At 38.1% G+C, this 144,179-nt stretch overlaps 1 protein-coding gene, 3 long non-coding RNA genes and 2 pseudogenes across 5 annotated transcripts; 4 read left to right on the top strand and 2 right to left on the bottom strand.

The window, feature by feature from the left end:
* The first annotated feature begins 14,097 nt into the window (after positions 1-14,097).
* LOC140845644 (leucine-rich repeat-containing G-protein coupled receptor 6 pseudogene) lies at positions 14,098-15,899 on the top strand (annotated as a pseudogene).
* A 26,104-nt stretch (positions 15,900-42,003) lies between these two features.
* LOC140845245 (uncharacterized) lies at positions 42,004-46,704 on the top strand. Of its 2 annotated transcripts, none has more exons than XR_012124038.1 (3): positions 42,004-43,124; positions 44,368-44,505; positions 46,535-46,704. It is a non-coding gene; the product is annotated as an uncharacterized lncRNA (long non-coding RNA). The 2 variants fall into 2 exon arrangements; XR_012124041.1 differs by having other exon boundaries at positions 42,007-43,124; positions 44,368-44,495.
* Positions 46,705-58,936: 12,232 nt separating this feature from the next.
* On the bottom strand, positions 58,937-68,339 carry LOC140845243 (uncharacterized). The gene is made up of 3 exons (XR_012124036.1): positions 67,766-68,339; positions 67,180-67,310; positions 58,937-60,725 (listed from the first exon to the last, which is right to left on the bottom strand). It is a non-coding gene; the product is annotated as an uncharacterized lncRNA (long non-coding RNA).
* Positions 68,340-71,960: 3,621 nt separating this feature from the next.
* LOC140847900 (ankyrin repeat domain-containing protein 26-like) lies at positions 71,961-95,032 on the top strand. Its single transcript, XM_073229509.1, has 7 exons — positions 71,961-72,134; positions 72,819-73,628; positions 74,894-75,037; positions 80,977-81,909; positions 89,032-89,101; positions 90,140-90,185; positions 91,272-95,032. Exons 1-4 carry the CDS (start codon positions 72,084-72,086, stop codon positions 81,181-81,183), a joined length of 1,212 nt encoding a protein of 403 aa, XP_073085610.1. The 5' UTR covers positions 71,961-72,083; the 3' UTR covers positions 81,184-81,909; positions 89,032-89,101; positions 90,140-90,185; positions 91,272-95,032.
* LOC140847901 (uncharacterized) lies at positions 75,126-81,014 on the bottom strand. The gene is made up of 3 exons (XR_012128165.1): positions 78,564-81,014; positions 78,034-78,266; positions 75,126-77,244 (listed from the first exon to the last, which is right to left on the bottom strand). It is a non-coding gene; the product is annotated as an uncharacterized lncRNA (long non-coding RNA).
* A 34,622-nt stretch (positions 95,033-129,654) lies between the features above and the next one.
* LOC140845643 (leucine-rich repeat-containing G-protein coupled receptor 6 pseudogene) lies at positions 129,655-131,456 on the top strand (annotated as a pseudogene).
* Positions 131,457-144,179: the final 12,723 nt, after the last annotated feature.

The following is a 144,179-nucleotide window of genomic DNA, read 5'->3' as shown; positions in this document are numbered from 1 at the left end:
ATATGGAGCCACCAAAGACCCCCAAATAGCCAAAGCAATCCTGAGAAGGAAGAATAACATGGGGTGGATCTTGCTCCCCAACTTCAAGCTCTACTACAAAGCCACAGTAATCAAGACAGTTTGGTACTGCACAAGAACAGAGCCACAGACCAGTAATTATGGAAATCTTCCTGTTTGTACCAAATCAAATAAAACAATACTGAAACCAAATGAATAATAAAAAAGGTTAGCTTAATTTACCGTAAAACTACGAAACATTAAAGAAGTCAAAATTACCATGACATAAAAGTGAGAGTTAATATTACCAAAAACATTTTCTGTTAACATGTTACATTTAATGTGCTTTTAAGAATCTGTGAACAACTTATATGCTATTTGTACACTTTAGAATTTGTCTGAAAGAATATTTACATATATATGATCTCAGTTTTCTTGTTACTTTTTCTTCCTTTAATACCTACACACTTGCTGGTTTCTTATTAACACAGAAATGGCATGTCAAGTTTAAGGAAATGACCCAGCATCAAGGGATAATTATGTGAGGCTATAGATTAGGTATTGGTTGAAACAATAATCATTGAAAGATACCTTATATTTGCATGTGACATACAGTTTTCAAAATACTTTGCATGCCTTTTTTTATTGGACAATCATATTTGATAACCACATCAGTCCTGAACTATATGCTGAGCAAACTTTATGTCTGTTTTATGAAAGTGTCAGCAGATATCAAAGAGGTGGTGTACAACTCCTCATGCTTGCCAATTTTATACAACCATAACAGCAAAACTATTATTTTATAACTAGAATACAAGTAAAATGATCAAACAAATAAAATTCAGATTGATGTGTTAAATAATGCTTTCCTGAAGTTTAATATCACTTCCCAAGTTCTGTCTGGCTCAATGAACAGCATTTTGGGTTGTGGCTACCACTATGTGCAGTGTGAAAACGCAATGCTAGCACACAACTTTTTTCTAAATAGACCTTTGGTAGCATATTGTGCACGCAGGTGCCCAGGTCCAGTGACAATAATTGTCTTAAAAAGAACCCACGATTCATGGCACTTTCTACACTTGAGGTTCACAAGTGAAGCATCCCTTCACTTTCAGTCTGTGTTTGTCTTTAGGTCTGAAATGAGTCTCTTGTAGGCAGCATATAGATGGGTCTTGTTTCTTTATCCATTCTGTAATCCTGTGTCTTTTGATTGGTGCATTCAGCCATTTACATTTAAGGTAGCTATTGACAGATATGTTTTTATTGCTATTTTACTGGTTGTTTCCCTAGTTCCTCTCTGTTCTTTTCTTCTTCTCTTACACTCTTCTTTTGTTATTTGATGGTTTTCTTTAGTGTTGTGATTGGATTACTTTTTTGTTAAACTTTTTTGGTATCTATTATAAGCTTGAGGCTTGTGGTTACCTTAAGATTTTTTATAGTTTCCTAAATATACAACAGTCTATATTTGGTTGCTCTTTTTCGAACACAAACTGAAAGTGCTTCTTTTATATTTTTCTTCCTCCTCTACACTTTATGTATTAGATGTCATAATCTGTACTTTTTGTATAGTTAATTTTACTACTTTTGTTTTTAACTTCATACTTCCTTGTAAGTAATTGGTCTACCACCTTTACTATGAGTTTATTTTCACTGATGAAAAATATTTAGCCTTATGAATATTTCCATTTACAGAAAGACCCTTTAATTTATCCCATAAGGCCAGTACAGTGGTGGTGAATTCATTTAACTTTTGTTTATCTGGAAAACTTTTAACCTCTCCTTCAATTCTGAATGACAACCATGCTGGGATAAGATTCTTGGGTGTAGGTGCTTCCCTTTCAATACATTAATTATTCCATGCCATTCCCTCTGCCTGTAAAGTTTATCCTGAAAAGTCTGCTAGTAGCCTGACGGGTTTCTCTTGTATGTAATTTTTTGCCTCTCTCTGGCTGCCTTCAGTACTCTCCTTATCTTTAATCTTTGTCATTTTAGTTATTACATGTCTTGTTGTTTTCTTGGGGTTCCTTTTGTTAGGGGATTTCTGTACTTTCAGGTCTGGGTATCTATTTTCTTCCCCAGATTGGGGAAGTTTTCAGCAATTATTTCTTTAAAGAGACTTTCTATTCCTTTGTCTCTCTCTCTCTCTTCTCTCTCTGGGACCCATATTTTGTGGATATTGTTTCATTTGGAGTTGTCACACAGCTCTGTTATCATCCTCTCATTTCTGGAGATCTTTTATTCTTTCTGTTCCTCAGCTTCTCAGTGTTCCTCTTGTCTAACTTCCATCTCATTGATTGTCTCCTCTCCTTCCATCTATTATTCATTCCCTCCACTGTATTTTTAATTTCAGTTACTGTATTCTTCAGCTCTGAGTGACTCTTTTTCAACTCTTCCATCTCTATTTTGAAGTCCTCCTCAGCACTGTCAGTACTCTTCCACAGATCAGTGAGCATATTTCTAACTGTTACTTTGAAATCTTTATTCAGAAGATTGGTGATTTCCTTTTCATTTACCCTCTTTCTGGTGTCTTATTCTGTTCTTTTGTTTAGAACTTCTTCCTCTGCCTCCTCATTTTATCTGGGTTTCTGTGTTTTTTCCTTTGTATCAGATAGATCTGCTATGCTTCCTGGTCTAGAAAATAATAGTTTATGAAGAACGCATCCTGTGGTTCCCAGAGCTCAAGCTTTGTGCTCACTTCTGCTTGGTTCTCATTTGTGGTGTAGCCGCAATTCCTGTTGGTGGGCTGTGGGTGGGGCCATGTTTACTCCCATCTAACAGCAGTGGTTGATCTCTGCCAGCAGAGTCCCTTTATGATTATGTAGGGGAACCTCAGCTGGGATCATTGTAGGTAAGGCCACCCCTCTGCCCATCTGCCAGCAGTGGCTGATCTCAGTCTAATAGCTTAACTCAGCAGGCCCTTTGTTAGCCAAGCAGAAGTGAGCAGGGATGGTTGTGGGCAGGGCCACCCTCTGCCTGCCTTGCAGTGATGGAAGCCCAGCAGGGTGAGCAGCCTGGACAGGCATGTAGGTGTGCAGAGAAACACCTTGGGACTGAGCTGCCAGTGAAGTGAAAGGGTTGGAGCACTGAGGGTGGCTCCTATGAGCACCTGACCAGTTGGGCTGTGGGAGGGCTGGGGAAGTAACCACCGGCCCTTTCTATGGCAGAGAGTTCATCCAACTTCCACCCCTCTGGTACCCTTCCCATTCCTGGTAACTCTTTCAGGCTGCTCCCTCTGTGTTGGGTCTCAGCAGAACCAATAGAGCATGCCTGTCCTCAATGAGTGTCAGGTGTCTCAGTCCCCCAGAGTGCTCTAACTCTCCCTGGTGCCAAGCCCTGAAATCATCAAAGCCCAGCACAATGTGGACTCATGGTCCTGGAACAGTTCTCCAGGGACAGGGGTGCAGAGTTCCTGAGTGCTTATTCCATCCCCACTCTGTTCCTCTCTCTCCCACTAATGGGCTAGTATGGCAGAAGGACTTGGGTCCTGATTGATTACAGCTCTGCCACTTGACTCTTCTCTGTGTAGTCTTTTCTTCTTCACTGGGTGTAGGTGGTCTGTTCTGCAGTCTTCGGACCATTTTCAGGGTTAGCTGATTTTGTTGTAGTTGCTTTCTTGGAGTGAAGTGGGAGGAGGTTTCTGCCTTACCTTCCTCCTCTGTTGTGTTTTTTTATCCCCTCTCCAATGACATTAATTTTAAATTAAATTTTTGAGGTGGTTTCAGTATTTACTCTTGTTTTCAATAGTACTGAAAAGTTGTTTTGTCTATGTCACATAAATTGTTATTACAATTTTAATAGTCTCAAAAATGAACTCAATAATATGTTGATTATTTTTCTATGGGTTTTAAATATTTACTCATGATCATTTTTATGAAACATTTTTTTTCACTTTAAAGTTAAACTTCAGAAACCATCATCTGGAAAATAATTATATGTTGAAGATTATCAATTCTAAGTGAAAAGCTTCCTTTTCTACAATATTGAATTTCACAGAATTCTCACACATCAAAGAGCTATAGAAACAGCATGAATTATTTTTCACTGAAATTTTGAGTTCAATTCTTACTTTAAGAAATCTCTATAGGGATGTGATAATATTTACTTCATTTTAATGTTTAATATTAAAGCAAGGTGGCTGAAGAGATGACAAAGTGCTAACACACTTGAGTCTTATTTGAACCACTGTTGTAAAAATGAAAATATTTCATGTGGCTTTACTAGATTTGGGAATGTTTTCATTCCCTGAATAATGCTCTTATTGCTGTTGGAAGCTTTGCCTCAGGATAATGACCTATTTCTCTGCAATGGACAGTATCATATGGACACTGTATAATATTTTTATTGTCTTAGAAGTTTTTGTAATGCCATTTATATGACATCATTCCTAACTTCAAGGTCTTTTTGATACTTTTAATAATGAAATTGATTTCTGAAACAATACAGCGTGGATGAGCTGGCAATGCCTTTGTTGAGTCATCCATTCCTGATGCTGTGCAGAAAGTTGACAGTGCAATTAACTCCACACAAAGACATTTGTTTTCAAAGTAAGAATTTATTTTATTTTGATTGCAAAATTATTTTCACTTCAGTTCTACTTAGTTTTTGCAATCTCCATGAATTGCAACAGGGATAGAACATACGATTGCCAAAGCTTATTTTCTTTATGTGCATGTAACAACTCTCTGGGTGAGCCATAACTATCAGTTCTACCTCAAGGAAAAGGAAACTTGCTCCCCTTATATATACATGGTATAAACTTATGTCAACGACCCACTCTAAAGGGTCTCACAAGAGGTATCAGGCAATGGGCTTTGTGATGCCAGCATCCACCCGTCAAACCCAGTGCCTCCACCAGTCTTTGATTTGAGAGTGATTGTCAGGTTAAACATGTCTTGTCATAAACTGGTAGTCCACAAGTGAATATTTTGGTTGGGATTTGTGGTGCTTGATTTATTTTACCTTGGATCAGAATGTCTTTATACAAGCACAGCCTCCTGGTCCTATAAACTCCCTATCAGACCCTAGGAAGCACCTGGGATGTTTTGTAACATTTGAATGTGTTAAAGAAAATGATTGCTGTCTTCAGAATCAATAGATTATATACTCAGTCTTTGCAGTTGTTGGTCATAAAGGAATGCCTTTCAATGCCATAATCAGGTATTGCTCGGCTCCCTGCTTAGCCACAAACAGCATGGCCTATGATCAGGGCTGGGGTTCTAGAGACATACAGTCTATTTACAGTCCTACAGCAATTCTCCAATAAAATGGGTGTGGAAGGAACATACCTCAACCTAATAAAGGCCATATATGACAAACCCACAGCCAACATCATACTCAGTAGAAAAACCTGAAAGCTTTTCCTCTAAGATCTGCATAAGGACATGAATGCGCACTCTCACTACTTTTATTCAACATAGTACCAGAAATCCTAGTCATGGGAATCAGACAAGAAAAAGAAATGAAAGGCATCCAAACTGGTAAGAACTAAAGCTATCACTATTTATAGATGACATGGTACTATATACAGAAAACACTGAAGACTCCATCAAAAAACTGTTAGAACTAACAAATGAATTCAGCAAAGTTGCAGGATAATAAATCAGTACACAGAAATCTATTGCATTTCTGTATACAAATGACGAACTAGCAGTAAAAGAAATCAGGAAAACAATTCCATCTGCAGTTGGTTCAAAAATAATAAAATATCTCGGAATAAACCTATTCCAGGAGGTGAAAGACCTATACTCTGGAAACTATAGTATATTAATGGAAAAAAAAAGGGCACAAATCAATGGAAATCTATCCTATGCTGAAGTATGGGAAGACAATATTTTCAAATGGCTAATCTACCCAAAGTAATTTACAGATTCAATTAAACCCTTATCAAAGTACCAATGACATTTTTCAATGAACTTGAGCAAATAATCCTAAAATTTATATGGAACTATATAAAAGACCCCAAATAGCCAAAGCCATCTTGAGAAAAAACAGAGCTGGGGATAACATGCAACCTGATTTCAAGCCATACTACAAAGATACAGTGATTAAGATAGATGGTACTGGCACAAGAAAAGTCCCATAGGTTAATTGAACATAATTAATAGAAAGCCCACAAATAAACCTATGCATATGTGGTCAACTAATATATGATGGAGAAGTCATGAATATACAATGGGGAAAACAAAGTCTCTTCAGTAAATGGTCTTGGAAAAACTGGATAGCTACATGTAAGAGAATGATCGCTACCTTAAACTACACAAAAATAAAGTCAAAATGGATGAAGACCTAAATATAAGAAATGAAACCATAAAACTCTTAGAAGAAAACATCTCATGTTAGTTGTAGGAATAGAAGTACAACGTAGAGAATATAAGCAATAATACTGTAATATCTTGGTATGGTAATGGGGTTACTGCATTTATGGCAAGCTAGTAGTAATGTATATAATTATTGAATCACAATTTTATATATGTGAAACCAATATAAGATTATATATCATTTTTACTCCAACCAAACAAAAAGAAGTACAAACATCAGTATTTTTATTTAGAATATTACCTATTCATCCTTAAGACTTTCCTTTTATGGTTTTTCCATTTGGTTTTCTCAGTACTTAACCTCTGATCTTTGCTTCTCTTTTTAAACTATCTTTTATTCTGTTAATATATTTCAAAATGTGATCATTTATTCATTTATTTATTTCAAATAGCAGTTATTATATATATATATATATATTTGTGTGTGTGTGTGTTTTTCCCTTTTACCCTGTCATTTGCGAGTCAAATAAACTACAAACTGTATTTATCTATTTGCATTATTTTCTTTAGATTTAGGTGTTCAAAAAAATTATATACATATGTAAATAACAGTTAAGAAATTATTCTAGCCTAAATGCAGAATTAATATTTTAATGTATACCATTTACTCATTTGTCTATTTATTTATTTGTTTAATTATTGCCAGAACAATTCCAGCCAACAATATAACTATTCACATAAATATGTAAACATGTATTTTACCTTCAGTTAAGTAATCACTGCTGGCACACAGTGGATGTTTTGTAGTTAGAATTATTAATGAAAAGCTTTACTACCTCAAGTAGAGATAATGAAGGAACAGTGTGTATTAGACAATTGAAAAGGCATTAATCCACGTAGTTAAGGCTCCTTATAGATGCTCCTGAATTTCACTGTACTCAGAACACATGGAGCTGTATTTCAGTGTTTCCTTCCAAAAAGCTTATCTTTTAAAACTTGACTGAAGGGTAACAAAATGTCCTTTTTGGTCAGAAAACACTAAAATACTCTAACTTGTGCTCTTAGACGTTGAGGCCAGTTGGCCGTGCTCCACACTGCTGACAAGCATTGGCTCCCAAGACCCTCCTGCCACTGTGCCTGTGGTACCTGGTAGTAAAATCCTCAGGTCTCCCATGGGGAGGTCAGTGCTACAAAGGTCTGTAGGCAGTATCACTGACAGGCTCCTTGTACAGCATCCGTTTTAATGCTTTATTTACTAACATGCCCCAGTGCTGCAGACTGTGGGCAGCATGGTGTCCCTGGAGCATTAAGCCTCTATGTTCCCTGTCCATGGACACCATTCCTACTCCAATACACCCTCTTCTGGCTGATTCTCCTGTAGGGGTTGTGAATAAAATGAGCTTTTACCTCCTTTTATTTTCTCTACCTTACTAATGTGACCATGTTGAAACTTCTGGAACAAAAATGTGTAGGTGGCTTAGACGTTGAGGCATTACATGCCTCTCCAGTTCAACTCTAGGTCTTTGATTTGATGTCTTTAAAATCCAAATGGTAGATATGATGTAGTATACACTGAAGATGATTCCCATTTCAAATTTTCCTAAAATTCCAAAAAATAAAAGGAAAACAAATTAAATAAAAATGAGAGAAATATTTTATTAGATTTAACTCTTTTAAGATATTTTAAGATTTAAATAAATTTTTATCCATTTTCTTTTAAAGTTTTGTTGACTTCTCCTCTAACAATTGTTTTTTTTCACCTTGAGAACATTTTCCATTTGCATTACTGGGACAGTCTTATAGGATCTAAGACTCTCCTTTGGAAAGCATCATTGTTATTTTTTTAGATCATGTTTGAAGATGCTAGACCATCAGTTTGGAACACAGTGAGTCATCCAAAAAGTTTTGGCATCAATTACATGGAAAGTTAACATAAGAATCACCTTTAGATTCTTAAAATCCCATCTTTTTATAGCAAGAGTGTTTTACCATTAAGAGGTAGAGACCAATATTACCTAAATATCCCTGTTAATTCTAAATAAGGAAACACACACACACACACACACACACACACACACACACACACACACACACACACACACACACACACACACCATAGAACCAAGGCCCTCTGAGCACATGGCAGATGTGTTCTGGTGCTGCCTGTGGTGAAGCAGATATCCTGCCAAGAGGGGCGGTCACACACACACACACCTGACTTCCTTGAACCCATCCTCTGGTTTAGACAAACTGTGTGTCTTCAGCTTCTGAAAATGAATTCTTTACCCCAGGGGAATGTGCCCATCCTGGGATCACAGTTTGGTTCTCTCCTTTCTTGTGGTGTATGTTATCCCCTCGGGTAGCAAATCTAATTAGAATCAAAAGGGTGCATGCAGCAGGGTTCAGAGATGAAACTTGGAGGCACGCATACACACAGTACACCAGGCCCAGCCATCTGCTGTCCTTAAGTGACTTCTTATCTGCGAGCCCCTAGTCTGATCACAGTCATACTTAAAATAGGGGAAATGCCAGCCAAGCTTTCTGGCCAGAAACACAGGAGCCGCTGCTAGGGCTCTTCACTCTGTTCTCACTCCTGCTCTTTGTTTTCCAGGAAGCCTTGTTCTTTCCTGCAAGCTGTTTTTACTCCTGTGTTGTTTTTTAGAGACATCCCCATATGTGCAAAAATTTGTATCTTTTTTATTGACCATTCTTTTGGATTTTTCTTGGCTGTAGTTATTCTATTTTTCTTGATTAATACATCCCTCAGGAGTCACAGAGTTCTGTGTTTTTTCTGTGATTTAGTTTCTGTTTTTGTTTGCCCCTCAGTAAAATGTTAAGGTTTTCTATTTACATTTTTAAATTTCCAAAAAAAATCATTGTCCAAAAACTGATAAAGAATCACTAACCTTTGCACTTGTAATCACATATTTTTCTCTGTTCTTAAGCTGAAACTGCTTCCCGTTGTCAAAGGTTCAGAAGTAATGGAAATAAAACCAATGCACACCAAACTAGTAATTTAATAGTTTATACACACACCAGAGACAGTTTGCAAACTGGTAGCACTGAAAACAAAAGATGGGATGTGGCTGAGGGGTACATGGTTCTAATGCAGTTTATACAGTAGATTCTTCACTTACATAATAGATTCTTTATATAGTAGACTGTTTATCCTATTTGAATTTCCTTAAGTGATAGGGATTGGTTAAGGGTTACCTCATATTAACCTTGGGAAACAGTTCAAGTTTTGCTTATGTTTCCCAGAGACAAAAACAAGAAGTCACTCAGGTCAAGTTATCTTTGCAAAATAAGCGAAATTAAGCCGTTTTGCTTGCCTAAGCTGTTTTTGCCTTCCCAGGGAATTTTCATGGTTGGTCTCCATTGGTTTTTCATTGTAACTCTGTGAAGCTCTCAGATTCACCAGGCTTGCTTGACTTCCCGTGCACACTGATCTTCCCCGCAGCCTTCAGGCCCTGACTAAGTTTTCTGTGAGCTGCACCACCAGTCTGTGGGCACTTTCTGGCTACCATCAAAGATGCCTTATATTATGATAATCAACTTAAAGCCCCTACCAGCTTGACTTTATAAGACTTCTATCATCTGTACTTTTTAAAATACAATACTGTACATTTACATGTTATTAAATCATGCTTCTTATCATTTTTTTTAAAGATCACCTTTTAGAGAAAGGGAGTTTTGAATGTTATTACTAGAAAATTGTTTTAAGGGGTATTTTCCAACAGACACAGCATTTCTAACATAAACAGAAAGTTACCCATGTCCATTTACAAAATGTTTACAATTAAAGACAATTTCTATATGGAAACTTTAACTTTGCAGTAGCCAAAATTATAACTATAACTACCATTCAAATCTTATCATTAAGAAACAATAATTGCTAATATTTATTAACTGCTCTAAGAAACAATAATTGCTAATATTCATTAACTGCTCTTTAAGTACCAGATTCTGAACTAAATACTTTATATTGTGTTTCATTTGGCCTTGAGTATCCAGCAAAGAAGATCAAGCAAACAATTTTTTAGTATCAGGGCTAAATATTACTTATATCAAATTTACCAAACAAGAATTGTGCCTTCATACTAGACATAATAAAGTTCTGTCTTTTATTTTATTAGTGAATTCAGGGTAAAAGTCTTCATCAACCTTTGATGTAACTCTCCTGTGATGAAAGTGCTATACTTATTCTCTACATGACATTTTATTTCTTAATGCACTTTTTTGATTTTTCAACTATTGCTTTCAACCTTCCCAACTCTGTGATATTGAAACAGACTTTCTATGCCATTATTTCAGGGATTTATTTTCTTTTTTTCTGCATATGCTTGGCTTACGTGTTTTTCTGTTTTTTTATATATCTTATTTGGTCAATTAAGCAAACCACTACTACATTATTTTTGCCAAATCACTTAATTCTGTTAATTGTTTAGTGTGTGCTTTTTCACAGAGAGGAATCTAATACTAATTAAGGTAATGCAGATGATCACTTCCCCACCATGCACATGCACACTCTCAATTTTTGTGTCAATTTGTGCAGACAAAGTTTCCTCCAGTCACTTAGCATCCAAAGGGGTCTGTGCTTGGCAAAGAGCAACTTAGCCAGAAAATGGATTATCTGGTTAATCCATTTAATGGAATACTTGATTATCTGGTGTTTGGAACCTTAAACGAGAATTTCTGCAATTGGCAACACTGCTGCGTGTTGAAGGGAATGCCTATTTAAGGCATGACCGAGCTTCATTTGAAAAATGAAAACTTTCAAAATCAATTGCTATTAGTTATTGGATGTCATAGTGAAATTCTAACCGATGGAAAAATTTCTTCAGAGTGTTATCTACTTAGTAGAGGAATTTCATAAGTTCATTTAAATTCTGTCTGCTATCCATTAACATACTATTCATAACCTGTATTATTTCCTAACTAATATCTAGCTGTAGTGTTTTTTTTTTATATGATATAAAGCACAGTATATGATTTTCTCTTTTTAGGGGGGAGCAGAACATAACATTCCAGTTGTCATTTCAAAAATCTCCAAGGAGCAAAGAGGTAAAGTGTTAAGAGAATTATATAGAAGCCATTCCTTTGTAAATCATGATTATTGAAAAATAAGATGAACTTTAAGAATGATACATTAGCATATGGCCGACTAGCTCCAGGGTCCCCTAGACCAGGCAGTAAGTGGCCGAGTCTGATTCCTTAATCTGTGCCCTTTATTACTCCAGGGGGAGGCTTTTCTCACAGGAAAGCAACAAGGAAAAATAAAGAGCATGTGACTGTGAGTGAACTAGGAACTGCATAACTTTCCAATTGTTTCATTAAAACAACATGTAGACAAATGTAATGATAACAAGTCATGTCAAATATAGGCAACTGCAAATATATATTTTTTTCAGTTTTTATATGCAACTTAACTCAGCCTATCTCATGAAATTTCACTAGGGAATAACTGCAGATGCAAACAACTGTTGCACTGACTGAAGTCAGTAAGACAAATAATGTTTTAAAAAGTTCTTGTAGCTGCTTCCATAGGTTTTGGATTGAAGGTCTAGTTCTCAACCTCTTCACAGACACCTTAAAGTCATATGTACATGGGAAAATTTATCCATTCATCCAGAAGAGTGACTGATTTTTGGCAACTGTTAGATCTGAAACCATAGAATTTAAATAGAAACGTCTCAGCATGTATGTTAATATCAATGCTGAATCATGTGATTGTTTTTGTTCCATTACTTGTTCTTTTAAGATGTGATTTGTATAAAGCATTTAATTTTCTGGACCAGTTTTGACTTTATTTAGTTAAAAAAACTTTTACCTGTGTGAATAAAGTAGCCCATACATAATCAGTTGTCCTTGTCATTATAGCGGAACTTTCAGGACTGCTTTTTATTGGAGACGTGATTCTACAGGTATGTAATTTATCATTTTTCTCTATGTGCAAGCAAAACATAAGGCCAATTCACAATATGCCATGTTAAGCTTTGCTTTTCTTTCACTGCAGATAAATGGAATTAATGTGAGAAAATGCAGACATAAAGAAATGGTGAGTTCTCTTTACTTTTCTCTAATATCACAATTTTTCCCATATGCAAACAAGGTTGCATTGATAAAAATTGTTCATTTTATTAATTAAGAAATTAGGACATTGCTCAAGTATGCTATCAGATTTTCAAATGATCTTAATTTTTTTTAATGTTAGAAACAGATCCATAGCACCACCCAGGATGAAATGTAATTCAAATAAATACCTACAGAGGTCACCTACTATGATTTTTCAGTTTTTCTGTTAATCCCTACCCGTTAATATCCAAGTATATGTCTAGGTAAAAACTATGTCTGAATCATTACAAATATTTAAAAGCTTATAAATGGTAACATTTATATACGTAAAATCTCAGTAGCAAGGACATTTGGAAGAGCATGTAAAGACTGTGTGTGTGTGTGTGTGTGTGTGTGTGTGTGTGTGTGTGCGTGTGTGTGTGTGCGCACGCGTGCACGCACGAGACAGAGAGACAGAATTCAGAGGAGCTTGATTTCTAAATTTTGTTTTCGCACTAGGCAGAATTTTACCAGTTTTTAGTGTGGCATTTGCTTGGATGTCAGTAAATGTGCAGATCTGAAGCCCCAGCCTCAGATATGTTAATTTAATCAGTTTACTTGAGCCCAGGAATTTTTAACAACCAGTCCACGTGGCTTCTTTGTAGGTAACCTCTAAACTGCACTCTGGGAGAAACTGGAAAGTTGAGGAGCTTCCACTGGGGATGGTGAGATGATGGAAGAAATAGCACAGAAAGGAACAGAACCGTGATTAGTGTTTTGGGAAACATTTGTTATGGTTGATTAACCCCACTGAATTTCTGTATCAGCTTACATAGGAAGGGATAGAGAAGTTACATTTAATAGTTTATATTCAAGGGTCAGACAAGGTGAAAAATACTGTAAGCCTTTTGCCTATCGCAACTCTAGTTTATTTGGTTTTTGAATACATTACTCCTCTGTTAAGAGCTATTTGTAGAAAACTTCTGATATGTTTCCACATTTCAAACCTCAAAGAGGCAATCTCAAGTGTCTATAAAAAGTCCTATTCCACAGGTAGTGACAAGAGAGGGTTCTCTGTTGTGAGCCCTCAGAATAACTAATCAAGGTTTGTTACTATTGATGACCTGTCTTTGCTTATCAAGAATCTTACTTAGGCCACCCTATTGCCACTCTGGTGAACATGATATAAAAAATAAGAATTTCAGGTCTCAAGATTGCTACATATATGTACCAAGAAAAGTCATACTTTTGAACAGGTTTCTAGAGAAATGAACAAACAGAAGGACACAGAGCTCCCTGTTCAGCAGACTTGCGTAGATTTGAAATAGAGCCCTGAAAGCAAAGATATTTTAAATTAAGAGTTTTTTTTTTCAAAAGTACAAAGTAATTTTAAGCTCATTATACAGGGAGCAAAACAGTGCATTGTCTTTTAAAGCCACGTGCTGTTAGATGGGTTCAGGTTTGCAGCTGGCCCTTCAAAGGCAGGCAGCATGCTCAGACAAACTGTGATGAAGTTTTGATTAAACAGATCAGTGTGGCATCAAAGATTTGAATGTGCAAATAATGACACTTCTTAATGGTGTTCATCCTGATTCAAAGGAATTTAGGATCGTATGGCAAATAATGTGTAGCCCTTCACGGTAAATTTATTTTTCTGACAGGCTTAATGTTATCAACTTTCAAACATAGGTACTGATATTCTTATTTAGTTCCAACATTTAATTTTCCGATGCTTTAGTCCTCACTGCTAATAATCTAAACAAATAGACTTACTTCCACCTCAGTAGGACCGAGATATTAATTAAGAGTTCAACTTTGACTCACATGGGCAGAAAAAGGCACAAGCTAAGAGGATGTGGGTGACCTTAGAGCATGCTGACTTCCCACAGTCCTTATTCCAAGTCAGTGATTCCCATAGAGCTGTAAATTCAAAAACAATTGGGTACGTGTGACAGAATGTTGATTGTGCATGTAACTTTTCCGTTATTCACCTACACTATTCATTGACAGTGTTAGAAATTATGCATTTGGCCTGATCAGCTTCACTCACAGGATGCCTGCAATGGTATAGTTATAATGTCCATGTTGGAGTTACAAGGTTTGATCTATGTAGAAGGGGGAACCCATGCTGTCCACTGTGGGCACTCTGTAGAATTATTAATGGGGTTCTCAGCCAAAAGCCTAGAATTAGATGATCACAGCCTTTGTGTCTATCAGTTTCTCATATTAACAGTCTGAGTGTGCAGTCAGCCAGTGCTGGGCTTCACCCACCCCACCCAGAGCATTCTTCTCACCAGAGGCTTGCTATGGAAGAGATACTCCCAAAGTTTCCTTATTGAAAAAGACTAGAACAGTGTTGTTTTTCATGTGACATGGTGGGGGACACAGCAGGATAATGAGTGTAGATGGCTCACCAGCTCAGAAACAATTGTATACAAATCCTAGCTCAACCACTCACTAACATGATAATTTCAGGCAAAAGAACTAAACCTCTTCTTTCACCACCAAGACCAGGGCCCCAAGCTACTTTCCTGTCCCCCCTCTCAGATGACCTGGACCTGGACGAGCTCCAGCTAGGGATGGAGGATGCAAAGCCAAAGCCTAGTGTCCAGGGTAGCCCTACTCCAGGCTCCTTCAAGCCCTGTGAGCACCTCTTTGAGAGCTGGGGCATCCGCCTGGCTGTGTGGGCCATCATGCTGCTCTCTGTGCTCTGTAACGGGCTGGTGCTGCTGAGTGTGTTTGCCAGTGGGCCTGGCCCCCTGGCCCCCGTCAAATTCGTGGTGGGTGCAATTCCAGGGACCAGCACCTTGACTGGCATTTCCTGTGGCCTCCTAGCCTCGGTGGACACCTTGACCTTCGGCCAATAAAGTTTGCGGAGTACGGAGCCCGCTGGGAGGTGGGGCTGGGCTGCCAGGCCATGGGCTTCCTGGCCATCCTGGGGTCCGAGGCCTCCGTCCTGCTGCTCACCCTGGCTGCGGTGCAGTGCAGCATCTCCATCACCTGCGTCCAGGCCTACAGGAAGGACCCCTCCCTGGGCAGCGTTCAAGCAGGGGCCCTGGGCTGCCTGACACTGGCAGGGCTGGCGGCGGCCCTGTCCCCCACCTCAGTGGGAGAATACAGGGCCTCCCTGCTCTGCCTACCCTATGCCTCACCGAGGGCCGGCCAGCAGCCCTGGGCTTTGCAGTGGCCCTGGTGATGATGAACTCCCTCTGCTTCCTGGTAGTGGCTGGTGCCTACATCAAACTCTACTCTGACCTGCCGAGGGGCGACTTTGAGGCTGTGTGGGACTGTGCCATGGTGAGGCATGTGGCCTGGCTCATCTTCGCCGACGGGCTCCTCTACTGTCCCGTGGCCTTCCTCAACTTCTCCTCCATGCTGGGCCTCTTTCCCGTCATCCCTGAGGCTGTCAAGTCTGTTCTGCTCATAGTACTGCCCCTGCCTGCCTGTCTCAACCATCTGCTCTACCTGCTCTTCAACCCCCACTTCCGGGATGACCTTACGGTGGCTCTGGTCCTAGTCAAGCTGAGCAGGTTTCTTCAGGAGCCATCTGGGGTGTTGCTGGTTGGTGACGCTGCTGAACAAGTTTGGTGACTGTTCTAAGCACACTGGTTTGACCCTGTTCCCATGGCCCCCTCCGTCCCCACCACCCGGAGTAGGTAGCATGCAAGGAGGAGGCTTGTACACTTTGCTGCAGGCACTGAGGGAACTGAGTTGGCTCTGACAGCCCCAGAATCTTCTGAGGAACTAAAGGAAACCGGGTGAGCCTCGGAAATCTGCTCAGCCCACGGTGGGGGTTGCTTGGCTGCTTTCCTGTACCTTTTTTAACCAAAATAAAGATGTCCCTCTTCTTGCCATAAAAAAAAAATTCAGTAGACACTAGAGAAGAGGAATACAAAGAAGCTGAGGCACAGAGATAAAAAAGGATCTCTAAGAATGAAAGAATACTGAGAGAACAGTGCGACCTATCCAAAAGGAACAATATTTGCATTATAGGGGTACCAGAGGAAAGAGAGAAGAGGATAGAAAGTGTCTTTGAAGAGGTAACTGGTGAAAACTTCCCCAATCTGGGGAAGGAGATAGTCTCTCAGGCCATGGAGGTGCACAGATCTCCCAGCACAAGGGAACAAAGGAAGATAACACCAAGACATATAGTAAATAAAATGGCAAAGATCAAGGATAAGGACAGACTTTTAAAGCAGCCAGAGAGAGAAATAAGATCACATACAAAGGAAAGCCCATCAGGATAACATCACACTTCTCAGCAGAAACCTTACAGGCCAGAAGGGAGTGGCATGATGTATTGATGTATTTAATGCAATGAAGCAGAATGGCCTGGAACCAAGATTACATTATCTGGCAAGATTATCATTTAAATTTGAAGGAGGGATTAAACAATTTCCAGATAAGCAAAAGCTGAGAGAATTCACCTCCCACAAACCATCTCAACACACTGTTTTGGAGAGACTACTATAGATGGAAGTGTTCTTACGGTTTAATAGCTGTCACCAGAGGTAATAAAACCACCGTAAAGAAAGTAGAACAGCTAACTACTAAGCAAATGCAAAATTAAATATTCCCAAAGTCAATCAAGGGATAGACAAAGAGTACAGAATATAATACCTAATATATAAAGAATGGAGGAGAAAGAAAAAGGATGAGAAAAAGAAAAGAACCCTTAGATTGTGTTTGTAATGGCATATTAAGTGAGTTAAGTTAGACTCTTAGATAGTAAGGGTGTTAACCTTGAACCTTTGGTAACGATGAATCTAAAGCCTGCAATGACAATAAGTGCATACCTATCAATAATCACCCTAAAAGTAAATGGACTGAATGCACCAATCAAAAGACATAGAGTCACTGAGTGGATAAAAAAGCAAGACACATCTACATGCTGCCTACAAGAGACTCACTTTAAACCCAAAGACATAAACAGACTAAAGGTGAAGGGATGAAAAATAATATTTCATGCAATGAATAGAGAGAAAAAAGCATGAGTTGCATTACTTGTATCAGACAAAATTGACTTCAAAACAAAGGAAGTCACAAGAGGCAAAGGAGGACATCACATAATGATAAAGGGGTTAATCCAGCAAGAAGATATAACCATTATAAATATCTATGCTCCCAACACAGGAACAACTACATATGTGAAACAAATACTCACTGGATTAAAAGGGGAAATAGAATGCAATGCATTCATTCTAGGAGACTTCAACACTCCCTTCACTCTGAAGGACAGATCAACCAGACAGAAAATAAGTAAAGACAGAAAGGCACTGAACAACACAGTAGAACAAATGACCTAACAGACATCTACAGAACCCTACACCCAAAAGCAGCAGAGTAGACATTCTTCTCAAGTGCACATGGAACATTTTCAAGAATAGATCATATACTAGGCCACAAAAAGAGCCTTAGTAAATTCAAAAAGATTGAAATTGTATCAACCAGTTTCTCTGACCACAAAGATATGAAACTAGAAATAAATTAGGCAAAGAAAATGAAAAATCCCACAAACACATGGAGGCTTCACAACATGCTCCTAAATAACCAACGGATCAATGACCAAATAAAAACAGAGATCAAGCAATATATGGAGACAAATGACAACAATAATTCAACACTGCAAAATCTGTGGAGCACAGCCAAAGCCATACTAACAGGAAAGTATATTGCAATACAGGCCTACCTCAAGAAAGAAGAACAATCCCATACAAGCCGTCTAAACTCACAATTAATGAAACTAGAGAAAGAAGAACAAATGAGGCCCAAAGTCAGTAGAAGGAGGGGCCAAATAAAGATTAGAGCAGAAATAAGTAAAATCGAGAAGAATAAAACAATATGAAGAATCAATGAAAGCAAGAGCTGGTTCTTTGAGAACATAAACAAAATAGATAAACCCCTAGCCAGACTTATCAAGAAAAAAAGAGAGTCCACACACATAAACAGAATCAGAAGTGAGAAACGTAAAATCACTATGGACACCACAGAAATACAAAGAATTATTAGAGATTACTATGAAAAATTATATGCTAACAGACCAGATAACCTAGTAGAAATGGACAACTTTCTACAAAAATACAACCTTCCAAGGCTGACCAAGGCAGAAACAGAAAATCTAAACAGACCAATTACCAGCAACGAAATTGAACTGGTAATCAAAAGACCACCTAGGAACAAAATTCCTCTACCAGATGGCTTTACCACTGAATTTTATAAAACATGTAGTGAAGACCTAATACCCATCCTCCTTAAAGTATTCTAAAAAGTAGAAGAGGAGGGAATACTTCCTAACTCATTCTAGGAGGCCAGCATCACTCTAATACCAAAACCAGGCAAAGACACCACAAAAAAAGAAAATTACAGCCCAATATCCCTGATGAACATAGTTGCAAGTTTACTCAACAAGAGTAGCAATCCAAATTCAAAAATACATCAAAAATATCATCTATCATGATTAAGTAGGATTTATTCCAGGGATGGAACGATGGTACAATATTTGAAAATCCATCAACATCATCCACCACGTAAATAAAAAGAAGGATAAAAACCACACGATCATCTCCATAGATACTGAAAAAGCATTTGACAAAATTTAACATCCATTCATGATAAAAACTCTCAGTCAAATGGGTATAGAGGCCTAGTGCCTCAACATAATAAAGGCCATATATGACAAACCCACAGCCAGCATTATACTTAACAACAAGAAGCTGAAAGCTTTTCCTTCAAGTTTGGGAACAAGACAAGTATTGCCACTTTCCCCACTTCCATTCAACACAGAACTGGAAGTACTAGCCACGGCAATCAGACAGCACAAAGAAATAAAAGGCCTCCAGATTGGCAAGGAACAAGTTCAACTTTCCCTGTTTTCAGATGACATGATATTGTACATGAAAAAACCTAAAGAATCCACTCCAAAACTACTAGATGCAATATCTGAATTCAGAAAAGTTACAGGATACAAAATTAATACACAGAAATCTGTTGCATTCCTATACACTAACAATGAACTAGCAGAGAGAGTAATCAGAAAAACAATTCCATTCACAATTGTATCAGAAATAATAAAATACCTAGGAATAAACCTAACCAAGGAAGTGAAAGACCTATACTCTGGAAACTACAAGACACTCATGAGAGAAATTAAAGACAATACCAATAAATGGAAACACATCCCATGCTCATGGGTAGGAAGGATTAATATTGTCACTGTGGCCATCCTGCTTTAAGCTATCTATACATTCAATGCAATTCCTATCAAAATTCCAACAGCATTCTTCAACGAACTAGAGCATTCATCCTAAAATTCATATGGAACCACAAAAGACCCTGAATAGCCAAAGCAATCCTGAGAAGGAGGAATAAAGCAGGGGGAATTATGCTCCCTAACTTCAAGATCTACTACAAAGCTCCAGTAATCAAGACAATTTGGTACTGGCACAAGAGCAGACCCATAGACCCATAGAACAGACTAGAGCTCTGATGTAAACCCAACCATATATAGTCAATTAATATATGATAAAGGAGCCATGGACATACAATGGGGAAATGACAGCCTCTTCAACAGCTGATGTTGGCAAAACTGGACAGCTACATGCAAGAAAATGAAACAGCTACATGCAAGAGAACAGCTGGTGTTGGCAAAACTGGACAGCTACATGCAAGAGAATGAAACTGGATTAACCCCATACACAAAAGTAAACACGAAATGGATTAAAGACTTGAATGTAAGTCATGAAACCATAGAAGACAACATAGGCAAACATCTCCTGAATATAAGCATGAGTAACCTCTTCCTGAACCTTGAGCAAGGGAAACAAAAGCAGAAATGAACTCATGGGACTACATCACACTGAAAAGTTTCTGTATGGCAAAGGACAACATCAACAGAACATAAAGGCATCCTACAATACGGGAGAATATATTTGTAAATGACATATCCGATAAGGGGTTAACATCCAAAATATATAAAGAAATTAGATACCTCAACACCCAAAAAGCAAATAATCCTATCCACAAATGGGCAGTGGATATGAAGAGACAGTTCTCCAAAGAAGAAATTCAGATGGCCAACAGGCACAAGAAAAGATGCTCCACATCACTAATTATCAGGGAAATGAAAATTGAAACCACAATGAGATATCACCTCACATCAGTTAGGATGGTCAACATCAAAAAGACTAGGAACAACAAGTGTTTGCAAGGATGCAGAGAAAGGGAAACCCTCTTACACTGCTGGTGGGAATATAAACTAGTACAACCATTGTGGAAAGCAGTATGGAGGTTCCTCAAAAAAACTATAAATGGAAATACAATTTGACCTAGGAATTCCACTCCTAGGAATTTACCCATAGAAAACAACTTCTCAGATTCAAAAAGACATATGCACCCCTTTGTTTATTGCAGCACTATTTACAATAGCCAAGATAGGGAAACAACCTAAGTGTCCATCAGTAGATGAATGGATAAAGATGATGTGGTTCATATACATAATAGAATACTACTCAGCCATAGGAAAGAAAAAAATCCTACCATTTGCAACAACATGGATGGAGCTAGAAGGTATCATGCTCAGTGAAATAGGTCAGGCAGAGAAAGACAAATACCAAATGATTTCCCTCATTTGTGGAGTATAACAATGAAGCAAAACTGAAGGAGCAAAATAGCAGCAGACTCACAGACTCCAAATGGGTCTAGGAGTTATCAAAGGAGAGGGGTGGAGGAGAGCCGGTGGGGAGGTAGTGAGAAGGGAATTGTAGGGTATCATGATTAGTGCACACGGTGTGTGGTGTCACAGGGTAGACAGTACAGCACAGAGAAGACAAGTAGGGACTCTGTGGCATCTTACTACCCTGATGGACAGTGACTGCATTGGGGTATGGGGTGGGACTTGATAATAAGGGTGAATGCAGTAACCACACTGTTTTTCTTGTGAAACCTTCAGAAGAGTGCACGTCAATGATACCTTAAAAAAGAAAGAATAAGCTGGGACTTCTAGCAGACTAAGGTAAAAAAAAATAAGGAACTTGGAACATTCTGGCCCTTTAACTGATGTTGAAACATTTGTAATTTTTCGTTTTTCCAGTTGCAATCTATATTATGTGCCTTAATCTACAAGCCATTAATAAATGGCAGTATTGATTTGTTTACTGTATGTGAGGTTGCACATCTTTGTTATCTGAGACCTGAAAGGCACTTTTTTGGATGGATTGTTGATAAAACTGGATACACTGAATTAAAATAAATGTCTAGTACTAACTACACCATTAAGTACCTATGATTTTGGCCAAAAATCAGTTCCCTCATCTTTAGAAGAGACAGAGGAAGCAGATAAAATGTGAGGCTGTCTTTCAGCTAGTGTTTCATGAATCCAACCTTCCCAGTCAGTCTTTACCACCACACCACTGAAATAAATCATCATTGGCAAACAGGATTTCACCGGACACTTCTACTAAGGTTACCTACTAAACATGAAGGGATCTCCTCTTCTCTTCTAAAGTCCTTCATGAATATACCCTACACTTGCATTTCCTTTATAGAAATGAAGTGTGTTACTTGAAATGTATTACTGGTGTGTGTGTGTATGTGTAAAGAGAATTATATATAAATAGAGAAATATCTATGTATATGAATGATTCTGTCCTAAAAGGTTCATTGAAAATTAGTGTAATCTTAAAGAAGAATGTGTGATTACGTATTTAGAAAAGTGATATTGTTTAATTTTCAAATGTTTATGGATCTTCCCTATTTCTTTCTGTTTTTCATTTCTAATTTAATATTGACTTAGTCGAAGAATATATTTCACGTGATTCCAGATCTTTAAATTTCATTGAGGTTTATGTTACGGTTTATCCTGGAATATATCACATGTGTGTTTATAAAGAATATGGATATACTCTGTTATTTGGGGGTAGACAATGATTTTCAAGTCTCAGGTATGTAAAACTGGTTGATAGTACTATTTAGAACTTCTTTATTTCTACAGACTTTTAATTGTCATATCAATTATTATGATAGTAATATCTAAATCTCTGTCATTAAGAAAATATTTTTCTTTTAGTTCTGTTATTTGCTCCATTATATATTAGGTTTCTTTTGTTAAGTGTATATACATTTATAACTTAAATATTCATAAGATATGGACATTTTTATCATCATGAGATGTCTGTTTTTTCTCTCTATAACATTTCTTGGCTTAAAGTCTATTTTCTCTAATGTTAATATTGCTGCTCCACCTCTCTTATGGTTCCTATATCCAGTCTGACAATATCTACATTTGATTAAATTCTTCCACACAATCACGTTTAAAATATATATTGATGTGCTTGGATGTACATCTGACATTTTGTTGCTTCTTTTGTAGGGGGTTCATGTCTTTTTATTCTGTTTCTTTTAATTGCCTTACTTATGCTAATCAAGTATTTTTAATGTAGTATTTTAACACCTATGTTGACTTTTTTTAACTGTACACTTTTATTTTTGTTTTTATTTTTTAGAATTTGCTCTTGGGATTGAATTAGGCATCTTTAAATTAATACAGTCCACTTTAACTTTATACTGACTTAATTTTGGTATTATTTAGAAACTTTCCCTCATTTTAATATAGATCCATTTCAACCTCCTTTCTTTCCGCTCTTTCTGTCAGATATACATTACATATATGTTATAAATTGAAAAATACAGCATTATATTTATTGTTTAAGTAGTCATATTATTTCATAAGTTACTGAAAGAAGAAGGGTTTATAATTGCCAACATATTTACTATTTATGGTGCTTTTTAGTCTTTACTATGGAACCAGGTTTCTGTCTGATAGCATTTTTGTCCATATTGTAGGATTTCTTTGAATCTTTCATGGATGGAAGGTCTGTTGGTAGCCATGAATTCTCTCTCACTTCTTGCTTATCTGGGAAACGTTTTTTTTGTGTTGTTTTTTTTGTCCCCTCCCCTGCTCCCACCCCCTTCCTGGGAAAGTTTTTATTTTGTCTTTACTTTGAAGGATAGTTTTGTAGAAATGTTGTTTGACCTTTTTTACCTTTTTTGTTTGTATCTTTTAACACTTTGAATACGTCACTCCACAGTCATTTGACATCATTTCTGATATAAAGTTAGCTCCTAAGCATGCTGATGATTTTTAGTGAAAGTTTTGAGGCTTTTAATATTTTTTCTTATATTTGTCTTTCAGAAGTTTGACTTATGATGTATCTGGGCATAAATCTCTTTGTGTTTATTCTATTTAAGATTGTTGAATTTCTTGAATAATAGGTTAATGTTTTCTTTGAATTTTTTTAAGTTTTCAGCCTTTATTTCCTAGAATAATGTCATCCCTTTCTCTTCTGTCCTTCTTGAACTTTCACCACTTATGTCACTACGCTAATCATTGTCACACAGGCCTCCATATCCTTTTAATTTTCTTCAATAATAATTTTTTTGATAAATTCTATTCATCTATGAGTCTATTTCTTTCTTATTAATTCTGTTTTCAGTTCTTCTCAACTTTTCAAATTCCATCTGGCTCTTTCATTCTAATTTAAATTTCTCTATGGAGGTTACCTATTTGTTGAGATACTGCCATATTTTCCTTAAGAAAGAATTTGAACATATTATAATAGCTTCTTAATTTTTTGTTAACTAAATATATCAACAACTTTGTTCATTCAGAGTCAGTTTCAGTGGACTGCTCCCTGACTGGAATGGGCCATATTTTCCTTTGTGTGTGTGTATGTGTGTGTGTGTGTCTTATAATTTTTGGTTGATAATTAGACACTTTAGATAATTCATTTTATCAGCTCTGGATTTTTTTTTTCTGACGGTTTATTTGTTTTATTTTTTTCCAATATGCCTGGCTGCAGAATCTGTCTGCCCTATGCTGAGCAGTCACTGATATCTTTGTTCAGTTATTTCCTTAATTCTTATTTTTATTTTTTGCCTCACTTCTAAGGGATAACTTCTATATCTTTGTATCTTAATGGCTAGCGAATGATTTGGGAAGAGATTGTGTGAAGACGTCTCAAACCCATAGGCTTCCACTATACCCTGATTATTCTGTTTAGGTTGGAAAAATAGTCGAAATTCAGCCTCCTCTCAAGTTCCCTAGGCTTTTCTTCCACTTCATTTTGGTGGGTCTTCCTTGTCCACAGTTTCCCAGTTAGCCAGGGATGTATGGAGAGCTGATTTAACTATCTCCTTTCCAGGGTCAATCTGTTAAATCTGTCAATTTGACAATTTCCTCAACAGATATCACGATGTCATACTGGCAAACTATGACATCCACCCATTTGTATTTTACCAAGTTTGCTAGTTTAGCTGTCAATGCCAGAAGTTATGCTACCAGCCCCAGTTGATTCTAAGCTTCTGGTATCAAAGATACTGGGTTTAATTTCCAGGCCTACCTGACTAAGGTAATTATTTTCACTGATCACTGAGGATGGAGTTGGAGGATGGAAGCACTGAGGCAGCAATCCCACAGATGCCCAAAATTCTAGCAGGCTTTGAAGAATACCATTTTTCAGTTTTTTATCTGTCTTCAATCTCTAGAGACCTGAAATGGTTGTTTTTGACAACCGTTTCCAGTTTTAGACTTGTTTGATCTAATTATCACTTGTTAACCTTTTCAAAAATCAGTAGTATTAAATGTTTTTTTGTATCATGCACAATTTTGGTAGATGTTATGGTAAAAAATAAAACTTGAAATTTGAGGTATTAAAGCTAAATAAACTATTCACAAAAACATAAGGCTGATTTTGAGAACCTAAAAGGCATGTAGTATATGTACGCTATACCTGGGCCTGAAGAGGCATGAGAAGGACACTTTATACGCATAAGGATGCCTGACAAAGACGTGCTTTGGCAGCCGGTCTTGGTGAACCCTTAGCAGCCTCTGCCAGGACAGGGCTGGGAAATATACACAATCACCTGGTATACTTTCTGCCCTCTTTTCTTTTATTAGTTTCTCTCACAGAACAAAGCAAGAGGGCAAGAGAGTATGTTCATGGAGTAAGTCAGCCTTCCAGTCACAGAACATACTGCAGAAGGATGGAAATTAGGCCTTATCAGGGAAACTGTAGATATACAGCATACTTTTTAAGCAGCTTCCTATCTGACTGGTTTCCATCTAGCATGATAATCAATTTTTTGGAAAATTTATTAGAAGAAAGGCATAAAATAAATGACTATGGTATTCCATTTTACACCATACTAAATGTATTTCTTTTACTTTTGGGCTACCTTTAAATTTCTAAAGCACAAATGAAAACATAATGGGCATTGTAGAAAGTTTACAATGGAAATAAACGCTTAATATTGTATTTTGAAATCATCACATAGAGCTTTGTGCCTTTTAGTAGTTTTAGTAGAATCGGAAAGACAGAGGGATTAATTTAAACTTTGTATTATATGCATGTTTCAATTCTCTATTATGCAGATTCTTTATTACTGAGCTCTAATGAGAGCACTACGGTGCTCTCACTAATAACACTCCAATAAACATCATGGCTCATACAAATTGTTCAGTGTTTCAGATATGAATTTAAATGTATTTTAGAAATGGATTTTTATTTTCACATATGAATATTATCAGTTCTTTTGATAGTAATAGTAAAACTGGGTCCCAAAAAGGATGTTGCAGTCTTACAATTCAGGAGGGTCTCTCTCTGCCTTCATCTCGCGACCAGTATAAGACACATGGCTCACAGTGGGCAGTTCCTTGGGCGGTTGACATTGACTAAACTCCCATTTATCTTTTTCTTTTCATGGGCCCTGGAATTAACCCTTTCCTACTTGAACTGTAGTGACTCATACTCATCAGCCTCCCTTCTAGGTATGTCTGTAGAAATGTAGTATGGTTGTATTAGTTTTCTATTGCTGCCATAGGAAATTGATGCAAAGTTAGCTGCTTAAATATACAGATATATTATCTCACATTTCTGGAGGTGAGCAGTCTCACATGGTCTCATTGACTAAAGCTCAGGAAGAGAATTTGTTTCCTTCTCCAACTTTTCCAAGGTGTAGGCGGAGGACAGTTCCTGCAGTCAAAGATCCGAGATCCCCTGCTCCTTGCTAGCTGTCCAGATTGCTGTATTACTTGTCTGGCTTCCTACATATTCAAAACTCGGAATGGTGGCTTGAGGCCCCTCTCATGCTTTGAATCTCTGTTCTTTCTTGTGCTACATTATTCTGATGGGCTCTTCAGCCTCCATTTGCCACTGTGAAGGATGTATGTGATTAGATTGAGGCCACCTAGATAATCCAGGATAATGTGTGCTCTGAGGCATGAATAATTGTTTTCCTGATTTCTCTCTCTGCTAGTTCATTTTTAGTGTATAGGAATGCCACAGATTTCTTTCTATTAATTTTATATCCTGCAACTTTGCTCAATTCCAATATTAGGTCTAGTTTTGTGGGGAGGAGGCTTTCACCATCCTGAAGTTTCACGCTGCTCTTGCCCCCATACACAGCTTTTCTGTATGGACTAGTCTACCTTCTGCCAATTTCCCAACTCAGCCACACACACACACACACACACCGCCCCCCAATACTCCTCTCAAGCATCAGCCGAAATGAGCCTTGTCTGGGCCCAGCACATACACTCTCCACACCCTTGGTCTCTGAGTGCCCTGCCCTGTGATGTCATCTGGGCGGGGCACTTGTGTTGCCTGGAGTTATTGTGTGCTAACTGCTGACAGGGGTCTGGGCTGTTGTGGCCCCTAGGTTGGCTTATACAGCACTAGTGCTGTGGAGCGGACGGCAGCAGGGGAGCTGAGGTCTCCTGAAGCCCGAGGCTTTGTTATGATGGAGAGGATATTTGGATCCCAGGGCCTGAAGTGTTGGCCATCTTTGCGCTCCTTCAGAAACCATTCCACTAACACAGAGGTTGACTGCTGGGGAGTCAACTTTCAGGCCCAGTACCATATCCGAAGCAAAGATGTCAGAAAGATCCACATGGCTGCCAGTAAGGGCAAAGTAGCCAGAGTGCAGCAGATTCTGTTTATGGGGAAAAATGGCTTGAATGACACGGACAAGAAGAATAGGTAAGAGGGGCCGGGAGGCCAGAGGCGGTCTGGGAGGAGGTGGGTGGACCTGGGAAAGCGCTCACCTTCCAGGCTCACCTGGGGAGCCGTGCCTCCTGGCACCAAGGCCCCACAGGACCTGGGTCCCGGAAGCCTGACAAAGGGTACCTGGTGCCCATGCCCACAGTATGAGAAGAAGAGACAAAAACAAGCGATTTCAGACTAACTCATAATTATTACAGAGCACTTATGGACAGTTTGGCAGTCATTTAACTAAACATCACTAATAGGAAAACGGAGTATAGATAGCATTTTATTTTTAATGTATACATTTTCATACCATAATATTAGATATTACAGAAAAGTGCATAATGAAATAAAAGTGCCTAACAATACTGCCTAAAAGCACATAATACATAATGAGAAAAATGAAAACTTTTATTTGTCAACTTGTAAAAATTCTTTGGGTAAAATGCAATATCCATTTTATATGGGTGCACACCTATGTATATATCTGCTTTTACTGATGGACCTGGGAAAGGAATTTTGAAGTGGGAAAATCTATCTGTTAAACAGGAAGATTCATTTTCTAAAAATGTGTGCTCTTCTTATATTTATTAATTTCACATAAACCAAATAAAAAATAATCACACTTTTAAAAATTGGAGGTTTCTTATGCTGTCCCTCTTTTATTGTGATGAAATTTAGGAAAGTCTTGTATATTAAACAAAGGTTTGCCCTTCTAGATATCAAAATGTGCTATAAATTATCAGAGTGTTGAGTTATTAACAACTGAAAAGACAGATAAATGAATGGAACAGGATGGAAAGTGACCTAGAGGCCCAAATAACATTTTCCTATCAGTAGGAAGAGGTGAATCATTTATAAATGGTGGAGAGATACCTGCTAATTATGTGGAGATAAGTGGTCAGATTTTTATCCCACAAAAAATTGTTCCAGGTGAAATTTGTAGTACCAGTGTATTTTTCTTTTTCTTTTTGAAAAATCTGAGTTCTGCAACAAGGAGCAGCATCTATCTCAGAATGAGCCTACTGGGAAAAAAAACAGATAACTTATTTACAGATACAGATTTAAAATCCACTATGAACTATTCTGCCAATAAATCTCTTTCTATGGAAAAACCAAGATCAGAAAAAAGAAAAAAATTGATGATTTGGTCATAGAAAATGCAGTATTGGAACAGTTATTCAAGAACACATAGCCAGAGTTAGAAATTGCAGTGAAAGTTCCAAAACAAGAGGATGGTGTCAATGTTAGAAAAAGGCCAAGATTGGAAATAGAAACAAATGGCATTTTTAATGATGAAGTAAAAGCAGAAAGTAACAAAGTATCTGAAGAAGATGGAATTGGGAAGAAATGTGAGCTCAAGAAAGATTCACTATGGTCAACTAAAGAACTCTCTAACAATGATGAACTTCTGGATGATGCTCAGATGCTTCCAAGGAAGGTGTTACTGAGTTTACATCACTGGTGGTCAATAACTCTACCTCCAGAAATGCATCTGGTGGAAGTGATGATTATGGTCAACGAAAGAACTTCAAGAAATTCAGAAAGGTCACATTTCCTGGAGCAGGAAAACTTCCACACATCATTGGAGGATCAGATCTAATAGCCCATCATACTCGGAAGAATAGTGAATTAGAAGAGTGGTTAAAGCAGGAAATGGAGGTGCAAAATCAACATGCAAAAGAAGAATCTCTTGCTGATGATCTCTTTAGATATAATCCTGATGTAAAAAGGAGAAGATAACTGAGGATTTTATAAAGAAGCCATGGAAAGACATTCCTATCAAGCATTTACTTCAGGTTTCTTTGATACATGCACATAGTATATAGAGAGTTTTAAGTTACAAATATTATGGCCTAAATTGTTAAATAAAACACACAAAACTCCAAAAAAAATACTTAATCCTCCAACAGCAAACAAATTCTACTCAGGATTCTTTCCTTCTTAAAAACTTCATGTTTCCCATGTGAACAAGATGAAAATTTTTAAGTTGAAGTGTTAGGATCTAATCTCAACTGAAGCTTTTCCTACTCTTTCAAACAAAAGCACTTCTGATCATACAAAATTGTAAAAGATAATGTTTGCCTACCTTCTAGAATGTTTATAATAGTATTCAGTCCTAAGTTGATCATCGCACATATCTAATTTCCTTACAACCTGTAAATGTAAATATTGAATAAAACCAGCTATCCTTATCACTGAATCCTGAATTTCCTTTGGCTTAAAGTTTCATGAAAATCAAAATACTTATTTTTTTAAAATTTCTGCTTCTGTTTGATATTTCAGAAGAACCACTATTTCATAATGCTTTTTTTATTAGTTTTATTTTGGTATCATTAATCTACAATTACATGAAGGACATTATGTTTACTAGGCTCCCCGCTTCACCAAGTTCCCCCCACATACCCATTCACAGTCACTGTCCGTCGACATATTATGATGCTGTAAAATCACTACTTGTCTTCTCTGTGTTGCACAGCCCTCCTCACGCCCCCCCACCCCCACACTATACGTGTTAATAGTAATGCCCCCTTTCTTTTTTCCCACCCTTATCCCTCCCTTCCCACCCGTCCTCCCCAGTCCCTTTCCCTTTGGTAACTGTTAGTCCATTCTTGGGTTCTGTGCTTCTGCCGCTGTTTTGTTCCTTCAGTTTTCTTTTGTTCTTAGACTCCACATATGAGTGAAATCATTTGCTACTTGTCTTTCTCTGCCTGGCTTATTTCACTCAGCATAATATCCTCTAGCTCCATCCATGTTGTTGCCAATGGTAGGATCTGTTTTTTTCTTATAGCTGAGTAATATTCCATTGTGTATATGTACCACATCTTCTTTATCCATTCATCTACTGATGGACATTGAGGTTGCTTCCATATCTTGGGTATTGTAAATAGTGCAGCGATGAACATAGGGGTGTATCTGTCTTTTTCAAACTGGGGTGCTGCATTCTTAGGGTAAATACCTAAAAGTAGAATTCCTGGGTCAAATGGTATGTCTATTTTGAGCATTTTGAGGATCCTCCATAGTGCTTTCCACAATGGTTGAACTAATTTACATTCCAACCAGTAGTGTAGGAGGGTTTCCCTTTCTCCACAACCTCGCCAACATTTGTTGTTGTTTGTCTTTTGGATGGTAGCCATCCTTACTGGTGTGAGATGATATCTCATTGTGGTTTTAATTTGCATTTCTCTGATGACAAGCGATGTGGAGCATCTTTTCATGTGTCTGTTGGCCATCTGAATTTCTTCTTTAGAGAACTGTTCAGCTCCTCTGCCCAGTTTTTAATCATATTATTTGCTTTTTCTTTGTTGAGGTGTGTGAGCTCTTTATATATTTTGGATGTCAACCCTTTATCAGATCTGTCATTTATGAATATCATAATGCTTTTAAGAACTAAAATTTATTTAAATCCAAGTATGTGAACTGCAGTAGATCTGTTGTGTATACCATTATTTCATTTAATGTAATTCAGTGGATTGTCTGATGCTGTACTATTTTATGCACCAATAAGAAACTTTTTAAATGCTGCCAATTAGTTATCAGGCGTTATGAATTATAGTTGCATTCGAATGTGAGATGTTAAAATGTGAGGGAATGAGAATCTTAAAATGATTCAAACACAGTGCTCTAATTAAAACATTTTTGTAAAGTAGGCACAATTATATCATTTTACTAAATTGGATTCCCTTTATAAACGAGTAGTAATAGTAATAATTATAACAATAGTGTAATAATTGCTGACCTGCTGTTTGTGCTAGGAACTGTTCTAAAGCATTTAGCATAGATTCTTATTTAAATATAACAGTAGTATCCCATGAGATAACTTATTTTTATCCCCATTATGTTGATGAGGAAATTGAGGCACCAAAAGGCCAACTGATCTCTAAGGTGTAAGATTCAAACCTAAGATGAGCTGAATCCCCAGGTCATGCTATTTCTATCAAGTAGTCTGCACTTTCATTAATGTGGTGAGTAATAAGGCTGATAAATATTGTACCTTCTCCAGAAAAAGTAGATTTGTTTTGAAGACTTAGCTCTTTAATGTTCACAATTACATGAATAATTGTATGTTTTGAGAAGAGTGCATTGTTCCTAACAAGTCCACTCACTTTCCTAGGACTGCTCTGCATTTGGCCTGTGCCAACGGCCATGCAGAAGTGGTAACTGTTCTGCTACAGAGAAAATGTGAGCTTAACCTCCGTGACAACCTAGAGAGGACACCCCTGATCAAGGTATGTAGGAGCTGTCGATGCCAGCCTGAGATGGATTTGATGTAATAGCTGAGAAGATAAATCAGTTTCTCTCATTTAAATATAACTCACTGGTGAAACCTGTAGAGTGTCTACTTTGAAATCCTAGAATTTATACTGTGTTTCTTTGTGTAATACCTACAGGCCGTGCAATGCCAGCAAGAGAAATGCGCACATATTCTTTTAAACCATGGTGCCGATCCCAATGTAAGTGACATCTATGGCAACACAGCTTTACACTATGCAGCTTGTGGAGAGTGTGTAACAACAGTGGCACAGCTCCTTTCGCACAACGCAGACATTGAGGCAAACAATGAGGTATGCACCCACCACCTTTATCTACAAAAATTTGAATAACATGTTTTTAATTTCTTTAGTAGCCATTGATGTATAAAATTCTTTTACATATACATCTGTATGTGTGTGTATATGTAGACACATACATATACTGCATACTCGACATCGGGCCCTGTCACCATGGAAACACCTCCAAAGCCAAGTCAGGGAGGGCTAGAGAAAGGATGCCCATACAGAGGGCAGAACAGTCTCCTGGCCCTGCTTTCCCCGAGGAGGAGGACCTTCCCTTGACTGCCTGGGAGGGGGTGGTAGGCTCAGAGCCCACAAAGGACTGAAGGCTGAGGGGCTGTGAGGTGATGGTGGAGGCTGACTGCTCTGCAGAGCCTTAGGAAATGGGTGCTGCTGGGGATGGGTGGAAGGAGAGGTGGAGAACTGGTACCAGGCCAGAGGAGCTGGGTGAGTGCATGTGGGATGTGGAAGCGGCACACCACAGGACCTGGGCACTCTGGGACCCCAGGGCTCTGAAGATCCAGTGAGGGGTTTGGGTCACATCTTGACATCAGCAGGGCAATTCCCTTGTACTGGCAGCTGCTCTGCCAGCCGTGTACCACCTTAGGGTTTTCATATCACAAAGTAGCTCCTGCTCAGCCTCATGCAGCTCCTCACCAGCTTATAGCTGCATGTAGGGAACAGGTGATGGTGAAGCTGATCTGCCTGCTGTTTCTTCTGGACGTACGTTACCTCCCATGCGGCAGCCCCAACAGGTTAATATAGTTAGGATCAATTTTACATATTTGGAAAATCAAGCATTTCCTGACTGAAAATATTTTAAAATAACTAAGATTTCACTCAAAATAATGGCTCTTCTAAGAAAGCACTAGAGTACAGCTTTGTTACATGCATTCATGGCAGATGTTTGTGAAAACACTGAATTTGCTGAAGTACAGCTTTTCTTTCAAATATTTTTTCCGCACCCATGTTTTTTTCTAATTGGTGTCAAGCAACACAGGAAAGCCAAGTTTGATTTGGAAATAGGCTTTATCTAAAAAGAAAACAAAAGAAATGCATTTTATAATCTGAAATTGTGGCTACTCTTGACGAGTTTCTATTTTATTAAAAAAACTGACTTACGTAAAAGCGATTCCTCTTTCACTGGCTAAAGTTTCAGAGGCAAAAAGGAAAGGGAAAAGGAGAGAGAGTGCAATCAGAAATATGGAGGCCAATTTGGAATTTGGGCACATGAAGGGAAAGAACAAGACGAGGTTTTTTGTGTTTGCTTTGTCCTTCTTGCTTTTCTCTGTTTAGGCAAGATGTCTTCAGCCTTGAGGGAAAATAATTGTTTGTTTGGGAAAGAGGATGAATGGGTTGTAAACTTGCTTAGAGATCAACATTAGGAGGACTCTGAGGAACCAGACTGGCAGGGAGCAGTTGGTGATGAGGTGGGAAACGAGGGAAGATGATGTAATGAACTGATATATCCCGTTCTCTCAGAAACAGCCACGTAGACGGGAGCTAAACTCTGCCTTCAGATCTAGAACATCTTGATGGGAAGGGAGGAGTTTATGAATAACGAAATCAAGTTACATTTTGGGTTTCCTTACAAGTCCCTGTTCTGCCCCCACCGAGAAAAATTAAATTCAGTTTTGCTAAGTGACTCATCTCTTGTGCTTTCCTTTCTTTGATAAAATCCTCTAGTGATAGCAGGAATTGACCACATATGTGAGAGATGAGAATGACGTGATTGTCCAGTGCACCAGTGCTCAGCTAGGGTTGTGCTGGTTAATCGAATTGCCTGGGAAACTTTAAAAAACCAAGTCCAGTAAGGCCTGGATATGTATGTATATTTGGAAATATTTCCTTGAGGTACTGATACAGCTCTTGCTTAACAACTACTGAATGGATAAGTGTAATATATAAATTTGCAGATCTCACAAACTTAAGAAATCCCTAGAAGAGTTGGAGTTTGATAGGTTACTACTTCCTTCAGCTCTCTCCTTTCTGACAATTTTAGCCTGACTTCCATCTGGCCCTACCTCTGTGACTGAGAAGTTTAAAAAGAATATTACTGGCGATATCTGTTGGCCTAAACAAAACATGTTTTTCCTTCCGGCCATCAGTTATTCCCTAGCACTCAAAGAGTCCTTAGTAATTTGCTTCTGGATAGTCTTAATAAGTAGAGGCTGACCCTTGAAGGATTTTGCATCTTTTGGTATCATTAACGTCATTAGGCCAACAAATTGGTTATCACAAGCAGGGTTCTCCGATGGCAATAGTAGTAAGTCATGGACCTTCTTTTTAGCTGAAGCCGTGTGATAGAGTGTCTCAGTATGTCTGTTAAATTCATAGATCCCTGGCATAATTAGAATTGCAATTTTAAATATCGAAATCCATGTAGTTAGTGACAAAAGTGATGGGAATTTTTTTAATAGTTTAGGTTCAGCAGTCCTAAGAACTAGTTATCCATTTGATTAACAATCTGGGAGAATTAAATAAAAATAGATTGTAGCTTTCATAATCATTGGAAAAATTCTTTGAGGTGGTATTATGAATCATTTTTGGTTTTTATCAAATGTACAGCACGATGGTTCTATAGTACCCCTCCTCCTCCCTCCAACATCCCTGCCTAGTTTGCTCCCCCTTCGTAACCACTAGACGCTTCTCAGTGTCTGTGAGTCTAATGCTGTTTTGTTCTTTTTCTTTTTCTTCTTTTTATATTCCACAAATAAGTGAAATCATATGGTATTTGTCTTTCTGCACCTGGCTTATCTCCCTGATCATAATACCCTCAAGATGCATTCATGTTGTTGCAAGTGGCAGGATTTCCTTTTCAGAGCAAAATAATATTCCATTGTATATGTACCACATCTTTATCCAGTCATCTACTGATGGATGCTTAGGTTGCTTCCACATTTTGGCTATTGTAAACGGTGTGACAATAAACATAGGGGTGCATATGTTTTTGAAGCAGGGATTTTGTTTTCTTCAGGCAAATTTCCAGGAGTGGAATTCCTGGGTCAAACGGTATTTCTATTTTTAGTCTTTTGAGGAACCTCCATACTGCTTTCCACAGTGGTTGTACCAATTTGCAGTCCCACCAACAGTGTAGGAGTGATCCTATTTCTGGGTATTATGAATCTTAATAGCAATTTTTATTACATGTTGGGGCCCAGTGTTTTGGTAAACCATATGATACTAAAAAAAGGGAAGATTTTTGCATACACCGATTTGTTTTATACACAACCACTGGGAAATGTGAAAAATGTAAAACAAGTGAACTATAGACTAACTGTGGCCCCTGAATACATTTAATTTGCCCCAATAAATTGAGTCAATATTTAAAATGAAGGGGACTCATGTAGAAATCTGGGCTTCAGGCTTCTCTTAAAGGATCATATCTGCAACGTGGAGCCATGCCTACTCTGAGGTGTGGTGCTGTGCAGAGGGCTTCCCCTTTTTCTGTTCCCCTGTCCCCACCTGGGGTCTTTACTTCCTTGAGTCACCTACTTTGCCTCTATAAACACTGGAGGTTACAATTTGACGTTAGACTATTTTATAGTATTTTTTGATAAATATTCAAGATTTTTGAGATGGTTTGTATTAATTTACAATGTAGAGTTTACGTCATATATTAATCTCAGGAATAGGCTTGACTTAAATTAGAATTTATAAGAGGTTTATATTTACTTATTCCCTTTTTATTTGCTTATTTTTATTTATTCATTCATTTATTTATTGATACATCATTAACATACACCTACATGAACAACATTGTGGTTACTAGATTCCCCCCATTATCAAGTCCCCACCACATACCCCATTAAGGTCACTGTCCACTAGTGTAGTAAGATGTTATAGAATCACTACTTATCTGTGTTAAACTGCCTTTCCCGCGTCGTTCCACCCCCACACACATTATGTATGCTAATCATAATGCCCCTTTTTCCGCTTATCCCTCCCTTCCCACCCGTCCTCCTCAGTCCGTTTCCCTTTGGTAACTGTGACGCCATTCGTGGGTTCTGTGAGTCTGCTGCTGTTTTGTTCCTTAACTTTTGCTTTGATCTTACACTCCACAGATGAGTGAAATCATCTGACACTTGTCTTTCTCTGCCTGGCTTATTTCACTGAGCATAATACCCTCTAGCTCCATCCACGTTGTTGCAAATGGTAGGATTTGTTTTCTTCTTATGGCTGAATAGTGTTCCATTGTGTATATGTACCACATCTTCTTTATCCATTCATCTACTGAGGGACCCTTAGATTGCTTCCATTTCTTGGCTATTGTAAATAGTGCTGCCAAAAACATAGGGGTGCACCTATGTCTTTTTCAAACTGGGTTCCTGCATCCTTAGGGTAAATTCCCAGGAGTGGAATTCCTGGGTCAAATGGTATTTCTATTTTTAGTTTTCTGAGGAACCTCCATACTACTTTCCACAATGGTTGAACTAATTTACATTCCCATCAGCAGTGTAGGAGGGTTTCCTTTCCTCCACAACCTCACCATCATTTGTTGTTGTTTTGTCCTTTCAATGTTGGCCATCCTAACTGGTGTGAGGTGATATCTCACTGAGGTTTTAATTTGCATTTCTCTGATTTGTGTGATGTGGAGCATCTTTTCACATGCCAGTTGGGCATCTGAATTTCTTCTTTAGAGAAGTGTCTGTTCAGATCCTGTGCCCACATTTTAATTGGGTTATTTCCTTTTTGTTTGATGAGGTGCCTGAGCTCTTTCTGTATTTTGGAGGTCAACCCATTATTGGATCTGTCATTTATGAATATATTCTCCCATACGGAAGGATGCCTTTTTGTTAATCTGATGGTGTCCTTTGCTGTACAGAAGCTTTTTAGTTTGATATAGTCCCACTTGTTCATTTTTGCTTTTGTTTCCCTTGCCTGTGGAGATATGTTCATGAAGAAGTTGCTTATGTCTAAGAGTTTTATAGTTTCATGACTTCCATTCAGGTCTTTGATCCATTTCAAATTTACTTTTGTGTATGGAGCTACACAATAATCCTGTTTCATTCTCTTACATTTAGCTGTCCAGTTTTTCCAACATCAGCTGTTGAAGAGGCTGTCATTTCCCCATTGTATATCAATGGCTCCTCTATCATACATTAATTGACCACATATGCATGGGTTAATATCTGGACTCTCTATTCTGTTCCATTGGTCTATGGCTCTGTTCTTGTGCCAGTACCAAATTGTCTTGATTACTGTGGTTTGAGGTAGAGCTTGAGGTTGGGAAGCGCGGTCCCCCTGCTTTATTCTTCCTTCTCAGGATTGCTTTGTCTATTCGGGTTCTTTTGTGGTTCCATATCAATTTTAGAACTCTTCCAGTTCATTGAAGAATGCTGTCGGTATTTTGTTAGGGATTGTGTTAAATCTGTAGATTCAATTAGGCACGATGGCGATTTTAACAATATTAATTCTTCCTCTCCAAGAGCGTGGGATGATTTTCCATTTATAGGTATCCTCTTTAATTTCCCTTAGGAGATTCTTGTAGTTTTCAGAGTATAGGTCTTTCACTTCCTTGGTTAGGTTTATTCCTAGGTATTTTATTCTTTTTGCTGCTTTTGTGAATGGAATTGTTTTCCTTATTTCTCTTTCTGCTAGTTCATCATTACCGTATAGGAATGCAACAGATTTCTCTGTATTCATTTTGTATCCTGCAACTTTGCTGAATTCAGATATTAGTTCTAGTAGTTTTGGAATGGAGTCCTTAGGGTTCTTTACATACAATATCATGTCATCTGCAAACAGTGACAGTTTCAATTCTTCTTTACCAATCTGGATGCAGTTTCTTTCTTTGGGTTGTGTGATTGCTGTGGCTAGGACCTCCAGTACTATGTTGAATAAAAGCACGGAGAGTGGGAATCCTTGTCTTGTTCCCAATCTTAGAGGAAAAGCTTTCAGCTTCTTGCTGTTAAGTATGATGTTGGCTGTGGTTTTGTCAGATATGGCCTTTATTATATTGAGGAACTCGCCCTCCTATACCCATTTTCTTGAAAGTTTTTATCATGAATGGATGTTGAATACTGTTAAATCCTTTTTCAGCATCTACAGAAAGATCGTATGGTTTTGGTCCCTCTTTTTGTTAATTTGGTGGATGATGATGATGGATTTTCTAATGTAGTACTGTCCTTGCATTCCTGAGATGAATCCCACTTGATCATGGTGTATGATCCTCTTGATGTATCTTTGAATTCACTTTCCTAATATCTTGCTATGTATTTTTGCATCTGTGTTCATCAGGGATATTGGTCTGTAGTTTTCTCTCTTTTTTTTTTTTGTGGTGTCTTTGCCTTGTTTTGGTATTAGAGTGATGCTGGCTTCATAGAATGAGTTAGGAAGTATTCCCTCCTCTTCTATTTTTTGGAAAACTTTAAGGAGAAAATGGGTATTATGTCTTCTCTAAATGTCTGATAAAATTCAGCAATGAATCCCTCTGGTATGGGGCTTTTGTTCTGGGGTAGTATTTTGATCACCAATTCAATTTCATTGCTGGCAATTGATTTGTTTAGATTTTCTGTTTCTTCCTGGGTCAGTCTTGGCAGGTTGTATTTTTTTAGAAAGTTGTCCATTTCTTCTAGGTTATCCAGTTTGTTAGCATACAGATTTTCATAGCATTCTCTGATAATTCTTTGTATTTCTGTGGGGTCTGTAGTGATTTTTCCTTCCTCATTTCTGATTCTGTTTATTTGTGTAGATTCTCTTTTTTTCTTAATAAGTCTTGCTAGGGGTTTATCAGCTTTGTTTACTTTTCAATGAACCAGCTAGTGGTTTCATTAATTTTTTCTATTGTTTTATTCTCCTCAGTTTTATTTATTTCTTCTCTGATCTTTATTATGTCCCTCCTGTTACTGATTTTGGGACTCATTTGTTCTTTTAACAGTTTCAATAATTGTGAATTTAGACAATTCATCTTGGATTGTTCTACCTTCTTTAAATAGGCCTGAATTGCTATATACTTCCCTTTTAGAACTGCTTTCACTGCATCCCACAGAAGTAGTTGCGTTGTGGTGGTGTTTTCATTTGTCTCCATATATTGCTTGATCTCTGCTTTACTTTAGTCATTGATCCATTGATTGATTAGGAGCATGTTGTTAAACCTCCATGTATTTGTGAGCCTTTTAGTTTTCTTTGTACAGTTTGTTTCTAGTTTTATACCCTTATGATATGAAAAGTTGGTTGGCACAATTTCTATCTTTTTTAATTTACTGAGTCTCTTTTTGTGGCCTAGTATGTGGTCTATTCTGGAAAATGTTCCATGTGCACTTGAAAACAATGTGTGTCCTGCTGCTTTTGGGTGTAGAGTAGTGTAGATGTCCATTAGGTCCATCTATTCTAATGTTTTATTCATGCCTCTGTGTCCTTACTTACTTTCTGTCTGATTAATCTGTCCTTCAGAGTGAGTGGTGTGTTGAAGTCGCCTAGAATGAATGCATTGCATTCTATTTTCCCTTTTAATTCAGTTAGTATTTCTTTCACATATGTAGGTGCTTCTGTGTTCAGAGCATAGATATTTATAATGGTTATATATTGTTGTTGGATTGATCCCTTTATCATTATGTAATGTCCTTCTTTTTTCTTGTGACTTTCTTTAAAGTCTATTTTGTCTGATACTAGTACTACAACACCTGATTTTTTCTCCCTATTAGTTGCATGAACTACCTTTTTCCATCCCTTCACATTTAGTCTGTGCATGTCTTTGATTTTGAAGTGAGTCTCTTGTAGGCAGCATATAGATGGGTCTTGTTTTTTGTCCGTTCAGTGACTATGTCTTTTGATTCGTGCTTTCAGACCATTTTCTTTAAGGGTGATTATCAATAGGTATGTACTTATTGCCATTGCAGGGTTTAGATCTGTGTTTACCAAATGTTCAAGGGTAACTTTCTTACTATCTAAGACTCTAACTTAACTCACTTAGTATGCTATTACAAATACAATCTAAAGGTTCTTTTTTTTCTTTTTCCCTCCTTTTCTTCCTCCTCCATTCCTTATATATTATATATCAGATTCTGTACTTTTTGTCTATCCCTTTTTATTACCTCTGGTGACAGCTATTAAACCTTAGGAGCACTTCCATCTGTAGCAGTCCCTCCAAAATACACTGTAGAGATGGTTTCTGGGAGCTAAATTCTCTCCACTTTTCCTTACCTGGATATTCTTTGATCCCTCCTTCAAATTGAAAAGATAATCTTGCTGGATAAAGTTTTCTTGGTTTGAGGCCCTTCTTCTTCATTGCATTAAATATATCATTCCACTCATTTCTGGCATGTAAGGTTTCTGCTGAGAAATCTGATGAAATCCTGATGGGTTTTCCTTTGTATATTATCTTATTTCTGTCTGTGGCTTCTTTTACTAGTCTGTCCTTATCCTTGATCTTTGCCATTTTAATTATTATATGTTTTGGTGTTTTTGTCCTTGGGTCCCTGTGTTGGGAGATCTGTGCACCTCCATGGCCTGAGAGACTATCTCCTTCCCCAGATTGGGGAAGTTTTCAGCAATTACTTCCTAAAAGACACCTTCTATCTTTTTCTTCTGGTACCCCTATAATCAAATATTGTTCCATTTGTGTTGATCACACAGTTCTCTCAGTATTCTTCCAGTCTTTGTGCCTCAGCTTCTTTGAATTTCTCTTCCATATCCCTAATTTCTATTTCATTTATTGTCTCCACTGTATCTAATCTGCTTTTAATACCCTCCATTGTGTTCTTCAACTATTTGATCTCTGTCCTAAATTCATTCCTGAGATCTTGAATATTTTTCTATACCTCCATGAGTATGTCAATGATTTTTATTTAGAAATATCTTTCAGGAAGATTCATGAGGTCGATTTCATTTCAATCTTTCTCAAGTGTATTCATCATTTTGCTTTCAACCAAGTTCCTTTGACAGTTCATAGTTTGTCTGTGGTGCCCTGTAGTGCCCAGAAGCTCTACTCTCTGGAGCTGTTTAGCGCCTGGAGCAATGTCGGGGGTCGCAGCAGAGCTGTGTTGGTGCCTTGGTGGAGGAAAGAGCTGTTTCCTGCTTCCGGGCTGCTATGCCTGTCTCCACTGCCCAAACCGGTGGGCCAAACACACAGGTGTAAGCCTCTATGCTGTGTGTTTGTAGCTGCCGTAGGCGGAGCTTCCCTCTGGCTGGCCTGATGGCAGGGCAAGTTTTGCTGGTTTGTGATCCTGAGCCAGCTGCAGGCTAGCCAGGCGGGAGTAAGACACAGCAGGCTGTGTATCATGGTGGTGGGGGGGGGCCTTGGAGCTGTGTATGTAGCCAGGGGGATGGAGTGCCTAAAGATAGTTTAAGCTCCCAACCTGCTGGGAAGAGTGCACCCAGACAATTTTGGCTACCTGTCCATTCTCCTGAGCAGTAAGCTCTGCACAATCCTTGTCCCTTTAGCAGCCCTCTCACTTTTAGGAAGTCTCTCAGAGTGCCCACCCACATCAGCCAGATATGAATCCCTGTTTTCCACAAGCAGCTGGAATTTCCATCTCTGCAGTTATTCAGCCTGTCTTAGCTTTCCAACCGCACTAAATCAGAGCAGCGTGCAATGTAGGTTTGTGCTCCCAGAGCAGATCTCCAGGGCTAGGTGTTCAGAAGTCCCAGGCGTCCACTCACTCCCTGCTCTGTTTCTTCCTCTTCTGCTGGGCTGGGGTAGGGGAAGGGGTTGGGTCCCACCGGGTCAGGTATGTTACCATATTCTGTGAGGTCTGCTCTTTTCTCCATGTGTATGCAGTCTGGTGCAGCCTTCTTTCCTGTTGCTCTTTCAGGATTAGTTGTATTAATTATATTTTCATATTATGTGTCATTTTAGGAGTTCTCTGTCTCACCTCTTATGCTGCCATCTTTTCTATAAGTGGCTTTTTAAATGACTTTTTTTTACATGTATTATTGGTAATCCTATCCCCACTGGAATGTCTATAAACCTAATGAGGTTGATCATGGTTACAGTCAGTTAGGTTATCTGTTTAGTGTAGACAATATTATATCTTTTCCCTCAGCATTGTTCCTTAAAAATGCAAGTGATTTAGTTAACTTCCATTATGCTACAAATAATCCATGTAGATCAGTATTAGAAGTTTTATTGATAAGCCATTATATTTTTATTTGATTCATATTTTGCATGGAATACAATTTTAAGTGGCAATTAAAATGGAATCCTAAATAAAAAGATTTTTTAGTGGGCCCAGGGTTATCATTACAGTTGGGATTAAAATTTCATATTGAGCTTACTAACAGCAAAGGTAAAACAAAACTGTCTTCTTATAGGGCAAAACCCATGGACCATTTGGTTATAAGCAATCCTTTCATTCGAAGCGTGTCGCTTTTAATTCAGAGTCCATTTTCTAGTGACCCATTCGAAGCAGTAGTGCCTGACATTGACATCTTGGAACCTGACACCATTGATAGAAGAATCAAGCAATTTTGTACACATGGGAAAAACCCTCATTTTTACTGGAAAGCTGTCAGAACTATCCCTGAAACACTTAATTCCTCAAATGTTAATGTTTGCAACAAAGAAGTATTGGACAGATAGGGAGTAAGCATAGTTAAACAGATTTCCTTAGTACTAGACATATAAAGCACAGCTTTAAAATATTTCTCAAATACAGAACATGGAATTCTCACTGTGGCATAGTCATTAACTTTTGGTAAAGTACATATTCTTTGGAATAATTGTTGTAAGAAACAGTACCCTAGAGAGACTCACTTCGGTTAACTCAGTAAAAATAGTTAAAGCACTTCCTACTACATCTTAAAGCTTGGAGATACAGAGAGATTAAGAAATAGCCCCTGTCCTCAAGAAACTCTTGGTTTATATGGGAAGCAGTAAGGCAAGTACAGCACACCATGGTCAATACTGTGAAGGGAAGCAAAGACTTCCTGGAAGACTTCAGTATTTGCAGTGAGTTGTGGAGAATGCCTTTGCAGGTAGTCTGTCGAAGAGGTGTAGAGGAAGGGCATTGCCAGAGAAGGAGCAGCAGGTGAAAACTGAGGGCTGAGAAGAAAGGGGCCACTTTTTATTTTCCTTCTATATTATATGTTTAAGGGCAGAGGATCTTTCATAACTTTTTTATTCAGTTTAGAAATATATGATTTTCTAAATTGTAAATTGTTTTTGCTGATTTACAGGAAGGCTTCACACCACTTTTGCTTGCTATAAGGCAAAGAAAGTGTGAAATGACAAAGTATTTGTTAACTAAAGGAGCAAATGTACATGCTGTTGATAAGAAAAAAAGGTACAGTATTGTTTTCTTAAACCTTATATTTCTCTAGCGTCGTGATAAACACATCAGAAGATTAAGTGTAGGATTAATTGATAATTACGTAGTGGAAAATATCAACACATCATTAGTAGAAAAGCAATGATTCTGACTAGGCAACAGTCTGTACAGCAGGGTTCTTTTACAATATTAGCTGATGACATTTGCAATCTGACTTTTTTGCTCATGATTTTTAGATTAGCTAAAGAGTGGGTTTCATATTTGTTTTTATAAAATACAGGCTTTTTAAGGACACAATTTTGGACTTCTTAATGCTTTTATAGTATTTTTTTTACCTCTAATTTACATACATTTTTTCCTAAAAGATGCTTCTTGAGCTTAAAAAGGAATTGATTTTTGTCTTTTGGAAGTGTCTTTGCTTTAAGTTGCTTTCTTTAAAGAATAATGATGTTACTACATTATTCCTAAGTGAATGTTAATGACTATTACCAGATACTATGGGCTCATGAGTTTTTATCCTTTTTCACTTCTAATATATTTTGATGTTTTTATTTTTCATTGGTATGGTAGAAGGAAGAAAGATAGCTTTAGTTGAACAAACTTTCCATTTACTGAAGACGAGTCATAGGTGGGTGATAAAGAGAAAGGAGGTGGGCTTTAGGTTCTCACAAGACTGAGTGTGATACCTCACTTTCCTGCTTGTTAGGCGTGTGACCTTGGGAACATTACTTATCAGCACCAATATGTTTGATATAAAATAGGATTATAATATATCCTTCAAGAATGGTTGTGTATAAGATTATAGATACATCATTTAGTTTAGTGCCTAGCACATACTTAGCATCCTAACTGCAACTATGAGTACTACCATTATTACTAATATTGTTATAAGCCTGCAAATAGCTTTAATGTATCAGACTTCAGTCTTTTTCAAGTATAATATACTGGACTAAGGAAGAAATGGGGGATTCTTCATTTAAATCTTCACCTATTTCAGAAAAGTGACCTCACTATAGTTTCTTGTCCACCAGAGGACTTGAAAGTAGCAACTTCTACTACATAACAGCCAAGTGGGACAAAAGGCTTCCTTTTTGTCCATTCCTTTTAGTCTTGGAGGTAATTTACAAAGATGAACCCTTGACCATGAGAATGGTCAGTTCTACACAGACAGGCAAGATTTTAACTTGGTAAAGTGTATCAAGTTAGCTATTTAAGTAACAAAGTTCCTAAGGGTGAAGTTATTTCTCTGTCATTTTAGAACAACACTCATGCTTGCTATAGATAATGGATCAACAGTTATAGCCAGGCTGCTTCTTCAGCAAGATATTGATGTCTTTTCGGAAGATACCCTTGGATGGACTGCAGAAAATTATGCTTATAAGAGAGGTTTGAATACGTAAGTATTTACATTAAAATGCTAGCTACCACTGAACTAATGTTTAAAATAACTGTTACTCAATATGTAACAGGTGATTTCATAGTTTGGTTCAGTCAGTTTTGGACTGGCACTACACATAGGGCACATCATCAGCCAGAAACCCTGCAAAAAGCTAGACTGGTAGCAATGGTGCCCAGTTCTTTATCACAGGACTTTTTTTAAGATATAACATTATCCATTTAATTCGATGTATATCAGCTATGCATGAGGCACAAATAATGTCACATCTCCGAATTTTCTACTGTTACCTGGACATGTTCACAATAGCAGAAAATCCTGCTTTTTTCCCTGGGTACTACCCCTATACTCTCCCCCCTGAATTTTCCAAGAACCCAAGGGTTTCCCTAAGACCAAAGAGACAGTGCTCTTTCATAAGTCCCTTGGAGGGGGCGGGAAAGGACACTCTATGTTCTGTTGTTTCCACTGCTTGTACTGCTGCAGCATTGCTACTGAAATGGCCCTATAGGCAGTCCTGATTGACCTTTGCTCCCAGGATGTCCTTGCCTTTCTAGATTCCTGTCTTCATGGTGATCCACACTAGACTGGAAAAGCCACACCTTTTCTCAGTTCACATACATATGCTTGTACGTTCAGCCACTATTCCAGAGCATGAGCTCCCTGTTCTGGCAGCTGGGCCTGCTAGCTTCAGCAACACACTTTTCTGCACACCCTCAAAAGCCTTATGGAGAGCCTGCACCCTAGCCTGAGACCCTCACAATGACTCACCCTTTGAGGATATTGTCTGTCCTGTTTGCCGATATTAGGTGGGACCATTAGCTGCAGATATTAGCAGAGAGGTTCAGATAAGGCTGCAGGAAGAGATTAGACTTGCCTTCTCGTAGGATGTTCTGTACCCACAGGGTAGCAGGTTTCTTAGGTTATGGAACACCCCATATTGCCCTGACCTAAATAGTGGGACCAATTTGCCTGAGATTCCATAATTAAGGTTCACCCCTTAAGTGGTCTGTTTTCCATAATGATGAAAATTTCCAAAGTGCCTTGAGTGGAGTTCAGGTTTCAAAATACTTTCAGATTCTGCCTCACAAGAAAGCCAGCCACTCAACAGGAATCTCTGAATCTCAAGTAGGTTACTTGGCATTAGGAGAGCTAAGCCCCATCCATGTCCACATGTACAAGAGTAGGGGTAAGTCTTTCAAGTCAACTGGAGATGACATGGAGATGAAACATCATTCAGATAAAGACCTGCTAGTTCAAAGTTTGAGTAGATGGAGAGGAAAAAGTAGCAGTCGGCGCCAGGTTTTGACTTCTATTGTTTTGTGCCGTCGATGTGATTAGCTACAATGATAGGGGACAATGCTGTCATCCAACTTAATGAGGTAGTATATTTATAAGTTACTTATCACCTAAATTACCACAAAGAAAGGACAGTTAACCGAAAATAATTACGTCTTCTGAACACGGCAGCCAACTTGTTAGAACATGTGAAAACCCACTGGGTTTTATTTGGTATTCCAAAATAGTTTCAAGTTGAAGAGCAAATCATTCCATTCCTTGAGTGTTCCTGTGAGCATTTTGGGGGTATAGTAGCTTATGAAACCCTTGCAACAACTTTGTAAAATGAGGCGGCAAGATCCCTACTTTCTAGAGCAAGATCCCTAATTTCTAGAGCAAGACTTTGAATTGAAGAGAAGCAGCTTGTCCAATAACAAAAAGCTGTTGGTTATAGAGCTAGGCCTTCTGAGTTCAAGACACATCCATCCATTATGACACGCTAAGTCTGACTCATTTACTGAGCTATAGTGCCCTCAGTTCATGACTGGTCCACCTTACTATCTTACCGCTTGTCATATTTAATTATTTGCTTGATAAAAAGTTTGTAACACTTAGAAATTTGGAGTATATGGGCTAATTAAGGCTTTGTATTAGCTGTTATTATCCAAAATATTCTTAGGAATGTTATTTGATAAATGTTTTTCAAATCAGTACTAAAGTAGTAATATTATTTGTAACCTTTCTTTACACATAGCATTTGCCAACTAATTGATATGTACAAAGTGGACAAGGGAATTAAAAATTCTTCTCAAAATAATCGAAACTCTTCTCCAGGTAAGAGTTGAGATACTGAATTGCCCTTGGTGGTCTACCATAGATAAAGTAAGAATAAGGGAGTTTTGATAATGAAAGACCAATGAAGAAAAACGGTGTATAAGTTGCATGTATATTTTTTCTTTCTTAATTTCTTTCTTAATAGTTCAATATTCAGAATTATTTTTAAAGCTAATGTAAGTAACTTAAAATTTGAGATGGTGTTTATTTCAATAGTCTGAAAAGGAATTCATTTAGTCATGACCCCTAAAATCACATATATCTTTGTGTACATAAAAGATTTTTAAGTTAAATGTTGTATCTTTCCTCTATAATCACATTATAACAAATTGAATTTGTCATAATAAAGTAGAAAATAAGGTAAAATATGATAAATAAAAATAGAATATTTTTATAACAGTGAATTACATTTAGTACATGAATGTTTCTTATTACATACTGATTTATCTCACTAATAAAAATAACTGTCTTTAAAACTGGGAACACAGCAATACCTTCCTGGAAGAACCATACATAAATGGCAGACACTCAGAACTTCACTGGTGTGCAGCAGTACTGCTGAGACAGGCTCTTAAAGACTCCTGCTGGAAGTACAGGAGTCAGAAAAGCCATGCCTCGTTGAGAAACACAGCTTATTTTACATACTGTTACACTAACATGGCCTGTTACCAGCTTCATACCTCATTAAGTCAAACCTGAATGAGAGAGGCCAGGTGCTGTCACATCTGCTAAGTGGGGCCATAATAGTTTGAAAGCAGTCGTAGACAAGACATAAGTGAATAATAAGCATGACTACTCCCAGACGACTGTTTCGAAGCCAGATGGCAGACTGGATTTGGCCTGTGGGCCACAGCTTGATGACCCTTCATATAGAGGACACAGTGAAGGAAAACACAGAAGGTGACACAGCCAAAGGAAGTTTTTGTTTCTTTGGACTCATATCAGCCCATCTTGAGGTGTTCACCCAATGGTACTGAAATGAACACAGTCCGGGTGCTCAATTTATTCAACTTCCAATGTTGGCCATTTGTGACAGAGAGAGAGAGAGAGGGAGAGAGGTCTTTGACTATTAAAAATGCGAAAAGTAATTATACCCTGATAAATATTGGTAGACTTTTAAAACAGTAATTCTGAAATGTTGTGGTCTTAGGATTCCTCTGTATTATTAAAAATTGCTGAGAATTCCTAGGAAGTTTTAGTTAAATGGGTTGTATCTATTGATAGTCATGACATTAGAAGTTAAAACTGAAACATTCTAAATACAAATGTACATGATCATACATCGCATTAACTATTAGAGCTCTGATGTTATCACATACCATATCTCTGGAACATTACACTGTATGCTTGTAAAGAGAATGAGAATGGAAATGGCAAGTAACATTGAGCTTTATAGCAAAAATACTTGGACCTCTTGGACCCCATGAGCAGATGGATCTTGGGACTCCAGGGACTCCCAGGTGATGTTTCACAACCACCACTTTAAGCCAGGCGGGGCTCATGGATGAAACTTTTAGCAGTCCTTGTGATGGAAGGGCTTCAAAGTTTCCATCCAAATTTCGGGGTTTTTTTTGCTCACTTGCTTAAAATTTAGAGTTTAAATCTGATGATTTTGTCTTAAAGAAAATAATTTTGTTATATATTCATTTCCTAACTCATGGCACTCTATACTCTGGAGTCAACTTGCCCTCTTTTAACTTGGAAACAGGCCACTCAAGGCTGTCTTTTCTCACATAACTGACTGTGCTTATTCCAGGTTTAACAAGTGAATTCTGAAGATCCTGGTGCATACTGTAATTAAAGTGATGCCACTCACTGACAACTTTTATGAAACCTATGTCTTTACAGCACCCAATAACCAGTATGCACGCTTAAACGTAAAATAAGTGGTTACCCATAAATTTCATTAATAATAAAATTCATACCTTGAAGAATCTTAATTCCTCATTAAGCTCTACAGAATATAGAATAGGTAATAGAGATTGATGAGCAAGTCAAAGTAAGTGATAGTAGAAAATATAAAAGTAGAAAAAATGAGGGACCGTGGTTAATTAGGCTTCCCTACGTGGATAGCAGTACAGGGCATGTAAAATGGGAATTAGGAGAAAGAGTAATTTCTTCTAGGCTAGTATTGAGAATATACCTAAGAGTGTATAGCAGGATTGTGTTTAGAGTTTAGAGACTGTTCGGGAAACTAGGTAGATAGCCAAAGACCAAACTTAGTCTCCTAGTTTTATTTTTTATAGCCCTGAATTCACAAGTATTAGTTACAGCTACATTAAGTGTAACTAAAAGAGCACCTTCCAAAGCCAAAAATTAAAACACTCCTTGTATTTTCTATGACTTTATGTAATTTAGAGTTGGCTCGACCAGGAGTAATGGAAAATATTGGGATTGACTACACAGTGCCGCCTCTGATATGTACACAGTCTATCAACTTGTCTTACACTTTTTTTCTTATCATTAATCTACAATTACATGAAGAACATTATGTTTACTAGGCGCCCCCCTTCACCAAGACACCCCTCCCCATACCCCATTACAGTCAGTCCACCAGCATAGTAAGATGCTATAGAATCACTACTTGTCTTCACTGTGTTGCACAGCCGTCCGCATGCCCGCCCTACATTATACATGCTAATCGTAAGGCCCCCTTTCTTTATCCCCACACTTATCCCTCCCTTCCCACACATCCTTCCTAATCCCTTTCCCTTTGGTAACTGTTAGTCCATTCTTGGGTTCTGTGATTCTGCTGCTGTTTTGTTCCTTCAGTTTTTCTTTGTTCTTATACTCCACATATGAGTGAAATCATTTGATACTTGTCTTTCTCCACCTGGCTTATTTCACTGGGAATAATATGCTCTAGTTCCATCCATGTTATTCTAAATGGTAGGAGTTGTTTTCTTCTTATGGCTGAATAATATTCCATTGTGTACCACGTCTTCCTTATCCATTCATCTACTGATGGACAGTTAGGTTGTTTCCATTTCTTGGCTATTCTAAATAGTGCTGCGATAAACACAGGGGTGCATCTGTCTTTTTCAAACTGGTCTACTGCATTCTTAGGGTAAATTCCTAGAAGTGGAATTCCTGGGTCAAGTGGTATGTCTATTTTGAGCTTTTTGAGGAACCTCCATACTGCTTTCCACAATGGTTGTACTAATTTACATTTCCACCAGCAGTGTAGGAGGGTTCATCTTTCTCCACAACCTTGCCAACATTTGTTGTTGTTTGTCTTTTGGATGGTGACGATCCTTACTGGTGTGAGGTGATATCTCATTGTGGTTTTAATTCGCATTTCTCTGATGACTAGCGATGTGGAGCATCTTTTCATGTTTCTGTTGGCCATCTGAATTTCTTTGGAGAACTGTCTATTCAGCTCCTCTGACCATTTGTTAATTGAATTATTTGCCTTTTGTTTGTTGAGGTGCATGAGCTCTTTATGTATTTTGGATGTCAACCCTTTATCGGAACTGTCATTTATGAATATATTTTCCCATACTGTAGGGTACCTTTTTGTTCTATTGATGGTGTCCTTTGCTGTACAGAAGCTTTTCAGCTTGATATAGTCCCACTTATTCATTTTTACTTTTGTTTCCCTTCCCTGGGGAGATATGTCCATGAAGATGTTGCTCATGTTTACGTCCAAGAGATTTTTGCCAATGTTTTTTCTAGGAGTTTTATGATTTCATGACTTACATTCAGGTCTTTGATCCATTTCTAATTTACTTGTGTGTATGGGGTTAGACAGTGACCAGTTTCATTCTCTTACATCTAGTTGTCCAGTTTTGCCAGCACCATCTTTTGAAGAGAATGCCATTTCCCCATTGTATGTCCATGGCTCCTTTATCATATATTAATTGACCATATAAGTTTGGGTTAATGTCTGGAGTCTCTATTCTGTTCCACTGGTCTGTGGCTCTGTTCTTGTGCCAGTACCAAATTATGTTGATTACTGTGGCTTTGTAGTAGAGCTTGAAGTTGGGGAGTGAGATGCCCCCCCAATTCATTCTTCCTTCTCAGGATTCCTTTGGCTATTCGGGGTCTTTGGGTATTCCATATGAATTTTTGAACTATTTGGTCCAGTTCGTTGAAGTATGCTTTTGGTAATTTGATAGGGATTGCATCAAATCTGTATATTGCTTTGTGCAGGATGGCCATTTTGATGATATTAATTCTTCCTAGCCAAGAGCATGGGATGAGTTTCAATTTGTTAGTGTCCCCTTTAATTTCTCTTAAGAGTGTCTTGTAGTTTTCAAGGTATAGGTCTTTCACTTACTTGGTTAGGTTTATTCCTAGGTATTTTATTTTTTTTGATGCAATTGTAAATGGAAATGTTTTCCTGATTTCTCTTTCTATTAGTTCATTGTTACTGTATAGGAAAGCTACAGATTTCTGTGTGTTAATTTTGCAGTGGAGTCATTAGGGTTTTTTATGTACAGTATCATGTTATCTGCAAATAGTGACAGCTTAAGTTCTTCTTTACCAATTTGGATTGGTTGTATTTCGTTGTTTTGTCTAATTGCCGTGGCTGGAACCTCCACTGCTATGTTGAATAACAGTGGGGAGAGTGGGCATCCCTTTCTTGTTCCCGATCTCAGAGGAAAAGCTTTCAGCTTCTCGCTGTTCAGTATGATGTTGGCTGTGGGCTTATCATATATGGCCTTTATTGTGTTGAGGTACTTGCCCTCTATACCCATTTTGCTGAGAGTTTTTATCATAAATGGATGTCGAATTATGTCGAATGCTTTTACAGTACCTATGGAGATGATCGTGTGGTTTTTGTCTTTCTTTTTATTTATGTGGTGGATAATGTTGATGGATTTTCAGATGTTGTACCATCCTTGCATCTCTGGGATGAATCCCACTTAGTCATGGTGTATGATCCTTTTGATGTATTTTTCAATTCGGTTTGCAAATATTTTGTTGAGTATTTTTGCATCTGTGCTCATCAGGGATATTGGTCTGTAATTTTTTTTTTTTTTGGTGGGGTCTTTGGCTTCATAGAATGAGTTTGGAAGTATTCACTCCTCTTCTATTTTCTGGAAAACTTTAAGGAGAATGGGTATTATGTCTTCTCTGTATGTCTGATAAAATTCTGAGGTAAATCCATCTGGGCTGGGGGTTTTGTTCCTGGGTAGTTTTTTGATTAACACTTCAATTAAATTGCTGGTAATTGGTTTGTTTAGATTTGGTGTTTCTTCCTTGGTCACTCTTGGAAGGTTGTGTATCTCTAGGAAATTGTCCATTTCTCCTAGGTTTTCCAGCTTATTAGCGCATACATTTTCATAGTATGCTCTAATAATTCTTTGTATTTCTGTGGGCTCCGTCGTGAGTTTTCCTTTCTCGTTTCTGATTCTGTTGATGTGTGTTGATTCTCTTTTTCTCTTAATAAGTCTGGCTAGAGGTGTATCTATTTTGTTTATTTTCTCAAAGAACCAGCTCTTGGTTTCATTGACTTTTGCTATTGTTTTATTCTTCTCAATTTTATTTATTTCTTCTCTGATCTTTAGTATGTCCCTCCTTCTGCTAACTTTAAGTCTCATCTCTTCCTCTTTTTCCAATTTTGATAATTGTGTCCTTAGACTATTCATTTGGGATTGTTCTTCCTTCTTTAAATATGCCTAGGTTGCTATATAATTTCCTCTTAAAACTGCTTTCCCACAGAAGTTGGGGCTTTGTGTTGTTGTCAATTCTTCCCATATATTTCTTGATCTGTATTTTGATTTGGTCATTGATCCACTGATTATTTAGGAGCTTGTTGTTTAGCCTCCATGTGTTTATGAGCTGTTTTGCTTTCTTTGTACAATTTATTTCTAGTTTTATACCTTTGGGTCTGAGTAATTGGTTGGTAGAATTTCAATCATTTTTAATTTACTGAGGCTCTTTTTGTGGCCTAGTATATGGTCTATTTTGGAGAATGTTCCATGTGCACTTGAGAAGAATGTGTATCCTGTCCTTTTTGGGTGTTGAGTTCTATAGATGTCTATTCAGTCCATCTTTTCTAGTGTGTTGTTCAATGCCTCTGTGTCCATACTTAATTTCTCTCTGGTAGATCTGTCCTTGGGACTCAGTGGTGTGTTGAAGTCTCTTAAAATAAATGCATTGCATTCTATTTCCTCCTTTAATTCTATATTTGTTTCGCATATGTTGGTGCTCCTGTATTGGTTGCATATATATTTATAATGGTTATGTCCTCTTGTTGGAATGACCCATTTATCATTATATAATGTCCTTCTTTATCTCTTGTGACTTTCCGTGTTTTGAAGTCTATTTTTTCTGATACTAGTACTGCAACACCTACTTTTTTCTCTGTGTTGTTTGCATGAAATATCTTTTTCCATCCCTTGAGTTTTAGTCTGTGCATGTGTTTGGGTTTGAGGTGAGTCTCTTGTAAGCAACATGTAGATGGGTCTTGCTTTTTTATCCATTCTATTACTCTGTGTCTTTTGATTGGTGCATTCATTCCATTTGCATGTATGGTGATTATTGAAAGATATGTACTTACTGCTATTGCAGGCTTTAGGTTCGTGGTTACCAAGGGTTCATGGTTACGTTCTTTACTATCTTACTGTCTAACTTCACTCACTTATTGAGCTATTATAAACACAGTCTAATGATTCTTTATTTCTCTCCCTTCTTATTCCTCCTCCTCCATTCTTTGTACGTTAGGTGGTTTATTTGTGTGCTCTTTTTTGTTTCATTTGACTGCTTTTGGGGGTAGTTGATTTCATTTTTTGCCTTTAGTTAATATTTGATAGTTCTGCTTTCTTAGCTCTGATTTTATTTTCTCTGGTGACATCTGTTTAGCCTTAGGAGTGCTTCCTTCTAGAGCAGTCCCTCTAAAATACCCTTTAGAGGTGGTTTGTGTGAGGCAAATTCCCTAAACTTTTGCTTGTTTGGGAATTTTTTAATCCCACCTTCATATTTAAATGAAAATCTTGCTGGATACAGTACCCTTGGTTCAAAGCCCTTCTGTCTCATTGCATTAAATATGTTGTGCCATTCTCTTCTGGACTGTAAGGTTTCTGTTGAGAAGTCTGATGTTAACCTAATGGTTTTTCCTTTGTAGGTGACCTTTTTCCTCTCTCTAGCTGCTTTTAAAACTCTGTCCTTGTCCTTCATCTTTGCCATTTTATTTATTATGTGTCTTGCTGTTGTCCTCCTTGGGTGCCTTCTGTTGGAAGTTCTGGGTACTTCTGTGCTCTGAATGATTATTTCCTCCCCCAGTTTGGGTAAGTTATCAGCAATTATTTCTTCAAATACACTTTCTATCCATTTTTCTCTCTTCTTCTGGTATCCGAATAATGTGGATATTGTTCCTTTTGGATTGGTTACACAGCTCTCTTAATATTGTTTCATTCCTGGAGATCATTTTATCTCTCTCTGCATCAGCTTCTATGCATTCCTGTTCTCTGGTTTGTATTCCATCAATGGCCTCTTGCATCTTTTCCATTCTGCTAATAAATCCTTCCAGAGATTGTTTCATTTGTGTTATCTCCTTCCAGACATCATCCCTTAGCTCCTGCATGTTTCTCTGCAGCTCCATTAGCACGGTTATAAACTTTATTTTGAATTCTTTTTCAGAGAGATTAGTTAGGTCTATCTCCCCAGATTCCTTCACAGGGGAGGATGTCTGGGTTGGACTTACCTGTGTCAAATTCTTCTGCCTTTTCATGGCGATAGAGGTAGTTGTGGGGAACTGGCACATGTGGTGGCTGCGAGAACATCCCTTCTTGCTGGTAGGTGGCCTTTGTCTCCTGGGAGAATGGCAACCACTAGTGGCTTGTGCTGGACAACTGTGCGAAGACGGGGTTAGTTAATTAGGCTTACCTACGTGAATGGCAGTACAGGGCATTTAAGCGGTGAGGGAGCAGTGTGTCTCAGTGGGGAGGGGAGGACGTGGGAGTGCTTCTCTGATAAACACGTTGCATAAGTTAGCCATATTTGTATCACTACTTACAGACTAACACATGGAAATCTTGTTTTCCAATTTCTCAGGTTCGGTCTCGCCTGGTATCACTGTCAGTGATGTGTCCAATCAGACACCTGGAGATCTGAAAACTGAAGGTAAGTGTGCATTTGTGTCACTGTCAATGAACAAAAATCAGTCAGCATCCACAGAATTTGGACAGATGACCTACAGAGATAAAGGAAAGATTAATATTGGAGCTGTGTTTCTGTTAGAGGATTATAAACTCTGACCTTTGTGAATCACAGCTTCCAGAGGACAGAGAGAGCACAGAAGTTAAGAAAAAAGCACAGGGAATTCAACCCCTGATCACCTCTGCATGGCTTCATGTAGTTTTGATTTTTCAAAAGTCATTTTGTGACAAAATCTTTGTGGTTACTCTTTCTATGCAACCTACATGCAAACATAATACCTTTTAGCAATGATTGGCATTCTGTCTCTCCCAAAACAATATATAAATAACAGAATTAGGAGAAAGAGTAATTTCTTCTAGGCTAGTATTGAGAATATACTTAAGAGTGTGTAACAGGATTCAATTTAGAGTTTAGGGACTGTTTGGGAAACTAGGTAGATAGCTAAAGGTTGCCTACTCAGACCAAACGTAGTCTCCTAGCTTTATTTTTATAGCCCTGAATTCACAAGTATTAGTTACAGCTACATTAAGTGTAACTAAAAGAGCACCTTCCAAAGCCAAAAATTAAAATATTCCTTGTATTTTCTATCACTTTATGTAATTTAGAGTTAGCTTTCCCAGGAGTAATGGGAATTATTGGGAATTTACTACACAGTGCTGCCTCCGATATGTACACATAGTCTGTCAACTTGTCTTACAATTTTTTAATGAATAAATAATTCACAAGGAGTGTTGGTTATTTTGAGGATTGAATCACTTAAAACTAAAATACAGAAAACCAATTTTAATACTGCTAGGATAACAGCCTGTTATTAACCACATGTAATGTGTCTGCTGATTAACCACATGTAATGTGTATTCTAACTTTATGCACCAGTTAATTCAGTGCTCTTTATAAGTCATAGGCTCAGGTATCTACTAAAATGTTATATAATATTTTTCACACCCTATAGTTTTATCTTCTTTTTCTTTTTACCTTTAGAATTAGCAATGTAGTTCACAAAAGATTTTTAGTTATATCTTAGAGTAGTGATGACATTGAGCTGTCAGCCCAGTTATTTACCTGTACAACTGACTTGTTTGCTCTGTTTCCTCACAAGTTGGGCAGACCCAAAGAGCAGGACATTTAAAACAAAACAGCTACAGAAGTTCCTGCTGCATTGGAAGATGTGAGATAGAAATACTACAGAATTAAATATAAGCAACTTAGACCAGTTCATGTGGACCGTTGCTCTTCTTAGCTAATACCTTTTACAAAGTAATGAGCAGAGTTAGTTTTCCAGGGACCTTAATTTTATGATGAGCACTGGTAATTTTGCATCCTAAATATATTTCCAGAATCTTCTCATCTTTATTTTACATTACTGCTTTATAATATGTCTGCTTCCATTTATTTGCTTGCTCTCCCACCCATATTCATCCTTCCCCTCAGTACTTAGAGTGACCTATCTCAGCTATAAATAACAACCATGAAGCACCCTAAAACACATTTATGTCCAGGCATCCAAAATTACATATAAGGAAGGCTTTGGTAATCTGAGTCCTACCTAACTCCCTACCATCAGCCTTTTCTACTGCCCACCCTCTTCTCTGGCATTCTGAACTGCTGGGCATGGCAGCCTAACCAATCCGTGTATTTCAGTCAGATAGTCACCCCATTATGTGCTGCTCTGCCTGTCTTGCAATGGTCCTGCATGCCCTCCACATTCCTGCCCACTACCCATTTGGTTCTGGCTAACCTCACTGTTTAAGTCAGCACAGGCATTGTCTCTAAAAACCCGTTCCTGATTCGTTGTCCATGGTCTTCTTTAAACCTTTAAGTATTTGGCTGGAACTCAATAAATAACAATTGAGTAAAGTAAATAAAGACTATTTTTACAAAGATGATTTACGAGACTGTCGCCTAGTTTCAGAGCAAAAGGGGATAAACACGTTGATGATAATTCATAGCTCGTATGGTAAAGACATACAAGAAAAATCTTTAAAGCACTAAGGTAGGCCCAAAGAAAGAGACACCTATTCATCTGGGGAGGAAAGACAGCCATACTAAGGGAGTACTTTCATAGCAGTCTGAATCCTTTACCTCCCCCCTCCACATGCGTCCCCTTTTTCTGTTAAGTTATCATTGATATACACTCTTCTGAAGGTTTCACATGAAAAACAATGTGGTTACTACATTCACCTATATTATCAAGTTCCCCCCAATACCGCATTGAAGTCACTGTCCATCAGAGTAGTAAGATGCCACTGAGTTGCTAGTCTTCTCTGTGCTGTGCTGTTTCCCGTGACTCTACACACACCATATGTGCTAATCATAATACCCCTCAATCTCCTTCTCCCTCCCTCTCCACTCCTACCCACCCCTCCCCTTTGGTAACTACTAGTCCTTTCTTGGAGTCTGTGAGCCTGCTGCTGTTTTGTTCCTTCAGTTTTGCTTCATTGTTACACTCCACAAATGAGTGACATCATTTGGAACTTGTCTTTCTCCACCTGGCTTATTTCACTGAGAATAATTCCCTCTTGCTCCATCCATGTTGTTGCAAATGGTTAGGATTTGTTCTCTTCTTATGGCTGAGTACCGTTCCATTGTGTATAAGTACCGCATCTTCTTTATCCATCCACCTACTGATGGACACTTATGTTGCTTCTGTATCTTGCCTATTGTAAATAGTGTTTTGAAAAACATAGGGGTGCATATGTCTTTTTGAATCCAAAAACCCATTTTCTTTGGGTAAATTCCTAGGAGTGGAATCCCTGGATCAAATGATATTTCTATTTTTTGTTTATTGAGGAACCTCCATATTGCATTCCACAATGGTTGAACAAATGTACATTTCCACCAGCAGTGCAGGAGGGTTCCCCTTTCTCCGCATCCTCCAGCATTTGTTGTTCCTTGTCTTTTCGATGTGGGCCATCCTAACTGGCATAAGGTGATATCTCATTGTGGTTTTAATTTGTACTTCCCTGATAATTAGTGGTGTGTAGCATCTTTTCATGTGCCTTTTGGCCATCTAAATTTCTTCTTTGGAGAAGGGTCTGTTCAGATCCTCTGCCCATTTTTTAATCAGGTTATTTAAGTAATTTGAAAGGGAAGCACTGGCTGTCTTTTCTTAAGATAATCTTTTTGGTAAGATAGTTGCTTCACAAAAATTCCTTAAGGGCTATCATTGTACACCAAGCCAAACTAACTTGGGAAATGAGAAATGAGGGAGTTCATTCTCTAAATACTAAAATTCAGATTTTTAGCAAATGTTACACTGATTTTGAAATATAAAAATTTTTGATATCTAAAAATTCAGTGGCAATTAAATTTCTTTCTTCCTTTTCAGTAGCCATATTTCATATTGAGACCTCATTATACATTATACATTATCTCTTAGAAGTGTTTTTTATATACCTTCTCACATGAGCGGATTAAGAAATTTAAAGATGGCTAAACTAGAGGATGCAAGAAATGTAGGCATATCAGTAGGCCACACAGGTATTTTTAAAAAAAGAGAGTATTTTTTAAACTATTACACTACAACCTGTATATCCAACTGACACTCTCTCTGATGAGAAGACATCCAATCCCTGAATTTCCATCACAACTCTGTACTTCCTGAATTTCAGAACAAATGGAAGAAATTTACAAATACTTGGAGCATAACCCTACAAATGATTCAGCTGTATTGCATTAAAGACACATCATTGCATTCTACCATCAGCTTTTCACATTTATCCCCTCAGGGTCATGATTTGTTCCTCTGACTAATGATCACTTTTATTTCCATCAGTCAGCATGTTCACTTTCACGTATGTGCATTTTTCTGTGTTAGTTATACTCATGTGAAACAGTCTTACTTTTGAAATTTTAACTGCATGTTTTGTTAAACCTATATAGTTCTATGTTTTTCTTCAGTATTTACACTGGATTCATATTTCTATCTTATTGGTGTCCTAAACACTCAAATATCACAAAGCACCAAATCCTAATGTAATAATTTTCATAGCCAAGCATGATGATTCAGCTTAGCACTATATCTGCCATGAATATATAGTTGGCTTTCTTGTTAATGTATCATTGATTACATATCCCTTTTGCTTTTTAGGTTCTCATGAAAAATATCACATCGAGGTAAAATTTACATATTTTTATCTTGATTTAATAACCACAGATTGTATGAAATGTAAGTTATTTATTATTCACCTTGTTTCAAAACCCATTCAGCCTGCCACGGAAGCAAAAGACTCTGTTGGCCATAAAAGAGTAGCAGAGAAGGCAACACAAACATCCAGAGCAGGTAAAGTTTGTAATACATGTTTAACTCTGAAAAGAAGTACACTAAAATATTTGAAATGCTCACAGTGTTCTTATTCCTCATTGTTTCTTTATTTTTTAAGTTTAATTGAAGGGCTGTACATAAATATGGCAGATGTTATTGTTGGTATCCATGTTTGAAAAAAAGGCTTATAACCATTTGAAAAGGAAATTTTTAAAATAAAATCTTTTTTTTTTGAGAGGGCATCTCTCATATTTCTTGATCAAGTGGTTGTTAACAACAATGAAATTCTGTATAGGGGGGTCAATGCTCAATGCACAATCATTAATCCATCTCAAGCCTAATTCTCATCAGTCTCCAATCTTCTGAAGCATAACGAACAAGTTCTTATATGGTGAACGAATTCTTACATAGTGAATAAATTCATCACAGAAACTTTCGGTTTTGATCACGCATTATGAACTATAAACAATCAGGTCAAATATGAATATTCGTTTGATTTTTATACTTGATTTATATGTGGATCCCACATTTCTCCCTTTATTATTATTATTATTATTTTTAATAAAATGCTGAAGTGGTAGGTAGATGCAAGATGAAGGTAGAAAACATAGTTTAGTGCTGTAAGAGGGCAAATGTAGATGATCAGGTGTGTGCCTATGGACTAAGTATTAATCCAAGCTAGACAAGGGCAGCAAAACATCCACGGATGCAGAAGATTTCTCTCAAAACCAGATCAATTGGAGAATTGATCCCCAATTTCTCACCTGATGGCCCCCCTGCGACTGTGCCTGTCTTAGGTTGTTCCTCCCTTGAGGAATCTTACCCGTCTCTGGCTAACCAGTCATCTTCCGGGGCCATACAGGGAAATGTAAAGTTGGTAAGTGAGAGAGAAGCCATATTGTTTGAAAAGGTTAGCTTTTTACTTCTTTGCAGATTTATGCCCTGTGGCTTCTATGCCCAGCACTTGTCTCGAGGTATCTTTACCACCTGGAGGAATTATGATACTCAGTAAATTCGATATGAGGCACGAATTCTATTTAAGGGTTGTAATTAGGAAGGAAGAAGAAAAGCTATAGAGGTAGCATATGGAAGAAAACATGGGAGGATTGATTATTTCTTTGACATATCTTCTTGTAGAGTACCTTAAGCATATATAGGTTTTAAACTACTAACTAACTTGTGCTCACATATTAACATAATAGGAATACGGTGACATAAACAAAGCAAATCTATAATTACCATCCATCTCCAGTGAAGCCAAGAAAACCATTTTGGCACCCTAGGAATTTGTGAAAATTTGTCTATGATATGATGAATATTGTCCAACTGTACTTGAACAGTCTGAGAGAAATCAGACAAATTAAAGTAACCCATTTCTGGGATCTGTTCACATCCCATATGTTCTTTTAACCGTAGATAGTCTATAGTCATAAGATTTAAGAACGCTACAACTTGCACCCCTCCCAACTCCTGGTTGAGTTCCAACAGTACAGATCTGGTCAAATTCGTTGTCTCACTGTATGCACATGCCAGCCTAGACATCTCCCTCCTCATTCCAATGGCAAGTCCAGGAAATGGTGGGATGGACGCAGCCACAACCGCAGCATCACCCGGATCCCTGTGGAGGCTTTTTGATGATCATCCCCCGGCACAAGTCCTCCAGAGAGTGCTGATGCCAAAAGCTCCTCCTCATATTGTATCTTCGTTCATTTTCTGGGTAGCCAAGCTAGGCCTTGATCTTCTGCATAGAAACAGACCCTTTGCCCACACTTTGACATGCCCTCTATACCACTGTGTAGAACTCATTGGAGGTCAGTACACAGGAACTGCTTTTTTTTTTTTATTAAGAGAAAGGAATATTATCAGAAAAGAGTACCTCCATAGCTGATCATCTGACACCCTTTAAGTGATCAACATTAAGGATATTTGAAGCATGCATTGATGTTTGATTTAACAATAATTTTATCCTATCAAGGAGTAATCCTCCTTTTCTTTCTTTCTTTTTTTTTATTTTGTTAAATTTTTTTTTAAATCTTTAATCTACACTTACATGAAGAATACTATGTTTACTACGCTCTCCCCTATATCAGGTCCCCCCTAAAAACCACATTACGGTTACTGTCCATCAGCTTAGCAAAATGTTGTAGAATCACTACTTGTCCTCTCTGTGTTGTACAGCCCAGCCTTCCCTTTCTCCCTACCCCCCAATGCATGCTAATATTAATACCCCCTTTATTCCCCCCACCCCTTATCCCTCCCTGCCCACCCATCCTCCCCAGTTCCTTTCCCTTTGGTACCTGTTAGTCCATATTTGGGTTCTGTAATTCCACTGCTGTTTTGTTCCTTCAGTTTTTCCTTTGTTCTTATAATCCTCAGATGAGTGAAATCATTTGGTATTTCTCTTTCTCCGCTTGGCTTATTTCACTGAGCATAATACTCTCCAGCTCCATCCATGTTGCTGCAAATGGTTGGATTTTTCCACTTATTATGGCTGAGTAGTAGTCCATTGTGTATATGTACCACATCTTCTTTATCCATTCATCTACTGATGGACATTTAGGTTGCTTCCAATTCTTGGCTATTGTAAATAGTGCTGCGATAAACATAGGGGTGCATCTGTCTTTCTCAGACTTAATTGCTGCATTCTTAGGGTAAATTCCTAGGAGTGGAATTCCTGGGTCAAATGGTAGGTCCGTTTTGAGCATTTTAATGAACCACCGTACTGCTTTCCACAATGGTTAGACTAATTTACATTCCCACCAGCAATGTAGGAGGGTTCCCCTTTCTCCACAGCCTCACCAACATTTGTTGTTGTTTGTCTTTTGGATGGCAGCTATCCTTACTGGTGCGAGGTGATACCTCATTGTAGTTTTAATTTGCATTTCTCTGATAATTAGCGATGTGGAGCATCTTTTCATGTGTCTGTTGGCCATCTGTATTTCTTTTTTAGAGAACTGTCTGTTCAGTTCCTCTGCCCATTTTTTAATTGGGTTATTTGTTTTTTGTTTGTTGAGGTGTGTGTGCTCTTTATATATTCTGGATGTCAAGCCTTTATCGGATCTGCCATTTTCAAATATATTCTCCCATAGCGTAGGGTTCCTTTTTGTTCTATTGATGGTGTCCTTCGCTATTCAGAAGCTTTTCAGCTTAATGTAGTCCCACTTGCTCATTTTTGCTGTTGTTTTCCTTGCCCGGGGAGATATGTTCAAGAAGAGGTCACTCATGTTTATGTCTAAGACGTTTTTGCCTATGTTTTTTTCCAAGAGTTTAATGGTTTCATGACTTACATTCAGGTCTTTGATCCATTTTGAGTTTACCTTTGTATATGGGGTTAGACAATGGTCCAGTTTCATTCTCCTACATGTAGCTGTCCAGTTTTGCCAGCACCATCTGTTGAAGAGACTGTCATTTTGCCATTGTATGTCCATGGCTCCCTTATCAAATATTAATTCACCATATATGTTTGGGTTAATTTGTGGAGTCTCTAATCGGTTCCACTGGACTGTGGCTCTGTTCTTGTGCCAGTACCAAATTGTCTTGATTACTATGGCTTTGTAGTAGAGCTTGAAGTTGGGGAGTGAGATCCTCCCCACTTTATTCTTCTTTCTCAGGATTGCTTTGGCTATTCATGGTCTTTGGTGTTTCCATATGAATTTTTGAATTATGTGTTTCAATTCATTGAAAAATGTTGCTGGTAATTTGAGAGGGATTGCATCAAATCTATATATTGCTTTGGGCAGGATGGCCATTTTGACGATATTAATTCTTCCTAGCCATGAGCATGGGATGAATTTCCATTTATTATTGTCCCCTTCAATTTCTCTTAAGAGTGACTTGTAGTTTTCAGAGTATAAGTCTTTCACTTCTTTGGTTAGGTTTATTCCTAGGTATTTTATTCTTTTTGATGCAATGGTGAATGGAATTGTTTTCCTGATTTCTCTTTCTATTGGTTCATTATTAGTGTATAGGAAAGCTACAGATTTCTGTGTGTTAATTTTGTATCCTGCAACTTTGCTGTATTCTGATACCAGTTCTAGTAGTTTTGGAGTGGAGTCTTTAGGGTTTTTTATGTACAGTATCATATCATCTGCAAATAGTGACAGTTTAACTTCTTCTTTACCAATCTGGATTCCTTGTATTTCTTTGTTTTGTCTGATTGCCATGGTAGGACCTCCAGTACTATGTTAAATAACAGTGGGGAGAGTGGGCATCCCTGTCTGGTTCCCGATCTCAGAGGAAATGCTTTCAGCTTCTCGCTGTTCAGTATAATGCTGGCTATGGGTTTATTATATATGGCCTTTATTATGGTGAGGTACTTGCCCTCTATTCCCATTTTGCTGAGAGTTTTTATCATGAATGGATGTTGAATTTTGTCAAATGCTTTTTCAGCATCTATGGAGATGATCATGTGGTTTTTGTCTTTCTTTTTGTTGATGTGGTGGATGATGTTGATGGATTTTTGAATGTTGTACCATCCTTGCATCCCTGGGATGAATCCCACTTGGTCAATGTGTATGATCCTTTTGATATACTGTTGAATTCTGTTTGCTAATATTTTATTGAGTATTTTTGCATCTACATTCATCAGGGATATTGGTCTGTAATTTTCTTTTTTGGTGGGGTCTTTGCCTGGTTTTGGTATTAGGGTGACATTGGCTTCACAGAATGAGTTTGGGAGTATTCCCTCCTCTTCTATTTTTCGGAACACTTTAAGGAGAATGGGTACTATGTCTTCTCTGTGTGTCTGATAAAATTCTGAGGTAAATCCGTCTGGCCCCGGGGTTTTGTTCTTGGGTAGATTTTTGATTACTGTTTCAATTTCTTTGCTCATAATTGGTTTGTTTAAGTTTTGTGTTTCTTCCTTAGTCAGTCTTGGGAGGTTGTATTTTTCTAGGAAGTTGTCCATTTCTTCTAGGTTTTCCAGCCTGTTGGCATATAGGTTTTCATAGTAGTCTTTAATAATTCTTTGTATTTCTGTGGAGTCTGTCGTGATTTTTCCATTCTCATTTCTTATTATGTTGATTTGTGTTGATTCTCTTTTTCTCTTAATAAGTTTGGCTAGAGGCTTATCTACTTTGTTAATTTTCTCAAAGAACCAGCTCTTGGTTTCGTTGATTTTTGCTATTGTTTTATTCTTCTCAATTTTGTTTATTTCTTCTCTGATCTTTATTACGTCCCTCCTTCTGCTGACTGTAGGCCTCATTTGTTCTTCTTTTTCCAGTTTCAATAATTGTGATGTTAGACTATTCATTTGGGATTGTTCTTCCTTCTTCAAGTGTGCCTGGATCGCTATATACTTTCCCCTTAAGACTGATTTCACTGCATCCCACAGAAGTTGGGGCTTTGTGTTGTCATTGTCATTTGTTTCTATATATTCCTTGATCTTTATTTTGATTTGTTCATTGATCCATTGATTATTTAGTAGCATGTTGTTAAGCCTCCATGTGTTTGTGAGCCTTTTTGTTTTCTTTGTAGAATTTATTTCTACTTTTATACCTTTGTGGTCTGAAAAATTGTTTGGTAGAATTTCAATATTTTGGAATTTACTGAGGCTCTTTTTGTGAGCTAGTATGTGGTCTATTCTGGGGAATGTTCCATGTGCACTTGAGAAGAATGTATATCCTGTTGCTTTTGGATGTAGAGTTCTATAGATGTCTATTAGGACCACCTGTTCTAGTGTGTTGTTCAGTGCCTGTGTGTCCTTACTTATTCTCTGCCTGGTGGATCTATCCTTTGGGGTGAGTGGTGTGTTGAAGTCTCCTAAAATGAATGCATTGCAGTCTATTTCCCTCTTTAGTTCTGTTAGTATTTGTTTCACATATGCTGGTGTTCCTGTGTTGTGTGCATATATATTTAGAATGGTTATATCCTCTTGTTGGACTGAGCCCTTTATCATTATGTAATGTCCTTCTTTAACTCTTGTTACTTTCTTTGTTTTGAAGTCTAATTTCTCTGATATTAGTACTGCAACCCCTGCTTTCTTCTCACTGTTGTTTGCCTGAAATATGTTTTTCCATCCCTTGACTTTTCGTCTGTGCTTGTCTTTGGGTATAAGGTGAGTTTCTTGTAAGCAGCATATAGATGGGTCTTGCTTTTTTATCCATTCTATTACTCTGTGTCTTTTGATTGGTGCATTAAGTCCATTTACATTTAGGGTGACTATTGAAAGATATGTACTTATTGCCATTGCAGGCTTTAGATTCATGGTTACCAAAGGTTCAAGGTTAGTGTCTTTAGTATCTTACTGCCTAACTTAGCTCGCTGATTGAGATGTTATATACACTGTCTGGAGATTCTTTTCTTCTCTCCCTTCTTATTCCTCCTCCTCCATTCTTCATATGTTGGGTGTTTTGTTCTGTGCTCTTTTTAGGAGTGCTCCCATCTAGAGCAGTCCCTGTAGGATGCCCTGTAGAGGTGGTTTGTGGGAAGCAAATTCCCTCAGCTTTTGCATGTCTGGGAATTGTTTAATCCCGCCATCATATTTAAATGATAGTCGTGCTGGATACAGTATCCTTGGTTCAAGGCCCTTCTGTTTCATTGCATTAAATAAATCATGCCAGTCTCTTCTGGCCTGTAGGGTTTCTGTTGAAAAGTCTGATGTTGGCCTCATGGGTTTTCCTTTATAGGTGACCTTTTTCTCTCTAGCTGCCTTTAAAACTCTTTCCTTGTCCTTGATCCTTGCCATTTTAATTATTATGTGTCTTGGTGTTGTCCTCCTTGGATCCTTTCTGTTGGGGGTTCTGTGCATTTCCGTGGTGTGTTCGATTATTTCCTCCCCCAGTTTGGGGAAGATTTCAGCAATTGTTTCTTCAAAGTCACTTTCTATCCCTTTTCCTCTTTTTTCTTCTTCTGGTACCCCTATAATACGAATGTTATTCCTTTTGTATTGGTCACATATTTCTCTTAGTGTTGTTTCATTCCTGGAGATCCTTTTATCTCTCTCTATGTCAGCTTCTATACGTTCCTGTTCTCTGGTTTCTATTCCTTCAATGGCCTCTTGCATCTTATCCATTCTGCTTATAAATCCTTCCAGGGATTGTTTCACTTCTGTGATCTCCTTCCTGACATCTGTGATCTCTCTCTGGACTTCATCCCATTGCTCTTGCACTTTTCTCTGCATCTCATCCCATTACTCTTGCATTTTTCTCTGCATCTCTGTCAGCATGTTCATAATTTTGTTTTGAATTCTTTTTCAGGAGGACTGGTTAGGCCGTCTCCTTCTCAGGTGTTGTCTCTGTGATCTTTGTCTGCCTGTAGTTTTGCCTTTTCATGGTGATACAGATAGTTTGCAGAGCTGGTACAAGTTACTGCTGGAAGAGCTTCCCTTCTTGTTGGTTTGTGGCCTTCCTCTCCTGGGAGAATAGCGACCTCTAGTGGCTTATGCTTGGCAGCTGTACGCAGACAGGGCTTCTGCTACCTGCCCGTTTGCTATGGAGTTTATCTCTGCTGTTTCTGTGGGTGTGGCCTGGCTGAGGCTGCTTCTCCAAAATGGTGGAGCCCTGTTGGAGGGGGAGCGGCCGGGAGGCTATTTATCTCCATAAGGGGCCTCTGTGCTCCCTGTTGCCCAGGGGGTTAGAGTGCCCAGAGATCCCCAGATTCCCTGCCTCTGGTCTAAGTGTCCTGTCCTGCCCCTTTAAGACTTCCAAAAAGCACTCTCCAAACCAAAACAACAACAGCAACAACGAAAGAGAAAAAAGAAAAGAGAAAAAAAATAAAAGGAAAAAAAGCGCGATTTTCTTTGTCGTCAGGCGCCGGTCCCAGGCATCTGCTCACCGTTCCTGCTGCCCTGCCTCCCTAGCACCGGGGTCGCCGTCCCTCCATGGCCTCCAAAAACCACTCAATAGCGAAAAGCGCGTGACCCTGTCCGTCCCCAGGCGCTGGTCCCAGGCATCTGCTCACCGTTCCTGCTGCCCTGCCTCCCTAGCACCGGGGTCGCCGTCCCTCCATGGCCTCCAAAAAGCACTCGCCAAAAAGAAAAAAAAAGGGAGAAATGCGCGATTTTCTTTGTCCTCAGGCACTGGTCCCAGGCACCCGCCCACTGGTCTTGGTGCCCTGCCTCCCTGGTTTTGGGGTCCCCGTCCCTCCAAGGCTTCCAAAAAGCACTCGCCAAAAAAAAAAAGGAAAAATGCGCGATTTTCTTTGTCCTCAGGCGCTGGCACCAGGCCCCCACCCACCAGTCCCGCCGCACTGCCTACCTAGTATTGGGAAAAACGTGAGATATTCTTCGTCCCCAGGCGCCGGTCTCAGGCGCCTGCTCACCAGTCTTGCTGCCCTGTTTTGCTGGTATTGGGGTCCCTGTCTCTTTAAGGCTTCCAAACAGCACTCGCTAAAAAAAAAAAAAGGGGAAAACGCGCAATTTTCTCCGTCCTCAGGCGCCGGCGCCTGGCCCCCACCCACCAGTCCCGCCACACTGCCTACCTAGTATTGGGAAAAATGCGCGATTTACTTCGTCCCCAGGTGCCAGTCTCAGTCACCCGCCAACCGGTCCCGCCGCCCTGCCTCCCTGGCATCCGGGTCCCATCCCTTTAAGGCTTCCAAAAAGCACACACCAAAAAAAAAAAAAAAAGGGAAAAATGCACGATATTCTTTGTCTTCAGATGCCAGTCCCAGGCACCCGCTCACCGGTCCTGCTGCCCTGCCTCCCTAGCACCGTGGTCCCTGTCCCTTTAAGGCTTCCAAAAAGCACTTGCCAAAAAAAAAAACTGCTCGGTTTCTTTCCACCCACCGGTATCCGGGGGGGAGGGGCTCTTGGGTCCCACCGGGCCGGGGCTTGTATCTTACCCCGTTCGCAAGGCGCTGGGTCTTGCAGGTGTGGATGTGGTCTGGATGTTGTCCTGTGTCCTCTGGTCTCTATTTTAGGAAGAGTTTTCTTTGTTATATTTTCATAGATCTATGTGTTTTTGGGAGGAGATTTCCACTGCTTTACTTACGCCGCCATCCTGGCTGCGCCTCTAAAATAAAACCTTTAATTCAGAAGTTTCTACTTTTATGTTTTGATACCCTGACATTCCCAGTTTAAAATCCCTGTATATCTTAGGGAATTCCCAGAGGTTAATTATTAGACTCTGAGAGTTTTCCAGTGTTTTAGAAAGCTTATTTGAATTCTATGCTTCATGTACCTAGAGTAAAACTTCTTTCTTACATCTCAATTGTTTTTATCACATCTTAACACTAATGATATTAAGCCACCCAGACATTCCAATTAGCAGTATGTGTGTGTGTGTGAGAGAGAGAGAAGTCTTTGATTATTAAAAATGGACAGTGTAATTATACCCTAATAAATATTTGGTAGATTTTTAAAACAGTAATTCTGAAATGTTTTGGTCTTAGGACTCCTCTGCATTATTAAAAATTACTGAGAATTCCTAGGAACTTTTAGTTAAATGGGTTGTATCTATTGATAGTAACAACATTAGAAGTTAAAACTGAAAATGTTTAAATACAAATGTACATGATCATACATCACATTAGCCATTAGAGCTCTGATGTTTCACATACCATACCATTTCTCTGGAGCATTACACTGTGTGCTTGTAAAGAGAATGAGAATGGAAATGGCCAGTAACATTGAACTTTATAGCAAACATACTTGGACCTCTTGGACCCCATGAGCAGATGGATCTTGGGACTCCAGGGACTCCCAGGTGATGCTTCACAACCACCACTTTAAGCCAGGCTGGGCCTATGGATGAAACTTTTAGCAGTCCTTGTGATGGAAGGGCTTCAAAGTTTCCATCCAAATTTCTTTTTCTTTGCTCACTTGTTTAGAAAAGTTTAAATTTGATGATTTTGTCTTAAAAAGAAAGTGTTGTTATTCATTTCCTATCTCATGGCACTCTGGCCTCGACTAGCCCTCTTTTAACATGGAAACAGGTCACTCAAGGCTCTTTTCTCACATAAATTGACTGTGTTTACCTAGGTTAACAAGTGAATTCTGAAAATACTGGTGCATACTGTAATTAAAGTGATGCCATTCACTGAAGCTTTTTAGAAATCTATGTCTCAACAGCACCCAGTACCTTTATGCATGTTTAAAATAAGTGGTTACCCATAAATTTCATTAATATGAACAAAATTCATACCTTGAAGAGTCTTAATTCCTGATAAACAAAGCTCTACAGAATATAGAATAGGTAATAGAGATTGATGAGCAAGTCAAACTAAGTGATAGTAGAAAACATAAAAGTAGAAAAAATGAGGGACCGTGGTTAATTAGGCTTGCCTTCGTGAATGGCAGTACAGGGCATATAAAATGCCCTTGTAGGCGGTGCGGGAGCAGTTTGTCTCAGTGGGGAGGGGAGGATGTGGGAGAGCTTCTCTGATAAACACGTTGCATAAGTTAGCCAAATTTGTATCATTACTTACAGACTAACACGTGGAAACCTTGTTTTCCGATTTTTCAGGTTCGAACTCTCCTGGTATCACGGTCAGTGATGTGTCCAGTCAAACACCTCGGGATCTGAAAACTGAAGGTAAGTGTCCATTTGTGTCACTGTCAAGGAACAAAAATCAGTCAGCAACCACAGAATTTGGACAGATGACTCACAGAGATAAAGGAAAGATTAATATTGGAGCTGTGTTTCTGTTAGAGGATTATAAACTCTGACCTTTGTGAATCACAGCTTCCAGAAGACAGAGAAAGCACAGAAGGTAAGAAAAAAAGCACAGGGAATTCAACCCCTGATCACCTCTGCATGGCTTCGTGTAGTTTTGATTTTTCAAAAATCATTTTGTGACAAAATCTTTGTGGCAACCTACAAGCAAACAGAATATCTTTTAGCAAAAATTGGCATTCTTTCTCTCCCAAAACAACATATAAATAACAGAGAATTAGGAGAAAGAGTAATTTCTTCTAGGCTAGTATTGAGCATATACTTAAGAGTGTGTAACAGGATTGAGTTTAGAGTTTAGGGACTGTTTGGGAAACTAGGTAGATAGGTAAAGATTGCCTACTCAGACCAAACGTAGTCTCCTAGCTTTATTTTTATAGCCCTGAATTCACAAGTATTAGTTACAGCTACATTAAGTGTAACTAAAAGAGCACCTTTCAAAGCCAAAAATTAAAATATTCCTTGTATTTTCTATGACTTTATGTAATTTAGAGTTGGCTTTCCCAGAAGTAATGGGAATTATTGGGAATTTACTACACAGTGCCGCCTCCGATATGTACACATAGTCTGTCAACTTGTCTTACAATTTTTTAATGAATAAATAATTCACAAGGAGTGTTGGTTATTTTGAGGAATGAATCATTTAAAACTAAAATACAGAAAACCAATTTTAATACTGCTAGGATAACAGCCTGTTATTAACCATATGTAATGTGTCTGCTGATTAACCACATGTAATGTGTATTCTAACGTTATGCACCAGTTAATTCAGTGCTCTTTATCAGTCATAGGCTCAGGTATGTACTAAAATATTATATAATATTTTTCCTACCCCTATAGTTTTATCTTCTTTTTCTTTTTACCTTTAGAATTAACAGTGTAGTTTAGAAAAGATTTTTAGTTATATCTGAGAGTAGTGATGACATTGAGCTGTCAGCCCAGTTATTTACCTGTACAACTGACTCGTTTGCTCTATTTCCTCGCAAGTTGGGCAGACCCAAAAAGCAGGACATTTAAAACAAAACACCTACACAAGTTCCTGCTGCATTGGAAGATGTGAGATAGAAATACTACAGATTTAAATATAAGCAACTTAGACCAGTTCATGTGGACCATTGCTCTTCTTAGCTAATACCTTTTACAAAGTAATGAGCAGAGTTAGTTTTCCAGGGACCTTAATTTTATGATTAGCCCTGGTAATTTTGTATCCTAAATATATTTCCAGAATCTTCTCAGTTCAGGCCTGTATCATCTTTATTTTACATTACTGCTTTATAATATGTCTGCTTCCATTTATTCACTTGCTCTCCACCCATATTCATCCCTCCCCTCAGTTCTTAGAGTGACCTATCTCAGCTACAAGTAACAACCTTGAAGCACCCTAAAACACATTTACGTCCAGGCATCCAAAATTACATATAAGGAAGGCTTTGGTAATCTGAGTCCTACCTAACTCCCTACCATCAGCCTTTTCTACTGCCCACCCTCTTCTCTGGCATTCTGAACTGCTGGGCATGCCAGCCTAACCAATCCGTGTATTTCAGTCAGATAGTCACCCCATTATGTGCTGCTCTGCCTGTCTTGCAGTGGTCCTGCATGCTCTCCGCATTTCTGCCCTCTACCCATTTGGTTCTGGCTAACCTCACTGTTTAAGTCAGCACAGGCATTGTCTCTAAAAACCCGTTCCTGATTCCTGTTGTCCACGGTCTTCTTTAAACCTTTAAGTATTTAGCTGGAACTCAATAAATAACAATTGTGTAAAGTAAATAATGACTATTTATACAAAGATGATTTACAAGACTGACCCCTATAGTTTCGGAGCAAAGGGGACAAACACATAGATGATAATTTATGGCTCATATGGTAAAGACACACAAGAGAAATCTATAAAACACTAAGGTAGGCCCAAAGAAACACCTATTCATAGGGGGAAAGACAGCCATAGTAAGGGAGGGCTTTGTACAGCAGTCTGAATCTTGTAAGAGGAAGAGGAGTTTGTCAATAATAGTGCAGCCAAACATTTCAGGTAAAGGAGGGGTGGTGTATACCCCAATAAAGTCATAGAAAGTAATAATTTTGGTTCCTGAATAATGTAGCTGAAGCCTAGCATGTTGTTAAGATCGTACACTTTTGAGGTAGAAAATAGAGTATCTTGTGGCTTTATATGTTTCTTCTGCATTTTTAAATTTTGGTTTTTTTTCTGATTATTTTGTTTGATGTTAGATGGATGGATTTTTGAATGAGGCTTTTACATGTTTGTATGCATTTATCCTGGCAATTTCTAGTATTTCCCAAGTGTTTGTTGAAGTTGTACATAAGTTAGAAATATTTCCTAAATAAGTATTCAGATAAAGATTAAGCTTAATTTAAACTCTCAATTGATAAAATGTTATTTTCTCTTTTTTTAAGAGTATGGCTTTTATTGAACCATTCTGTTGTAGTTCAATTTAACTGAATATATCAATTTGTCAGCAGAACAAGACGTCATAATGATGTCAAAGAAAGAACGGCCTGATGGAAGTGACTATAACCACCAACAGGTATATAAAAAATTTTAATTTCTGGTTTAATATTGTTGACTATTCTTTAATGTTGTAACATAGTTTAAATGAAATTACCTTTTCAACTAGTCCTTCAGAGTCAATAGATCACTTCATAGGAAGTCTAAAATTTTACTACTTGCAAAAATGAATGAGAAATGTCATAGAATACATCTATATATTCAGGTCTTCCTCATGCAAAAGTGTGAGGAAATGTGGATCAAACTAGGCAAATTGAGTAAAAAAAATAATTTAAAACTCATCACAAATGAGTTAAAGCAGAAGTTTGGTGATCTTTAGGAAAAAGAATTTTAGGAAATAAAATATGCCCAAATATATGCCGATCTAAGGCTCTTACTCTAGGGTAACTGAATTGGTTAGATTTCAGACTTTGAAGTCAATTTTTAAGTGTAGCTAGATTCATTATTATTCTATTTTATGCCTTCTGAGTCATAATTCTTCAGTTAAATTTTGAGTAAAGTTTGAGATTTGGATCCAACTTAGTTTTTTTTCAGTTGGATATCCATTAATCACAAAATTTTTCATTGTATAAACATTCAGGTTGTCCCCTATTTTCAGAGGAAATCATGATAAGTCTTTTAACTGAGTGCTAGCTGAAAGTTTCCTTTTACTTAGATTTCTGATAGTCACGAACATCTATTGCTTAAAATCTACATGTTGCAGGATAAAATTGCCATGCTAAAACCAGAAACACAAGCAATGAAAAATCAGAAAGAAAAGAAATATCTTGAGGACACTGAAATTATAAAAGAAAAAGATGATCTTCAAAAGAAAACAGTGATTAAGGAAACATCTACAAAAGTAATGTTCCAGTATGGTGGACGGCTTGACTTCCTGACATCTGAGAATACAATGCTACATTCTAAGTTGCAGAATGAAAAAGCAAGCAAAGAAAGATTGGAGACAGAAGTTGTATCAGACAATTCTAGACTGTCTACTGCTACCCGTGATCATGAGCAAAGTCAGGCATCAGAAAGAGAACTAGGATTTGCTTTCCATAGTCTTAGAGCAAGAAATGAGTGGTTTCTGTCTAGTCAGGAAGAAAACATGAGCATTCTTTCTCGACAGCTTTCTAAAGCTGAAGGTAAAGTCAGTAGCCTGGAAATTGAGCTGAGTCACACCAGAGATGCCCTTAGAGAAAAGACTTTGGACTTAGAAAGTGTGCAAACAGACCTAAGCCACATACCCTGTCAAAAGAAGAACAGTGAACACAAGTATGAGAACAAACAAGATAAACTGAATAAATACATCAGAAAGCAGGAGTTCTTAGAAAACAGATTATCTCAACTACAAAGTGAAAATGAGTTGCTCCGACAGCAACTGAATACTGCTCAGAACAAAGCTAAAAATGAACTCCAAACTGAAAGGGAAAAATGTCTTACCCTAGAAGGAAGGAATAAAGAATTACTCGATGATTTTAATCGTCTCAAAGAAAGAATGAAACAAGGTGAAAATGAGAAAAGAGAACTAGAAGTAAGTATCCAGGAAAATAAACATTTTTCAAAATTCCTGAAAGAAAATTCAAAGTAATATTTGATTATGGAAAAGTGTTGAGTCTATTGAATATAAAAAGGATATAGACTATAAATATCTTAAAGGCATGCTTGTAGCCAGCAAAAAAATTAATTTGGCAGGTGCTTTGTTTTGAAGAAAGACATTTGTGTTGACTATGTTCATTTATAATTTAGTCTTACACTGCTTAAATAATAATTTTAGTCTTTGTGTCATCACATTTTAATACCGTGATGAAGCAGATAAGTGGAAATGCTCATACTTAAAATGAACCTCTAGATTCAATCAAGTGGATCACCTTGACAGTTATTCCAGATTTCCCAGATGAGATGAAGGGCCGATGCTGTATGTCACAGTCCTTTTCCTTCAGTAGCTTTTATACATTTTCAGTTGGTGTAATTTTATTGTGATTCATGTCAATTTGAATTAAATTTGGAAACATTTTAGTCTCAAATCGTGTATTATGACCTTTTCAAAGGCATCTGCTCTCCAAAACATCATATTTTAAGACAAATGTGGTGACATATAGCAAAAAAACATATTTGATTTTTCCCATTGCTATTTAAAATCTACTTCAAACTTATTTACAAATAGTTTGCTCACAATTCTCATTTCAAGGAGAAATGTAGGTTAGTACATAACAAACTTACTGGATATAATAAGTGTGTCCAGTACAAAGAGAACTGTAACTGTCTGTGATTGGAGCTCTTTTTCAGACTAATGTGCAGTGGCAGCAGGATTTGTCTATAGCAGGAATGGAGTGCATTATAGGAGCCAAGGTCAGGGAGGCAGGTAGAGGCCTGGTTACCTAGGGCCTGAGTCCCACTGACATGACTTCACATTTATTCTCAGATGGGGATCTGTTGCAAGGACTCACACAGAGGATTCAGTATGTGAGGAACTCTGAAGTCAGTTTAAGTTACTAGGAAAAAAGAGGGAAAACCTTTCACAACATATAATTTACCACCTCCAAGTCTCACGTATATGGTTTTTTTTTTTTTTTTGAGACTTCCCTAGGTGGTAAAGCTCTGCAAATTCTTAGGGGGAGTGGATAGTGGGGCTGAATTCATTATCTTAAGTATACAATACTGATTAGGTAGGAGGATCACACAAAATTCAGTAAACAGGAATGTGTATGCATGAGGAAAAGGTGAATTGATGAATGCAGTAACATTTTTCAAAACACGTATGTTAGAGTTACATATTAACAACAAATATGTTATTAGGTACTTGTGAGACACAAACTCCAACAAGAATGGGCTGACGTGGAAATACAACGATTTGAGTCAGAGAGTTTGCTAGAAGCTGCCTCCTACTATACCAATGAGAGACAGGACTTAAAGAAGAAATTAAATCAAGCCCTAAGTCAGGTATGTGTGAAATTTAACATACCAACAGTTAATCTATAGCTAATGAAATAATACACAGTGTTTTAGAATATTAATTTCTGTGGACAGCTTTTATATTTTCATTACAACAAATTTATTACAATTCTGTCTTTACAATGCACTTATTAAACTCTGACTTTAGTTCTGCCATTTATATTATGCATTTTTTCTTACAATATTTATCCTTAGGAAAACAGAATTATGCATCACTCTTCACATCAGTTGATGCTTTATTTGTTAGTACCAACCATTGTTTTTTTTTTTATAGATCTCTCTTTTGCCATGATGAGGCAATCCAAATAAAATCACAGCATAATGTTTAATGGAATGTTTCAGAAAGTTGTAATTTTTGTTACCTTCACTGTTGCAGATGTAGAATACATTTATTTTGTGGATTTCAGGTTAATTGTACAAAAGGTCATTATATAAACCAGTTGAAATGAGATACTTCCATCATTTCCTTCCTCTTTACATATTCCGTAAAAATGTGGAAAGATTCAGATCATGTATAGTATGTATCCAAACATAGAGAATTAAGAAAATTATCTACATCCAGCTGTTAGTCAGAAAAATAGATATGAGTGAGGTGGAAAAAGAGTAAGGACAGGAAAAAGCCCACTGAAAAAGACCCAGAGTTAATCAGTTAACGCTCAAAAGGCCAGGAACAACTTGGCCTGGAATGTTTGAATATTCCCCAGATAAAGGAGGGTACCTCAGCATAGCCCATGTCTTTATTGTGTTAATTATGCAGGCCCAATTTATTTTTTCACTTTACCTATCTGCTGGTCTGTTTCTCCTTCACCACTAATCAAATAACTTGCAACCCAGGCAACTAATTTAGCATGCAGGCCCAGCTGTAAACAGCATAGTAAAAGGCAGGAAGTTAAGTAAGATTCTTATCTTACTCTTTCCCAAGTGGTACTTGAGGGTTCTGATGCTTTTCTACATTCTTACCATATCTGTCATCATCTGTCTTTTTTATTGTAGCCATCCTATAGTGGGTATGAAATGGCATCTCACTGTGGTTTTGATTTGCATTTTTCTGATGAATAATGTTTTTGAGCATCTTTTCCTATGCTTATTATCCATTCAGTTATCTTCTTTGAAGAACTGGCTGTTCAATTCCTTTGCCTATTTTAATATTGGACTGTCTTCTTATAAGTGAATTAAAAGAGTTATTTCTATATTCTAGATACAGATCCCTTGTCAGATAAAGGGTTTTCAAGTATTTTCTCCTATTCTATAGCTTGCCTTTTCACTGTCCTGATGAATCCAGTTAATCTGCTTTTCTCCTTTGGTGTCATCTAAGTAACCATTGCCAAATCCAGTCACAACGATACACACCTTTGTTTTTTCCTTTGGGTTTTATAATTTTTGCGCTTACATGTTGAGTTGACTTTGTATATATGCTACAAAGTAGAGGTCTGATTTTATTCTTCTGTATATGGATATTCAGTGGCCCCTAGTACCATGGGTTAAAAAGATTATTCTTGACCCATTTAACCTTTTGGCACCCTCGTTGAAAATCAGTTCACCAGAGTTTATTTTGTATTCCCAATTCTAATACGGTTGCAGCATGTCTATCCTTATGCCAGTACCAAATCAAATATTGTGAGGACTCTTTCACGGTCATCTTGAATATTACCAGTTGCTTCTCTCAGCTCATGCAGACACTTTCAGCTTCAGAGAGCCTTTGTCCAGCTTGTGCCCTGCTGGCTGTGCCATGATGGGAAGTCAGGCTAACAACAAAGGTAGAGCCCATTCTCTTTCTTTTCTCCATTCACACCTTTAGTCTCTCACCAGTGTTCCTCCACCTCACTCCCATTTGCATGTCTGGGTCGCAGGATCTGCTGACTCAGTCTGTGTAGTTCATTATGTTTCGGTGACTCACTATAGGGCATAGACTGATCCATAGATTTCACCATCTAGGAAGGAAGAGATGAAGTCTGGGCTTTTGGCTTTCTCTTTGGAAGTCTTGCTAATCTGTCATCTTGCAATTCACAATTAAATCTTCTTTTGACCTGGTTCTTGTGTGTAATCCTGAGGCCAACCTTGTTCTTGGTGCTGATCCTATGTTCTCAGAAACCTCAGTTCTCTGTATCCACCTCCTTTTACTTAAATCGAAAGAGATGGATAGCTATACTTTATAGCTCAGTGCATAATTGACAGAATCCTATTTCTTCCTATCCCTAGAAAAAAAAAAAACGTCAAGAGTACAATTCTTAAAAGTGAGGTAATTATTCAACCAAGTCATTGAATAAACAATTGACTTAATCAGAATTTCAAAGCTAAATTGTATGATAGGCAGAAGTACTACGGTGCAACATAAAGATGAGATGGTCTTACCTCCCCATACTGACAACCTTGAGGTAAGATAAAGGAGAAATTGTACTTAAATAGTCCAAAGGACACTGCATTTATTTTACTACTGAGATTAAAAATGATTCCTTAATGTTCTCTTTATTTCCTCACTGAGGAAAGTAAAATGAAGATTGAGTGCTAGACTGACTAATAAATACTCCATGCTGTCTATTAGAATTTCAGTTAATTAAAATCGGACAAAAGGCGTCATTTTTGGCTACGAAAGTATTTCAGTTGTTATTCTTTAAATCCTATGTCTCTCCTTGCTTACCAGTCTTCCCTATCCCCTAACTTGAGGAAAAATTCTGAAGAGGCATGTATGCCTAGGGGTAAGAATTTGTAATTGAAAGGAACCCTAGAAAAACTTCTTAGGTCTTCTAGTCATCTGCTTCTTCTCATTAGCATTGTTTTCCATTAATAAATTAATCTCAACATTTATTATAACCCATTTTAAAGGGGACTCATTTCTACTGTTTGGCACCCTTGTTGAAAATCAGTTCACCACAAATAAGTTAGTTTTCATATTATCCCTTTTTTCACCACTTTTCTGCTTATCTGTTTTACCCTAATAAACTCCCAGGTTCAGTAGCTTAAATAACATTATCTTATTCACAAACCTCCATCAGGAAAGTGTGGCCAGGACAGCTTGTCTCTGCTTCCTTCAGCTTTAGCTGGGACAGCTCGAAGGCTGAGGCTGGAATCATTTGAAGGCTAGTTCACTCACATGTCCGATTGTTGGTGCCAGGCCCTGGCTGGGACTTTAGTTGGGCTGGGCAGCTGGAACACCTGGCCTATCCAGGCCAACCAGCCTTGGAATTCATACAGCATCACCTTCACCATATTCTGTTCACTGGGAGAAAGTCAGTAAGGTTGGCCCATAACCTTCCTTTTTAAAATAAATTAATGGATGTTTTAAAAGTAGAGACACATTTAAAAAGCACAATTTTTCATTACCCTCCCACATGAAAAACATACTCCAATCACTATGTTATATACTTGAAACCAGTGTAATATCATATGTCACCTATACTTAAAATAAAAAAGCCAAAGAGACAACAACAAAGTATATATCCATGTAGCCAAAACACTGGTCAAGATATATAAAACATTTCCATAAAAAAGGAAAAGGCAAAAAACACACACTCACCCGTACCCTATACCTGCATGCCAAGCCTCAGTGACGATGGCATCCAGTTCAGGCTGGAGTCTGAGATCTTACATCTTCATCAGGTGCAGATGGGACAGGAGCCTGGGCTGTGGTTTCTACAGTTTAGCCCTTGGAGTACAATTCCTCTCAATACAAAGATTGAGAACTGAAGAGCCAAGTCATCTACCACCACCCACAGAGCCAACATTCTGCTGACCTGCTCAAGACTCTCATTCAGAATGGAAAATGGGAGACACATTAGTCCATAGCAATTCTGAAAGTTCTCTGAGGAAGACTTAGTCCTAATCATGGGAATGCCTCTCCGTGGCCCTTTGCTGTGCCTCTGAGCTCTCAGTTCTGTCTTGTTCATAAGAGAGGACCTGTGTTTGCATCTGTTTTTTCAGCCTGCTTCCTCCCTGTAGAACTTCTAAGACCCAAAGGCCTCTTTTCATTTGTATTCTCTCCATCTCTCAGTCCAGGCTACCAGGCAGTGTTTTTGCTAATACTGTTTTTAAACAGTTTCCTGTGAATTTTATTGGGGTTCATGCCAATAGGAAAGGGACCCTCATGAGTCATTTTGAGATAAGCTCTTCACTTTGGGCTTCCTGTGAAGCTGTTGTAGGATGGTGCCTTAAAATGTATAAACTCTGAAGATCCTTAGAAGAAGTTGAGGCACCACCATAAATCTTTCTGAGATCCTAACAAAGGATTTTACAGTCTTGGCTGCAACGTTAGGTTGTGTTTTCTCCTGGCAGCACCCTGGCTTTTATCTCAGTTCAGAAGTCATTTCTTTTAGAATTATTTGGCAATTAGACATGAGGAAAGGCTGTAATTTTGGGAAACAGATATCTGACCCTAGTAAGCCCTAGTTCCTTTATGTGTAAAATTCTTCAGCTTATCTTGCTCACTGATCTTTACTTCCAGCTGCTTTGGAGCAAGAGTCCCCTTTCCTCCAGGTTCCAGTGTCACTGTCTTTCCCTGCCTAGAAGCCCTTGCTGTCAGCCTCTTCAGGGGCCGTCAGGCTTCCACTAACATGCTCCCGGAGGCCCTGCTGGTTTTCATTCTGACTCTTCTCCACCTCCTTCGAGGTTCCATCTATTGCCCTGTTCAAAGGCACTCTTTTTGTGTTTTAGTTGTTTTGTTTTGTTTTTTAATGGCAGCACCCCATTTTTAATATCAGTATCTGTGCCAGTTATTTATTGCTGCATGATGAACCACCTCAAAACCTAGTGGCTCAAAACAGTACTTATTTTGTTCACAAATCTACAGTTTAGGCAAGGCTCAGTGAGGCGAGCTTCTTTCTTCTCCACTTGGCATCATCTGGGATGATACACCACTGGGGACTAGCATCACCTAAAGGTGCCACATGCACTTGTTTGGCAGTTGAAGTCAGCTTTTGGCTGGCACAGAAGCTACATCAGTCTCAGTTGGCACATCTCTGTGAGGATTCACTAGGTGCCCTGGGTGCTTCACAGCAAGGGGGCTGGGTTCCTAGGGTAAGCCCCCCTAGAGAGAGAATATCAGATGGAAGCTGTATTTACACTTTCTAACCAAGCCTTGGGTTCACACAGCAGTTCCACCATATGCTCTTCACTAGAAACCAGGTAGTAAGGCCACACATATGAAAGGGGAGGGAATTTCACAGGAAATGTAAAATTTGTAAGAATTTGTAAAAACCACATCCACTCACCTTGTCTTACCAAATAATCACTGTATCTAAACAAAAGTAGTTCTTCCCAGCTCGGTATCGCTGAAATTACAACAGGTTTTCTTTTTGTTAATTATGTTTTCTTATTTGGTGGTAAGAAACAAAAGATAACAAGATAGCACTATGGAGTTGTGGTATTGTTCAAAAAAATGTATGGATCATCTCACTAAAATTCCATATTGCGAGATATGAATTCTCCTTAACTGTGACAACCCTTTCCTTGGAAACTGATTTGAATTAGCATAAAACATTTGTAGTTGAGAAAAAGGCTTATGGCATTAGAATACATATTTATAGATCATTAGAGTCTTATTTTGGGAGGCATTTATTGACTTAGGGCTAAATAACTCAATGTGATAGTTCTGAAACTTTTTTTTAATTATGAAGTGTTAGGATGGGGGACCTTTCCTACTGAGAGGTGACATATAATAACTTTATGGAGAAACAACATGGGAATAAGAGCATAAAACCAAGTGCAAATGTTGTAATGGCAAAAATGACAGCAAAGGGTGTATTATTTTGACTCCTGGTGATTTTAATTTTGTTCTTGATTGTCTGAGTAATTCAAGGTTCAGTGTTCTAAGATTCTACTATGGTATGAGTAACATTTTATTATAACTTAATTTATTTTAATTGATACTGGCTTTGACTTGGGCTATTCTCAGTCTACCTTCATTACAAAACTCACTTATTTCGTTCATGTAGGTTGTTGATCTTTCAAGGAAACTGGAACTTTCATCTTCAGAAGTCAGAAACCTTAAAACTCACATGGCAAGGATGTCACTAGAACACAGTAAGATGGAACAGTACAGACGGGACACTGAAGAAAGAGCAAGACAGAAAGCAGTAGAAAAATTAAAAGAAGTCGATTGGTTTTTACAGGTTAATTTATTAATCTGTAATGTGCCTTAATTCATCTCCCTGCAGATTACATTTTTGATGTATACATTTATCTCTGTTTCCTCTACTTTTATGCCAGTTGGTTTCATAGATTTCTGGGAGCATGGGAGCATGTGTTTCTCCTAAATATTTCAGTTTCCATCATTATCACAAAATCCATCTTTCAGAATCATTCTCATTAGACAATCACTTAGAACTTTTAAGACTGGTTGACAAGAGGAAAAGGAAATTGTGATTTAAAAAGTATACCATATTCTTGGATTATATTGTTTAAATATTTTAACTATAGATTGTTATTCTTTGAAATGTCAGATTATATGAGTACTAAAATAAGAATGATTCAACCTTATTTTTATAATGCACATTTAATTCAGATGAGGTTAAGGTAAATATATTAAACTTCAAGTCTTTTTTTTCACATTTAAAATTGCTTTCTGAAACACTGAGTCAAAACTAAGGGAAACAAATATGCTATAATTATTCAGATGATACTTACTTAAAAAACGCATTCTTTTAATTTGTTTTAAAGGATGAATCACAAAAGAGATTACAGCAGTGGAGAGAGAAGGATAATTCTTCATTTAGAATGCAAATGGAACTCAGAATTAAAGATCTGGAACTTCAACTCTCCAAAAAAATTTCTCAAGAAGATTCCATTAGAGCTGAATTGGAGAAATATAAACAATTACACCAAGAAGAAGTAAATACCACCCTGTCATTGGCAAAGCAACTAGACAAGTAAGTCAAAACAGAATCATAGAAAATAAATTAAGCTCATTAGTTTGCCTCTAAAGCATTATTTCTATGGAGCCAGGTTTATAAGATTAGTAGGACTGAAAGCTAACTGGATAGTATATTCTGGAAAATGATATTTGTAAATGAACTTACATTTAAAATGTTCCTTCAAGACAGTTTTTGTACCCCTCTCCCCTTTCTTGGTTTTAAATGACTTTATTTTTTCCTTTTAATATTTTCATAGTTAACCTGATCTACTAGTCTTGAAGCTCATTGTTTTTGAAGCTTTCTAACTTAGACAGTGATATTATTATAAAATGACTTCCTAAAGAATTCCACTAAATAGAAATATTAATGAGTTTAACTATTTTTTGGAAGATTACATCTTAAACTCAAAGGGCCAAGTACTACTACTCAGCTGTCTTGCCTGAGGGCTTCAGCCCCAGGCAAGTTCACTATGAATTCAGTGAGATGGAGAAATGACAAGGGAACGTTCCTGGGGTTAAAAGGTTTCTACCTGGCTTTATTCTCCCATCAGTAGTTGGACACTAGAATCACATGCACCCAACACTCTGCAGGTCCGTAATCCACATCTCTGCCTCTGGGAAGGGTTCTTTATATAATGACTCAGCCATTAATAGCTTATTGCCTATGGGTGTGGAAGCAGTGGCCTAGCAGCAGGACAATTAAATTGACCAGTTTAGGTTCTGGTGAGGATCCTGGCAATAGTAACTTCCCTTTTCCTCACATTAGCACATCCGCTGCACGGAAGTTTTGTTTTCCTGATTGTAATCTTTGGTGTTATCACTAGAGGGCTTCATGGAACAAACTATCATAATTTTTCTACTCTACATAAAGGCATTCGTGTGAAATAAAGACTGACATAGGGATGAACAGCACTATAATTCACAAAGTGGTTAAAAATAACACTGTGGGGGGAGGGGGAGACATGATGACAGCGTGAGTAAGGCAGTGGAAATCTCCTCCCAAAACCATACATATTTTTTAAAATAAAAACAAATACAACTATTCATAAAAGAGAGACCAGAAGATACAGTACAACAGCCAGGCTGCATCTACATTTGTGAGAACTCAGCATCTCACGAAGAGGGTTAAGATACAAGCTGCAGCCCGGTGGGACCCGAGCAAGCCCACAATCCCAGCTCCCGAGTGGGAGAAAAGGAGTTGTAACGGGGAAGGAGTGGGAGCCCAGGACTGCTAAACAAGCAGCCCTAGTCATCCACACCAGGAGTGAAAACACACGGTACGTAGTGCACTGGAAATTAGGGAAACGGAACAGTAAAATCTGCGAGCAGGTCCCCGCAAACAGTGCCCATTGGACAAAAGAAAAGTGAGTGCTTTTTCAAAAGTCTTAAAGGGACAGGGGCCTCACAGCTGGATGGAAGGATCCTGGCACACTCAGCTCAGCAGCTGGGAACCCCAGAGAACTCTGGGTGCCCTACCCCCTGTAAGGCAGCACAGCTCTAAGGCCCCTCACGGCGATAAACAGCCTCCCGTCCACCCCCCTCCGGTGCAGCCCCGCCATGGCAGCGAGTAGCTTGGGAGAGGCCAAACCCACAGCAACTGCCCAGAGCCTACTCTGCAGCCATCAGGGGAAGACTCAGAGGCACCATCTGTGCACAACTGCCCAGCACAAGCTGCTAGGGGTCGCTGTTCTCACAGGAAAGGAAGGTGAAAGGACTTTGTTCTCCCAGCTGAAATACACACCAACTGCCCAAGACTACTTCTATCGCCATGAAAAGGCAGAAGAATTTGATCCAGACAAGAATAACCCTGACATCCCCCAAGAGGGAACCTGGCGACATAGATTTAACCAATCTTCCTAAAAAAGAATTCAAAATAAAGGTCATAACCATGCTGATGGAGCTACAGAGAAATGTGCAGGAGCTAATGGATAAGGTTGGGAAGCAGAATACAGAAATAAAACGATCTCGGGAAGGACTTAAGAGCAGACTGGATGAGGTGCAAGAGGCCATTAATATAATCAGAATCAGAGAACAGCAACACAGAGAAGTTGATGCAGAGAGAGATAAAAGGATCTCCAGGAATGAAAGATAATGAAGAGAACTGTGTGACCAATACAAATGGAACAATATTCGCATTAGAAGGGTACCAGAAAAAGAAGAGAGAGAAAAAGGAATAGAAACTGTCTTTGAAGAAATAATTGCTGAAAACTTCCTCAAACTGGGGGAGGAAATAGTCTCTCAGATGACGGAAGCCCACAGAACACCCGGCAGAAGGGACCCAAGAAGGACAACACCAAGACACACAATAATTAAAATGGCAAAGATCAAGGACAAGGACAGACTATTAAAGGCAGCCAGAGAGGGAAAAAAGGTCACCTACAAAGGAAAACCCAGCAGGCTATTATCAGACCTCAACAGAAACCTTACAGCACAGAAGAGAATGGCATGATATATTTAATGTAATTAAACAGAAAGGCTTTGAACCAAGAATACTGTATCCAGCAGGATTATCATTTAAATATGAAGGAGGGATTAAACAATGCCCAGACAAGCAACAGTTGAGGGAATTTGCTTCCCACAAACCACCTCTACAGGGTATTTTAGAGGGACTGCTCTAGATGGAAGTACTCCAAAGACTAATTAGATGTCACCAGAGAAAATAAAATCACAGCGAAGAAAGCAGACCAACCAAATACTAACTAAAGGCAAAAAATAAAATCAACTACTCACAAAAGCAATCAAAGGAAACACAAAAGAGCACAGAATAAAACAGCCAACATATAAAGAATGGAGTAGGAGGAATAAGAAGGTAGAAAAATACAGAAACATCAGACAGTGTTTATAATAGCTCAATAAGTGAGTTAAGTTAGATGGTAAGATAGTAAAGAAGCTAACCTTGAACCTTTGGTAACCATGAATCTAAAGCCTGCAATGGCAATAAGTACATATATTTCAATAATCACCCCTAAATGTCAATGGACTGAATGCACCAATCAAAAGAAACAGAGTAATACAATGGATAAAAAAGCAAGACCCATCTATATGCTGCTTACAAGAGACTTGCCTCAAACCCAAAGACATGCACAGACTAAAAGTAGAGGGATGGAAAAAGACATTTCATGCAAACAACAGGGAGAAAAAAGCAGGTATTGCAGTTTTAGTATCAGACAAAACAGAATTCAAAACAAAGTAACAAGAGATAAAGAAGGACATTACAGAATGATAAAGGGGTCAGTACAAGAGAATATAACCATTATAAATTCTAAAAGGAAAGTATATAGCAATCCAGGCATATTTAAAGAACAATCCCAAATGAATAGTGTAAAGTGACAATTATTGAAATTGGAAAAAAAAGAACACATGAGGCCTAAGGTCAGTAGAAGGAGGGACATAATAAAGGTAAGAGAAGAAATCAATAAAACTGAGAAGAATAAAACAATAGAAAATATCAATGAAACCAAGAGCTGATTCTCTGAGAAAATAAACAAAATAGATAAGCCCCTAGCCAGACTTATTAAGAGAAAAAGAGAATCAACACCCATTAACAGAATCAGAAACGAGAAAGGAAAAATCACAACGGACCCCCACAGCAATACAAAGAATTATTAGAGAATACTGTGAAAACCAATATGCGAACAAGCTGGAAAACCTAGAGAAAATGGACTACTTCCTAGAAAAATACAACCTTCCAAGACTGACCAAGGAAGAAACAGAAAATCTAAACGGACCTATTACCAGCAACAAAATTGAGGTGGTAATCAAAAAACTACCCAAGGGCAAAACCCCCGGGCCAGATGGATTTACCACGGAATTTTATCAGACATACAGAGAAGATATAATACCCATTCTCCTTAAAGATTTCTAAAAAAAATTGAGTGGAAGGAATACTCCCAAACTCATTCTATGAAGCCAGCATCACCCTAATACCAAAACCAGGAAAAGACCCCACCAAAAAAGAAAATTACACACCAATATCAAGGGATGGAACATAGATGCAAAAATACTCAACAAAATATTAGCAAATCGAATTCAGAAATATGTCAAGAGGATCATACACCATGACCAAGTGGGATTCATCCCAGGGATGCAAGGATGGTACAACATCTGAAAATCCATCAACATAATCCACCACATAAATAAAAAGAAAGACAAAAACCACATGATAATCACCATACATGCTGCAAAAGCATTTGACAGAATTCAACATCCATTCATGATAACAACTCTCAGCAAAATGGGTATAGAGGGCAAGTACCTCAACATAATAAAGGCCATATATGATAAGCCCACAGCCAACATCATACTGAAAAGCAAGAAGCTGAAAGCTTTTCCTCTGAGATCAGGAACAAGACAGGGATGCCCACTCTCCCCACTGTTATTCAACATAGTACTGGAGGTCCTAGGCATGGCAATTAGACAAAACAACAAAATACAACCAATCCAAATTGGTAAAGAAGAACTTAAGCTGTCACTATTTGCAGATGACATGATACTGTACATAAAAAACCCTAAAGACTCCACTCCAAAACTACAAGAACTGACATCACAATTCAGCAAAGTTGCAGGATACAAAATTAATATGCAGAAATCTGTGGCTTTCCTATACATTGACAATGAACTAACAGAAAGAGAAATCAGGAAAACAATTCCATTCACAGTTGCATCAAACAGAATAAAATACCTAAGAATAAACCTAACCAAGGAAGTATAAAAGACCTATACCCTGAAAACTACAAGACACTCTTACAAGAACTTAAAGAAGACACTAACAAATGTAAACTCGTGCAATGCTCTTGGCTAGGAAGAATTAATATTGTCAAAATGGCCATCTTGCCCAAAGCAATCTATAGATTCAATGTAATCCCTATCAAAATACCAACAGCATTCTTCAACAAACTGGAACAAATAGTTCTAAAATACATATGGTGCCACGTAAGACACCAAATGGCCAAAGCAATACTGACGAGGAAAAATAAAGTGTGGGGGATCTCACTCCCCAACTTCAAGCTCTACTACAAAGCCACATAAACAATACAATTTGGTAACAGCACAAGTTCAGAGCCACAGACCAGTGGAACAGAATAGAAACTCCAGATATTAACATAAACATATATGGTCCATTAATATATGATAAAGGAGCCATGGACACAGAATGGAAAAACGACAGCCTCTTCAACACCTGGTATTAGCAAAACTGGACAGCTACATGTAAGAAAATGAAACCGGATCATTGTCAAACCCCATGCACAAAAGTAAATTCAAAATGGATCACAGACGCGAATGTAAGTCATGAAACCATAAAGCTCTTAGAAAAAATCATAGGCAAAAATCTCTTGGATATAAACGTGAGCAACGTCTTCATGAACATATGTCCCCAGGCAAAGGAAACTAAAGCAAAAATGAAAAAGTGGGACTATATAAAGCTGAATAGCTGCTGTACAGCAAAGGACACCATCAATAGAACAAAAAGGCATCCTACAGTATGGGAGAAGTTCATATAGGACAGATCTGATAAAGGGTTGACATCCAAAATATCTAAAGAGCTCACACACCTCTACAAACAAAAAGCAAATAATCCAATTAAAAAATGGGCAGAGGAGCTGAATAGACACTTCTCCAAAGAAGAAGTTCAAATGACCAACAGACACATGAAAAGATGCTCCACATCGCTAGTCATCAGAGAAATGCAAATTAAAACCACTATGAGATATCACCTCACACCAGTAAGGATCTCCACCATCCAAAAGACAAACAACAACAAATGTTGGCAAGGTTGTAGAGAAAAGGGGAACCCTCCTACACTGTTGGTGGGAATGTAAATTAATTCAACCATTGTGGAAAGCAGTATGGAGGTTCCTCAAAATGCTCAAAATAGAAATACCATTTGACCCAAGAATTCCACTCCTAGGAATTTACCCTAAAACACAGTAGTCCAGTTTGAAAAATACAGATGCACCCCTGTGTTTATCACAGCACTCTTTAGAATAGCCAAGAAATGGAAACAACCTAACTGTCCATCAGTAGATGAATGGATAAAGAAGATGTGGTGCGTATACACAATGGAATATTATTCAGCCATAAGAAGAAAAAAAATCCTACCATTTGCAGCAACATGGATGGAGCTAGAGGGTATTATGCTCAGAGAAATAAGCCAGGTGGAGAAAGACAAGTACCAAATGATTTCACCCATATGTGGAGTAAAAGAACAAAAAAAAATCTGAAGGAGAAAAACAGCAACAGAATCACAGAACCCAAGAATGGACTAACAGTTCCCAAGGGAAAGGGACTGGGGAGGATGGGTGGGAAGGGAGGGATAAGGAGCGGGAAAAGAAAGGGGACATTACAATTAGCATGTATAATGTAGGGGACGCACAAGGAGGGCTATGCATCACAGAGAAGAAAAGCAGTGTTTCTACAGCATCTTACTATGCTGATGGACAGTGACTGTAATGGGGTTTGTGGGGGGTACTTGGTGCAGGGGGTTCCTAGTAAACATAATGTTCCTCATGTAATTGCAGATTAATGATACCAAAATAAAAAAATAATAACAACACTGTGGTCTGCCTGAGGGAGTACGTGGAAAACAGAAAGGATGGATACCTTGGTGACGATGTTACATGCTAACTGCCTCCAGAGCTATTTTATTCTTTGGTCACCCACACCGTTTTTCCTCCCCTAGAGATTGTTGCTCTCAATTATGCCTCAGTGCCTAATGCCTAATTTCTCTGAGATAATGAGTGAGACATAAAGGGTGGTAAAAGCAAATGCTTGAAAATGTCTTTGATGGATGCTTTATCTTTTATCTCTAAACTGGTTTACTAAATAGGTTTAAGTGTCTCCTCATGAATCTTGTAAATACAGCCATTCCAGAAGGCAGGAAGGTCTACTTGTAAGCCCTCTATATCATGAATAGCCGTTTCTCTGCCTTCCCTACTTTGAATTACTTGTTAGCTACTAGTCACCCTAGAAAAACATGTACTTAATTGTATACAATAGATCTTCAGCAGATTTTCAATGCTGAAACACTGTTTTGTAAGAAATTCAATTTACTATTGTGGTAACTTTTTAATGCAAGGCATTTAGGTATCACTTAGGGAAAAATGAAATAATAAGCATTTGTTTACACCACTCTCCACAGGATTACTGTGAAGTTAGCAGAGATCAATAGCAAACATAGAGAGAAGGAAATGGACACATTCTTTGCCAAGGTTAGTTATACTATCCTTTTTCCCCCAGGTTTCAAATTTGTGATGTAATTCTTGTTCTTAATTTGTTGAAATTCTAGTTGTTTAACTGATTAGTGCTCACTATTTAAAAGTCATAATTATTTGTGCTTCTGAGAAAGGAGACAGAAATTTTATTTTTTAAAGTTGTTGGATTTCTCATTTTCAAGAGATACCTAATCTTAACTCTATTCAGTAAGTGAAACTAAACTGACACATTTTAAATTTCGTGAAAAGCTGCATATTGAAAAAGATGCATCAAAACTCCTACTTTCCAGAAAGGCAACAAAATCGTCATTAAAGAATTGAGTATTATTTGCCTTGTTTCTAATTCTAGAAAGTTATGAATCAGAAATTAAGTTTGAAAACTGGCTCTAGCCTCTATTTTTCCTGTCTTCAAGCAGATATTCTGAAATCTTTGCGTCCATATGCAGTAGAGAGAGATTTTGTAGTCATAGTACAGATAGAAAAATGATTTCACTTAACTTTTTGCAGGAATTTTTACATGACATTGTTATGACACTCCCACTTTCTTCATTTTATGTATTTTAGATCCTGTGCTGAAAAATTAATAGCACAGATTATACCTTATCTAAAAGTACAATAATAGAAAGCCCTTTTGAAGGAAAAATTCATTAGAGTAAAAAAACTGATAAAGCTTGTATACAGGATAGTTTTTCTAAGTCTTGCAAAGTAATGCAGTCAGTGTATAATATGACTTGACTTGTTTAAATTTCTTCTTAATAGTAAGATCAAATATTACCTTTCTGAAATCATGTATTTAACACACACCAATATTGTACTTTTTATCAGATTAATCAAAATAACATTGCAGATATGTTATCTAAAATTAAGTAGGAATTTATTTTATTCATGTGATTATTTTTCTGTGTAAGCAATCCCTAAGGTAAGTCTAGTCTCTAAAACTATTAGTTAAAGGCCATACTTCATCAGCTATGTGTCACTCACATGATAATGTCTTGCTTAACTTAAAAATGACAAATAATATTTGACTTATTTCAGATGGAGCAAGAATTTGACAAAAATATAACTAGAGCACAAAAAGAAGGTATGTTGCCAAAATGTATTAATTAAATTTAGATGTCACTGCTTTCTGAAATGAACTCTGAATAGTAAATAGCAACTCTTTCCATTGTTCAGATAATAGGTATTATGTAAATATTTGTTTCTTATACATATCTAATAAGAAAATGTGAGGGCACAGCCATTCATAGTGAAGAATATACTTCTTCCTCATTTATTCAGCATGTTCCATAGATTTTTTAAAATCTCAACACATCCATCAGTCTGTTCTTATTTTTGGCTATACCTTTTCTTTTACTTCTGCTATTCCTTTAGAACTCTTATCCTACACTTCTCAGAACACATGGGCTTTGTCAGCTTCTCATGTTTCTGGTAGTGATTTAAGGCCAAAAAACCAAGACACACCTACTAATAGGCAATTTTAAGTGTCACTTGAAGGATGACATTTAAATCTCTAGCCATTGACTTGGTCATTGGTTTTATCTTTCTACTCTCACGAAAAATTACAAATACCTTAGCAAGGAATAAAAACACCCAAATAAAATTTGGTGCTTGCCAAGTCCTTCAGTCTCATCTCTTGCTACTTACCCTACTCTGCACATTTGCTCTAGCATTTCACTGAACTAGACTACTTACAGTTCCACAAATGTTCTTCCTCACCTCCAGCTCTTTGCAGATGCTTCTTCCCTCTATCTGGCACATCTTTCCCTTTTCCTGCAATATCAGTTTGGATGTCCCCTCTGTGTTTTCTAACAGCACCCTGTTTTATACCTGTCATGGTATACCTGACTGTGTGGGAACTGGCTGTCGGTCTGTTTTTCCCGTTTACAGAATATGGTTGTCACGGTGAACTGTGTCATCTTTATCTTCTATAGTTCCATCTTGTAATAAGAAAACCAGAAGCTCTGATACATAGCCACAATTGGAATTAATTGTGTGTAACTATGGGCAAGTTATATTTCCTAGTAGTCTTGTATTTTGTACCGCAGTTGTGTAGAGATTTTTTTCATTTTTAACACTCTTAAAGGCCCCAACTTCTTTTTATTAACTCATACATGTTAACTCTAAAGTATTTTATATGAAGAGTATAATTGTTTCTGTTTCTTTCCAGATGCTGCTAAATTTGAATTTGAATCCTCTATAGCTGCTCCTCTAGGATCTATGGATGGGTTAACTCCAACTCAAGCTCTACTTTTGAAGACGTCACAGGAATATGCACAGATTTTGAGGAAAAACTATATGATCTGAAAGAAATGTAAAATGTACTTGTCTCATGGAGGGGAAAAAGATGGCTGACAGTGAGAGAACTGAGGCAGAAACCACCTCCCAAAACCACATGTAATGAAAATACAGCAAATACCAGTAACCCTAAAAGAGTGACCCAGAAGACCGCAACACACTGCCTACCTCTGCGGAAAAGAAAAGACCTTAAAAAAAAGGGTAAAGTAGCAAACTCAGCCCAGCAGCTTAGGAACATTCAGGACCATCAGATGCTCCATTCCCCTGGCTGGCAGTGCAGTGCTGAGACCCCCCTCACTGTGATATGCAGCCTGCCACTCATTCTTCCCAGCAGGCATGAGTCCGCACAGCTGATGCTACCACCATTGCACCAGGTCACGTGGAGGGCAGCCCCACCTAGGGTACCTACAGGGACATAACACAGAGGTTCCTACCTCCATTCTCGGCCTACTGGACCTGGCAGTGGATACAGACACTGCAGCCAGGTAGCATTTTCATGCTACCAAAAGAACTTTTCCTCCTGGCAGGCACCAGCGCTGCGCACCTGTGACCCCACCAACCCTCCAGGTGTTGGATGGCTCCAGAGAGTAGAGCTGGGCACTAGAGGGTGCCACCTACACAAAGGTATTGTTCCATAGTCATCATCAGAATGATGAAACAGCAAAAGAATTTTGTACAAACCAGGATACCTCAAACACCTGAAAGAGGGCTCAGTGAAACTGAAGTCACCAATCTTCTTGATAAAGATTTCAAAATAAAAATCATAAACATGTTCACATAGCTACAGAAAAATATTCAAGATCTCAGGGACAACTTCAAGAGAGAGCGAAATATGAAAAATACAGTAACTGAAATAAAACACACACTTGAGGGATTTAAAAGCAGATTAGAAGAGGAGATGGTCAATGGAACAGGAATTAGAGAACAGGAATATAAAGAAGTTGAGGCACAGAGAGAAAAAAGGTTCTAGGAATGAAAGAATAATAAGACAACTCTGCAACCAATCCCAGTGGAATAATATTCACATTACAGGGGTATCAAAAGAAGAAGAAGAGAAAAGAAGAAAATGCAGCTTTGAGGAAATACTGAAAACTTTCCCAGTCTAGGAAAGGAAAGAGTCGCTCAAGCCATGCAAGTGCGAAGATCTCCCAACTCAAGGGACCCTAGGAAGACACCACCAAGCCATATAATAATTAAAATGGCAAAGATCAAGGACATGGACAGAGTATTAAAAGAAGCCAGAGAGAGAAAAAAGATCACATACAAAGGAAGGCCCATCAGGATATCAGCAGACGTCTCAGCAGCAAACTTACACGCCAGAAAGGAGTGGCATGACATATTTAATGAAATGAAACAAGGCCTCCAACCAAGAATACTCTCCTTGGAAAGATTATCACTTAAATTTGAAGCAGGGATTAAACAATATTCAGATAAGAAAAAGTTGAGGGAATTTACCTTCCACAAACCATCTCTACAGAGTATTTTAAAGGGACTGCTCCAAAGGCTAAATAGCTGTCACGAGAGAAAATAAAACCATAGTAAAGGTAGTAGACCAAGTAATCACTAAGCAAATGCAAAATTATATCAGTTACCCAAAAGGTCAGTCAAGGGATACACAAAGAATACAGGATATGACACCTAAAATAAACAGAGTGGAGGAGGATGAAAAAGAGGGGGGAATAAAAGAACCTTTAGATTATGTTTGAACTACTGTAATGAGCAAGTTAAACTTAGACTGTTAGACAGTAAAGAAGCTGCCCTTGAACCTTCGGTAACTGCAGTGGCAATAAGTACATATCTATTGATAATAACCCTAAATGTAAATTGACTGCACCAATCAAAAGACACAGAGTTACAGAATGGATAAACAAGCAAGACCCGTCTATATGCTACCTACAAGAGACTCGCTTCAAACCCAAAGACACACACAGACTAAAAGTGAAGGGATGGAAAAAGATATTTCATGAAAATAATAGGGAGAAAAAAGCATGAGTTGCAGTACTTGTATCAGAAAAATAGACTTCAAAAACAAAAAAAGTAACAAGAGACAAAGACAGACATTATGTAATGACAAAGAAGTCAGTCCAACAATAAGATATAACCACTACAGATATCTATGTACTCAACATAGTATTTGTTTCATGTATTTGGATGTTCCTAACAGAATTAGAGGCTGAAATAGAATGCAATGCATTCATTTTAGAAGATTTCAACACTCCACTCACTCCAAAGGACAGATCAACCAGACAGAAAATAAGTGAGGAGACAGAGGCACTGAACACATCAGAACAGATGGACCTAACAGCTGGGCCTAACAGACATCTAAGGACACTCCACCCAAAAGCAGCAGGATACACAGCTTTCTCAAGTGCACATGGAACACTTTCCAGAACAGATCACATACTAGGCCACAAAAAGAGCCTCAGTAAATTGAGAAGATTAAAAACATGCCAACCAGCTTCTCAGACCACAAAGGTATGAAACCAGAAATTATTCCAAGACAAAAAAAAAACCACACTTCATAATGCTCCTTATCTAAAGCTGATTTGGGTTTTACTTAGAATTGGAATAAAGATCTTACAAGTCTTTTGAGAGAGTTTTTTTTAATTCTTCATTTAAAGCACTAAATATCGCTTATCAAGGCTTCAAATGGTCCTCAATAGCTAGAGGCCTTTCAAAAAACACACCTTTTTTTTTCCTGAGGCCTTTTATGACCTCTATGCCATTTTAAAAAATTATTTATTTATTTATGTATTTATTGTATCACTGATATACAATCTTATGCTCTGGTTTTACATGAGAAATATTGTGGCTACTACCTTCCCCTTATTATCAAGTCCCCACCACATACCCCATTACAGTCACTGTCCATCAGCATAGTCAAATGCTATAGAGTCACTGCTTGTCTTCTGTGTGCTATATATACTGCCTTCCTCATGCCCCCCCTATATTTTGTGTGACAATAATCATGATGCCCCTTAATCCCCTTATCCCTCCCTTCCCACCCACCATACCTAGTCCATTCTTGGGTTCTGTGAGTCTGCTGCTCTTTTGTTCCTGCAGTTTTTGCTTTGTTGTTGTACTCCACAGATGAGGGAAATCATATGGTACTTGTCTTTCTCCACCTGGCTTATTTCACTGACCATAATTCCCCCTAGCTCCATCCATGTTGTTGCAAATGGTAGGATTTGTTTTCTTCTTATGGCTGAATAGTATTCCATTGTGTATATGTACCACATCCTTATCCATTCATCTACTGATGGACACATAGGTTGCCCATAGCTCCGCCATTGTAAACAGTGCTGCAATAAACATAGGGATGCATATGTCTTCTTGAAACTGTGAGCCTGTTTTCTTAGGATAAATTCCTAGAAGCGGCATTCCTGGGTCAAATGATATTTCTTTTTTTAGTTTTTTTGAGGAACCTCCATACTGCTTTCCACAATGGTTGAACTAATATACATTCCCACCAGCAGTGAAGGTGGGTTCCCCTTTTTCCACATCCTCACCAGCATTTGTTGTTTGTCTTTTGGCTGTTGGCCATCCTAACTGGTGTGAGGTGATATCCCATTGTGGTTTTAATTTGCATTTCTCTGATGATTGGCGATATGGAGCATCTTTTCATGTGCCTGCTGGTCATCTGAATTTCTTAAAAAATCACACTCCTAAAGCTGTGTAAATCCTGTCTAATCTTAACCCCAAGGAAAGGGCTGAGTTAGCAGAAGTACTGTCTGAGGATAGACAAGTATTTTGTGCAAGTATTATCAAGTGGTGCAAAAAAAAGTGCCATGTCTCTTCATTTAAAGATTTAAGATTTAAATATTTATTTACTTTGTAATCGATAGTTGCCGGAGTCCAGGGGTGTGTGTGAAACCCAAAAGGATGAGACGGTGTCGGTGCATGGAGAGACAGGACACAGAGTCAGATGGAAGTGATCTCTCGACAAAGTGTCAATGACAGCTTTATTTATACCATTTTGCACAAGGATATGATTATTTTTTATTGTTCTGTTGATTAATTGGTATGGGCAGTTCATTAATAGGTATAGGCAAGCTTTCTTCTTTCTAATCTATTCATGGTTGGTCAAGTGTTAGGTGATCATTTTCTGTTCCTTGACCAAAACTTTTCCTAGCAACATGTACTCTTTCATGTTTTACATTTCTATGCAACACAGTTTCTAAGTAGTGCATGTGACCATAGGAGCGTGCAGTATGTAGCAGTGACTATGGAGTCTATCAGCTCAGGGTGAAATACAGGTCACCTACTGCCACAGTTGGCTGTGATTCTTTCCCACAAAAATAATCTTAGAGGCTGTAATAAATTTATAATCAATCTAAAATCATAAACTCATATCTTCATTATACACCCTTTTATAGGGCACAGTAAGCAGCAAACTAAATTTCCCCTTCTTATCTACATTTCTCTTTCTTCTGTGTGGATACCAAAATCTCCCTGACATATAATATACAGGTCTCCATGACTCCACTACTGCAGGGTCTAAACAAGTTTTTACATGGTGAACAATGCAAGGGCATTCATGTCATAGAAACTGTTTCTGTTTTAACTACAAATCTTAAACTATAAACAATCAAGTCAAATATCATGTATCATTATTCATTTGATTTTTATACTTTATATGTGAATCTCACATTTTCTCCTTTACATTTCTAATAAAATGTTGATGTAGGTAGATGCAAGATATAGATGGAAAGCATGATTTAGTGCTGTAAGACGGCAAGTGTAGATGATCAGGTCTGTGCCTATAGACTAGGTATCAATCCAAGCCAGACAAGGGCAACAAAACATCCACGGGTGTAGACAATTTCTCTCAAAACTGGGGGGGGGGTGTGGTTCTAAGCCTCACCTCTGTTGGCCCCCATTTCCTCACCTGATGGCCCCCCCTGCGACTGTGCCTGTCTTAGGTTGTTCCTCCCTTGAGGAATCTTACCCGTCTCTGGCTAACCAGCCATCTTCCGGGGCCATACAGGGAGATGTAAAGCTGGTGACTGAGAGAGAAGTAATGTTCTTTGAAAATGTTAGCTTTTTACTTCTTTGCAGATTTATGCCCTGTGGCTTCCCGGCCCTGCACTTGTCTTGAGGTATCTTTACTTCTTGGAAAATTATGGTACTTGGTAATTTCACATATAAGGCATGAATTTTAGTAAATGGCTGTAATGACAAAGGAAGAAAAGTTGTACAAGTAGCAAATAGAAGAAAACATGAGAAGATGGATTAAGTGTCAGACAGGGTTATTCTATTCAGTAATCTCTCATAACTCTATTTCTCTAATTTTCCTATAAAACTCTTCATCACTAATTTCACTAGCATTGCAAATGAGGGAGGCATTCCCACTTAAGTGGAGATGGGGTAGTCAATGTTTGACTAACTAACTGCAGGTTTTGGTATTCTATGCCAAGATAGCCATCTGGCCCCTGCGTGTTCTATTCTTCAGGAGCACTGTCCTGAAAAGCTTTGGGGAAGTTTATGTTCTCCTCCTTTCCATGCTGCTTATCAAAGGTTAGCTTAGTCTTTGGCAAAAATGCGAGCAAAAGCAAAGCCAATAGTATAATGGAGAATAACAAAATCAAGGTGGTAATAGGGGGAGCCGGCTGCGAAGGCCGCTGCTTTGCAGGGGTCTTCCTCCAGCCTGAGCTTTGCTACACAGCTGAGTAGCATGGCTCCCGCCATATAGTGACAGAAGACCTGATAACTGACATCACTGAACATGTATGGTTATATCTCTAAGGCAGGAAGAAATGTGAAGGTTGACAAGATTGTTTAAGTTGCCTTTATACAATAAAGAATAACCAGATAAAAACACAGTGAAAAGACTGTTTATTTTTTCTAATGGGATTTTTTCTACTTTAGTTATCATTTCATTATTCTCTTCAACAAGTGGTCTATGCCTGACTTATCAAGACATACTTGCTAAGAACATCAGAATGCCTTATCCACATGAAAAAAAGAAAAAATGGATACCTATATAAGATCCATTTATGTACTTCTTGCCAAAAGAATTATCATTACCCTCAAACCAATCTAGTTTTAAGATAAATTGGTAAGGGCAACTGATAAAACATCTCAAAAAAGTATTGTACTAAACTCACATTCTTTAATTTGGGTCTATGGCCTCCATATATCAATGACTCTTAAACTCATTTGCTATTACATCTCCCCTCAACCAGGATTCTGAAGTATAACTATCTAGGTCCTAGAAATAACCCTGAAGTAATTGAAATATCAAGTTAGCAAGAACTCTCCAGCAATTTTAGTTTGTGGGAAGGTCACAGTCTTTCACCCAAGTCACTGAACAGTTTTTCTTCTGAAACAAAGTAGATGAGGAGGTACAGTGAACAAACTGTAAAATTGGCTAGTAGTTCTGTCATATGGTCCCACATAACCTTACATTTTAAAAGTGACTTCACACTTTTAACCAACCAAATATAGTAGGGGAGTTACAGCTTTTAGTTCAAACTAGCTCTATAATCTTCACCAAATCACACAACTTTTTAAGGCTCTCAGTTCCTACCTATAAAATGACCAGATCAGATTGATTCCTTAAAATTTGTTTCCAACCTAAAAATCTATTATTTCATTTCCCTCAGACTTTTTCAAATCCCTTTCAAAAGTGATTAGGGCACTAAAGAGTAAAAGAATATGTGCTTGTCTTTTTCTGACAGCCCGCACAGCAAAGATTTCTGAGCTCTTCCAGCATGTTCAAAACCCTCCTTATTAATCCAATTCAGGACCTGATTTCCCTTGTAGCATGATGATTCCTAAAAGTTAATGACACTGTCTGTGGTAACAGCTTCCTTTTTCTGCTAACATTCTCCCTTTAGACTCGTGGTCCCAAAGATATTCTGCTTAGTCAAGATGAGTCTCATAACCCATAAAAAGTGTTAAGATTTTGATTTGTCTATATACCTTTATGGGAAACATCAAGACTTCTGGAAAGTAGTTTTGTACAGCTGGACAATAGCACATAGGATCTCCAGTCACCACATTTACTGAAAAATGTGACAAACTTAGAGGAAAAAATATGAGTTTTAGGTTATCAGTTGACCTTTAAGTAAATTCTGAAGCTGAAATTAATGTTTCTATTTTAAATAGCTGTGAAAGAATTTTTACATTGTATAAAACAACTCCCCCAAAATCTATGCCTTCATCTTCAGCTAAATGTAGTTACGGATAAAGCTGTAAATGGAGTTACGGATAAACTTGGGAGGCCTGAAATAAAAAAGACTCGTCAATGAAAATGTTCAAAATATAAATAGTATAATGCCTATGAATTTGGGTTTTTAGCATGTTAGTGGTTAATCTGGGCTAAACCACCTCCCCAATTTACTCCTCTCGACCCCAAGTTGTTAATATCAAAACCAGTTCCTCTGGTAGAAAACATTTCCTTCTAGTCCAAACTTACTATCTGAACAAATATTTAAATACCTTGATTTCTATGATCTCCAAAGTCAAAAGTACTGGACTCTATGTAATACTTATTGAGTTTCAAATTAATATTTCTTTATTAAATCTGTTAAAACAGCAAAAGTTTTAGTCACAAGACTATTGATTCAGCAAAACAAGAAAAAAATGAATTAGTTGCAATTTCCCACAATCCTTGTCTAAAGGGAGTAAGGGTCTTCTCACAAGACACTGAATAGAGCCTTTCTTCTGAAACAAAGGGTATAGGGTACAGTGAACAAACTGTAAAGCTAACTACTTTGGTCATATGGTTCTCTGCAATGTTCTTACAGTTTAACAATTAGCGATTGTTGTTTGCAGCTTCTAATCGATTATAATCAGTAAAGACACAGTAGCTTCTGCCAGTAAAAGTCATGTGAGTCTAAGCATATTCCTAATTTTCAAACAGATTATCAGAACCTAATTCAGAAAGTTTAAAGGATAAAAGAAAGTTCAAGAATTTTCCATTTTTATTAGTATAAAATTTAATTCCCATTAGGTATTAAGTACTTATTGAAGTATGTTTATATTTAAATATTTTATACTTCAGAATTGGTAAAGTTACCAGACTCACAAAAATTTACACAGAAAATATTTTAATACATACTATACACATACCTGAACAAATAAAAGGCCTCATGATAATAACTAATAGGTAATCTAATCTATAGTCTACTGATAGGGGGAAAGCTAAATACTTCCAAATACAGTGCCTTAATTTGTCAAGTAATATTCCTGTAACAGTACTTGGATCAAATGGAGACTACAGATACCACCTACTCTACTCTATGTTAATGTATGGAAATCACCGGGCTGGCGAGGCTGCAGGGAAAATTATGAAGATGACAGCAAGTCCACCTACATTCACTTGCACTTTTTCCTCAGAAAGAACTGTCACCCCATCCCCCAATAAACCTCTATAATAAAGATAAATGTGGGGATTCTGCCAAGTTGACCCCATGATTTGTTCTCCTCCTCAACACACATCTGATTTGACAAACATTTAGGTCTCCAAAGAGGGAGGTGAAAGTAAAATCATACTTGGGGTATTCATGGGCTCTGTGTCAAAGGTCCTTTAGCAGTATTGCAGCTGCTGCATACGAAGAGTAAAGTGGACAGAGCACAGAGAACCACACAATGATGGTATATCTGCTCTAAAAGGCATCTTTGAAAATCATCTCCTCCAAACTTTTAATTATACAAACATATTTCATACCATATTTGATTAACTTGTAATTTCCTAAGAGCACTCACTCATTTGTGGGAAAGACACACATACATACACAAACAAAAGGACAAGCAGGCATAAGTATTCAACCACAAAATGATAAATTCCATAAATCAGGTACTTTAATCAGTGCTTTAAATCAATACAATAAATAGTGAAATTAGGTTTAATATAAACCTATAATAAATCACTGGGTTTTCATATTTTTCTGAAAGGAAATAAATCAGGACAGAAATTACAAAGCTATTGAAATCTATGAAATTACATGAGAGCCTTTCCGAGCAAATGAAATATGAGATTCAGTAATCTTAAAAATGAACCAGGATTAATTGCTTAGGTTTACTGAAACATTCTGAAAGTGTTCAACTTAACATTAAGTATCAGTTACTGTTGAAATGAATTTTTACTTTTCTTCTGTCACACAATGTATGTAGAAAGAGAGCTCTCAAGAGCTTCTTGAAACAAAAGGATTCAAAAAGATACTTGGAGGAGAAGGAGGGTAAAAGGGCCAGCAAGGGAACAAATGAGGATCCACTGGGCAGTGGCTGAAGATTTAGAAGAGCACATGTATTCTGTTTTTACTATCCTTGGGATGTGTACCCAACCGTTTCCGAACACAGAGGTGGGCCATGCTGCTGCTACAGACACAAAATTCTCTCTACTACTATATAAAAAGAGTGAGGTAGGATTTTTGAAGGGGAAAATGTAACATTTAGAATTCATACCTTAAGTATGGCTGGAGTATCAGGCAAACTTATAAACTTTCATATTTATATTCTGAGTAGTTTTGAAGTCTTCCAAAAGGATAATCCATATCCAGGAGGGAAAAATAAATCATATTCAGCAAGCTCAGATTATTCCAGTCTTTTCAGCAAACCAGATCTAAGCCCAACCTATGTTAAAAACCTGGATTCAAAGAAATAGACATTCATCTATTCTATTTGTTGAATCCCTCCCTGCCTCTGACCCGCAAATAATGGAAGAGACTCGAGATATCGAAGATCTGAAAGGACAAACCAGGGGACTCGAGGCTTAACTGTGCAAGAGTGGTGCTGAGAGTGCACCTCTCATATTTATTGATCAAGTGGTTGTTAACAACAACAAAATTCTGTATAGGGGACTCAATACACAATCATTAATCAACCCTAAACCTTAACTCTCAACAGTCTTCAATCTTCTGAAGTATAACGAACAAGTTCTTACATGGTGAACAATGCAAGGGCAGTCATATCATAGAATCTTTTGGTTTTGATCACGCATCATGAACTATAAACAATCAAGTCAGATATAATTATTCATTTGATTTTTATACTTGATTTATATGCAAATCCCACAACTATTCTCTATTGTTCCTCACCTATACATTTCCATGTAATAGCTCCCCACTTACTGAGGACTGCTCATAATCTTCCTCTCTACCTAAACTTTTATTTTAAACCCTAGGAATCTCTCAACATCTACGTATTGTCCCATTGAGCTTCAACAATGAAATATCCTCTGTTCTACTCCAGTCCTAAAACTTGTCCCTTTGTCATCACCCAGAACAACTCCACCTCAAAAAGGTAGAATCCAACACTGCACTCTCTGACCATACTTCCTCCTCTTATCTCTCTTGCCTTCCCATTTCTAGGACACCTCGTAGAGATCTCCAGTCCTAGAATCCCAGCTCCCTCTCCTAGACTCACTTCCTTCCCCCTACTAGCTCTGCCATTAAGTAGCATAAGTTACATCTTCCACACCTGTAAAATGGGATAATATGTACACTTCGTATCTACTCATTAACTCAACCAAGTATTTGAGCCCATTCTTTATGCCAGGCACTGGGAATACACAAATAAAAAAATACCTCCTTGCCCTCATGGAATTTACATTCTACAATCTTCTGTGACAACTACAGTTGTTGCGAGGATTAAATAGGTTAATATTTATACAGAATAATACACAGAACATAATATGCAACATTTGCTACAATGGATCATCTAAACTGCTCTAAATCAATACCTTAGCTTCCCTACACATCATTTTTCACTGTACCAGCCTGGTAAAACCTCAGTCCTTAGATGAATGCTACCTCCTGATCTCCATCACTCATTTAGGCTACAGAGGGCAACTAAAGAAATCACAACTGTACCAACCTGTTTCATTAACAATGCATAGTTTCTCTTCTCACTTTGATCCAATAGTGATCACTCATTACTTCACTTGTCCTTGGTTAGCACTTTCTCTCCTTTGTGGGACTTCCCTTCCTCTGCTTGACTCTGAAACACTGATGGTCCCCAAGATGCTGTCTTCTGCTCTCTTTTTTCTCCTGAGCCCACATACACGCCCTATATGGTCCCATGGTTTCAGACACTGATTTTTCCAGCCCAGAGCCCGTCACATCCCACAGTATCAAATTCAAAAGGCCAACTGCCCTGTTAGACACCCTGCACTGGATATTTCACTACCATCTCAAACTCACAACATCCCAAACTGACTTCCTGAGCTTCTAAATTGATCCCTACAAATTCTCTCTTAGTTTGGTGTCATTACCTTCCATGCGGTCACCCCAGCTAGAACCCAGTTTGGAGTTAAGCTTGTTTACTTCTCCACTGACTACTTGCAAGCATCAAGTCCTACTGAATTTCTTACTTACCAACAACAAAGGTAAATAATCTGAAGTTTGTCCCTCTTCTCCATTTCTATGAACTGAGCCTGAATCTAAACCCTCATCAGCTCTCATTAAGTCCACTATCTTCCAAATGGCTTCCCTGCCTCAAATCTTTTTCCCTTCAAATTTATAATCCACAACAGCTACCAGAGTAATCTGTTAAACCTAACTACAATCAGATCAGGCTCCTGCTTAAAACTCTTTGATGGCTTCCCAAAACATAGAATCAGAGATGAAGTCTAAGTTTCTAAACATGGCATAAAGAACCCTCCACAGTCTGCCTCAATACCTCTCCATCACTCTCTGCCCCTTATTTGCAATGTGCTTTTGCTCCTGTTCTCCTCTCGGTTGGTCCTCTGCTTCCATCCCCCTGTGCCCCTCACTTCGATTCTTACATACACATACACACACACCTTCTCTCTCTCTGATCCTTTAATGTTCAGTTTGGACATTATCTCTCCAGGTAATGCTTTCTTTGACCATTCTTTCCATTTCTCTATATTTTAGTGACTGTACTGTATTAACAGTATCTGTCTCTATGTCTCTATCCACCATTTGACCATGAGCTCCATATGTGCAAAACCAGTTTTTTCCACCATTGTATCCCTAGCAATTAGGAGTCCTACAACACATTAGGCAATCATTTAATGTTTGATACATTATACTATCTCATCTTCTACAAAGAATGTCATCGAGTACCAAATTGTAAAATTATACAAATCTGAAAATGAAAAGTAAGGTGATTTACTGTTCCTTTCGGAATGTTAACTGCTATTACTAAAACATTATCAGTGGGTCTTAAAGATTAGCTGCAGTTCCATCGACAAAAACCAAACTTTAAATTGCTATAGTTTATCATACAAATGGTTTCCTGTGTGTACCAAAAGAATAAGTTAATAATTCATAAAATGAATCCCCCTGTTTTGACTTCTGAAAGAAAGATATGCTTGGTAGGGGAAGGGAGGAACAACTTGGAGACTTCAAGACACAGATAAAATAATGTAATCACCCGAGAGGACTCATTTGGCCCAATTTTGAAGTGGAAAAAGTTCAGATTCTTACGGTCCTCACACTAACACACACAAGTGAAATACATAGTAACACAGCAATTTTGCATTATTTTCAAAAATATAATCAAGAAATACTTATTTTCTGTGAAACACTTTATGAAGGTTATACCACAATATCTACCACGGTATACTTTACTCTCCTGTGCTGTTGAGATGGATTAATCCAGAACAACTTAAAATACCATATATTACATGACCTAGTCTCCCTAGCAGAGAAGTGGGTGGGACCTGTCATAAATACCCAGAATTCTTCGTTAACATCCCAAATTATCTGATGGTCAAAGCTGTAAACTGCTATACATTTATACATATTCTTAAAAAATAATGTCTTTATTCAGCTGCAAGAGCTTTTCTTATTTAAAAGTAACATACATGAAATAAGCCAGGTGGAGAAAGACAAGCACCAAATGATTTCACTCATCTGTGGACCATAAGAAGAAAGCAAAAAAATGAAGGAACAAAACAGCAGCAGACTCACAGAACCCAAGAATGGACTAACAGTTACCAAAGGGAAAGGCACTGGGGAGAGAGGGTGGAAGGGAGGGAGGGAGAAGAGGAATAAGGGGCATTACGATTAGCACACATAACGTAGGGTGGTGCATGAGGAAGGCAGCATAACACAGAGAAGACAACTAGTGACTCCATAACATCTTACTATGCTGACGGACAGTGACTGTAATGGGGTATGTGGTGGGGACTTGATAATGGGTGGAATCTAGTAGCCACAATGTTGCTCATGTAATTTTATATTAATGATACCAAAATTTTTAAGAAGTGCAAAAACAACCACAAAACAAACAAAACAAGTAACATACATACTTATTAGTCTTACAAAAGAAAAACAGGCCACTCAAGTAAATTAAGGACGGAATACTGTCTCTTTGAAGGATCTCTGAAAGTGAATTAGGCCATATACATAGTTTCAGCTCTAAAGTAAAAATCAGTAACAGTCCTCTGTTTTGCCTGATAAAACCAAGTGCCACTGAAAGTTAAACTACTTGAAGTAGCTAATAAAACAACAGCTGAAATTATCTTAGAGACATTTATCATGAGCATACAGCTACAGGATAAAACCTCTCAAGAACCTCTAAAGTACAGGTTCTAAGTGGGAATAGGGTTAGGCGTTGACCCATACATAGAAAGACTTTCATGTAGTTGTAAAACTGTAGAATTTATATGGAAATTTCTGTAAGCTAACATCAGAGTCTCAAAAGAATGTGGTCCTCAGGGGATGAAGAACAACTGCTCTGAAGGATCTAAGTCTTCTCTCTTTACCCCTGGTGCCTACTCTTAAATAGTACTACTACCTTCTTCATAAATCACTTAAAATTATCCAACATTCTCCTCACAGTCTATAGAATTTCCCCAAAGTGTCATGTCAACATCCTGAATCAAAGATTGCTCTCCAAAACTTCTACTTGCTACTGTTAAACTTTGACTTTATTTTATGATTCTATCAATTCACCTTTGGAAAAAGAGGTCACTGTGACCATTTGTGCATTTATGATAAAGTAAACCATGAAATATTGCAGTTAGTAGCAATGACCTAGATGTACATACATGACCAGATCTCAAAGAATGCTGAGTGAACAAAGTAAAATATATAGCAAAATGGCAGCTTTGCAGATGCAAAACACACAAAAGAACTAGATAATTTTACAAGGACAGAGACATAACCAAGAACATATATAAAACACATTAGATGGGGTACAAGTGAGGATTGGGATGGACAGAGTGAATGGCAGTTGAGAATGGGAAAAGTAAAAATTGTAATCCAAATAGGAATATGCCTATAAGCAATACTCTCTACAACTCAAATATTTTGTTAGTCACACCAACTACTAAATTTGACACAATTTTGGTAAGTGGTTAGAAATACTTCTACCTGAAATGACTAAGCATTGTAAACATCTTGGTCTGAACTATGATAAATTTGAAAATTCATGGCATCCAGTTCTCAGCTGTTACAAACAGTCTAATAAGAGGAATACTGAGCTCCGAGTATGAAAAGCTATAACCTAGTACTTACTATATATACTAAGTAGTACTAGCACTTGAGCAGTCCTTTTATGTCTTCAATCTGTTTTCTTATCTGCAAAAATGGATTTGGTTTATTCTCCAAATTCTTACAGCTCCAAAATTATTTCATTAATTTTCTTAATCAATATTTATTAATATGCAATTACTTTCTCTCCTCCAACTATCCCCCCAGCAACCCCCACAAAAAAAAGAAGCAAAAAGCAAGAGTATCAAAAGAGGGCTAAAAAAGAAATGAAGGAATAGGAACTTAGTTCCTAAAGGAAGCATTATCGGGACATCAGTTTTGACAAGAAACTTCAGTATGGTATGAGCATGTCTAGATTTTAACCTTGATGGAGGTTAAAAAACGAATGTTTATTACATCAGTAATAGCAACTTTATTACAAAACTAATACCGACTTAGTTTTTTAGGGTAGAAAGGAGAAAACATTAAAGAGAAACAGTGATTTTGTACAGCCTTTTCAAGATCTAAGGCAGAGTAAGTTTATCCTGAGCCCAAGTTAGCACCATCTATTCTTTGAAGAGTATCACTGTGCCCTGTCCCCACACGTGACTATGACTCCTCCTCAAAGCCATGTGAAAGCCTCTTAAGCAGCTTCTAACTTGAAAGACCCTAAATTTGAGCTTATCTGTATCAGTTTTCAGATAAAAAGGGACGGACCTCTGAGGATGCCTTCCATATTAAAAATGTAAGATTCCAAGAGAATCATGAATTTTCTAATCAAAACTCTTCACACTGAGCATTTAACAAAAAACCCAAACATTCAATTAGAATGTAGACTGAATAGATATAAAGATCTTAGATTAGGAAAATTAGGATATATTGTCCATTGATGACCACGAATAGTAACTGAGCTATCTAAATAACAACAGTATCACATTTTACAAAAAGAAATTTGAAACTGGATTATTTAAGATATCTAAAAACCAAAATTGGAATAAACTTATCTGAAAATTTGAAATTAGAATACTTTAAAAGAGAAAGATCTTTGAACAGTCTTAGAATACAGCAATAAAAATAAGAAATTGACCTAATTCCCACGTTTATCTTCCATTCACATTTAATTTTAAGTATGGATGGGGAAAGAGAGGGAGGGGAGAGGGAATTAAGTGGTCACAAGCATCTGTAACTAGTAATTCCAGCACACATGTAGTTGGTACTGCAAAACAGACGTTGAAGCTTTTCCCACGCCTCCATACTCTACGGTCTCCTACCAATAGCTACAGTTCCTAACTGACACTCGGCGGGGACCCGCGCACACGCGCGCACGGACGAAACGCAGCCCGCAATCCGCCGCCACACGCCGCGCGCCCGCAGCCCCGGCAGGCCCAAGACGCGGGGCCGAGTGACAGCGACCCACGACGGCCGGGGCCGCGGCGCGCGGCAAGCACTTTGCAGGGTCCGCGCCAGGCACAAGTTACTTCCCCGGCTCCCGGGGGCCTCCGCGCTGAGGGAGGCTAACACGGACGGGGATGAGGAGACGACGAGGCGCCGAGGGGCAGCAGAGTGGGGAAACGCGCGGAGAGAAGCAACAAGCCGCTCCACCCAGACCAGAAAACTGGCCGGCCGCGTCCCGGCCGCTCGCCCAGCGCCGGGGATGCGGCGGCGGCGGCGAACCGTCCCGGGGGTGGTGGGGGGGGGGGGGGGCGGCAGCGGCGGCAGGAGCGGCCGGCGGGAGAGAAACCAGGTAAGAGACTTAACGGGTCAGGACGAGCGGAGGGGCCGCGGCGCGGGTCGGGCAGCTGCGGCGGCGGAGGCGGGCAGAGAGCGCTACCACCCACTTGGCCGTCCCGGCTCCGGCCGCCTCGCCCCCATGACCCCCGGGTCGCCCCGGCTGCCGGACTCCGCCGCTACCCGGTCCCTCCCGCTACTCACCGTTACTGCTCCGCGGGCTCGCCTGCAGTCTGCGCTCACACCTGGGGGAATCCGTCTGCTCCTCCTGCGGCCGCCCGAATGTTCGAGCCACTTCCTCCGCTTCTCTCCGCACCAACCCTGGCTAATGACACTCACGGCTTTACGGCACCACCTTCCTTACACCCAGAGCCGCTCGCTCTATGGCGGGAACCTTGTTGCTAGGGAGAGGGTGGTTTGAACCAACCATAAAACATTACTGAGGAAGCGTGGATGGGGAGGGTGGGAGAAGGGAATTAAAGGGCAACACGATTAACACAACATAATGTAGGGCGGTCACGGGGAAGACAGCATAGCACAGAGAAGACAAGTAGTGACACTACAGCATCTAACTACTCTGATGGACAGTGACTGTAAAGGGGTGTGTGTGTGTGTGTTGCGGGGACTTGATAACATGGGTGAATATAGTAACCGCAATGTTGCTTATGTGAATCCTTCATAACATTGTTATTAATAACAAACATTTTTTTAATTCCTGAGAAAAATTAAAGAAGAATAAATGAAGAGAGGTGGCATGTTCAGGGATTCCAAAATTCAACTGGATTTCGGTTCTCCCTAGATCAGCTGTAGATTCAACATAATCCCCATCATAAGCCTGCAGCCTTTTTTATTATTATTATTCAGGTGTCACTGATATACACTCTTATGAAGGTTTCACATGAAAAACGTAGTTTCAACATTCACCCATACTATCAAGTCCCCCTCATACCCCATTGCAGTCACTGTCCATCAGTGTAGTAAGATGCCACAGTCACTACTTGTCTTCTCTGTGCTACACTGTCTTCCCCATGATCCCCCCACACCATGTGTACTAATCATAATACCCCTCAGTCCCCTTCTTCCTCCCCTGAGGTGTACCGGACCTCTGCTTCTTTCCATAGTTGTGACCATATCCAACAGGTTGGCGTGTCCGTTCAAGCTGCTGCCAAAGAACCCATCCATAACCATCTTCGGTTACATGAACATCTAGTTCACAGGGCCTTGGTGAGTCCATTACATTCAAGTTCTGTACGACCTTGACTGCCCACTTGGCAGCACTAAAAGCAGCTGCATGTGTCTCATCCCAGTCCCACCTGATGTCCTTCCGTACCAACTGGTATAAGGGCCTCAGAATTTGCACCAAGTGCTGGATAAACCCTTTTCAGTAGCCCAAAAGACCCCAAAACTCTTGTAATATTGCCACAGTTCTAACAAGATTCTATTGGGCTGCCCATTGAATTTTTCTTTCAGGTCCTGGAGACCTTCACAGGGCCTTGTGCACTTCTCCTTTCAGTCGTAGCCCATACTTTGCTCCATGCCCTTATTGTTTCAACCTCCCGCACATCTGCTAAAGTACAAGTAGCCTCACTTATGGGTTGCCCTAGGTGGGGGGCATTTCCTAGTTCATGTTGTATGTCAACTGAATCCTCAAAAGTATGACAATAACACATTAACTGTGTTTATACTCAGGTTAAATAAAATTATTAGCCTGTGAAATATAGCAGTTTTAGTTGCAAGTTTTATGCAGAATAGCCTAAAAAAGAAAGGAAAAGGCTTTTATTAGAACCTGTTGTGTTATTGATGAGAACGTAAGAGCGATTGGCCTGCCAATATTTCTGGAAAGCAGCAACTGTATTCTACAAAACATTGATGGGCTAAACAAGCTATTAATAACAGTTGCTTTTAACACTTTAAATGGTCAGGCTGTGTTGCCTAACCACAAGGACAAGTAGGTCATCACTCTCAAACATTATGCAATATAAGAAACATAAATGAGACCTCTGTGCAGAGAAAAAACCCACAGCTATGGCTCTAGAGTTCTTTTGCTATTCAACTTTAACAGAAAGCATCCCACTTAAAGTTATAAACATGTGTAACCCTTTTTTACTAAAAGATTTATCACCACTTATTTAATTATCTACCTAAGGCTGAACAAGGTATTATTAGTCCTACTGTCCAGCTCCAGCCCTAAAATACACAACCTAATATCTGGAACCAAAATTAAGAAAAAAATTGTCTCTTTGTTATTCTTACACTGTGAGATGAATAAATTTCTGCCCCCCTACAAACCTGCAGAGTGTCCATCTCTCTGGGTTTATGAACACCTAACCAATCATTCATAAGTTGCCGAACCACATTCAGTAAATACATGGGGAAATATCTAGATTTTTCATCAGATGAAGAAGGCCTTGTTCATTGGCCGCCTGTCTTTCAAGTCAATGACTTTCAATGCACTCTTCTTCCTGGTAGTCACTGGACTGCGAGCATTAACCTCACTTAGGATAAATTTTAAAAAAGAAAATCTAGAATCAGATATTTAAAAAATAAAAACAGAAATGGAAGGGAAAAGATTTCATAAATGAAGAATAAATAATTAGGAGTCCAAGGAAAATATATTTGAATGAAAATTTAATAAGAAATACTGAGTAAAACCAAGAAAACTGAAGGAATAAAAACAAAGTAGGTACAATAGCAAAGAGAGAGAGAGAGAAAGGAACTGAAACAGAAGATAAGCAAAGAAAGATTATACATATACCAGAATTTAAATATATAATTAGAATCCTTGAAGAAAACAAAACAATGGAACAGAACCAATACCACAATCCAAGAAAATTATTGCTAGAAATGAGAAAAGTTAAGTGTACATATGAAGAAACCTAGAAAAATTAGCCAGAAATGATCAACCTTGAGAACTATCCTAGTAAAACTCGAACAATGGAAAATATGTCAATGCTTGAAGGCAAAAAAATGAGGGTAAGAAAATAGCCTTGCACCAGTGATATCAAGAGCAGAATAATATTTTCAAGAAAGTCAAGAAAAAAAAAACTGTAAGCCAAGGATTTTAGTCAAGCTGTCATTCAAGGGGCCAGACTATAGAAAAACTTCTTAGAATGTGCAAGATCTGTGCCTGTACTGTACACCTGAGCTTTTCTTGAGGAATATACAGGTGGATGAGTTTTATGCAAATGGGAGATCAATGGGGAAATATCAGCAAAAGAACTAATGACAAATATCTAACATATTTAATTTTAGAGTTGATGTGAAAACAAGATGACAGCTTGAGTGGAAGAACAGTATATAAACATTGCATATTTAAACAAAGTAGCAAGAATGAAACAAGAATAAATGGGAAGAAAAGGAAAGTAAAATAGGATTGTTGGCTGTAATAAAGGTAACAATGGAATCAAAGGATGTCAGTTAAAAGGTTATGTATGGGAGGGGAGGAGCCAAGATGGCAGCATGAGTAGGACAGAAGAAATCTCCTCCCAAAAACATATATATTTTTGAAAATACAAAAAATTCAACTATTCCTAAAAGAGAGACCAGAAGATACAGGACAACAGCCAGGCTACATCTACACATGTGAGAACTCAGCACCTCATGAAAGGAGTAAGATACAAGCTGCGGCCCGGCAGGACCTAAGTGCCCCTCACTCCAGCTCCTGGCAGGAGGAGAGGAGTTGGAGCGGGGAGGGAGAGGGAGTCCAGGGCTGCTAAATACCCAGCCCTAGCCATCCGCACCAGAGCGCAGACACACAGTGCGTAGGTTGCTGGATACTAGGGGAACAAGACAGTAAAACCTGCGAGCAGGTCCCCGCAGCTGGGGCACCTCGGAAAAAAGAAAAGCGAATGCTTTTTGAAAGTCTTAAAGGGACAGGGACCTCACAGCTGGACGGCAGCATCCCGGCACAGTCAGACCAGCAGCTGGGAATCCCGGGGCACTCCAGGTGCCCTAACCCCCTGGGCGGCAGCACAGCTCTTAGGCCCCTAACGGCGATAAACAGCCTTCTGACCATTCCTCTCTGGCGCGGCACCACCAGAGCGGAGCAGCAGCCTGAAGGCAGCCATGCCCACAGCAACCACAGAGCTTACTCAACAGTGGCCGGGAAAGAATCAGACCCCATCTGTATGCAGCTGCCCAGCACAAGCCGCTAAGGGTTGCCATTCTCCCAGGAAAGGAAGGCCAGGAGCAAGTGGAAAGGGACTCAGTTTTCCCAGCCCACACACGCACCAAGTGCCTACGACTACCTCCATTGCCATGAAAAGGCAGAAGAATTTGATACAGACCAGACTAACCCAGACATCCTCCCCTGAGAGGGAATCAGAGGAGATACATTAGGCCACTTTTCCTGAAAAAGTATTCAAAATAAAGGTCATAACCATGCTGATGGAGCAGCAGAGAAATATGCAAGAGTTAAGGAGGGAGAATACAGAAATAAAACAATCTCTGGAAGGACGTAAAAGCAGAATGGACAAGGTGCAAGAGGCCATTAATGGAATAGAAATCAGAGAACAGGAATGCAGACAAGCTGACGCAGACACAGATAAAAGGATCTCCAGGAATGAAAGAACATTAAGAGAACTTGGTGTCTCCAATCCAAACGGAACAATATCCACATTATAGGGGTAGCAGAAGAAGAAGAAGAGAGAAAAAGGGATAGAGAGTGTCTTTGAAGAAATTATTGCTGAAACTTCCCCAAACTGGGGGAAGAAATAGCCTCTCAGACCACAGAGGCACAAAGAACTCCCAACACAAGGGACCCAAGGATGACAACACCAAGACACATAATAATTAAAATGGCAAAAATCAAAGACAGGGACAGAGTATTAAAGGCAGCCAAAGAGAGAAAAAAGGTCACCTACAAAGGAACATCCATCAGGTTATCATAAGACTTAATAGAGACCTAACAGGACAGAAGAGAATGGCATACTATATTTAATGCAATGAAACAGAAGGGCCTTGAACAAAGGATACTGTGTACAGCACAATTTTCATTTAAATATGAAGGAACAATTAAACAATCCACAGACAAGTAAAAGTTGAGGGAATTTGCCTCCCGCAAACTACCTCTACAAGGTATTTTAGAGGGACTGCTCTAGATGGAAGCACTCCTAAGGCTAAATAGATGTCACTAGAGAAAATAAAATCAGAGCAAAGAAAGTGGAACAATCAAATGCTAACTAAAGGCAAAAAATGAAATCAACTACTCACAAAAGCAGTCAAAGGAAACTTAAAAGAGCACACACACACACACACACACACACACACACACACACAAAACCACCTAACATACAAAGAATGAAGGAGGAGGAATAAGAAGGGAGACACACAAAAAGAGACTCAAATAAAGAATCATCAGATGGTGTTTATAATAGCTCAATAAGTGAGTGAAGTTAGACACTAAGACACTAAACTTGAACCTTTGGTAACCACGAACCTAAAGCCTGCAATGGCAAAAAGTACATATCTTTCAATAATCACCCTAAAGGTAAATGAACTGAATGCACCAATCAAAAGACACAGAGTAATGGAATGGATAAAAAAGCAAGACCCATCTATATGCTGCTTACAAGAGACTCACCTCAAATGCAAAGACATGCACAGACTAAAAGTCAATGGATGGAAAAAGATATTTCATGCAAACAACATGGACAAAAAAACAGGTGTTGCAGTACTAGTATCAGAAAAAATAGACTTCAAACAAAGAAAGTCACAAGAGATAAAGAAGGACATTACATAATGATAAAGGGGTCAATCCAACAAGAGGATATAACCATTATAAATATATATGCACCCAATACAGGAGCAACAACATATGTGAAACAAATACTAACAGAATTAAAGGAGGAAATAGAATGCAATGCATTCATTTTAGGAGACTTCAACACACAACTCACTCCAAAGGACAGATCCAGCAGACAGAAAATAAGTAAGGACACAGAGGCACCAGAACAGATGGATCTAATAGACATCTATAGAACTCTATACCCAAAAGCAACAGGATGCACATTCTTCTCAAGTGCACATGGAACATTCTCCTGTACTAGGCCACAAAAAGAGCCTCAGTAAGTTCAAAAAGATTGACATTCTATCAACCAACATCTCACATCACAAAGGTATAAAACTAGAAATAAATTGTACAAAAAAGGAAAAAGGCTCATAAACACATGGAGGCTTAACAACCTGCTCCGAAATAATCAATGTATCGATGAACAAATCAAAATAGAGATCAAGCAGTAGATGGAAACAAATGAGAACAAAAATACAAAGCCCCAACTTCTCTGGGATACAGCGAAAGCAGCCTTAAGAGGACAGTATATAGCAATCCAGGCATATTTAAAGAAGGAAGATCAATCCCAAATGAATAGTCTAAAGACACAATTATCAAACTTGGAAAAAGAAGAACAAATGAGGCCTGAAGTCTGCAGAAGGAGGGCCATAATAAAGACCAGAGAAGAAATAAATAAAATTGAGAAGAAAAAAACAACAAAAAATATCAATGAAACCAAGAGCTGGTTCTTTGAGAAAATAAACAAAATATATAAGCCCCTAGCCAGACTTATTAAGAGAAAAAGAGAATCAACACACATCAACAGAATCAGAAACGAGAAAGGAAAAATTACAATGGACCCCACAGAAATACAAAGAATTATTAAAGAATACTATGAAAACCTATATGCTACCAAGCTGGAAAACCTAGAAGAAAAGGACAACTTCCGAGAAAAATACAACCATCCAAGACTGACCAAGGAAGAAACACAAAATCTAAACACACCAATTACCACCAAAGAAATTGAATCGGTAATCAAAAAACTACCCAAGAACAAAACCCCTGGGCCAGATGGATTTGCCTCAGAGTTTTATCAGACATACAGAGAAGACATAATACCTATGATCCTTAAAGTTTTCCAAAGAGTAGAAGAGGAGGGAATACTCCCAAACTCATTCTATTAAGCCAACTTCACCTTAATACCGAAACCAGGCAAAGACCCCACTGAAAAAGAAAATTACAGACAAATATCCCTGATGAATGTAGATACAAAAATACTCAACAAAATATTAGCCAACCGAATTCAAAAATAAATATCCCTGATGAATGTAGATACAAAAATACTCAACAAAATATTAGCCAACTGATTTCAAAAATACATCAAAAGGACCATACACCATGACCAAGTGGGATTTATCCCAGGGATGCAAGGATGGTACAACATTCGAAAATCCATCAACATCATCCACCACATAAACAAAAAGAAAGACAAAAACCACATGTTCATCTCCATAGATGCTGAAAAAGCATTTGACAAAATTCAACATCCATTCATGATAACAACTCTCAACAAAATGGATATAGAGGGCAAGTACCTCAACATAATAAAGGCCATGTTTGATAAACCCACAGCCAACATCATACTTAACAGCGAGAAGTTGAAAGCTTTTCCTCTGAGATCGGGTACAAAACAGGGATGTCCACTCTCCCCACTGTTATTCAACATAGTACTGGATGTCTAGCCACGGTAATTAGACAAAACAGAGAAATACAAGGCATCCAGATTGTTAAAAAAGACGTCAAACTGTCACTATTTGCAGATGATATGATATTGTACATAAAAAACTCTGAGGACTCCAATCCAAAACGACGAGAACTGATATCTGAATATAGCAAATTTGCAGGATACACAATTAATACACAGAAATCTGTGGCTTTCCTATACATTAACAATGAACTAAAGAAAGAGAAATCAGGAAAACAATTCCATTCACAATAGCATCAAACAAAATAAAATACTTAGGAATAAACCTAACCAAGGAAGTGAAAGACCTATACCCTGAAAACTACAAGACACTCAAGAGAAATTAAAGAAGACGCTAACAAATGGAAACTCATCCCATGCTATGGCTACGAAGAATTAATACAGTCAAAATGGCCACCCTGCCCAAAGCAATTCAATGCAATCCCTATCAAATTACCAACAGCATTCTTCAACGAACTGGAACAAATAGTTCTAAAATTCATATGGAGCCACCAAAGACCCCCAAATAGCCAAAGCAATCCTGAGAAGGAAGAATAACATGGGGTGGATCTTGCTCCCCAACTTCAAGCTCTACTACAAAGCCACAGTAATCAAGACAGTTTGGTACTGCACAAGAACAGAGCCACAGACCAGTAATTATGGAAATCTTCCTGTTTGTACCAAATCAAATAAAACAATACTGAAACCAAATGAATAATAAAAAAGGTTAGCTTAATTTACCGTAAAACTACGAAACATTAAAGAAGTCAAAATTACCATGACATAAAAGTGAGAGTTAATATTACCAAAAACATTTTCTGTTAACATGTTACATTTAATGTGCTTTTAAGAATCTGTGAACAACTTATATGCTATTTGTACACTTTAGAATTTGTCTGAAAGAATATTTACATATATATGATCTCAGTTTTCTTGTTACTTTTTCTTCCTTTAATACCTACACACTTGCTGGTTTCTTATTAACACAGAAATGGCATGTCAAGTTTAAGGAAATGACCCAGCATCAAGGGATAATTATGTGAGGCTATAGATTAGGTATTGGTTGAAACAATAATCATTGAAAGATACCTTATATTTGCATGTGACATACAGTTTTCAAAATACTTTGCATGCCTTTTTTTATTGGACAATCATATTTGATAACCACATCAGTCCTGAACTATATGCTGAGCAAACTTTATGTCTGTTTTATGAAAGTGTCAGCAGATATCAAAGAGGTGGTGTACAACTCCTCATGCTTGCCAATTTTATACAACCATAACAGCAAAACTATTATTTTATAACTAGAATACAAGTAAAATGATCAAACAAATAAAATTCAGATTGATGTGTTAAATAATGCTTTCCTGAAGTTTAATATCACTTCCCAAGTTCTGTCTGGCTCAATGAACAGCATTTTGGGTTGTGGCTACCACTATGTGCAGTGTGAAAACGCAATGCTAGCACACAACTTTTTTCTAAATAGACCTTTGGTAGCATATTGTGCACGCAGGTGCCCAGGTCCAGTGACAATAATTGTCTTAAAAAGAACCCACGATTCATGGCACTTTCTACACTTGAGGTTCACAAGTGAAGCATCCCTTCACTTTCAGTCTGTGTTTGTCTTTAGGTCTGAAATGAGTCTCTTGTAGGCAGCATATAGATGGGTCTTGTTTCTTTATCCATTCTGTAATCCTGTGTCTTTTGATTGGTGCATTCAGCCATTTACATTTAAGGTAGCTATTGACAGATATGTTTTTATTGCTATTTTACTGGTTGTTTCCCTAGTTCCTCTCTGTTCTTTTCTTCTTCTCTTACACTCTTCTTTTGTTATTTGATGGTTTTCTTTAGTGTTGTGATTGGATTTCTTTTTTGTTAAACTTTTTTGGTATCTATTATAAGCTTGAGGCTTGTGGTTACCTTAAGATTTTTTATAGTTTCCTAAATATACAACAGTCTATATTTGGTTGCTCTTTTTCGAACACAAACTGAAAGTGCTTCTTTTATATTTTTCTTCCTCCTCTACACTTTATGTATTAGATGTCATAATCTGTACTTTTTGTATAGTTAATTTTACTACTTTTGTTTTTAACTTCATACTTCCTTGTAAGTAATTGGTCTACCACCTTTACTATGAGTTTATTTTCACTGATGAAAAATATTTAGCCTTATGAATATTTCCATTTACAGAAAGACCCTTTAATTTATCCCATAAGGCCAGTACAGTGGTGGTGAATTCATTTAACTTTTGTTTATCTGGAAAACTTTTAACCTCTCCTTCAATTCTGAATGATAACCATGCTGGGATAAGATTCTTGGGTGTAGGTGCTTCCCTTTCAATACATTAATTATTCCATGCCATTCCCTCTGCCTGTAAAGTTTATCCTGAAAAGTCTGCTAGTAGCCTGACGGGTTTCTCTTGTATGTAATTTTTTGCCTCTCTCTGGCTGCCTTCAGTACTCTCCTTATCTTTAATCTTTGTCATTTTAGTTATTACATGTCTTGTTGTTTTCTTGGGGTTCCTTTTGTTAGGGGTTTTCTGTACTTTCAGGTCTGGGTATCTATTTTCTTCCCCAGATTGGGGAAGTTTTCAGCAATTATTTCTTTAAAGAGACTTTCTATTCCTTTGTCTCTCTCTCTCTCTTCTCTCTCTGGGACCCATATTTTGTGGATATTGTTTCATTTGGAGTTGTCACACAGCTCTGTTATCATCCTCTCATTTCTGGAGATCTTTTTTTCTTTCTGTTCCTCAGCTTCTCAGTGTTCCTCTTGTCTAACTTCCATCTCATTGATTGTCTCCTCTCCTTCCATCTATTATTCATTCCCTCCACTGTATTTTTAATTTCAGTTACTGTATTCTTCAGCTCTGAGTGACTCTTTTTCAACTCTTCCATCTCTATTTTGAAGTCCTCCTCAGCACTGTCAGTACTCTTCCACAGATCAGTGAGCATATTTCTAACTGTTACTTTGAAATCTTTATTCAGAAGATTGGTGATTTCCTTTTCATTTACCCTCTTTCTGGTGTCTTATTCTGTTCTTTTGTTTAGAACTTCTTCCTCTGCCTCCTCATTTTATCTGGGTTTCTGTGTTTTTTCCTTTGTATCAGATAGATCTGCTATGCTTCCTGGTCTAGAAAATAATAGTTTATGAAGAACGCATCCTGTGGTTCCCAGAGCTCAAGCTTTGTGCTCACTTCTGCTTGGTTCTCATTTGTGGTGTAGCCGCAATTCCTGTTGGTGGGCTGTGGGTGGGGCCATGTTTACTCCCATCTAACAGCAGTGGTTGATCTCTGCCAGCAGAGTCCCTTTATGATTATGTAGGGGAACCTCAGCTGGGGTCATTGTAGGTAAGGCCACCCCTCTGCCCATCAGCCAGCAGTGGCTGATCTCAGTCTAATAGCTTAACTCAGCAGGCCCTTTGTTAGCCAAGCAGAAGTGAGCAGGGATGGTTGTGGGCAGGGCCACCCTCTGCCTGCCTTGCAGTGATGGAAGCCCAGCAGGGTGAGCAGCCTGGACAGGCATGTAGGTGTGCAGAGAAACACCTTGGGACTGAGCTGCCAGTGAAGTGAAAGGGTTGGAGCACTGAGGGTGGCTCCTATGAGCACCTGACCAGTTGGGCTGTGGGAGGGCTGGGGAAGTAACCACCGGCCCTTTCTATGGCAGAGAGTTCATCCAACTTCCACCCCTCTGGTACCCTTCCCATTCCTGGTAACTCTTTCAGGCTGCTCCCTCTGTGTTGGGTCTCAGCAGAACTGATAGAGCATGCCTGTCCTCGATGAGTGTCAGGTGTCTCAGTCCCCCGGAGTGCTCTAACTCTCCCTGGTGCCAAGCCCTGAAATCATCAAAGCCCAGCACAATGTGGACTCATGGTCCTGGAACAGTTCTCCAGGGACAGGGGTGCAGAGTTCCTGAGTGCTTATTCCATCCCCACTCTGTTCCTCTCTCTCCCACTAATGGGCTAGTATGGCAGAAGGACTTGGGTCCTGATTGATTACAGCTCTGCCACTTGACCCTTCTCTGTGTAGTCTTTTCTTCTTCACTGGGTGTAGGTGGTCTGTTCTGCAGTCTTCGGACCATTTTCAGGGTTAGCTGATTTTGTTGTAGTTGCTTTCTTGGAGTGAAGTGGGAGGAGGTTTCTGCCTTACCTTCCTCCTCTGTTGTGTTTTTTTATCCCCTCTCCAATGACATTAATTTTAAATTAAATTTTTGAGGTGGTTTCAGTATTTACTCTTGTTTTCAATAGTACTGAAAAGTTGTTTTGTCTATGTCACATAAATTGTTATTACAATTTTAATAGTCTCAAAAATGAACTCAATAATATGTTGATTATTTTTCTATGGGTTTTAAATATTTACTCATGATCATTTTTATGAAACATTTTTTTTTCACTTTAAAGTTAAACTTCAGAAACCATCATCTGGAAAATAATTATATGTTGAAGATTATCAATTCTAAGTGAAAAGCTTCCTTTTCTATAATATTGAATTTCACAGAATTCTCACACATCAAAGAGCTATAGAAACAGCATGAATTATTTTTCACTGAAATTTTGAGTTCAATTCTTACTTTAAGAAATCTCTATAGGGATGTGATAATATTTACTTCATTTTAATGTTTAATATTAAAGCAAGGTGGCTGAAGAGATGACAAAGTGCTAACACACTTGAGTCTTATTTGAACCACTGTTGTAAAAATGAAAATATTTCATGTGGCTTTACTAGATTTGGGAATGTTTTCATTCCCTGAATAATGCTCTTATTGCTGTTGGAAGCTTTGCCTCAGGATAATTACCTATTTCTCTGCAATGGACAGTATCATATGGACACTGTATAATATTTTTATTGTCTTAGAAGTTTTTGTAATGCCATTTATATGACATCATTCCTAACTTCAAGGTCTTTTTGATACTTTTAATAATGAAATTGATTTCTGAAACAATACAGCGTGGATGAGCTGGCAATGCCTTTGTTGAGTCATCCATTCCTGATGCTGTGCAGAAAGTTGACAGTGCAATTAACTCCACACAAAGACATTTGTTTTCAAAGTAAGAATTTATTTTATTTTGATTGCAAAATTATTTTCACTTCAGTTCTACTTAGTTTTTGCAATCTCCATGAATTGCAACAGGGATAGAACATACGATTGCCAAAGCTTATTTTCTTTATGTGCATGTAACAACTCTCTGGGTGAGCCATAACTATCAGTTCTACCTCAAGGAAAAGGAAACTTGCTCCCCTTATATATACATGGTATAAACTTATGTCAACGACCCACTCTAAAGGGTCTCACAAGAGGTATCAGGCAATGGGCTTTGTGATGCCAGCATCCACCCGTCAAACCCAGTGCCTCCACCAGTCTTTGATTTGAGAGTGATTGTCAGGTTAAACATGTCTTGTCATAAACTGGTAGTCCACAAGTGAATATTTTGGTTGGGATTTGTGGTGCTTGATTTATTTTACCTTGGATCAGAATGTCTTTATACAAGCACAGCCTCCTGGTCCTATAAACTCCCTATCAGTCCCTAGGAAGCACCTGGGATGTTTTGTAACATTTGAATGTGTTAAAGAAAATGATTGCTGTCTTCAGAATCAATAGATTATATACTCAGTCTTTGCAGTTGTTGGTCATAAAGGAATGCCTTTCAATGCCATAATCAGGTATTGCTCGGCTCCCTGCTTAGCCACAAACAGCATGGCCTATGATCAGGGCTGGGGTTCTAGAGCCATACAGTCTATTTATAGTCCTACAGCAATTCTCCAATAAAATGGGTGTGGAAGGAACATACCTCAACCTAATAAAGGCCATATATGACAAACCCACAGCCAACATCATACTCAGTAGAAAAACCTGAAAGCTTTTCCTCTAAGATCAGCATAAGGACATGAATGCGCACTCTCACTACTTTTATTCAACATAGTACCAGAAATCCTAGTCATGGGAATCAGACAAGAAAAAGAAATGAAAGGCATCCAAACTGGTAAGAACTAAAGCTATCACTATTTATAGATGACATGGTACTATATACAGAAAACACTGAAGACTCCATCAAAAAACTGTTAGAACTAACAAATGAATTCAGCAAAGTTGCAGGATAATAAATCAGTACACAGAAATCTATTGCATTTCTGTATACAAATGACGAACTAGCAGTAAAAGAAATCAGGAAAACAATTCCATCTGCAGTTGGTTCAAAAATAATAAAATACCTCGGAATAAACCTATTCCAGGAGGTGAAAGACCTATACTCTGGAAAATATAGTATATTAATGGAAAAAAAAAAGGCACAAATCAATGGAAATCTATCCTATGCTGAAGTATGGGAAGACAATATTTTCAAATGGCTAATCTACCCAAAGTAATTTACAGATTCAATTAAACCCTTATCAAAGTACCAATGACATTTTTCAATGAACTTGAGCAAATAATCCTAAAATTTATATGGAACTACAAAAGACCCCAAATAGCCAAAGCCATCTTGAGAAAGAACAGAGCTGGGGATAACATGCAACCTGATTTCAAGCCATACTACAAAGATACAGTGATTAAGATAGATGGTACTGGCACAAGAAAAGTCCCATAGGTTAATTGAACATAATTAATAGAAAGCCCACAAATAAACCTATGCATATGTGGTCAACTAATATATGATGGAGAAGTCATGAATATACAATGGGGAAAACAAAGTCTCTTCAGTAAATGTTCTTGGAAAAACTGGATAGCTACATGTAAGAGAATGATCGCTACCTTAAACTACACAAAAATAAAGTCAAAATGGATGAAGACCTAAATATAAGAAATGAAACCATAAAACTCTTAGAAGAAAACATCTCATGTTAGTTGTAGAAATAGAAGTACAACGTAGAGAATATATGCAAAAATACTGTAATATCTTGGTATGGTAATGGGGTTACTGCATTTATGGCAAGCTAGTAGTAATGTATATAATTATTGAATCACAATTTTATATATGTGAAACCAATATAAGATTATATATCATTTTTACTCCAACCAAACAAAAAGAAGTACAAACATCAGTATTTTTATTTAGAATATTACCTATTCATCCTTAAGACTTTCCTTTTATGGTTTTTCCATTTGGTTTTCTCAGTACTTAACCTCTGATCTTTGCTTCTCTTTTTAAACTATCTTTTATTCTGTTAATATATTTCAAAATGTGATCATTTATTCATTTATTTATTTCAAATAGCAGTTATTATATATATATATATATATATATATATATATATATATATATATATTTGTGTGTGTGTGTGTGTTTTTCCCTTTTACCCTGTCATTTGTGAGTCAGATAAACTACAAACTGTATTTATCTATTTGCATTATTTTCTTTAGATTTAGGTGTTCAAAAAAATTATATACATATGTAAATAACAGTTAAGAAATTATTCTAGCCTAAATGCAGATTTAATATTTTAATGTATACTATTTACTCATTTGTCTATTTATTTATTTGTTTAATTATTGCCAGAACAATTCCAGCCAACAATATAACTATTCACATAAATATGTAAACATGTATTTTACCTTCAGTTAAGTAATCACTGCTGGCACACAGTGGATGTTTTGTAGTTAGAATTATTAATGAAAAGCTTTACTACCTCAAGTAGAGATAATGAAGGAACAGTGTGTATTAGACAATTGAAAAGGCATTAATCCACGTAGTTAAGGCTCCTTATAGATGCTCCTGAATTTCACTGTACTCAGAACACATGGAGCTGTATTTCAGTGTTTCCTTCCAAAAAGCTTATCTTTTAAAACTTGACTGAAGGGTAACAAAATGTCCTTTTTGGTCAGAAAACACTAAAATACTCTAACTTGTGCTCTTAGACGTTGAGGCCAGTTGGCCGTGCTCCACACTGCTGACAAGCATTGGCTCCCAAGACCCTCCTGCCACTGTGCCTGTGGTACCTGGTAGTAAAATCCTCAGGTCTCCCATGGGGAGGTCAGTGCTACAAAGGTCTGTAGGCAGTATCACTGACAGGCTCCTTGTACAGCATCCGTTTTAATGCTTTATTTACTAACATGCCCGAGTGCTGCAGACTGTAGGCAGCATGGTGTCCCTGGAGCATTAAGCCTCTATGTTCCCTGTCCATGGACACCATTCCTACTCCAATACACCCTCTTCTGGCTGATTCTCCTGTAGGGGTTGTGAATAAAATGAGCTTTTACCTCCTTTTATTTTCTCTACCTTACTAATGTGACCATGTTGAAACTTCTGGAACAAAAATGTGTAGGTGGCTTAGACGTTGAGGCATTACATGCCTCTCCAGTTCAACTCTAGGTCTTTGATTTGACGTCTTTAAAGTCCAAATGGTAGATATGATGTAGTATACACTGAAGATGATTCCCATTTCAAATTTTCCTAAAATTCCAAAAAATAAAAGGAAAACAAATTAAATAAAAATGAGAGAAATATTTTATTAGATTTAACTCTTTTAAGATATTTTAAGATTTAAATAAATTTTTATCCATTTTCTTTTAAAGTTTTGTTGACTTCTCCTCTAACAATTGTTTTTTTTCACCTTGAGAACATTTTCCATTTGCATTACTGGGACAGTCTTATAGGATCTAAGACTCTCCTTTGGAAAGCATCATTGTTATTTTTTTAGATCATGTTTGAAGATGCTAGACCATCAGTTTGGAACACAGTGAGTCATCCAAAAAGTTTTGGCATCAATTACATGGAAAGTTAACATAAGAATCACCTTTAGATTCTTAAAATCCCATCTTTTTATAGCAAGAGTGTTTTACCATTAAGAGGTAGAGACCAATATTACCTAAATATCCCTGTTAATTCTAAATAAGGAAACACACACACACACACACACACACACACACACACACACACACACACACACACACACACACACCATAGAACCAAGGCCCTCTGAGCACATGGCAGATGTGTTCTGGTGCTGCCTGTGGTGAAGCAGATATCCTGCCAAGAGGGGCGGTCACACACACACACACACCTGACTTCCTTGAACCCATCCTCTGGTTTAGACAAACTGTGTGTCTTCAGCTTCTGAAAATGAATTCTTTACCCCAGGGGAATGTGCCCATCCTGGGATCACAGTTTGGTTCTCTCCTTTCTTGTGGTGTATGTTATCCCCTCGGGTAGCAAATCTAATTAGAATCAAAAGGGTGCATGCAGCAGGGTTCAGAGATGAAACTTGGAGGCACGCATACACACAGTACACCAGGCCCAGCCATCTGCTGTCCTTAAGTGACTTCTTATCTGCGAGCCCCTAGTCTGATCACAGTCATACTTAAAATAGGGGAAATGCCAGCCAAGCTTTCTGGCCAGAAACACAGGAGCCGCTGCTAGGGCTCTTCACTCTGTTCTCACTCCTGCTCTTTGTTTTCCAGGAAGCCTTGTTCTTTCCTGCAAGCTGTTTTTACTCCTGTGTTGTTTTTTAGAGACATCCCCATATGTGCAACAATTTGTATCTTTTTTATTGACCATTCTTTCGGATTTTTCTTGGCTGTAGTTATTCTATTTTTCTTGATTAATACATCCCTCAGGAGTCACAGAGTTCTGTGTTTTTTCTGTGATTTAGTTTCTGTTTTTGTTTGCCCCTCAGTAAAATGTTAAGGTTTTCTATTTACATTTTTAAATTTCCAAAAAAAATCATTGTCCAAAAACTGATAAAGAATCACTAACCTTTGCACTTGTAATCACATATTTTTCTCTGTTCTTAAGCTGAAACTGCTTCCCGTTGTCAAAGGTTCAGAAGTAATGGAAATAAAACCAATGCACACCAAACTAGTAATTTAATAGTTTATACACACACCAGAGACAGTTTGCAAACTGGTAGCACTGAAAACAAAAGATGGGATGTGGCTGAGGGGTACATGGTTCTAATGCAGTTTATACAGTAGATTCTTCACTTACATAATAGATTCTTTATATAGTAGACTGTTTATCCTATTTGAATTTCCTTAAGTGATAGGGATTGGTTAAGGGTTACCTCATATTAACCTTGGGAAACAGTTCAAGTTTTGCTTATGTTTCCCAGAGACAAAAACAAGAAGTCACTCAGGTCAAGTTATCTTTGCAAAATAAGCGAAATTAAGCCGTTTTGCTTGCCTAAGCTGTTTTTGCCTTCCCAGGGAATTTTCATGGTTGGTCTCCATTGGTTTTTCATTGTAACTCTGTGAAGCTCTCAGATTCACCAGGCTTGCTTGACTTCCCGTGCACACTGATCTTCCCCGCAGCCTTCAGGCCCTGACTAAGTTTTCTGTGAGCTGCACCACCAGTCTGTGGGCACTTTCTGGCTACCATCAAAGATGCCTTATATTATGATAATCAACTTAAAGCCCCTACCAGCTTGACTTTATAAGACTTCTATCATCTGTACTTTTTAAAATACAATACTGTACATTTACATGTTATTAAATCATGCTTCTTATCATTTTTTTAAAGATCACCTTTTAGAGAAAGGGAGTTTTGAATGTTATTACTAGAAAATTGTTTTAAGGGGTATTTTCCAACAGACACAGCATTTCTAACATAAACAGTAAGTTACCCATGTCCATTTACAAAATGTTTACAATTAAAGACAATTTCTATATGGAAACTTTAACTTTGCAGTAGCCAAAATTATAACTATAACTACCATTCAAATCTTATCATTAAGAAACAATAATTGCTAATATTTATTAACTGCTCTAAGAAACAATAATTGCTAATATTCATTAACTGCTCTTTAAGTACCAGATTCTGAACTAAATACTTTATATTGTGTTTCATTTGGCCTTGAGTATCCAGCAAAGTAGATCAAGCAAACAATTTTTTAGTATCAGGGCTAAATATTACTTATATCAAATTTACCAAACAAGAATTGTGCCTTCATACTAGACATAATAAAGTTCTGTCTTTTATTTTATTAGTGAATTCAGGGTAAAAGTCTTCATCAACCTTTGATGTAACTCTCCTGTGATGAAAGTGCTATACTTATTCTCTACATGACATTTTATTTCTTAATGCACTTTTTTGATTTTTCAACTATTGCTTTCAACCTTCCCAACTCTGTGATATTGAAACAGACTTTCTATGCCATTATTTCAGGGATTTATTTTCTTTTTTTCTGCATATGCTTGGCTTACGTGTTTTTCTGTTTTTTTATATATCTTATTTGGTCAATTAAGCAAACCACTACTACATTATTTTTGCCAAATCACTTAATTCTGTTAATTGTTTAGTGTGTGCTTTTTCACAGAGAGGAATCTAATACTAATTAAGGTAATGCAGATGATCACTTCCCCACCATGCACATGCACACTCTCAATTTTTGTGTCAATTTGTGCAGACAAAGTTTCCTCCAGTCACTTAGCATCCAAAGGGGTCTGTGCTTGGCAAAGAGCAACTTAGCCAGAAAATGGATTATCTGGTTAATCCATTTAATGGAATACTTGATTATCTGGTGTTTGGAACCTTAAACGAGAATTTCTGCAATGGGCAACACTGCTGCGTGTTGAAGGGAATGCCTATTTAAGGCATGACCGAGCTTCATTTGAAAAATGAAAACTTTCAAAATCAATTGCTATTAGTTATTGGATGTCATAGTGAAATTCTAACCAGATGGAAAAATTTCTTCAGAGTGTTATCTACTTAGTAGAGGAATTTCATAAGTTCATTTAAATTCTGTCTGCTATCCATTAACATACTATTCATAACCTGTATTATTTCCTAACTAATATCTAGCTGTAGTGTTTTTTTTTTATATGATATAAAGCACAGTATATGATTTTCTCTTTTTAGGGGGGAGCAGAACATAACATTCCAGTTGTCATTTCAAAAATCTCCAAGGAGCAAAGAGGTAAAGTGTTAAGAGAATTATATAGAAGCCATTCCTTTGTAAATCATGATTATTGAAAAATAAGATGAACTTTAAGAATGATACATTAGCATATGGCCGACTAGCTCCAGGGTCCCCTAGACCAGGCAGTAAGTGGCCGAGTCTGATTCCTTAATCTGTGCCCTTTATTACTCCAGGGGGAGGCTTTTCTCACAGGAAAGCAACAAGGAAAAATAAAGAGCATGTGACTGTGAGTGAACTAGGAACTGCATAACTTTCCAATTGTTTCATTAAAACAACATGTAGACAAATGTAATGATAACAAGTCATGTCAAATATAGGCAACTGCAAATATATATTTTTTTCAGTTTTTATATGCAACTTAACTCAGCCTATCTCATGAAATTTCACTAGGGAATAACTGCAGATGCAAACAACTGTTGCACTGACTGAAGTCAGTAAGACAAATAATGTTTTAAAAAGTTCTTGTAGCTGCTTCCATAGGTTTTGGATTGAAGGTCTAGTTCTCAACCTCTTCACAGACACCTTAAAGTCATATGTACATGGGAAAATTTATCCATTCATCCAGAAGAGTGACTGATTTTTGGCAACTGTTAGATCTGAAACCATAGAATTTAAATAGAAACGTCTCAGCATGTATGTTAATATCAATGCTGAATCATGTGATTGTTTTTGTTCCATTACTTGTTCTTTTAAGATGTGATTTGTATAAAGCATTTAATTTTCTGGACCAGTTTTGACTTTATTTAGTTAAAAAAACTTTTACCTGTGTGAATAAAGTAGCCCATACATAATCAGTTGTCCTTGTCATTATAGCGGAACTTTCAGGACTGCTTTTTATTGGAGACGTGATTCTACAGGTATGTAATTTATCATTTTTCTCTATGTGCAAGCAAAACATAAGGCCAATTCACAATATGCCATGTTAAGCTTTGCTTTTCTTTCACTGCAGATAAATGGAATTAATGTGAGAAAATGCAGACATAAAGAAATGGTGAGTTCTCTTTACTTTTCTCTAATATCACAATTTTTCCCATATGCAAACAAGGTTGCATTGATAAAAATTGTTCATTTTATTAATTAAGAAATTAGGACATTGCTCAAGTATGCTATCAGATTTTCAAATGATCTTAATTTTTTTTAATGTTAGAAACAGATCCATAGCACCACCCAGGATGAAATGTAATTCAAATAAATACCTACAGAGGTCACCTACTATGATTTTTCAGTTTTTCTGTTAATCCCTACCCGTTAATATCCAAGTATATGTCAAGGTAAAAACTATGTCTGAATCATTACAAATATATAAAAGCTTATAAATGGTAACATTTATATACGTAAAATCTCAGTAGCAAGGACATTTGGAAGAGCATGTAAAGACTGTGTGTGTGTGTGTGTGTGTGTGTGTGTGTGTGTGTGTGCGTGTGTGTGTGTGTGCGCACGCGTGCACGCACGAGACAGAGAGACAGAATTCAGAGGAGCTTGATTTCTAAATTTTGTTTTGGCACTAGGCAGAATTTTACCAGTTTTTAGTGTGGCATTTGCTTGGATGTCAGTAAATGTGCAGATCTGAAGCCCCGGCCTCAGATATGTTAATTTAATCAGTTTACTTGAGCCCAGGAATTTTTAACAACCAGTCCACGTGGCTTCTTTGTAGGTAACCTCTAAACTGCACTCTGGGAGAAACTGGAAAGTTGAGGAGCTTCCACTGGGGATGGTGAGATGATGGAAGAAATAGCACAGAAAGGAACAGAACCGTGATTAGTGTTTTGGGAAACATTTGTTATGGTTGATTAACCCCACTGAATTTCTGTATCAGCTTACATAGGAAGGGATAGAGAAGTTACATTTAATAGTTTATATTCAAGAGTCAGACAAGGTGAAAAATACTGTAAGCCTTTTGCCTATCGCAACTCTAGTTTATTTGGTTTTTGAATACATTACTCCTCTGTTAAGAGCTATTTGTAGAAAACTTCTGATATGTTTCCACATTTCAAACCTCAAAGAGGCAATCTCAAGTGTCTATAAAAAGTCCTATTCCACAGGTAGTGACAAGAGAGGGTTCTCTGTTGTGAGCCCTCAGAATAACTAATCAAGGTTTGTTACTATTGATGACCTGTCTTTGCTTATCAAGAATCTTACTTAGGCCACCCTATTGCCACTCTGCTGAACATGATATAAAAAATAAGAATTTCAGGTCTCAAGATTGCTACATCTATGTACCAAGAAAAGTCATACTTTTGAACAGGTTTCTAGAGAAATGAACAAACAGAAGGACACAGAGCTCCCTGTTCAGCAGACTTGCGTAGATTTGAAATAGAGCCCTGAAAGCAAAGATATTTTAAATTAAGGGTTTTTTTTTTCAAAAGTACAAAGTAATTTTAAGCTCATTATACAGGGAGCAAAACAGTGCATTGTCTTTTAAAGCCACGTGCTGTTAGATGGGTTCAGGTTTGCAGCTGGCCCTTCAAAGGCAGGCAGCATGCTCAGACAAACTGTGATGAAGTTTTGATTAAACAGATCAGTGTGGCATCAAAGATTTGAATGTGCAAATAATGACACTTCTTAATGGTGTTCATCCTGATTCAAAGGAATTTAGGATCGTATGGCAAATAATGTGTAGCCCTTCACGGTAAATTTATTTTTCTGACAGGCTTAATGTTATCAACTTTCAAACATAGGTACTGATATTCTTATTTAGTTCCAACATTTAATTTTCCGATGCTTTAGTCCTCACTGCTAATAATCTAAACAAATAGACTTACTTCCACCTCAGTAGGACCGAGATATTAATTAAGAGTTCAACTTTGACTCACATGGGCAGAAAAAGGCACAAGCTAAGAGGATGTGGGTGACCTTAGAGCATGCTGACTTCCCACAGTCCTTATTCCAAGTCAGTGATTCCCATAGAGCTGTAAATTCAAAAACAATTGGGTACGTGTGACAGAATGTTGATTGTGCATGTAACTTTTCCGTTATTCACCTACACTATTCATTGACAGTGTTAGAAATTATGCATTTGGCCTGATCAGCTTCACTCACAGGATGCCTGCAATGGTATAGTTATAATGTCCATGTTGGAGTTACAAGGTTTGATCTATGTAGAAGGGGGAACCCATGCTGTCCACTGTGGGCACTCTGTAGAATTATTAATGGGGTTCTCAGCCAAAAGCCTAGAATTAGATGATCACAGCCTTTGTGTCTATCAGTTTCTCATATTAACAGTCTGAGTGTGCAGTCAGCCAGTGCTGGGCTTCACCCACCCCACCCAGAGCATTCTTCTCACCAGAGGCTTGCTATGGAAGAGATACTCCCAAAGTTTCCTTATTGAAAAAGACTAGAACAGTGTTGTTTTTCATGTGACATGGTGGGGGACACAGCAGGATAATGAGTGTAGATGGCTCACCAGCTCAGAAACAATTGTATACAAATCCTAGCTCAACCACTCACTAACATGATAATTTCAGGCAAAAGAACTAAACCTCTTCTTTCACCACCAAGACCAGGGCCCCAAGCTACTTTCCTGTCCCCCCTCTCAGATGACCTGGACCTGGACGAGCTCCAGCTAGGGATGGAGGATGCAAAGCCAAAGCCTAGTGTCCAGGGTAGCCCTACTCCAGGCTCCTTCAAGCCCTGTGAGCACCTCTTTGAGAGCTGGGGCATCCGCCTGGCTGTGTGGGCCATCATGCTGCTCTCTGTGCTCTGTAACGGGCTGGTGCTGCTGACTGTGTTTGCCGGTGGGCCTGGCCCCCTGGCCCCCGTCAAATTCGTGGTGGGTGCAATTCCAGGGAACAGCACCTTGACTGGCATTTCCTGTGGCCTCCTAGCCTCGGTGGACACCTTGACCTTCGGCCAATAAAGTTTGCGGAGTACGGAGCCCGCTGGGAGGTGGGGCTGGGCTGCCAGGCCATGGGCTTCCTGGCCATCCTGGAGTCCGAGGCCTCCGTCCTGCTGCTCACCCTGGCTGCGGTGCAGTGCAGCATCTCCATCACCTGCGTCCAGGCCAACAGGAAGGACCCCTCCCTGGGCAGCGTTCAAGCAGGGGCCCTGGGCTGCCTGACACTGGCAGGGCTGGCGGCGGCCCTGTCCCCCACCTCAGTGGGAGAATACAGGGCCTCCCTGCTCTGCCTACCCTATGCCTCACCGAGGGCCGGCCAGCAGCCCTGGGCTTTGCAGTGGCCCTGGTGATGATGAACTCCCTCTGCTTCCTGGTAGTGGCTGGTGCCTACATCAAACTCTACTGTGACCTGCCAAGGGGCAACTTTGAGGCTGTGTGGGACTGTTCCATGGTGAGGCATGTGGCCTGGCTCATCTTCGCTGAGGGGCTCCTCTACTGTCCCGTGACCTTCCTCAACTTCTCCTCCATGCTGGGCCTCTTTCCCGTCATCCCTGAGGCTGTCAAGTCTGTTCTGCTCATAGTACTGCCCCTGCCTGCCTGTCTCAACCATCTGCTCTACCTGCTCTTCAACCCCCACTTCCGGGATGACCTTACGGTGGCTCTGGTCCTAGTCAAGCTGAGCAGGTTTCTTCAGGAGCCATCTGGGGTGTTGCTGGTTGGTGACGCTGCTGAACAAGTTTGGTGACTGTTCTAAGCACACTGGTTTGACCCTGTTCCCATGGCCCCCTCCGTCCCCACCACCCGGAGTAGGTAGCATGCAAGGAGGAGGCTTGTACACTTTGCTGCAGGCACTGAGGGAACTGAGTTGGCTCTGACAGCCCCAGAATCTTCTGAGGAACTAAAGGAAACCGGGTGAGCCTCGGAAATCTGCTCAGCCCACGGTGGGGGTTGCTTGGCTGCTTTCCTGTACCTTTTTTAACCAAAATAAAGATGTCCCTCTTCTTGCCATAAAAAAAAAATTCAGTAGACACTAGAGAAGAGGAATACAAAGAAGCTGAGGCACAGAGATAAAAAAGGATCTCTAAGAATGAAAGAATACTGAGAGAACAGTGCGACCTATCCAAAAGGAACAATATTTGCATTATAGGGGTACCAGAGGAAAGAGAGAAGAGGATAGAAAGTGTCTTTGAAGAGGTAACTGGTGAAAACTTCCCCAATCTGGGGAAGGAGATAGTCTCTCAGGCCATGGAGGTGCACAGATCTCCCAGCACAAGGGAACAAAGGAAGATAACACCAAGACATATAGTAAATAAAATGGCAAAGATCAAGGATAAGGACAGACTTTTAAAGCAGCCAGAGAGAGAAATAAGATCACATACAAAGGAAAGCCCATCAGGATAACATCACACTTCTCAGCAGAAACCTTACAGGCCAGAAGGGAGTGGCATGATGTATTGATGTATTTAATGCAATGAAGCAGAATGGCCTGGAACCAAGATTACATTATCTGGCAAGATTATCATTTAAATTTGAAGGAGGGATTAAACAATTTCCAGATAAGCAAAAGCTGAGAGAATTCACCTCCCACAAACCATCTCAACACACTGTTTTGGAGAGACTACTATAGATGGAAGTGTTCTTATGGTTTAATAGCTGTCACCAGAGGTAATAAAACCACCGTAAAGAAAGTAGAACAGCTAACTACTAAGCATGTGTAAAATTAAATATTCCCAAAGTCAATCAAGGGATAGACAAAGAGTACAGAATATAATACCTAATATATAAAGAATGGAGGAGAAAGAAAAAGGATGAGAAAAAGAAAAGAACCCTTAGATTGTGTTTGTAATGGCATATTAAGTGAGTTAAGTTAGACTCTTAGATAGTAAGGGTGTTAACCTTGAACCTTTGGTAACGATGAATCTAAAGCCTGCAATGACAATAAGTGCATACCTATCAATAATCACCCTAAAAGTAAATGGACTGAATGCACCAATCAAAAGACATAGAGTCACTGAGTGGATAAAAAAGCAAGACACATCTACATGCTGCCTACAAGAGACTCACTTTAAACCCAAAGACATAAACAGACTAAAGGTGAAGGGATGAAAAATAATATTTCATGCAATGAATAGAGAGAAAAAAGCATGAGTTGCATTACTTGTATCAGACAAAATTGACTTCAAAACAAAGGAAGTCACAAGAGGCAAAGGAGGACATCACATAATGATAAAGGGGTTAATCCAGCAAGAAGATATAACCATTATAAATATCTATGCTCCCAACACAGGAACAACTACATATGTGAAACAAATACTCACTGGATTAAAAGGGGAAATAGAATGCAATGCATTCATTCTAGGAGACTTCAACACTCCCTTCACTCTGAAGGACAGATCAACCAGACAGAAAATAAGTAAAGACAGAAAGGCACTGAACAACACAGTAGAACAAATGACCTAACAGACATCTACAGAACCCTACACCCAAAAGCAGCAGAGTAGACATTCTTCTCAAGTGCACATGGAACATTTTCAAGAATAGATCATATACTAGGCCACAAAAAGAGCCTTAGTAAATTCAAAAAGATTGAAATTGTATCAACCAGTTTCTCTGACCACAAAGATATGAAACTAGAAATAAATTAGGCAAAGAAAATGAAAAATCCCACAAACACATGGAGGCTTCACAACATGCTCCTAAATAACCAACGGATCAATGACCAAATAAAAACAGAGATCAAGCAATATATGGAGACAAATGACAACAATAATTCAACACTGCAAAATCTGTGGAGCACAGCCAAAGCCATACTAACAGGAAAGTATATTGCAATACAGGCCTACCTCAAGAAAGAAGAACAATCCCATACAAGCCGTCTAAACTCACAATTAATGAAACTAGAGAAAGAAGAACAAATGAGGCCCAAAGTCAGTAGAAGGAGGGGCCAAATAAAGATTAGAGCAGAAATAAGTAAAATCGAGAAGAATAAAACAATATGAAGAATCAATGAAAGCAAGAGCTGGTTCTTTGAGAACATAAACAAAATAGATAAACCCCTAGCCAGACTTATCAAGAAAAAAAGAGAGTCCACACACATAAACAGAATCAGAAGTGAGAAACGTAAAATCACTATGGACACCACAGAAATACAAAGAATTATTAGAGATTACTATGAAAAATTATATGCTAACAGACCAGATAACCTAGTAGAAATGGACAACTTTCTACAAAAATACAACCTTCCAAGGCTGACCAAGGCAGAAACAGAAAATCTAAACAGACCAATTACCAGCAACGAAATTGAACTGGTAATCAAAAGACCACCTAGGAACAAAATTCCTCTACCAGATGGCTTTACCACTGAATTTTATAAAACATGTAGTGAAGACCTAATACCCATCCTCCTTAAAGTATTCTAAAAAGTAGAAGAGGAGGGAATACTTCCTAACTCATTCTAGGAGGCCAGCATCACTCTAATACCAAAACCAGGCAAAGACACCACAAAAAAAGAAAATTACAGCCCAATATCCCTGATGAACATAGTTGCAAATTTACTCAACAAGAGTAGCAATCCAAATTCAAAATACATCAAAAATATCATCTATCATGATTAAGTAGGATTTATTCCAGGGATGGAACGATGGTACAATATTTGAAAATCCATCAACATCATCCACCACGTAAATAAAAAGAAGGATAAAAACCACACGATCATCTCCATAGATACTGAAAAAGCATTTGACAAAATTTAACATCCATTCATGATAAAAACTCTCAGTCAAATGGGTATAGAGGCCTAGTGCCTCAACATAATAAAGGCCATATATGACAAACCCACAGCCAGCATTATACTTAACAACAAGAAGCTGAAAGCTTTTCCTTCAAGTTTGGGAACAAGACAAGTATTGCCACTTTCCCCACTTCCATTCAACACAGAACTGGAAGTACTAGCCACGGCAATCAGACAGCACAAAGAAATAAAAGGCCTCCAGATTGGCAAGGAACAAGTTCAACTTTCCCTGTTTTCAGATGACATGATATTGTACATGAAAAAAACCTAAAGAATCCACTCCAAAACTACTAGATGCAATATCTGAATTCAGAAAAGTTACAGGATACAAAATTAATACACAGAAATCTGTTGCATTCCTATACACTAACAATGAACTAGCAGAGAGAGTAATCAGAAAAACAATTCCATTCACAATTGTATCAGAAATAATAAAATACCTAGGAATAAACCTAACCAAGGAAGTGAAAGACCTATACTCTGGAAACTACAAGACACTCATGAGAGAAATTAAAGACAATACCAATAAATGGAAACACATCCCATGCTCATGGGTAGGAAGGATTAATATTGTCACTGTGGCCATCCTGCTTTAAGCTATCTATACATTCAATGCAATTCCTATCAAAATTCCAACAGCATTCTTCAACGAACTAGAGCATTCATCCTAAAATTCATATGGAACCACAAAAGACCCTGAATAGCCAAAGCAATCCTGAGAAGGAGGAATAAAGCAGGGGGAATTATGCTCCCTAACTTCAAGATCTACTACAAAGCTCCAGTAATCAAGACAATTTGGTACTGGCACAAGAGCAGACCCATAGACCCATAGAACAGACTAGAGCTCTGATGTAAACCCAACCATATATAGTCAATTAATATATGATAAAGGAGCCATGGACATACAATGGGGAAATGACAGCCTCTTCAACAGCTGATGTTGGCAAAACTGGACAGCTACATGCAAGAAAATGAAACAGCTACATGCAAGAGAACAGCTGGTGTTGGCAAAACTGGACAGCTACATGCAAGAGAATGAAACTGGATTAACCCCATACACAAAAGTAAACACGAAATGGATTAAAGACTTGAATGTAAGTCATGAAACCATAGAAGACAACATAGGCAAACATCTCCTGAATATAAGCATGAGTAACCTCTTCCTGAACCTTGAGCAAGGGAAACAAAAGCAGAAATGAACTCATGGGACTACATCACACTGAAAAGTTTCTGTGTGGCAAAGGACAACATCAACAGAACATAAAGGCATCCTACAATACGGGAGAATATATTTGTAAATGACATATCCGATAAGGGGTTAACATCCAAAATATATAAAGAAATTAGATACCTCAACACCCAAAAAGCAAATAATCCTATCCACAAATGGGCAGTGGATATGAAGAGACAGTTCTCCAAAGAAGAAATTCAGATGGCCAACAGGCACAAGAAAAGATGCTCCACATCACTAATTATCAGGGAAATGAAAATTGAAACCACAATGAGATATCACCTCACATCAGTTAGGATGGTCAACATCAAAAAGACTAGGAACAACAAGTGTTTGCAAGGATGCAGAGAAAGGGAAACCCTCTTACACTGCTGGTGGGAATATAAACTAGTACAACCATTGTGGAAAGCAGTATGGAGGTTCCTCAAAAAAACTATAAATGGAAATACAATTTGACCTAGGAATTCCACTCCTAGGAATTTACCCATAGAAAACAACTTCTCAGATTCAAAAAGACATATGCACCCCTTTGTTTATTGCAGCACTATTTACAATAGCCAAGATAGGGAAACAACCTAAGTGTCCATCAGTAGATGAATGGATAAAGATGATGTGGTTCATATACATAATAGAATACTACTCAGCCATAGGAAAGAAAAAAAATCCTACCATTTGCAACAACATGGATGGAGCTAGAAGGTATCATGCTCAGTGAAATAGGTCAGGCAGAGAAAGACAAATACCAAATGATTTCCCTCATTTGTGGAGTATAACAATGAAGCAAAACTGAAGGAGCAAAATAGCAGCAGACTCACAGACTCCAAATGGGTCTAGGAGTTATCAAAGGAGAGGGGTGGAGGAGAGCCGGTGGGGAGGTAGTGAGAAGGGAATTGTAGGGTATCATGATTAGTGCACACGGTGTGTGGTGTCACAGGGTAGACAGTACAGCACAGAGAAGACAAGTAGGGACTCTGTGGCATCTTACTACCCTGATGGACAGTGACTGCATTGGGGTATGGGGTGGGACTTGATAATAAGGGTGAATGCAGTAACCACACTGTTTTTCTTGTGAAACCTTCAGAAGAGTGCACGTCAATGATACCTTAAAAAAGAAAGAATAAGCTGGGACTTCTAGCAGACTAAGGTAAAAAAAAATAAGGAACTTGGAACATTCTGGCCCTTTAACTGATGTTGAAACATTTGTAATTTTTCGTTTTTCCAGTTGCAATCTATATTATGTGCCTTAATCTACAAGCCATTAATAAATGGCAGTATTGATTTGTTTACTGTATGTGTGGTTGCACATCTTTGTTATCTGAGACCTGAAAGGCACTTTTTTGGATGGATTGTTGATAAAACTGGATACACTGAATTAAAATAAATGTCTAGTACTAACTACACCATTAAGTACCTATGATTTTGGCCAAAAATCAGTTCCCTCATCTTTAGAAGAGACAGAGGAAGCAGATAAAATGTGAGGCTGTCTTTCAGCTAGTGTTTCATGAATCCAACCTTCCCAGTCAGTCTTTACCACCACACCACTGAAATAAATCATCATTGGCAAACAGGATTTCACCAGACACTTCTACTAAGGTTACCTACTAAACATGAAGGGATCTCCTCTTCTCTTCTAAAGTCCTTCATGAATATACCCTACACTTGCATTTCCTTTATAGAAATGAAGTGTGTTACTTGAAATGTATTACTGGTGTGTGTATGTATGTGTAAAGAGAATTATATATAAATAGAGAAATATCTATGTATATGAATGATTCTGTCCTAAAAGGTTCATTGAAAATTAGTGTAATCTTAAAGAAGAATGTGTGATTACATATTTAGAAAAGTGATATTGTTTAATTTTCAAATGTTTATGGATCTTCCCTATTTCTTTCTGTTTTTCATTTCTAATTTAATATTGACTTAGTCGAAGAATATATTTCACGTGATTCCAGATCTTTAAATTTCATTGAGGTTTATGTTACGGTTTATCCTGGAATATATCACATGTGTGTTTATAAAGAATATGGATATACTCTGTTATTTTGGGGTAGACAATGATTTTCAAGTCTCAGGTATGTAAAACTGGTTGATAGTACTATTTAGAACTTCTTTATTTCTACAGACTTTTAATTGTCATATCAATTATTATGATAGTAATATCTAAATCTCTGTCATTAAGAAAATATTTTTCTTTTAGTTCTGTTATTTGCTCCATTATATATTAGGTTTCTTTTGTTAAGTGTATATACATTTATAACTTAAATATTCATAAGATATGGACATTTTTATCATCATGAGATGTCTGTTTTTTCTCTCTATAACATTTCTTGGCTTAAAGTCTATTTTCTCTAATGTTAATATTGCTGCTCCACCTCTCTTATGGTTCCTATATCCAGCCTGACAATATCTACATTTGATTAAATTCTTCCACACAATCACGTTTAAAATATATATTGATGTGCTTGGATGTACATCTGACATTTTGTTGCTTCTTTTGTAGGGGGTTCATGTCTTTTTATTCTGTTTCTTTTAATTGCCTTACTTATGCTAATCAAGTATTTTTAATGTAGTATTTTAACACCTATGTTGACTTTTTTTAACTGTACACTTTTATTTTTGTTTTTATTTTTTAGAATTTGCTCTTGGGATTGAATTAGGCATCTTTAAATTAATACAGTCCACTTTAACTTTATACTGACTTAATTTTGGTATTATTTAGAAACTTTCCCTCATTTTAATATAGATCCATTTCAACCTCCTTTCTTTCTGCTCTTTCTGTCAGATATACATTACATATATGTTATAAATTGAAAAATACAGCATTATATTTATTGTTTAAGTAGTCATATTATTTCATAAGTTACTGAAAGAAGAAGGGTTTATAATTGCCAACATATTTACTATTTATGGTGCTTTTTAGTCCTTACTATGGAACCAGGTTTCTGTCTGATAGCATTTTTGTCCATATTGTAGGATTTCTTTGAATCTTTCATGGATGGAAGGTCTGTTGGTAGCCATGAATTCTCTCTCACTTCTTGCTTATCTGGGAAACGTTTTTTTGTTGTTGTTTTTTTTTGTCCCCTCCCCTGCTCCCACCCCCTTCCTGGGAAAGTTTTTATTTTGTCTTTACTTTGAAGGATAGTTTTGTAGAAATGTTGTTTGACCTTTTTTACCTTTTTTGTTTGTATCTTTTAACACTTTGAATACGTCACTCCACAGTCATTTGACATCATTTCTGATATAAAGTTAGCTCCTAAGCATGCTGATGATTTTTAGTGAAAGTTTTGAGGCTTTTAATATTTTTTCTTATATTTGTCTTTCAGAAGTTTGACTTATGATGTATCTGGGCATAAATCTCTTTGTGTTTATTCTATTTAAGATTGTTGAATTTCTTGAATAATAGGTTAATGTTTTCTTTGAATTTTTTTAAGTTTTCAGCCTTTATTTCCTAGAATAATGTCATCCCTTTCTCTTCTGTCCTTCTTGAACTTTCACCACTTATGTCACTACGCTAATCATTGTCACACAGGCCTCCATATCCTTTTAATTTTCTTCAATAATAATTTTTTTGATAAATTCTATTCATCTATGAGTCTATTTCTTTCTTATTAATTCTGTTTTCAGTTCTTCTCAACTTTTCAAATTCCATCTGGCTCTTTCATTCTAATTTAAATTTCTCTATGGAGGTTACCTATTTGTTGAGATACTGCCATATTTTCCTTAAGAAAGAATTTGAACATATTATAATAGCTTCTTAATTTTTTGTTAACTAAATATATCAACAACTTTGTTCATTCAGAGTCAGTTTCAGTGGACTGCTCCCTGACTGGAATGGGCCATATTTTCCTTTGTGTGTGTGTATGTGTGTGTGTGTGTCTTATAATTTTTGGTTGATAATTAGACACTTTAGATAATTCATTTTATCAGCTCTGGATTTTTTTTTTCTGACGGTTTATTTGTTTTATTTTTTTCCAATATGCCTGGCTGCAGAATCTGTCTGCCCTATGCTGAGCAGTCACTGATATCTTTGTTCAGTTATTTCCTTAATTCTTATTTTTATTTTTTGCCTCACTTCTAAGGGATAACTTCTATATCTTTGTATCTTAATGGCTAGCGAATGATTTGGGAAGAGATTGTGTGAAGACGTCTCAAACCCATAGGCTTCCACTATACCCTGATTATTCTGTTTAGGTTGGAAAAATAGTCGAAATTCAGCCTCCTCTCAAGTTCCCTAGGCTTTTCTTCCACTTCATTTTGGTGGGTCTTCCTTGTCCACAGTTTCCCAGTTAGCCAGGGATGTATGGAGAGCTGATTTAACTATCTCCTTTCCAGGGTCAATCTGTTAAATCTGTCAATTTGACAATTTCCTCAACAGATATCACGATGTCATACTGGCAAACTATGACATCCACCCATTTGTATTTTACCAAGTTTGCTAGTTTAGCTGTCAATGCCAGAAGTTATGCTACCAGCCCCAGTTGATTCTAAGCTTCTGGTATCAAAGATACTGGGTTTAATTTCCAGGCCTACCTGACTAAGGTAATTATTTTCACTGATCACTGAGGATGGAGTTGGAGGATGGAAGCACTGAGGCAGCAATCCCACAGATGCCCAAAATTCTAGCAGGCTTTGAAGAATACCATTTTTCAGTTTTTTATCTGTCTTCAATCTCTAGAGACCTGAAATGGTTGTTTTTGACAACCGTTTCCAGTTTTAGACTTGTTTGATCTAATTATCACTTGTTAACCTTTTCAAAAATCAGTAGTATTAAATGTTTTTTTGTATCATGCACAATTTTGGTAGATGTTATGGTAAAAAATAAAACTTGAAATTTGAGGTATTAAAGCTAAATAAACTATTCACAAAAACATAAGGCTGATTTTGAGAACCTAAAAGGCATGTAGTATATGTACGCTATACCTGGGCCTGAAGAGGCATGAGAAGGACACTTTATATGCATAAGGATGCCTGACAAAGACGTGCTTTGGCAGCCGGTCTTGGTGAACCCTTAGCAGCCTCTGCCAGGACAGGGCTGGGAAATATACACAATCACCTGGTATACTTTCTGCCCTCTTTTCTTTTATTAGTTTCTCTCACAGAACAAAGCAAGAGGGCAAGAGAGTATGTTCATGGAGTAAGTCAGCCTTCCAGTCACAGAACATACTGCAGAAGGATGGAAATTAGGCCTTATCAGGGAAACTGTAGATATACAGCATACTTTTTAAGCAGCTTCCTATCTGACTGGTTTCCATCTAGCATGATAATCAATTTTTTGGAAAATTTATTAGAAGAAAGGCATAAAATAAATGACTATGGTATTCCATTTTACACCATACTAAATGTATTTCTTTTACTTTTGGGCTACCTTTAAATTTCTAAAGCACAAATGAAAACATAATGGGCATTGTAGAAAGTTTACAATGGAAATAAACGCTTAATATTGTATTTTGAAATCATCACATAGAGCTTTGTGCCTTTTAGTAGTTTTAGTAGAATCGGAAAGACAGAGGGATTAATTTAAACTTTGTATTATATGCATGTTTCAATTCTCTATTATGCAGATTCTTTATTACTGAGCTCTAATGAGAGCACTACGGTGCTCTCACTAATAACACTCCAAGAAACATCATGGCTCATACAAATTGTTCAGTGTTTCAGATATGAATTTAAATATATTTTAGAAATGGATTTTTATTTTCACATATGAATATTATCAGTTCTTTTGATAGTAATAGTAAAACTGGGTCCCAAAAAGGATGTTGCAGTCTTACAATTCAGGAGGGTCTCTCTCTGCCTTCATCTCGTGACCAGTATAAGACACATGGCTCACAGTGGGCAGTTCCTTGGGCGGTTGACATTGACTAAACTACCATTTATCTTTTTCTTTTCATGGGCCCTGGATTTAACCCTTTCCTACTTGAACTGTAGTGACTCATACTCATCAGCCTCCCTTCTAGGTATGTCTGTAGAAATGTAGTATGGTTGTATTAGTTTTCTATTGCTGCCATAGGAAATTGATGCAAAGTTAGCTGCTTAAATATACAGATATATTATCTCACATTTCTGGAGGTGAGCAGTCTCACATGGTCTCATTGACTAAAGCTCAGGAAGAGAATTTGTTTCCTTCTCCAACTTTTCCAAGGTGTAGGCGGAGGACAGTTCCTGCAGTCAAAGATCCGAGATCCCCTGCTCCTTGCTAGCTGTCCAGATTGCTGTATTACTTGTCTGGCTTCCTACATATTCAAAACTCGGAATGGTGGCTTGAGGCCCCTCTCATGCTTTGAATCTCTGTTCTTTCTTGTGCTACATTATTCTGATGGGCTCTTCAGCCTCCATTTGCCACTGTGAAGGATGTATGTGATTAGATTGAGGCCACCTAGATAATCCAGGATAATGTGTGCTCTGAGGCATGAATAATTGTTTTCCTGATTTCTCTCTCTGCTAGTTCATTTTTAGTGTATAGGAATGCCACAGATTTCTTTCTATTAATTTTATATCCTGCAACTTTGCTCAATTCCAATATTAGGTCTAGTTTTGTGGGGAGGAGGCTTTCACCATCCTGAAGTTTCACGCTGCTCTTGCCCCCATACACAGCTTTTCCGTATGGACTAGTCTACCTTCTGCCAATTTCCCAACTCAGCCACACACACACACACACACACACACCGCCCCCCAATGCTCCTCTCAAGCATCAGCCGAAATGAGCCTTGTCTGGGCCCAGCACATACACTCTCCACACCCTTGGTCTCTGAGTGCCCTGCCCTGTGATGTCATCTGGGCGGGGCACTTGTGTTGCCTGGAGTTATTGTGTGCTAACTGCTGACAGGGGTCTGGGCTGTTGTGGCCCCTAGGTTGGCTTATACAGCACTAGTGCTGTGGAGCGGACGGCAGCAGGGGAGCTGAGGTCTCCTGAAGCCCGAGGCTTTGTTATGATGGAGAGGATATTTGGATCCCAGGGCCTGAAGTGTTGGCCATCTTTGCGCTCCTTCAGAAACCATTCCACTAACACAGAGGTTGACTGCTGGGGAGTCAACTTTCAGGCCCAGTACCATATCCGAAGCAAAGATGTCAGAAAGATCCACATGGCTGCCAGTAAGGGCAAAGTAGCCAGAGTGCAGCAGATTCTGTTTATGGGGAAAAATGGCTTGAATGACACGGACAAGAAGAATAGGTAAGAGGGGCCGGGAGGCCAGAGGCGGTCTGGGAGGAGGTGGGTGGACCTGGGAAAGCGCTCACCTTCCAGGCTCACCTGGGGAGCCGTGCCTCCTGGCACCAAGGCCCCACAGGACCTGGGTCCCGGAAGCCTGACAAAGGGTACCTGGTGCCCATGCCCACAGTATGAGAAGAAGAGACAAAAACAAGCGATTTCAGACTAACTCATAATTATTACAGAGCACTTATGGACAGTTTGGCAGTCATTTAACTAAACATCAGTAATAGGAAAACGGAGTATAGATAGCATTTTATTTTTAATGTATACATTTTCATACCATAATATTAGATATTACAGAAAAGTGCATAATGAAATAAAAGTGCCTAACAATACTGCCTAAAAGCACATAATACATAATGAGAAAAATGAAAACTTTTATTTGTCAACTTGTAAAAATTCTTTGGGTAAAATGCAATATCCATTTTTATATGGGTGCACACCTATGTATATATCTGCTTTTTACTGATGGACCTGGGAAAGGAATTTTGAAGTGGGAAAATCTATCTGTTAAACAGGAAGATTCATTTTCTCAAAATGTGTGCTCTTCTTATATTTATTAATTTCACATAAACCAAATAAAAAAAATCACACTTTTAAAAATTGGAGGTTTCTTATGCTGTCCCTCTTTTATTGTGATGAAATTTAGGAAAGTTGTATATTAAACAAAGGTTTGCCCTTCTAGATATCAAAATGTGCTATAAATTACCAGAGTGTTGAGTTATTAACAACTGAAAAGACAGATACATGAATGGAACAGAATGGAAAGTGACCTAGAGGCCCAAATAACATTTTCCTATCAGTAGGAAGAGGTGAATCATTTATAAATGGTGGAGAGATACCTGCTAATTATGTGGAGATAAGTGGTCAGATTTTTATCCCACAAAAAATTGTTCCAGGTGGAATTTGTAGTACCAGTGTATTTTTCTTTTTCTTTTTGAAAAATCTGAGTTCTGCAACAAGGAGCAGCATCTATCTCAGAATGAGCCTACTGGGAAAAAAAACAGATAACTTATTTACAGATACAGATTTAAAATCCACTATGAACTATTCTGCCAATAAATCTCTTTCTATGGAAAAACCAAGATCAGAAAAAAGAAAAAAATTGATGATTTGGTCATAGAAAATGCAGTATTGGAACAGTTATTCAAGAACACATAGCCAGAGTTAGAAATTGCAGTGAAAGTTCCAAAACAAGAGGATGGTGTCAATGTTAGAAAAAGGCCAAGATTGGAAA

This window comes from Manis javanica, chromosome 2 (genome assembly GCF_040802235.1).
Source record: "Manis javanica isolate MJ-LG chromosome 2, MJ_LKY, whole genome shotgun sequence".
Lineage (NCBI taxonomy): Eukaryota > Metazoa > Chordata > Mammalia > Pholidota > Manidae > Manis > Manis javanica.
Note: the sequence above shows the minus strand (reverse complement) of the source record. Positions and strands in the feature narration are given on the sequence as shown.

What these genes read in the sequence shown, in the direction of transcription:
- LOC140847900 (XM_073229509.1), top strand. Translation starts at nt 72,084, where the DNA reads ATGATGTCAAAGAAAGAACGGCCTGATGGAAGTGACTATAACCACCAA. An exon ending in GTGACTATAACCACCAACAG is followed by an intron (nt 72,135 to 72,818) that starts GTATATAAAAAA and finishes TACATGTTGCAG; the next exon opens with GATAAAATTGCCATGCTAAA. An exon ending in ATGAGAAAAGAGAACTAGAA is followed by an intron (nt 73,629 to 74,893) that starts GTAAGTATCCAG and finishes ATATGTTATTAG; the next exon opens with GTACTTGTGAGACACAAACT.